At 35.9% G+C, this 144179-nt stretch overlaps 5 protein-coding genes and 3 long non-coding RNA genes across 14 annotated transcripts in view; 6 read left to right on the top strand and 2 right to left on the bottom strand.

Annotated features, from left to right (window-relative positions):
- The first annotated feature begins 50180 nt into the window (after positions 1-50180).
- Positions 50181-51923, top strand: LOC145058843 (uncharacterized). Of its 3 annotated transcripts, XR_013686540.1 has the most exons (5): positions 50183-50528; positions 50609-50681; positions 50809-50856; positions 51077-51368; positions 51764-51923. It is a non-coding gene; the product is annotated as an uncharacterized LOC145058843 (long non-coding RNA). The 3 variants fall into 3 exon arrangements; XR_013686539.1 differs by having other exon boundaries at positions 50181-50528; positions 50609-50856; positions 51740-51923; XR_013686538.1 differs by having other exon boundaries at positions 50182-50528; positions 50609-50856.
- Positions 51924-55288: 3365 nt separating this feature from the next.
- On the top strand, positions 55289-58787 carry LOC145057820 (uncharacterized). The gene is made up of 10 exons (XM_079005724.1): positions 55289-56499; positions 56586-56825; positions 56907-57024; positions 57112-57264; positions 57356-57544; positions 57624-57830; positions 57900-58099; positions 58174-58252; positions 58329-58466; positions 58552-58787. Exons 1-10 carry the CDS (start codon positions 55514-55516, stop codon positions 58675-58677), a joined length of 2436 nt encoding a protein of 811 aa, XP_078861850.1. The 5' UTR covers positions 55289-55513; the 3' UTR covers positions 58678-58787.
- On the bottom strand, positions 58702-61539 carry LOC145057821 (Saccharopine dehydrogenase). The gene is made up of 13 exons (XM_079005725.1): positions 61284-61539; positions 60809-60906; positions 60638-60720; positions 60390-60516; positions 60235-60298; positions 60042-60139; positions 59885-59969; positions 59682-59805; positions 59500-59601; positions 59305-59369; positions 59137-59218; positions 58960-59039; positions 58702-58861 (listed from the first exon to the last, which is right to left on the bottom strand). Exons 1-13 carry the CDS (start codon positions 61472-61474, stop codon positions 58804-58806), a joined length of 1257 nt encoding a protein of 418 aa, XP_078861851.1. The 5' UTR covers positions 61475-61539; the 3' UTR covers positions 58702-58803.
- Positions 61540-62330: 791 nt separating this feature from the next.
- LOC145059357 (uncharacterized) lies at positions 62331-65483 on the top strand. The gene is made up of 3 exons (XR_013686747.1): positions 62331-62611; positions 64962-65117; positions 65237-65483. It is a non-coding gene; the product is annotated as an uncharacterized LOC145059357 (long non-coding RNA).
- A 9780-nt stretch (positions 65484-75263) lies between these two features.
- LOC145060601 (uncharacterized) lies at positions 75264-79436 on the bottom strand. Its single transcript, XR_013686826.1, has 3 exons — positions 79306-79436; positions 75654-78988; positions 75264-75586 (listed from the first exon to the last, which is right to left on the bottom strand). It is a non-coding gene; the product is annotated as an uncharacterized LOC145060601 (long non-coding RNA).
- Positions 79437-84366: 4930 nt separating this feature from the next.
- Positions 84367-116239, top strand: LOC145058321 (uncharacterized). Of its 4 annotated transcripts, none has more exons than XM_079006241.1 (11): positions 84369-84667; positions 113908-113990; positions 114113-114239; positions 114363-114423; positions 114921-115018; positions 115106-115190; positions 115253-115376; positions 115487-115588; positions 115688-115720; positions 115894-115975; positions 116062-116189. In XM_079006241.1, exons 1-10 carry the CDS (start codon positions 84586-84588, stop codon positions 115936-115938), a joined length of 840 nt encoding a protein of 279 aa, XP_078862367.1. In that variant the 5' UTR covers positions 84369-84585; the 3' UTR covers positions 115939-115975; positions 116062-116189. The 4 variants fall into 4 exon arrangements, with proteins under 4 accessions (XP_078862368.1, XP_078862367.1, XP_078862366.1 ...); XM_079006239.1 differs by having other exon boundaries at positions 84377-84667; positions 115688-115752; positions 116062-116239; XM_079006242.1 differs by lacking the exon at positions 115487-115588 and having other exon boundaries at positions 84367-84667.
- Positions 116240-140357: 24118 nt separating this feature from the next.
- On the top strand, positions 140358-141001 carry LOC145059641 (uncharacterized). Its single transcript, XM_079007454.1, has 3 exons — positions 140358-140466; positions 140535-140635; positions 140717-141001. Exons 1-3 carry the CDS (start codon positions 140358-140360, stop codon positions 140999-141001), a joined length of 495 nt encoding a protein of 164 aa, XP_078863580.1.
- A 1297-nt stretch (positions 141002-142298) lies between these two features.
- LOC145058216 (ubiquitin carboxyl-terminal hydrolase 24-like) overlaps positions 142299-144179 on the top strand; it is a 2745-nt gene continuing 864 nt past the window's right edge. The window contains exons 1-5 of one of the 2 annotated variants that reach the window (XM_079006129.1): positions 142299-142377; positions 142541-142662; positions 143022-143621; positions 143698-143885; positions 143967-144179. The exon at positions 143967-144179 is cut by the window's right edge and continues 193 nt beyond it. In XM_079006129.1, coding sequence (XP_078862255.1) covers positions 142648-142662; positions 143022-143621; positions 143698-143885; positions 143967-144179 — 1016 coding nt within the window. In that variant the 5' untranslated portion in view covers positions 142299-142377; positions 142541-142647. The remainder of the gene's footprint in view (positions 142378-142540; positions 142663-143021; positions 143622-143697; positions 143886-143966) is intronic. The other variant, XM_079006130.1, reaches the window with a different exon arrangement.

The following is a 144179-nucleotide window of genomic DNA, read 5'->3' as shown; positions in this document are numbered from 1 at the left end:
GATGGCTTGATCTTTCCTTCCTTGATGGCTTGCAGGTATTCCGGGCAGCTTCTCTTCCAATGTCCTATCTTGTGGCAGTGGTGGCACTCTGCCTCCTTCGGGTTAGGGCAGGGCTTAGCAGGATCAACTTTGGTCCCACTAGAAGAGGCACCATCTCGGGCTTTAACCTTGCGATAGTTCTTAGACGAAGTCTTCCTCTTCTTTCCCTTTCCTTGACCAATAGCCAAGACAGGAGCAGCGGGTGGATTGGGAGTTGGTGCAACAGACTTGTCTTTGGAGTTGCTCTCAGCGACCCTCAAGAGACCTTGGAGTTTGCTTAGGGTGACCTCCTCTTTGTTCATGTGGTAGGTCATCCTAAATTGGTTGTACATTGGAGGCAAAGAGTGAAGCACCATGTCGATTGCCAAGTCTTCCCCAAAGTCAACATTTAACTTGCGAAGGCGGTCGACATACCTTTGCATCTTTTGCAGGTGCACGGTAAGAGATTCTCCATGACCCATCTTAGCGGAAATCATGTTAGTGAAAATCTCATAACGCTCTTATCTCGCGTTCTGGTGGTATCTCTCCAATAAGTCTTGATGCATCTCGTACGGGTACATGTCCTCGTAGGACTTTTGGAATTCGGAGTTCATGGTGGCTATCATGATGCAATGTACCTTCGTTGCATCTCGCTCATAAGTTTCAAAAGCGGTAATTTCAGCCGGAGTAGCAATTTCAGGGTTAATTTTCTTGAGCTTCTCATCGAGGACATACTCCTTATCCTCATAGCGAGCAATGGTGCGAATGTATCTTATCCATTCGCTAAAGTTCGTTCCATCGAAGGTAACCTTTTGGCAAAGGCTCATCAACATGAAAGAACTAGCAGCAGCGTTGTTGGCGTTCGACATCTACAAATAGAAAGGACAAAGATAGATTAGAATATGAATCCCTAATTATCACCCAATAAGAAAAATTAGGGCTAGGATCCAACAACAACATTTACATATTAGAAAAGGGATGCCGTAATCTAACATGCAAATAAATTGAAGGTAAGTGAATGACGATTCACTAATTCTCCACCATAAAACCTAAATATTAGTCCTAAATGTATTGAGAATTCCTAGGATCGGATGAGATTCATTGAAACTATTCAATGGCATGTTTAAATCTCGATATGCCCCTCTAGTTTGTGACTGGGATACCGAGGATCACAAAGCGGGTGTGAATTACAATGCAAATTCACATGGTGCCTTCATTGTAACGATCACCTATTCGATGTGCCGGTAAACCACACACGCTCCATCGAACTATGATAAACAATGAATCACCATTTGCCACCTTTTCTTAGAACCAATTAGTGTGCCGGTAAACCACACACGCTCCACTAACTTCTTAGCAAGGGTGCAAAGTGTGATTTCATGGGATTGCATCAATTCACTTTTCCTAAAGTAACTAAGATTGGGAAATTTTTAAAATATGTGTAGTTACTTTGTATTTCCTATTATACTTTTAATGAGAGGATGAGGTTGCCCTATCCTACCCGTTCGGCTAACGACCCTCCACCGATCAAGCAAGCGGTGGTTGTAAGTGTACACCCATTAAGCGCCATTTTATAGGCCGCAACCTTATACCCACCTTATAGATCGGCTTCGTGAATGAGGCCTACTAACGGTAAGACTAGCATTTTAGTTATACATACATATATATATATATATATATATATATATATATATATATATATATATATATATATATATATATTAATCTTGTAATATTATATTAGTATAGGGTTGTATTTTAAACCTTTTAAAATCTAGGGTTTGAAATTTAAATTGTCCAAATTAAAACTTTTAATCACAAATATAAATTTCAAAACTTGAGGACAAGTTTTAAACATTTAAAACATGGAGGATCAAATAACAAATAATTTTAATTAACAATTAATTTCCTAATTATCTATATTTGATTTATTCAAGATTTCTTTCAAGATAATTACCAAAATAATCAAAATAATTAATTAATTATCATATAAGGAAATTAAATATTTTATTAGTTGATAAATATCTTTAATTAGATCAAGATAATAGTCATATATATCAAAAAATCGGATTAGGGTTGATCTAATATGATTAAGGTAAGTTTCCATAAGATAATCATGAAGAAATCCCGAATCTGGCCATTCCTGATGCTTGGACTCGCCGAGTGCACCAAGTGACTCGCCGAGTCAGGCCAACTCGCTGAGTCCACTATGGAACTCGCCGAGTCCATGACTCAGAAACACAAAAATAGAATTTTGCAGTTTAGTTTCAGATAATTAAGCAACAATTTAATGAAAACCAAGCTAGGCTCTGATACCACTGATGGGTTTTAGCCATAAGAACTTTCCTATGTGCGCATGCAAAACCCTAATGCTTGGATCTAGGCTTTCTAATCAAACATGCTTTGAATCCAAGACTTCTAATGACTATTTAGGTGTAATAACAATATTGAAACAGATCTAGAATCATACCTTTGAATTCCTTGTTGATCTTGTTGTCTTGGAGCTTCTAGAGTCACAATTGTCACTCCTCTAATGGCTTACAAACACCAAATAGCAAGGAGGATGATTTGGGAGAGAGGAGAGGGGAGGAAATCGGCCAGGGTTTCTATACTTTAGATGAAGTTCCAATTTCCCTTTGCCATAGGGTCTATTTATACTTGTAGACTCCTTAAGGGTTACAACCTAAACCTTAATTAGATAATCTTCTCTTAAGGCTATCCAAATCCATTCCTTAGATAACTCTTGGATGATTTGAGCTATCCTTTAGCTTCTAGAATCCGTCCAATCCATATCTATATGGATTTACAGTCTAAAGTTTAACTATCAAACAATTAACAGTTTATACCCTCTTATTTAATTAATCTCTTTAAGTCACCAAATTAATTCCAATTAATTCTATGACTTATATTAATCTTATTTTTTATATTATTCTCATAATATACTAATAATATTTACTCTCTCTTAATAAATCATCCTATCAAGTTGCTATGGTGAAGGCAACCCAAAAGGACCATGCACAACCGGGTCAAATACTTGCCTAATATAGTTGCAGCCTTAGACACTATTTCAACAGGATCGAGAATTACGATCGATGAGCCTCTTCCATCAAAATGGTACGCATCCTGCCCACAAACGGCACCCATATCCAGCCCTGAAATTTCATAAGCCCCCGGCTATCGGTAACGAATTCCGATACCAGACCGAGAACTCACTCTCTCTTCTGGTTTTTTGGCCTCACGACCTCAACCTGAGCCCCACGAATATTGTCCAACACTGGAGTCATCACTGTCAATCTCAAACAAACATCTCGCATCGGGGCGCCCTCTGCCCTATGGCTCAATGCATCAGCTACAACATTAGCCTTGCCCGGGTGGTACAAGATCTCACAATCGTAATCCTTCATCACATCCAACCATCTCTTCTGGCGCATATTCAGGTTGGGTTGATCCATTAGATACTTTAGGATCTTGTGGTTCGTGTATATGGTACACCGAACCCCATACAGATAGTGACGCCAGGTCTTGAGGGCGAACACCACCGCCCCCAACTCCAAATCGTGGGTGGGATACCTCGTCTCATGAGGCTTCAGCTGCCTCGATGCATATGCTATGACATGCTCTCTCTGCATCAGCACCGCTCCCAGCCCAGATATCGACGCGTCACAATACACTACCAAATCCTCCATCTCCTCCGGGAGGGCTAACATCGGAGCTTCGCATAATGTCTGGCGAAGTGTCTCGAAGGTGGCCTGTTGCTCTGGACCCCATGAAAAAGCAACACCCTTCCGGGTAAACTTGGTGAGTGGCACGGCTATCTTGGAGAAATCCCTGATAAATCTCCGATAATAACCAGCCAACCCTAGGAAACTCCTGATCTCGGTAGGTGACCTCGGCACCTCCCAACTCATCACTGCCTCAATCTTGGCCGGATCGACCAATATCCCTTTCTGGTTCACGAGGTGCCCTAGGAACTGGACCTCTCGCAACCAAAAATCACACTTGGAGAATTTGGCATAAAGCCTCTCCAATCTCAGGACTCCGAGGATCTCCCTCAAATGCTCCTCATGCTGCTCTAGGGATCTCGAATACACCAATATGTCGTCGATGAACACGATCACCGAGCGATCTAACATCGGTCTGCACACTCTGTTCATGAGATCCATGAACACCGCCGGTGCGTTGGTGAGTCCGAAAGGCATCACCACGAACTCATAATGCCCATAACGAGTCCAGAATGTTGTCTTCTGGACGTCCTCATCTCGCACCCTCACCTGATGATACCCATACCTCAAATCGATCTTGGAGAACCAAGATGCTCCCTGCAACTAATCGAACAAATCGTTGATCCTCGGCAACGGGTAATGGTTCTTGACCGTTAGCTTGTTCAACTCCCGGTAATCAATGCACATCCGGTGTGAACCATCCTTCTTCTTGACAAAAAGGATAGGCGCCCCCCATGGCAAATTGCTCGGCCGAATAAACCTCTTCCCCAGCAGCTCCTGGAGCTGCGAGGATAACTCTTGCATCTCTGGAGGCGCAAGGCAATAAGGCGCCTTGGCGATAGGTGCTGCTCCCAGAACCAAATCGATACCGAACTCTACCTGCCTCTCCGGAGGCACACCCGACAACTCCTCTGGAAATACATCCGGAAACTCACGTACTATCGGAACCTCATCAACTGACTTCGGTCTCTCTGAATCAACCCTCGCATCCCTCACATATGAATCCCCTACAACCCTGTTGTAGACTCCGTCTCGCTCTGGCGGCCGACCAAAATGCTGCCCCAGCATGTGTACCCTCACCGTACACCGTAAGAACTCCCCCAATAGGGTCTCGTATGGTCACCAGCTATCTCTTGCAGTCGATAACCGCTCCCACTCTGCTCAACCAGTCCATGCCCACGATGACACACACATCCCCCATCGCAATAGGAACCAAATCAATTGGAAACTCGTCGCCGAAAATCTCGAGTACACATCCTCAGATTACTTCGGCAGCATACACCATCCTCTCGTCAGCTATGGAAACCCTCAGAGGTCGACTCAACGCCTCTCGACTAATACTGATGTGCTGACTAAAAGCCAAAGATACAAAAGAGCGACTCGCACCCTAGTCAAATAACACCAAGGCAGGTATATAATTCACAAGAAAAGTACCTATGCATAACATAAAATAAACACTATATCCCAACATCAAAATAAATACAAGAAAGGATACATACCAGCCACAATGTCGGGCGCAGCGCGGACCTCCTCCGCAGTCAGCTGAAAGGATCTCCCTCGTGTCTTCGGTACCTCGGCCTTCACTGACCGGCTCTCAGCAGCTCTAATAGCAGTAGGGGCAGATCCATGAGGTGCTCCCTGAGCTGTCCCTCGCAACTGCGGACACTCTGCCTTGTGGTGTCTGGTCTGGTTGCAGTGGAAACACACTGCAAACCCCTTGGTGCAATCCTTGGCCATATGCCCCTCCTTACCACATTTGTAGCAAGATCCCGCTCTGCACACCCCATGGTAGCTCTTGCCGCACTTACCACAAGTGCGACCCTTCTGACCCCCAGAGCTCGAATCAGCGGGCTTGGCCCGCTTGGCTGCCGGCTGAGACTGCGCCGGTCGCCGATCCCTCCCCTGAGACTCAGCCTCCTCCCTAGCCTGAGTCTCCAGCTCTATCTCCCTCTTTCGGGCATTTTCCTGAAGCTCAGCAAATGTCCGGTAAGTCGATTTCGCCACAAACTCCCGTATATTCCTCCTCAAAATGCTCAGATATCAGCTCATACGTGCCTGCTTGGAGGACACGTGCTCTGGGCAGAACATCGCCCGCTCATGAAACATCCTCGTAATCACTGTGACAGACTCAGTACCCTGCTTGAGGGTCAAAAACTCCTGGTCCAAACGCTCCCTCTCCACCTGGGGAATGTACTCATCTCGAAACATAGCAGTGAACCTCTCCCAAGTCACTGCAGCAAGCTAAGCAGGCGTATAATGCGCCGTCACAAACTTCCACCAGTCCTTCGCTCCCAAGCGAAGTTGGTTCAGCGCGAATCGGACTCTCAAATGCTCAGGATATGAGCAAGTAAAGAAACACCCCTCAATGTTTGAAATCCACCTCATCGTTGCAATCGGGTCCTGGGTCCCATCAAACTCCAGTGGTTTTTTGTTGCTGAACTCCCGGAACAGCAACGCATCACCACCCTACGGTCTAGTCGCAGCTACAGCTGCAGTGGCCGCAGCAACAGCAGCATCAGAAAGTGCAGCGTATCTCTCGTTAAATGTCTCTATCAAGGTGGTCTTGATAGACCTGAACATCTCTAGAATCTCAGCACGTATGGCAGCAGCCACCTCATCATGAATCATTTGGCGAAGCTCCTCGTCGCTCACACCCCCTCCACAAGTCCCTGGTCTGTAACGCGTTCCCACCATGATACCTCTCTAAAATACAACACAAAATATCAAGACTCGCTCGAGCGTGCACACAATCGATACCCCCAATCCTACTTGGTTCCTGGTACTCTAAGGATTCTTACTTGGGTTGCGCACTGGCTCGGTGCCTTCGGTAGTACGGGCCCAATACTACCGACCACACCGACTCAGCATTCATCCCAAGTCCTCCTCCCATAGTCCCACATTTCTAAGCACTCTACTCTCTTAATCATGTGCTACTCACAAGTAGATATCTCATAAACACCTCGCTGCTATCTAAACACTCTCGAACATTTCTAGCAGCAAAACCCCTAGAATAAGGCATCATATATCAGGCCACTCTAGTCCTAATAAGAATACCTAGTCTACTCTAGCATGCATATCATAATTCGTCATATAGCATAACATAACATATCTGATAGCACTTATTGAAAGGGTATTTTGGGAAATCACCGTTCGGGCGCTGGCTGGTCGTACACACGGCTCTGCTTTGTTTATCTCAAAACTCTTTTTACTCTTTTCAAAAAAAAATTACTTTATTACCAAAATTCTTCTCAAATCCTCAGTTTGAGTTCAGATACGCCCGAAGATGCATCCGAATCCCTCAAACCAAGGCTCTAATACCAACTTGTAACACCGTAAAAATTCAAACAATTTTTCGCATTTTAAAAAACCATGTATTTTCATTTACATCCACATTTTAAAATATTGTATCATCACTATCTCAATACAAAACCCTCAAGATCAAAACATATGAACTCCAGTGTGTGTGTGTGTGTCTGTGTGCGAGTCATGTCGGCGCCTTCCTGCGATCATCAATGGTACGTGAAACACCACACATAACCCTGTAAGCATAAATGCTTAGTGAGTTCCCCAAAATACCACATAAGCACATATCAGCGACTCAAGGCTGTAACTCTGTTGACCTTCTGGTCGAATATCTCTGTGGGACCCTCTTGGTCCCACAACTCTGTGGACCCACTGGTCCTAACTCTGTAAACTCTGAATCATGCATATCACATATCACAATAAATCACAACACGTAATATCATACAAATACACTGGCATATAAATCTAGAATACTCTGTCACATAACTCTGTTACTACACTAGGTAAAGTATAGTGAGAAGACTCACCTCAGATGTCTTGGTATATCTATGACTCGGTAGAAATATGATCTATCCTCCACCTAATCACACAAAGTAGATATTCTCGTAAATATAACTCTCGAGACTAGACTCGACCCTCTCTAGGTGAAAGACCATTTTACCCCTCTATCAGCTCAAAGGCCACATTGTTGACCAAACCCTAAAAGTCAACAACTCGACGAGTTCCGCCTTGAACTTCAGTCCCCTAACTCTCCCTGACTCACCGAGTTATTTCCCTAACTCGGCAAGTCTACTCACTGAGTGATTTACGGGAAACCCTCACCCTACTCGCTGAGTCTGATCTTCGGACTCGGCGAGTTCATGCCATGCACAAACTCCATAGACCTCCTGAGGTCAGATATGTTCCCTTAATCCATAGATCTGACCTTCCCAAGCATGATTATCACGTAAAGTTCAGACCTTGACACTCATATAACATCTAAATGGTCTAACTTAGTGATTTAGCCCCAAAAATGACCTCTTAAGCTCATGGCTCCCAAAATAACTCATAAAGCTCCAATGGTTAAGGTCTCTGGACCTCTTTGGGTCCAGATCCAAAGCATAGACTCAAGAAGGGACCAACTGCTCCACTTATCCATCCTCTAAAGGGGTTAGAAAACCCTAACTCTAAGAATCAACACCAAAACTGAAGAAGGTCCGAATATATACCTCAATATGAACTCTATGAACTCTGAAGTCACCAAAATCGCACCTCCTTCAGCCTCCTCTTGCCTTGGTCACCTCTTTCTTGCAAATACACCAACAAAAGATCAAGAATGGCCTCTCATTCCTCACAAACACTCTAGATCTCTTAGGGTTTCTCTCTGGGGTTTGGTAGCCGCAAATGATGGCCCTAGGGGCCTTTAAATAGGTCCCAACCCCAGGAAATTAGGGTTTCATTAAATAGCATGGACTCGCCGAGTCCACTCACGAACTCGTCCAGTCCGGCTGTGAACCCGGATACTAATCCGCGACCATACTCGGAGAGTCTAAACACCAACTCGCCGAGTCCCCTATCAATCTCCAAAAATAAAAGGAATAATTAATATACCTAGGAATCCGGGTGTTACAGACATTCAGGTCGATGAGCACCTGAACTATGTGGAGAGGCCTGTAGCTATCTTGGAAAAGAAGAAGAAGATTCTGCGGAACAAGGAAATACCTTTAGTAAAGGTGCAGTGGGAGCATCGGAGGGGATCCGAGTGGACGTGGGAGCTGGAAGCGGAAATGCGCGAGCATTACCCGACATTGTTTCCTTCAGCGGACTTCGAGGACGAAGTCTAGTTCAAGTGGGGGATAATTGTGACGCCCCGATTCTCAAGTATTTATTAAGAATTTCTGGATAAAAGCTCTACTCGACGAGTTGGTCGACCTACTCGTCGAGTAGCAGCGGGGTAAGAACGCGTGTTTAGTGACCTACTCGGCAAGTCCACTATTTGGACTCGACGAGTAGGAGCTGGCAGATGAAACCTTAAATCACGGGGTTCGCACCCCTATTTAAAGGAGCCTCAGCCTCCTTTGGGCTTCCTTATAGTCTTTGAGAGCCCTTATAAACCCTAATTCGTGTGTGTGTGCCTTGGAGTGGTTTTGAAGCTTGGAAGAGAGGATTTTGGAGGAAGGCGTTAAGAGTACAAAGGAAATTGAAGCAAGAAAGGAGGGGAAACGGGTTTTGCCTCAGCTAGCATCTTTTGAAGGTATCAAAGTGCCATTCTTACTTCCTTTTCTTTCCTCTTGTTGAGTTCTAGGGCTTTTTATGGATATTCAAGTTAGGGTGTTGAGCTATAGGCTAGATCTGAAGTTGTAACTTCAGATCTGGACCCTCCTTGGGTGCTAGAGTCATAAAGTTGTTGTATTGGTTGTAGATGAAGTCCCTCTTGGACTAGAAACTCCATTAAGAACTTAAAATAGACATTTGGAGCCTTTATAACCATGCATGTACGTGAATTTTGCAACTTTACATGGTAAGTATGCCCTAGAAGCTTGGATCTGTGATTTGGAGCCGTTGCATGGCTCAAAACAAGTCTGTATGGAGAGAGGACTGGATGGACTCGACAAGTCGCAAGGATGAATCGGCGAGTCACATGAAGATGGTCATTGAACTCGGCGAGTTGGATGAACAACTCGGCGAGTCCGATGATGATCACCATATAACTCGACGAGTTGAAGAACAACTCGGCGAGTCGGATGGTTTTTCCTTTGATTAGGCATGTGTGTGTACCCGTCGAGTTGCAAGGAGGAAAGTCGACGGGTGGCCCTTAAGGATTTATCAGGATTCGAAGGAGCTCGACGAGTCACTCCGATGACTCGGTGAGTGGAATGTGCTCCATGGACTCGGCGAGTGGTCGAGTGCACTCGGCGAGTTGAGGACTCTGACCTCGATTAGGAATTACCAAGTGATTATGGGGTGTCTCATAAGAGTAAGAACTTATGAGTATATTGTGCTATGGTTATAGGTGGTGGAGCCGGTGTCAAGTGATCCGATAGTTGGAGTTTGCATTTCTATCGACATCTGCGAGGTGAGTTATCCTCACTATATCGATAGGGTCTACGAAACCAAGGCCGACCCTTATGATTTACATCCTGGGTTAGGATGGTTGCTTTGTTATTGCCATGTTAGATTTCATCCTGGTTTAGGATGGGTGTTATGTTATTGCTTTGCTCGAATTTATCCTGTTTAGGATGGTTGTTATACTAGAGATCGGTAGTTATGGTATGCTGCATAAGATTCTGATCTATTGGATCGGAATCAGGATAGATAGTATGTTATGCTTTTATGACCCATGAGGATTGGTATGTTAGTGACCTGTTAGGTCGATACTCTAGCTATGAGTGAAACTCTATGATTGATGGTCAATTAGATAGATATGTTTGCTATGTGTACATGCCAGTATATGATAGTATGCGTACATGGTTAGTTGCTTGTTGGCTGGGTTGAACCGGTCATGCTTTGTGCTGAAAGCCAACACACCCTTTGAGCGGTCCGGGGAGACTGTAGGCCCACGTGGCGGACCAGTCATGCCGAAGGCTCTGGATAGATTCAGATAGACTATAGGCCCAGTAGGTCGGACCAGTCCGGCCGATGGCTCAGTATGTATGTTGTTTAATTGATCGTATGGCTATGGTTTCTGCCAATGTGGTATTGGTATTTTGGGGGTAGCTCACTATGCCCTCGGGCTTACAGTTTTCAGTTTATTGTTTCAGGTACTTCAGGAGAGCGAGGGAAGGCGAAGGCGTGACCGTACCGCTCCGCATGGGACACTCTGATGATAAATGAATTGGAAATGTTTTGTAAAAACAAATACTATTTGACTCTTTTGTTAGTATTAAAAGTTTAAATTTGGAGAAAATTTTATGGGTGTTACATGGAGGGATCACCGTTGAACATATGTTGGTACTTTTGCTTCATCTGGTCCTCATGTTCCCAAGTAAACTCCGGGCCTCTAGGAGATTTCCGTCGGACTTTTACTATAGGTATGCGACTTTCTTTGAGGCTTTTGATTTCTCGATCCATGATCTCCACCGGTTCCTCCACGAAGTGAAGTTTAGTGTTGACCTGGATCTCATCGAGTGGAATGACGAGGTTCTCATCAGAGAGACACTTTTTGAAATTACACACATGGAAGGTATTGTGAACTTTGCTAAGTTCTTTAGGTAATTTCAGCTTGTAAGCCACGAGAGCAACCCTTTCCAGGATTTTGAAAGGTCCAATGTAACGGGGATTTGGTTTACCTCGTTTTCCGAAACTGATGACGCCCTTCCATGGTGCAACCTTTAGCACGACACAGTCTCCTACTTTTAATTCTAATGGTTTTCATCTTATGTCAGCATAGCTTTTACGCCGACTTCGTGCGACCTTTAATCGTTCCTTTATCTAAAGGATCTTCTATGTTGTCTCACGAATGATTTCAGTTCCAGTAAATAGGGTATCTCCAACATGCTTTTTAGCAAATTGAGTATCTCTAACTTTTGCCCATCATATCAAAGAACGACAATTGCGTCTATACAAGGCCTCGAATAGAGCGGCATTTATGCTAGTGTGATAGCTATTATTATATGAAAAATCAACTAGTGGAAAATTAGTGTACTATACATTACCGAAGTCCATCACACAAGCATAGAGCATTTCGTACATAGTTTGTATTGTTCTTTCGCTCTGGCCATCCGTTTGAGGATGGTATGTTGTACTCATATCGAGCTTGGTTCTTGGGGACCTTTGTAGCGATTGCCAAAATCAGGAAGTGAGTCTGCTATATCGATCCGGGACGATAGATATTAGTACACCATGCAGTATGAATATGTCCTTGAGATACATCATAGTGAGTTCTCCATCTTGTCAGTTACTTTGATGGCTATAAATGGGCAGACTTGGTCAAATGGTCAACCACTACCCAAAGGATGTCATAATCGCTTGATGTTTTTGGCAACTTTTTTATTATTTATTCCTACTTCTATTATGGGATTGATGGTTGTTGTACTAGACCACATGGCTTCTCGTACTCTACTTTGATGTTGGATCAAGTCAAGCATTTACCGACATAGGTGGCAATCTCTTCCTTCATGTTGGGCCACCAATAAAGCTTCTTAAGGTCGAGATACATCTTATATGATATGGGATGTATTGAATATCTCAACTTATGAGCTTCGTTTAAAACTAAACTCCTAAATTCACCAAATTTTGGGGTCTAAATTTGGTTCATGAAATATCGTGTTCTGTCTCCCTTGAGGTTAAACTGTTTGTCTATACCTCGCATGTTTCTTCTATGATATTTTTGGGTTTGAGTGCTTCTAGCTGAGCATCTCAAATTTGGGTGGTGAGATTGGAGTAGATGGTTAGGGTTAGAGCTTTTACACAAAGTGGGTTCGCTCGCTCTTTCCTGCTTAAAGCGTCTGCCATGACATTTGCTTTACCAGTATGATAACAAATTTCACATTCGTAATCTTTCAGAAATTTGACCCACCTTTGTTGTCTCATGTTGAGCTTCATCTGATCAAATATGTGTTGAAGGCTTTTGTGATCGGTGAACACGACACACTTTGTTTAAGGAAAACACTACAACTCCCAACTCTAAGTCATGGGTAGTGTAGTTTTTCTCGTTTGGCTTACGGTGTCGGTACATGTATGCAATGACTTTATTCCTTTGCATCAGTACGCATCCTAACCCTCAGTGCAAGGCATCACATAATACTAAAAAGTATTATGTTCCCTCTAAAAGTGTAAAAATTGGTGCAGTGCACAAAAATTTCTTCAATTTCTGGAAGGGGGACTCTTGGTTGTCTCCCGAATCTAACTTTTTGTCTTTTTGTGATATTTCGGTGAGAGGCTTGGCTATTTTGGAGAATTTCTCGATGAATCCCCAATAATATCCCGCAAGCCCTAGGAATTGGGGTATTTCAGTTGGCTGGTTGGTGCTTTTCAATTCTTAACTGCTTCGATCATTGTGGGATCGACATGAATCCCGTTATTGTTGACCATGTAGCCGAGGAAATGTATTTCGTTAATGCAGAGCTCACGTTTAGAAAACTTTTCATAAAGTTTCTCTTTTCTTAATAGTTCCATAATTAAACACAAGTGTTGGCCATGTTCTTCCTTCGTTCGTGAATATATCAATATGTCGTCAATGAAAACGATCACAAATTTATCCAAGTAAGGTTTACACACCTGATTCATAAGGTCCATGAAAATGGTTGGTGTATTGGTCAGTCCAAATGGCATAACCAGAAATTCGTAGTGACCATACCAAGTCCTGAATGCCATATTTGGAATATCTGCTCCTTGAACTTTGAGTTGATGGTAGCTGGATATTAGATTGATTTTTGAGTTGATGATAGCCAGATCTTAGATTGATCTTCGAGTAGTAGCAGGATCCTTGCAGCTGGTCGAATATGTCATCAATCGTCAGGAGTAGATATCGGATTTTGATGGTAGGTTTATTCATATCTCGATAGTCGATGCACATCCTGAATAATCCGTCTTCTTTTTAACAAACAATATTGGAGCTCCCCATGGATAGAAGCTTATTTGGATAAAGCCTTTTCCAAGAAGTTCTTGAAGTTGACTAGAGAGTTCTTGCATTTCTGATGGAGCCAGGTGATAAGGAGATCTTGCCACTAGTGTTGCACCCGGGATTAGGTCAATTCGAAATTCAACCTGTATGACTCTAGAAATACGTCTAGGTAGTCTCACACTTGCAAAATGTATTTGATTTCCTTACTGTTACCTTGCATATCACCCATATGGGCCAAGAAAGCGAAACATCTCCTTTGCAAATACTCCATTTCCTTCATGCAAGTGATGATTCTTAAGTTCTTCCCTGGTTTATCTCCGTAAATCACAAGGGCTTCATGGTTGGGTAAAGGTAGTCATACGACTTTCTTGTAACATAGAATCTCAACTTAGTAAATTAATAACTAATCCATTTCGATGATCACATCGAAACTTCCAATCGTCATATGCATTAAGTTAACATGGAAGATGTGGTTATTTAGGGTGATAAGACAATTGGTGAATATTTCTAAGGTTCTTTCTAATTGACCATTTGCTACTTATACCGTGTAAGATTCATTAAGTTCACATGATTTACGATTTATCGTTCTTTTAAACTTATCGAAAATAAAGCTTCTATCGGCACCAGTGTCAAATAACACAGAAGCATAAATATTGTTGATAGGAAATGTACTAGTAACCATAGTTGGTTCCTAGCGATCATTTCCCACACCTATCACGAATACCCTTCCCTTAACACCCTGATTCTTTAGTCTTGGGTAATCTTTCTTGAAATGCCCTGCGTAATTGCATTTGAAGCAATTTTGACTTCCTCCTGTAGCAGGGATTGCGGTTGTGCTGTTTGGGGCCTTTTTGCAGAGCTTAGATGTATGACCCCTCAAATTGCAGATGTTGCAGATCAAGCAATTTCCAACATGGTGGAAGTTGCACTTGGTACTGTGGGGTAGAGTTCCAGAATAGGGTGTGGATGGGGTGGGTGTGTTTGTGATTGCGACATACACAGCCACAAGTTCTGGGTTAGGTTTACGGTGCTTAAAGTTCTTCTTTGACTTCCTATGGAACTTCTTTTTTATACTCCCAGCTTGGTTCTTCTCTTTTAGTGAGGTTATGGTACCCTGACGGATATACTGCTCAGTCAACCGATATGCTAGTTGTTTAGCACTATAGAACGTGGAGGGTCTGGATGCAGTAACTAGACCTTGGACTAATAAAGCTAGTCCCCAGATGTACATTTCCATCTTTTTGTCTTTCGAGGTCACCATTACCAGGCAAAGGTTTGCAAGATCATTAAATCGGAAGGTGTAGTCAGCCACCTCCAATCCTTTCATGGTGAGATTCCAAAGCTCCTGATTTAGATCCTGGACTTCCTGGCGGGGACAATACTCCTTGATCATCATCTACTTCAGAGGTTCCCATCCCATGGAATCGGCTTCATCGATTCTCATGGACTTAGAATGGTTATTCCACCAATTCAAGGCGGAATCCATCAGTATACATGTATCATATTTCACTCAGCAGTCCTCAGTGCAAGCACTTATGTGAAATAATGCCTCCATCTTTTCTATCCAGTGGATAGACCAACGACTCCTTCCGTGTCGTAGAAGGATTGAGGTTTGTAGCCCATGAAATCCTTGTATGAACAAAGCCTTGAATTGTTTTGGTTTGTGAGTTGAGTGCCGCCACCATTTCTACTGTTCCCGATATTGTCATTTCGAGCAGCCTCATATGCGAATAATGTTGTATCAATCCCTTGCGCAAGCAAGGTTTGCATTAGAGTATGATCCATTTGAAATGGTGAGTTTGAGGCATTAATAACTAGTGGGGTTTCAGTGTTTCCGACTGGAGTTGCTTTAGAATTTGGAGTTTCTCCCTATGTTTGGGTTACCATTGTTGGATTAGGTGTCTAAGTCCATAACTATAATTGGTATGTACTTGACCTGATAGTAGCATGATCCTTATGGGTTGCCTTCACCATAATAACTTGACTGGATGAATAATAAAGAAAGAGGTTAATTGTGATTTATTAATAAATTATAGGAATAATATACTAATTGAGAAATCATATTATTTAATTAGTATTGATCAAAAATTAATTTGGTGACACTACAAGAAAAAGACCCTTTTACGACGTGCAAACCACGACACTCGGTGATTTATGTTACGCAAAGGAGAGTGACATTAAAAGAGTGTCGTCTATTCAAAAAATTTAAGGATTTAGGTCACGCATTATTGCGTGCCCTTAAATAGTGTCTCATGTAAAAAAATTAAAAACACAGAGAGCACTCGTGCGTCCTCTGTGAATGTCGTTTTATATTTTTTTTAAGAAACGCGCGTCTCTAAGAGGGAAAATGAAATCCCCAAATTTTTTAAACACCCGCCTTCTTCTCCTACATTCATTTCCATATGACTCTCATATCTACCCTACATCGTCTCCACCTCTCACCCACATCCACTGCCTCACAAAATTTTCACAAGCTAACGATTCCAAAGCCTACTAGCGATTGGGGGTTATTTTCACATCTGCTCTACTTCCCATCGTCCATCTACTTCTGCCCTAGATCCGACGATTGAAGAGTACAAATATGTGTAGGGTTTTATTTTATTTTAAGCTTCCAGTTCTCCTGTTTCCGTGGTGATCAACCGGTGGTGAAACGATTCAACGCCAAAAAAAGAAGCGGCTCTCCATTCTCTTCTCGATTGAGATTTCTAAGGATTTACATCGGTATCTCAAACGACTTCAACTCTTTTCACAGATTTCTTCCCATCTGATTTTATGATTTCAGATTTCTTATTGTCGACTCATTTCCTCTCCCATCGAGTTCGAAATTTTCACTCAAGGAAGTAATGGCAGCGGAAGATGATGAAGGGCCTTCAATGGTGCTTTGTTTATTACACTATGGTAGCGGAGATGACGGTGTTGTTGATAGCCCTAAACAATAGTCATCTTAAAAGAAATTATCAAAGAGAAAGGTACGTATCAGTTCTAGAGTTCTTATATAAAATTAGGTCATCTGTACCCTTCTTATATAAAATTAATGAAATCGATTTTAAAAGCAAGCCATAATATCGATTTTGAAATCGAGCCTATTCTGGTAATATTCATGTTTGTAGAATTCGATTATTCTGGTTTTGCCCTAAGCATCGACTCGACAGAAATAGAAGAACAAATTGATTCGCTAAATTTGTTTTTCAGTTCGTATTGATCGCTAATTTTGTCCCAATCCTTCCAATTCGATGTTCCAGATCAGTTTTATATTCAAATTGGTAACTAGTATGGTAAGATTTTTCTTGATGTTGTACTTGATTGTGAGTGTATTTTTTTTTGGATAAAAGGGGAAAAGAACCCCTTGGCAAATTTTATTAAAAAAAAGGAAAAAATTACAATAAGAAGAGGGCAACCGCCCAAAAACAGCTAACTACGAGAAACAAACTAACAAAGCTAAGCTAAACAAAGAAACAAATTAAAAAAAAAAAACAACAATCTATCTAAGGGATGCCAACCTATCCACTTCCAAATCCAATTCCACTGAGCAGCATGAAACCAAACATAGCTCAAAAAGAAGAGATCAAAGAGGACAATCTCAAAAAAAATCCCATCTCAAAGAAGTATCAAAAGCTTATCTCTTTAATAACCTCTTTATCTTCCACCAAGCCAATGAAATATGAATGGCTAAAACACACAGCATATACATCTTAAAACCGATTTTTAGACCTTTAATCATAGGAGAAAGAACAAACCCCCTAAAGTACCAAACTCCAAGATTAAATATCATTAGAACCAACTTCCATTTTAGTGTCAAACACAGGGACACTACCAATAACATCCATCTGATTCACAGAATCCAAATAAGCAAGATCATCCTCATCAACACCTCCTTTTGAGAAAACAAATTTATTCTCATCTTCCAAATACTTTAAAGTTTCAAATTTATTGGTAGAAAAAAAAATTCTCAGCATCATGACCCTTCATAGAATGATTAACCAAATCAAAATTAGAAGAAATTTTAAAAGCTGCCCTAGATTTCGGAATATAGCCCTGCCTGCTACCATTAAAATTCACCCCTGCTTCTGATTTTTTAGCTTCGTGGTAGGCCGACTCATAGAATTATTCCCCACAAACCCTTTGACTTCCGAAACATCACCCCCATCCTTGTTCTTTCCCATAACCTTGTTACTTTTCCAACTTTGCCCCTGTTCAATCTTTGAATCATTAGACTTTCATTTCATTGGCTGAATATTCCCATAATACCCCTGCCCATTTTTACCTCCTGTCTTCCCACCTCTATCAAAACTAAATTCCAAATTTTCCTGATTATTCCCATTATACCCCTAATAGCGAATTCCAGCAGAAGCCCCAAAATTTCCAATTTTCGGATAATTCCCTTTTTGCCCCTGCTTGCGGTTTCTAGAAAAAACCCCTAAACCTTCATTTTTCGAGAAATTCCCTTGATGCCCCTGACTCGAAAACTGTTTTTCCCCCTATAGCTTCTTTTGAAAAAAAAATTCCATTATTTCCTTTGGTTTTCTTCACCACATCAACAAACCCATCATTTTGTTCCTTAACTTCTTTAGTGCTGGCAAGAAGCACTTGCATAAGATCCACAGTAGCTCCTTCTTTTCCTTTCTCTATTTTACTTCTCTCCTCTTCTTCTTTCATTTGTTTAGCAATTAAAATTCCACAATTTATATCCTTATGACCATAAACTTACAGTGAGAACACTTAGAAGGATTCCAAGCATATTCAATTTTACATTTAGAAATAATCCTTTCACCTGTAGTTAAATCAGAAGAATACACTTGAACTTCTTTTAACCAATCTTTAGAAGCAGACATCTCAATTAAAACCCTTATTTGATAATATCGATTGTTGAATTGGGACCTTATGGTTCTTCATTGTTGTTCTATTATCAATTGTTGATCTGTTTTCCATATGAAAACTAAATCTATTAACAATGGAGTTGTGAATCAATTTGACTATCAAAACATGATTCTTTAACATGCTTGTTAGATGTTTGTTGAAATGTTTGAATACAATTGTTCAATTTCTAATGAAAGCTTACCGTCATTCTTTCTCTTCTAATTTCTGATTTTATTTTTCTGAATAGCAGTAACATCAATCGAGATTAGTGGAAATTGGTTTTTATTTTTTATAGTTGATACTTGAGAAAACCTTATATGTTTTTTTTTATTTTGTAAAAATTAATTCCAGGTGAAAACAGAAAATGGTATGTTGTGTTAGAAAATGACAATCATACCCTTGGTCACAGTAGTCTCATATCATTATTTCCATTCTCACCTTCACTCCAATGCCCATTATTAGAAGAAATCAATGAGCTCCTTACTAGCTGCTGCTGCTGGAAGTCGGTCTGATAATGAGATGAAAGATGATTGTTGCCAACCATCCTTGAAGGATTTGCAGCATAAAGTTTCTCTTGGTCATGCCATACTCTGTTATATAGTTCATGGTTCTGCATAACATGAAAACTTTTGCTTCTAGGTCATCCAAATGTACAATGTGATTTTTCATAACATCAGGTACAAATGTAGATTTTTCATAATAGCAGTGAAAATCTTAATCAGTTGAATGTGTGTTTCATAACATCAGGTACGAATTTACAATGTGATTTTTTTATTCAATTACAGGGTAATCTTATTCCGGAAGGCCATAAAGTTCTTATCTTTTCCCAGAGTTGCATAATGCTTGATATTATTCAGGTTTGTTTCAATGCCTAACTAAATTGGCTATGTTTCTTGTTCTTTTTCTTAACCAAAGTTTATCAACTTTGTGAATATTATACTGAGTTGTTTTGATATTTATTTTTGATATTTTGTTCTTAATGTTGGTTCTAACTTCTATTTTTTTTTCTTTTTTTTTTAAACAGTTACAAGGGACCTGAATAGGGGTTTTCTGAATTTGTAGTGATGGCTGCAGACACTGAAGATTTTGAAATGATTTCCCATATTCCATTCCTTACTAAATATAAGGTATGTTTCTAATATTTTTGTTCCTTCAAAAGAAGAATTGGGGAGAGCATGTGGAGTTAAAAAACCGGTGCTTTCATGTTCGTTGACCAGCATTGAAAGAAGTCAACTAAGATCCCAAATCCAGCAACTCAAGGTTTACTTTATTATCTTCTCATAATCTTTAATCTAATTACACACTATCAGATCAATGTTTTTTCTGCAATTTCTTCTTTTACATTGTCTTCTACAAGTTATTGTTCTGCTACTGTTTAGCATGATACAACCAAGGATTGTATTATGTTGAAGATTATTCGTGTTCTTCCCCCTGCTGTTCCTAGCAGTCAAGTGAAAGCAAACTCCTCAACATGGGAGGCATCGAGTGAGACATTCAACAACATTGACCATGAAGCAATGGTTGTTGACCCTGCACTTGTATTAACCATCCAGGTTGGCAGTTGTCACTAAAACGATGATGTTTATTATTGTGGTAAAATGTTTTGGTTTAACTTTACTGAATTATTATTATTCAGGTTATGTTGACTGACTTTGGGGTAGCAAAGCAATTTGATGAAAGCACAAGTTTAATTCCATGTGTGGGACATTAGAATATATGACACCTGAAATTGTACAAGGGAGGGGCCATGATAAGGCCGCTGATTGGTGGAGTGTTGGAATTTTAATGTATGAAATGCTTTCTGGAAAGGTTGGTGTGCTGTCACCCTTAATTACTTTTAATAAATCACTATTAAATTCCCATTACTTTTAGTGTGAGGGTAATAATGTAATTTCGTTCGACATTGTATCTTTGCAGCCTTCGTTTAGAGGTGGAAACAGACAGAAGATTCAAGAGAAAATAGTGAAGGACAAGATAAAGCTTCCAAGATTCTTGTCAAGTGAAGCACATTCGCTTTTGAAAGGGGTAATGTTGTAATTTGTAATACTATTATTTGTATGACATTATATTTTATGCAATGGATTGTATTTTGTGCAATGACATTATATTTTGTGCAATGGATTGTATTTTTGTATATGATATTTTATTTATTAAGAGACATTAAATGAAAATTTAATTTGAAAATTAATAAATCTATAAATAATATTTTTTTCAAAACATATAAAATTTTGATACGCAAAAATGTGTGTCATCTTCATTTATGACATGGCCTTCCTTGACAGGGGCTTTCTTGATACGCATTGCGTGTCATTAACACGCGTGTCGTAAGGTTACGACACGCGAATGCATGTTGTCTTCCTTTATGACAGGGCCTTCCTTGATACGCATTGTGTCACAACTGTGAATTTTAAGCTATGTAATCTATACATTCAAGTTAATATGAATCAAAAACTTTAATCAAATACAAGATACAAGTACTATAAATAGTCATCAAACAATTGGAGACCCTAGAAGCTTTGATTAAGTCCATTTTGGACTAAGACTTCCTTATTGGATCCAAATGAACCAATAAGCTTCCAATTAGACTATCATGGGCTTAGGACCCTAATTGGGCTCTAATTGGACCCACATTCTTTTATCCCAATATTTTGGGCTAGGTAGAACCTAGAAGGAAATAAAACACAAGTTTGATCCATAATTTAACCTAACCTAGCTTAATAAAGCATAAAAAAAAAATCACAATTTTATTTTATAAGTCCAATAAATACCCTAAACTACCTCTAATGTTGGGCTTAGGGGCAAAAGCCCAAATTTTTCCTCTTTCCCCTTCATATTCTCGGCCCAAGGCCCAAATCCAAGGGAGGTTGACTTTGGTTGCCACCTCACTATTATCTAATGGATTTCTAGGCACATATCACATACCTCCATGCATGTATCACTTCAAGAGTCACTTCTTTTCTCTCTTCTCTTCTTGTTTGGCCGAGAGCAACACCACACACACCAAAAATATCTCAACTTTCTCTCTAGAACACACAAGAACTCTCCTTCCTCCCCTCTCCAAAAAAATCTCGAAATTTAGGGACTTTCCAAGAGGATTTTGCAAGTAAATCATCATCTAAGGTAAGATTATGCATGGATCTATGGTTTAAATTCTTTTGTTATTAAAATCCTTTCCTAATCTATACAAAAATCGTGATCTTACACCCTAGAATCATCTCAAAACTCAAGATCTTCACCAAAGGGAGCCAAGGCCAAAAACACTTCATTTTTCCTTCCATTTTCCTTGCAAAAACCGAACCAACACCCCAAGGTGAGATTCATACCCCTATTTTCTGTTTTTATGAGTTTTTGTGGGGGGGGGGGAATACAAGTGAAAGTGTAGATCTATATGTGTTTGTATGCCTTGTATGATTTCCATGCTTATATGTATGCTTATATGTGTTTTAATGTTGGATCTAGCTATTAAACCCCTCAAAACCGAGATGTAACTTATGTTTTATGATTTTAGCTTCAAATGTGTTCCTACATAATAAGTGATACAAAAAAAAATAGCTAAGTGGTTAACAACAATTTTCTTTAAGCTAAAACACACATTTTGGGCCAAAAATGTGAAAAATACAAAATTAAGGGCCCAAATTGACATTTTACAGATTCTGATGGTTGAAATGTGCCAAAACAGTTTCCATAAAACTATTTCTGGAATTCTATTCAATTAGAGGATTAAAAACATAAATTTCAAGCTTAATGGGCTAAAAATGAAAATTTCGGCCCAAGGAGGCCCATTATGCGAATTTTTCTGTTTTGAAGGGCCAAAACTGTGAAATTCTGTAAAACAGTGGACTATAAGTGTCCCAAACCCTTTTCAAAGGTTTAAAATGCTTTTTAAATTTAAAAAGGACCAAAGTTGCAAAAATTTTCCATTTTGGGCCAAAATTGTCAAAATTGCGAAAAGAAGGGCTAAAACCGAGAAAAACTGCATTTTCAGGGACCTAAACTGTTTTCTATGGAAAATATGCTGGAAAATATTAATTTCAATAATTTTTGGTGTTAAAATGTCAAGAAAAATAGTTTAAGGACCAAACCGGGAAATATTGAAATAAAAGGGTTGAAAATGTAAATTTTACAAATAATGAGGGGCTGAAAACAGAAATATTCCAAGGCTGATTCAATATGTACAACTTGATCAAATAATGACACCTCAACTATCAACGAGATACAACTCATTACAATACCAAAAGTCGTTGTTAAACGAATTGGCTCGGTCTCGAGCCAATGAAAATCTACAACTACTAACTCTTCGATACGTACAAATAACGACTGGTAATACATATACATACGAGTGTGCACAGACGTCTACGCACCATCTTCGGGCCCCAAAAGTGTAAAATCTTGTTTGTTGGGCCTAGCTAGCCCAATGACCTGATCTTAAGGCCCGAAGACATTTTTTTTTCTACGAAGTGTTGAGTTTCACCGACTTGGCACAACGTAGGGTGACTTTCAATGGCTTGTACCACTGGTCCCCAAGGGTCCATGGTATTGCTAGAAAAGTCTACACATTTTACGAGGCGGGTCGGGGACCCCTCGCACGCATATTTTCCCCAACCGGTTAATGGAGTTACCGGGGTCTTCGTGACCTCTTTCTCTTCGGATGTGGGACTACACTTAGTCCGGGCGATTGGATAACGTGATTAGTACGGACGACGCCTTCGGGTTCGTTAGTATAACTATAAACTGGGCGTTTGTGTAATGCGGGTTTGTAGTAAATAATCAATGCTCGAGAACCTTCCAACGTCGCTTGGGACCGATACTGCTATTTTCATAATGTTTTCAACGCAACTTAATGGATTCCAAAAGAGCTAGGGGAACATCGGGTTTCCCTAGGTTTTTTTTTTTATCACATACAGATTTGAAACGCATACATCTTAAAGGAACATTTTTTTTTAAGTATAGAAACAAACAAGCATACCTATGGATCTTCACAAACGTTTTCGAAAGCTTTTCTTTTCAGAAAATATCGGATTTTCTGGTGGTTTTTCAAGCAATATAAACATTCGATTTCAAACACTACTTATGAACTCACCAACATTTCATATGTTGACGTTTTTCAAAATACTTGTATTCTCAGGGAACCAGTGAATCAAGGGAAATCATACTCAGTGACGGTTGCAGTTTATTTTTGAATGAACCAAACAAAATTAATTTTTGGAAATGTAATGTCTTAAACAATGTATGACATGTAAACACTACTGGTTGTACTATGTTGATGATTGGTGACGAATGTTGTTTTGTTTCATATATATTCAATGTTATGGTATTCAATTGAGTCACGACAGCCCCCGGACGTTTCCGCCGTCTGGTTCGGGGGTGTGACACATTGCGTGTCGTAAACGCGCGTCGTAATTGCACGTCGTAAATGAGCGTCATAAATGCGCGTCGTCTCTCTTTATGACAGGGCCTTCCTTGACGCGCATTTGCGCGTCGTCTGAGCGTTTTACGACGCGCAATGAGCGTCGTAAAAGGCTGTTTTTCTAGTAGTGTGATCAAAAGAGACTGATTAAATTATGGGGACTGATATAGTAATTATAAGATAATTGTAAAGTTGGGCTTGTGGATCCCTAAGGAAGGGTGGACGTATTCTATGAGGAAGTCCACATAGATTTCGTCTATTAGGGGCTTCTGGAAGGATCCATTGGATTGCTTAAGCCCTAAGCAGAGAATCAGGGTTTTAGTCAAATACCTATTTGCTCGGCTATATAAGGAACCCCTAGGGCTCCCAAAATCGGCCACTAGCTTTCCAAGAGAATACCCTAGCCGAATTTTGAGCCTCCAACCTCTCTCATATTCTTCCAACTTGCTACTTGGTGTTTGTGATCCATTTGAGGTGCAACATTTGAAGCACTAAGCTCTTGAAGGACAAGATCTACAAATTACAAGTTAAAAGGTATTCATCTATCCTTGTTTATATTATGATTTTCGAAAATTGCATGCTAGTTAGGTTTCATGCTTTGGATAAATTGATTTGCATGTTTAACTTGAGAAAAACATAGATATGAAGCATTATGGTTGCATGTACACCATAGGAATGTTGTAGTGCTCAAACCCCATCAACTGTTGCCGCTCTTTTTCGAGTATCTAAGGGAGTTGGTGGTGAATGAACTTGTGGACCTTTTTGTGGGGCTATTATCCTAATATGTTTAGACGAACATGTTAAGGTTTTTTTGCACTATGTAGTCATAAAATAGTATATAAGATTTGTGTGTTAGTGTAATTTGATCCCGAAATCTTACGAATTTCTAAATCATAGCATGTGAGTTTTAACTGATATTTTTAACTAAGTAATGATAGTTTTTCACAAATAATATTGATAACAAGTTCCAACAGTTAACAAATATTGAAAATAGTTTCATAGATTAAAACTTGCTTGTACTCGGTTACAATGGTACCAACCGTATAAGGTTAGAAATGGAAAAGTTTTACAAAAGAATAATTGCAAATTAGGCAGTGATAAACACTGGCAAAAAGAAAGCTATTCCTCAAAAGTTCTAACCCTACTCTAGGGAACAAGCCACCCTAAATGAAATGTAACCGAAATCTTACGGATTTCTAAATCATAGCATGTGAGTTTTAACTGATATTTTTAACTGAGTAATGATAGTGTTTCACAAATAATATTGATAACAAGTTCCAACAGTTAACAAATACTGAAAATAGTTTCATAGATTAAAACTTGCTTGTATTCGGTTACAATGGTACCAACCGTATAAGGTTAGAAATGGAAAAGCTTTACAAAAGAAAATTTGAAAATTAGGCAGTGATAAACACTTGCAAAAAGAAAGCGATTCCTCAAAAGTTCTAACCCTACTCTAGGGAACAAGCCACCCTAAATGAAATGTCTATCACCCTAAACGTGAAATCAGATAGAGAATCAAATCATCGAACTACTTCCGGAGATGTCGTTTTCTTGCTCGGCAACAACTGCTTGGTGCTCAACGATCTAGGTCCGGTATGCTAGTTCTATATAATGGAAACTCATAGTGTTCTCCTCGGTATGGCTAGCACCCATGCGATGATAAAGTGTCTGGATGGCTGTAGAGTCCTCCTTCTCCTACTCCTTGAGTCTTACGACTTGATGCACTAGTGACATAGAACCTGAAACTCTAATGAGACACTCCATAGATTGGACTCTATCAGATAATTGGTCGTTGTGAGTCATAAGACGGGGGACCGGATCGTTCTCAGGATCGTCCGGAGTGGTGCTTGTGGCGGAGCTTGAGAAGACTCGGCAATCTTGAACCGTAGAGGAAGGTCAATATTTTTCTACTTGCAGAGCAAATCAGGGAGCCAAGTTGTCTCATAGGAAGAAGTCTGTTTCCCCAATCAGATAGAGGACCAGTTCATCGAACTGATCCTGGAGATGACGTTGCCCTTACTCGGCAACAACTCCTCGGTTCTCAATCGCATCTAGCCGGCTCTCAGCTGTTAGATTAGGTGTCTAAGCCCATAACTATTTTGGTATGTACTTCACCCGATTGTGAGCATGGTCCTTTTGGGTTGCCTTCACCATAGCAACTGTTAGGATGAACTAAGGAGAAAGAGGATTAATTATGATTTATTAATATATTATATGACTAATATATTAAAAGAGAAATCATATTGTTTAATTAACATTAGTCAAGAATTAATAAGAATTAATTTTGTGGCTAAAAGAGATTAATTAAATAAAGGGGATTGATTGTGTAATTATAAGATAGTTGCATAAATGGGTTAATGGACTCCATAGAAGTTGGAGTGGACGAAATCTATGGGGAAACCCATAAGAATTCGTCCAAGTCTTCTAAGGAGGGAGTCCATGGGCTGCTTAGGGCCTAAACAGTCAGATTAGGGTTTCCTGGTTGAAAACCCTAATAGCCTAACTATATAAGGAACCCCTAAGGCTCCAAAAACATGGTGAAGTAATCCCTAAGGTTTCTTGGATGTTTTTGGTGCTCCTCCTCCTTCTCCTAAGTCATCTTGTTGCTCATGGTGTTTGTAACTCCATTAGAGGTGCAACATTTGAGGCAATAGGCTTTCAAAAGTCAAGATCAAGAGGAATTGAGATTGTTATTGCTACATAACAATCAAGGTAAGATCCAAACCCTTTTATTATGATAATATCGATTAGTATATGCTAGATCTAGGGTTTATGAGCTTTGGATGATTATTGCATGTTTATTAGACAAACTAGATCCAAAACTTTAGGGTTTGCATGTACACCTTAGGACTGATGTAGTGCTCAAAACCCATCATTATCGTCCGGTACGCTAGTGCTCTATAATGAGCACTCATAGTGTTCGCCTCGGTATGTCTAGCACCCATGTGATGATAAATTGTCTGGATGGCCTCAGAGTCCTCCTTCTCTTCTTCCTTGAGTCTTACGACTCACTGCTCTATTGAAGTAGAACCTAAAGCTCTAATGATACCCTCCATAGATTCGACTCTATCAGATAGTTGGTCATCGTGATTCATAAGGCGGGGGATCAGATCGTCCTGAGTGGTGCTTGTGGTGGAGCCTGAGAATAATCGCCAATATTGAACCGTAGAGGAAGGTTAGTAATACTCTGCTTGTGGAGCAAGTCAAGGAGCTAACTTGCCTCATAGGGAAAAGTCTGTTTCCCCAACTAACCACAAGTGGGTCAAGAAACATGAGTAGAAGGGTCCAAATGGTACACGGGAGGAATGCTTATCCTTAGGGTCCTCATCAAAGAAGGACCTTTTCCATTATGGCGATAGGGTTGATAGTATGGCCTGGGTGGAGAGGATGGTTGAGTAGGAGGGGAAGGTTCCTCATCAATAAGGCCCTCCCCATCCTTTTTGGGACCGTAATCATCTATATCTTGGGTGTCCTGAAGTATGCCATCATCATCAGACTCCGAAACCTCCTCTATATCATCATCCTCCAAAGGATCCTCTTCCTCCAAGAGGTCTTCTGGGGCGACTGGGGCACCTTCAGGGAAGGATGGACCTCTGGCTAGCTGTATCGGGACCTCATGAAGCTCATTAGGGTCTGCAATATCCATCCAATTTGGATGGTCATCAGGTAAATCTGCCATCTACATAAAAGGGTTTTAAGTATCTTAGTAAGTTTTTAAATGTATAAGTGTTTTAAATTTGTGTAAGTGTTTTATGGTTGACATAAAGGTTCTAAGGTACTAGGTATCTGCAAATGAATCTTGAGAACATTCTTCAATCCCTAAAACTCTCAACCATTTTAGTCTGTCAAACTCCTTGCTCAAGGTTGGTTATGCACCGACCCGATGATAAATAACATAGAAACGCATTCCAGATTTATTTGTGGTATGGCTTATATACGGTACTAACCTTAGTTGAGGCATTTGACCTAAAGGGTTGAGTTGGTAGTTTTAGTTGAAGGGACGTTTAGAATTTTATTAAGTGTTCTCATCGCGGGTCAGAGTATATATATAACTCTTATATATTATTGTTGGTGAGGTTTATAGTATTATTAATTTTTTTTTGTACTCTAAGACTACCAAATACAGACAAGGGCCAGGCAGGAAGCATTGGAGCGCAGGATCATTTTAGCAATTAATCCATTCTGAAATCCAGCAACCCAATCGACCCTTCAAAGTAGTTACCCCATACCGTAAGTAGCCAAGAAGTAGTGTAATTAAAAATAATACTTTTATTAGGATACGAGTTATCTATAGCCAATTTAGCTCTGAGTTATAAGTGGATACGTTACTAGGCATAATGAATTGTTAGAGTTTATAAAAGCCAAGTATATCTGGTATATACGTATAATGTAAGCTACTCACTTTTAGAAAGAGGTATGTCTCAAAGTAATGTTCATAAGTACATGTATAAACTTAATGTATTTAAACATATAAATATACATGCATAGTAAAAGTTTGAATCCTTGAAATAGTACAAAGTTTTATGACTTATTTTTTATGACAAGCGTTGTCACTCAAATCATAGGGTTTTAAACTAAATGACATATGTTAATTTTATTAGTTGTTTCATTTTTAAAACAAAATAACATATGTTTATCAAATGTATGGCTAGTTTATGTAGACATAATATGTATTTGTCAAAATAACATTTAATAAACTAGTTAAGTTTTGGAAGTATTTTTCACATAAAATAAGAACATTTTATGTATGTTTTGCATCAATTGATATATATATATATATATATATATATATATATATATATATATATATATATATATATATATAAACATGTATTCTACCCCCAAAGCATATAAAACTTAAAAGAGAGACTATAACACTCACCTTAATGTGTGATTGTTGGTTTATTTCGAGATACTTGACGAGAGAAACTGCAACTTGACACTTCTAAAACGGACCACCATGACTATTGTTGTTACCTATTTAACCAAAGGGAAGGTTTCAGTTATTTTACACAAACCAAATAGGGACCATTTTGAAATATTAATCATGAGAGGGGTTGTTTTTTGGATTAAAAGAAAATTAATGTTTTGAGGTGGGACTCGTTTTGTTAGGAAAATCCATGGGAGGGTTGAAGTGTTTATTTTGATTCAAAATTTGGAGAATAGGACTAAATTTGTAATAGATTTGGGGGGGGGGGGTGGGGGTGGGGGGGGCTAAAGTATTTAAATGGAAATGAGGTTTGGGTGGAGGCTCCTACTCCTCCTGTTTACGTGATTGCATGAACAAAGCAAAAAAAAAAGATGGGTCTTCGGTTTGGGTTGTTCACAATCAAGAGAAACATGAATAACAAAAAACGGTGGTGGTGTAGGACTTACAATGGCAGCAGCAAGCAGTGGCAGGGGTGATAGCCGATCAACAGCAGTTGACGGTAGTGCGAGGTCCGACGGTGGCTGTGGGTGGCTTTGCTGCTTCTGCTGCCTCGTTTCTCTTTTTCTACCAATAATAGACGTCAAAGGTGAGGGGATGTAGTAGCAGGTCAGAGGGGTGTTTGGGAGGTGCTTGATCGATCCAAAACAGTGGGAAGCGGGTGGTGAAGTGGTGATTTTTTCTGTGGGGTTGTGGTGGTGTTCTTAAACTAAGAAAAATGAGTTGAGAGGGAGAGTGTAAGAGGTAATATTTTTGTGAATTTGTGAGGAATGAGGGAAGTTTAAGCTCCCTTTTATATCCATTCATTACCCTCACAAGTCCATGAACTCATACCCCCTTAGATACTTATATACACAAGACATGGCATGCTTGTACCTCCTTGATCAACAGTGTAACTAAGAGAGGGATGGTGGAGGAAGAGAGTCATGTTGGCAAGAGGGAAGGAAGTTTAAAAATATGATTTTTATCTTCTTGCATGCACATATGGACCCCAATGATGTCATGTTTAGCACAGAGTCCCAAAAACAACCTTAGTTTGGTGTATTGAGATCCCGACGTCGGGATCTCAATACACCAAACTAAGGTTGCTCTCGCCCGAGCACGCTTAACTGCAAAGTTCTGAAGATCTCTGAAAACGGAGGTGAAACGAAGAAGTTATGATTGTTTAAAGTTGAATGAAATTGGGTGAAAACCCACCACCATGAGGTGGAAAATCATATTGCCACGAGGTGGCAACTGGGCAGCCCAATCCTACAAAATTTTAGGGTTTTCAAGGTATTTTAAAGGCAAGGATTCATGTTTTAGGGTATTTTCTTAACCTCAATCACATCTAGCACTCCTTGGGAGAAACCCTAACCTCTATATTCAAGATTTGAACTCATCATGTCTCCTCTCTCATCTTTTGGATGCTTTTTCTTATGTTTTGATGAAACTTGAAGATCAAGAAGGTTCTTTCGAGTGCGATCATACCAACACTAATTCAACGGGTCCCATCATAACTCTGGGGTTAAGCATGCTTGAGCCAGAGTAGTACTAGGATGGGTGACCCCCTGTGAGGTTTTCGTGTCTGGAGCCCAACGTGGACAATATTATGATACGTGCCAGATGGGGGTGTTACAAATAGTATCAGAGCTGGGGTACGAGTCAATGTGTTCGACGGGGACGTCGAACTCTATAATGGGGGGGAGGGTGGAGGTGGGTTACACCTGATCCCACATCGGTTAGGAAGAAGAACTAAGCATTCCTTAAAAGGATGCATATACCTTTCCCTCACAACGTGTTTTAAAGCCATGCGGTCAGCAGATCCCATAAGAACTCTGCAGTTAAGCGTGCCCGGGCGAGAGCAATTCAGTGATGGATGACCGCCTAGGAAGTTTTCGTGCTGGGACCCCAAAGCGGACAATATTATCATATGTTCTCTATGGGGGGGTGTTACATATGGGTTCGAGGACGTGGGAGCCTACGTGGTTCAAGTGGTGGATGTTACTTGTGTGGAGACAGATGTATCGATAGGGGCGGTTCTATGGGTTAAGGCGATGGTTGAAAAGGTAGACGGGTCATTGGTTCAATTTATGGCTTATGTTTTTAGCTGCATGGTTAGGGTCCATTACAATGGAAAATTTTCTTCCGTAGTGCGATATTTGAAGTTTCTTAATGGTGGTCTCATCGAAGGAAAATCAAGCGGTCAACCAGTGGGTTTTTTGGTTTATCGGATAATGGATCGCATGGGACGTCATTATGGGTCCGGATATGGTTTTGGAGCATTATCCAAAGCACGAGTATAGAAGATTGTGCGGGTTCCGATAAGCGTGCATAAGTGGCTAAAGGTTTGGTAGAGATCAAAGTGAAGTTTGGACAACTTCAAGTTGTTTTTTTAGGTAACTCGAGAATTTTGGTTGGATAGGGTCGGTTATCCAAAGTGGTCTCGAGTTTGGTATAAAAGTTTGATTTTCAGTTTTGAATACTTAGTTTGAATGCCAAGGTGGAGATTATAGTAAAATTTGCCATTAAAACTTTGTTTAGGTTCTAATATGTCAATAAGGCTACAGTGTAAGGGCCATTAGTGTAAATAAGTTGAACGGTCCAACTTTTTTGTATATTTTAGAGTAAATTACACGAATCGTCCCTCGTGGATATGCAAAAATACATGTCCAGTCCCTATTTTCAAAAATTAACTCGGACCGTCCCTTGTCACTTTAAAACTTACACGCTTCATCCCTCGAGACATAAAAAGACAATTTTACCCTTATTTATTTCTTTTTTGATTTATTTTTTATTTACTAATAGTTTATTGATTTGTTTATTATGAAAATAATTATTTATTTCCTTTTATCAAATATATTAAATAAAGATCCTTAAACCTTAAGCATGTCGTCCTCTTCCACCATTTCTTCTTCAATCATCCCCACCTCCACCAGTATCATCGCCGGCTTCGACGACTTCAGGACATCTCCGCCTCTTCGGCCACTCCAGCGATGCTATCAAATCATTACCCACCATCCGTCTTCCATTTCCCCTTTTTCCTTTTGTCCTCATCGAACCAGGTACAAGTCCATCACGCAAGATTGGATAAGAGGGACATTGAGATCGGAGAAGCAGGTTGAATCGAACCCAAATCGTCTCTAGTGACAGTCCTCCTCTCCGATAACACAATGATGTAAACCTAAGATGATGCGACGACGGCAGCGTGCCGGTGACGATGGCGACTCACAGTTGGCGATAGTGGTTCACCGATCGAACGAAGTGCAGACTTACAACCCCCTCTTACCATCTCCATCTGTAATGAATCAGATTTGCAGGTTCAGTGAATCATGTTTGCTTTCAATTTAAGAACCCTAAATCGTTTGATTTCAATCATTCTTGTATCAAATCAGATTTTCCATCTCCTTGACTCTTACTTCCTAATTTACCCTGATTATTTTTCCTGTTTTGCAAGTGGGTTTTCTGATGGAGGATGGTGGTGGTGTTAACAGTAAATGTGACTGGTTCGATGGTGGTTTGAGTATATGTTGTTGGTTTGGTGAATGAGGTGGTGGTTTGTAGTTATGTTTAGTGAAACATGTTAACAATAACGAAGGAGTGGGTTGGGTAAAGTGAGGGGTAGCGGTGGTGCCACATTTTCCGGTGAGAAGTGGTGGTGGTGCTCTATTTTGTGGTGGTGACGTACATTACCGGTGGTGGTGGTGGTCAGTTCTTATTCCACAAAATAGAAAAATAACTAAAATAATTTTTAGTAATTAAAAATAATCAGGGAAAATAATTAAAATAATTTTAATAATTAAAAATGTTCAAAATAAATTAAAAAGAAAAGAAAAAGGGTATTATAGTCTTTTTATGTATGAAAATGGATGAAACATGCAAATTTAAACTAACGAGGGATGTACCGTGCAACTTTTAACAATACGAGGGACGATCCGAGTTAATTTTAAAAATAGAGACTAAATGTGCATTTTGGCACTTGTATGAAGGACGATTCGTGTAAAAAGTTTCATTTTGGTGTTCTTTCTTCTATGTATCTTCTTTGTAATTGTATATATTTCAAGATAAACATTATTTGGTGATTCTTTGTTCATTCTTCTTCTAATTTTCTTCTTAATTATCATTTAATGCTTCCTCAATTTGGCATGATAAGGATAATAATGAACGAGAAAGAAAAAGGATAATTTTAGAGAGTATTTTTGTCAAAAGCTTGTTGTCCTATAGTGTTCCATCCTTTTGGGTGAGATTTAATGGTTTTAAATTAGTTTCATTTGACTTGGTTAATAACCTCTTTTGATTTTAAATTAGTTTCATTTGACTTGGTTAATAACCTCTTTTGATTTTAAATTAGTTTCATTTGACTTGGATAATAACCTCTTTTGTTTTTATTACGTACATGTGCTTTTTGAAAAACCATGTTCCATTTTGTCAAGTTCTATTCCATCCACCAAACCTACCTTGATGCGTTTTTTGAAAAACCATGTTCCATTTTGTCAAGTTCTATTCCATCCACCAAACCTACCTTGATGCTATGTAACTCTTGTTCTCCGGTTTCCACTTTCAAGAAACCGTGTAGAAACTTACACCCATTTATGCATTTTAGTTGGTTGGAGCGTCTCCCCTAGCTGCGCCCCAAGGAGAAGGAACGAGAAAGACAGATGAGAGGGGATCAAGGTGTTCTTGAGAGACTATCAAAGAGGGAAGGAAAGGAGGAGAGAAACATGAGGTTAATTATTTCTGGTGGGTTGTCTTCTCCGATGAAAACCAGTACCAACAAGGCAACAATCTTAGGTAGCCATTGGAGAGATCAAGATCGAGGAATAAGGTGGGTCTAAGACCCTTCGGTATTTCCTTGCCAAAGGAGACTACGATAATGATTGTCTTTTGACGATGGAGATGAACCAATAAGTTAGTTGTGTTTTTTAAATATTGTGTTTGATAATATTCCTATTATGACATTGGATGGATTTCATATCTGTATACAGTGTGCTCGATATCTTGAGAAATATAAATGGAAGTTGTGCATGCATTCAAATAATAAATGAGTGGTGGTTATGTTCGTGGACAAAGGGTAAGTAATAATTTTTGCATATCCATCCATTTTAGATTAGATTAATTACCCTCGATTTGATTTTTAACTTATTCGTAGTTTATACTTTATAGATCAAGATTGAGGTGCCATATACGATTCTTACACAATTGAAACTCAATTTGACTGGAAAAAATTCACCTTTTTTTTTTTGCATGCAACGCTTATAGATAGTGGTATGTAGCAATTACATGAACATTCAAGATGAGGTAAATCAAGTGGTTATCCATGAACTAATTGTGCTCATCATGCCTGTAGTGAGGTCTCAACCTTCTTATCTTATCTTCTTTCATAAAAAAATCTTATTCCTTTTTTGCCCCTACCCTGGTTTCTATCTTATAAACAAAAGATCGATCTGAGCTTGGCATCTCAGTAGTGATTGCCACTATAAAAGGGAACTCATGCGAGGTTTTGTCAAAATAAGAGGCCATGAACAAGTAAGCTTATTATTTTACCTTTTCAAAAAATTATCCTGTTTGTTTTTGTTTTTGTTTTTATTTAATTTGATATGATAGATAAAGGAGTGTGTGATAAGAAGGGTAATTAAGTCATTAGCCAACTACCCTTGCTGTTCAGAAGCAGCTGCAATGGAAGCTGTGTGGGAGACGTGTTATAATGATACAAAACCGTTTGACAGAGCTCCTTGATATTGACAAATTTAAATATAATTTCTGGCCGTATTTATTAAAAGTATGAATTTTTTATGAGTTAGCCTTGTCAACGATATATGATTGTTTTTTACTTATTTGTCATTCTTCATATTTTTTTTTTCTTATCAACTTTGCCAACATTGATATATATCGTGAAATTTGTTTTTGGTCATTTAGTCTTATATTATCATTGAAAATGGGGCTATCTTTGTTTGCTGTCTTACACATGTCAAAATATTGCTGTTATGGATCATTTGTCACGTCATAAAATGATTTTATAGGTAAATGAGTCAAAATTATCAATTTTTGTGTTTGTCTAATATATACAGGTTAAATAAAAAAAATTATCACAATTTTGCAACAAACTTGCTACCAAAAGTGATTATTACAACTTAAAGTAGTAAAACTCTTTATCTTTTTATGTTTTTTTTAAAAGAAAATCTACAATAAATCATTGTAGATATGTAAGTTTTCAAGAGAAACTATTTTAACCATTCAATATTAGGATAAACTAGGGTTTGTACTCCTACAAATTGCAGCGGAGACTCCATGTTCATTTGAAAAAATAGTCCACAATGCATGAAGACCAATATGAAAAAAAATTAAAAATCATTTAAAACTTAACCTAAACTCTAAAATTAATTTTTTTTTGAGACTTAGACTCGGATCTTCGTATTAAATTCATAAAAATAGTTAAAAGTTTATGCTAATTCATTTTGATAAAGTCTTTTTTTAAGAGAAAGTCATGATTATTTAATATTTTCTCAAATTAACAAAAAATCTTTATTTTTATTTTTATAGAAATGATAGATTATCATGTAAAATCAAAATAATTGATTCAAAAAAATTAAGACTTTTTCAAAAAAAACTTCCAAAATTATAAAAATTTTCTGCATAAAATCATATAATCAAATTTATATATAAATTTAAAAGTTAAGGCAAAGCTATAAAAAAATTGAAAGACTTTATCCGGATCTGGACATGTGGGGCCAGGTAAAACCCAAATCAATGATGTTTGTTTTAACCAATGTAAAAAATCCACTTACATAAATAAAAAAGAAAGGAAAAGAATGGAACCCCAAAATTATGATCAATGAATATGAAATCACCTTACCATTAAATGGGAAGTGATATTTACATTGCCAATTTTGATTCATCCATGAATTTTAAAGAGAATAGACGAATGTGCCCTTTAGTATTATTTAAGTGTAATTATGGTAGATGTTAGTATTTAATATCATGTTTAATCCTTTTGTAACGAGTAAATAAAATAGTAAATTGGCCCACACTTTTAATCTTTGCTACTCTCCCCCCTCACAACATACCTTCTCCCTCATCTTTCATATGCCCAAGTCAAAGACCTTAAACCCACACCCAAACCCTCGCTGGAAACCGCTCCCTTTGTCGCCGCTTGCAAAATCAACAAACCGCTTTTCGAAATATGATTGGTTGGTCCATGGGGTTTAAAATGTCACAACTGAAAATTTTGAGCTATGTAATCTATACATTCAAGTTAATATGAATCAAAAACTTCAATCAAATACATCATACAAGTACCACAAGTAGTCATCAAACAATTGGAAAACCCTAGAAGTTCTTGTTAAGTCTACTTTGGACTAGAACTTCCTTATTGGATCCAAGTGGACCAATAAGCTTCCAATTGGACTCTCAAGGGCTTAGAACCCTAATTGGGCTCTAATTGGACCCACACTAAATTATTTCAACATTTTGGACCATATTGGGCCTAGAATGAAATAAATTAATGACTAGGAACCATAATTAACCTAATTTGACCCTAACTAGTCATAAAAATCACCTTTAAATTTATTTGGACCAAAAATCACTCAACTTAACCATGAAAATTGGGCTTAAGTATTTAAAGCCCAAACATTCTCTTTTTCCTCCAACATTTTCGGCCCAAAATCAAGCCCAAGAGAAAGGTTTGACTTTCACATGCCACCTCACTATTGTCCATAGGATCTCCATGCAATATATTCCCTTTTCCCATGCAAGCATCACTTCAAAATCACCTCACTTCTCTCCTCTCTCTCACTCTCGGCCACATCTCAAACACACACACACATTTCACAAATTCCCTCAAAGAACATTCAAGAAAACTCTCTCATTTCCTCCCCATAAATTCGAGATTTCAAGAAGCTTTCAAGGAGATCTTTCAAGAAAAATCACCATCTAAGGTAAGTTAATGTTTAACTTATGATCTAACTCCCTCTATTCCATTAAAAATCTCTTCTAAATTCATTCATATTTGTGATCTTGCATCCTAGAGGTCGGAATCTTCACCAAAGGGTGCTTAGGCCAAAAATCACTTCATTTTCCTTCCATTTTCTTTGCAAAACCGAGCCCCCACACCAAGGTGAGCTTCATACCCCCTATTTTCTGTTTTTATGAGTTTTGTGGGGGGGGGGGGAATACAAGTGAAAGTGTAGATCTATATGTGTTTGTATGCCTTGTATGATTTCCATGCTTATATGTATGCTTTTATGTGTTTTAATGTTGGATCTAGCCATAAAACCCATCAAAACCGAGATATATCTTGTGTTAAATGATTTTAGCTTCAAATATATTTCTAAACACAAAGTGTTTCAAGAAAAATGGCTAAGTGGTTTAGTAATAATTTTCTTTGGGTTAAAAACACAAATTTTGGGCCTAAAATGTGAAAAATACAAAAATAAGGGCCCAAATTGACATTTCACAGATTCTGATGGATGAAGTGTGCCAAAACAGTTTCCATAAAACTATTTCTGGAATTACACTTAATTAGAGGATTAAAAACATGAATTTCAAGCTTAATGGGCTAAAAATGAAAATTTCGGCCCAATGAGGCCCATTATGCGAATTTTTCTGTTTTGGATGGCCAAAACTGTAACTTTCTGTAAAACAGTGGACTATAAGTGTTCCAAATCCTTTTCAAAGGTTTAAAATGCTTTTTAAATTTAAAAAGGACCAAAGTTGCAAAAATTTTCCCATTTGGGCCAAAATTGTCAAATTTGCGAAAAGAAGGGATTAAAACCAAGAAAACTGCATTTTCAGGGTCTTAAGCTGTTTTCTATGGAAAATATGCTGGAAAATGTTTATTTCAATAATTTTTGATGTTAAAATGTCAAGAAAATTGATTTAAATACCAAACCGGAGAATATTTTAAATAAAGGGTTGAAAAGGTAAATTTTACAAACGAGGAGGGGCTGAAAACAGAAAATTTCCAAGACTAATTCTATACATGCAATATGATCAAATAATGGTACTACTACTATCAACAAAATACAATACACTACAATACCAAAAGTCGTTGTCAAACGAATTGGTTCGGTCTCGAACCAATAAAAATCCGAAACCACAAACACAACGATACTATGATACTACAATACTATGATTCATACAAATAACGATTCGGAATACATTATACATGTGCACAGACGTCTACGCACTATCTTTGGGCCCCACAAGTGTAAAATCTTGTTCGTTGAGCCTAGCTAGCCCGACGACCTGATCTTAAGGCCCAAAGACTTCATCTTACGAAGTGTTGGGTTTTACCAACCCGACACAACGTAACCGGACTTTCAATGGCTGTAGACTACTGGTCCCCAAGGGTCCTTTAGTGTCGCTAGTAAAGTCTTCCTTTTTTTGCGAGGCGGGTCTGGGACCCCTCGTACCTTTTTATCCCCAACCGGCTAATGGAGTCGTCGAGGCCTTCGTGTCCTCCTTCTCTTCGGATGTGGGACAACAGGACGGTTGGATAGCGTGACTAGTACGGACGACGCCTTCGGGATCGTTAGTATTGCTATAGACTAGTCGTTTGTGTAACGCGTGTTTGTGGCGGATAGTCATGCTCATCAATGATCCAATGTCGTCTGGAATAACAACTTCATGCGTTGCAATGGTTTCAAGTAATTTCATGGAATTCAAGGAATTAGGAAAACATCGGGTTTTCCTAGGGTTTTCAATACATACAAATTCAGAATACATACGATTTCAATAAACAATATTTTACAAGTATAGAAAACAAACAGGCATACTTATGGATCTTCACACCTTTTTGACTATACTATTTTCAGAAAATATCGGATTTTCTGGTGGTTTTCAAATGATACGAAGCATTGTTTTCAAATACAACTTATGAACTCACCAACATTTCATATGTTGACGTTTTTCAAAATACTTGTATTCTCAGGGAACCAGTGAATCAAGAGAAATCATACCCAGTGACGGTTGCAGTTTATTTTTGTATGAATTGAACAAATTAATTTTTTGGGGGAATGTAATGTTTATACAATGTATGATATGTAAACACTACTGGTTGTACTATGTTGATGAATGGTGACGAATGTTGTTATGTTTCATATATATTCAATGTTATGGTATTCAATTGAGTCACGACAGCCCCCGGACGTTTCCGCCGTCTGGTTCGGGGGTGTGACAGGTTGGTATCAGAGCTTTGTTTATAGTGAACTAGCATGTCGAGCCATACATTGATATGCAACTATAAACCAAAAAGAGGGACTAACATAACTCTGAACAAAACAAGTAAATAAAACACACTTGCTTGCATTAGGAATAAGGATCTAACACCGAATCAAACAACAATAACACTGGTATCTCGGTTAATTCGGGACTGTTCTTAGTGATACCAAGGAGTGAATGTAGCCTGATCAACTACATTCTCTCCAAGGTAAAATTAACACACGTCTTGATGAGATCGGGATAGCCAGGGAACCTAAAATTTTACCCTTTATCACCCAAAAAGAGAATGTTTACTTAGTATGTATAATAGTCATAGTACCCTAGGAATAATGTTAGCATATTCACGTACTCGCGCAGACAGCATGGCTGGCTTTCATCACCCTGGAGACCCCTACTTCCCTAATCAGGGAAACAACGGGTGGCTAGAGGAGGAGGAGGAGCCTGAGGAAGAGCCTGAAGAAGAACCTGAGGAGGACCCCGAAGAGGAATCTGACGGGGAACCGGAGGCAGGAGTCGAGGGCGAGCCTGTCGAACCCGAAGAAGACGAAGAACCTTTCAAAGAGGAGCTCGATGACAGCGAAGGGGGTGATTCGGACGCAGAGTCCGAGGTCATCGACCCCCCTTACCCGATCAGGGTGCCTGCTTATCGTGTGGGACCCACTGGACCTACCCCTCCTTGGGGCATTGATCTTTGGAGATGGAGCAAACATCAGGGACAGCGACCCCCGTTTGGCATGTCACGTGAGTTCTTTGACTTGAGGGACGGAGGACCGGCCGACCGAGCCCTACCGGTCATGGTGAGACGATTACGGGACACCGGCGACCTTGCTCAGGACACTGCTGATCAAGTACGCCAGTTGTGGACTAGGGTCGAGCGTGCGGAACAGGAGACGCGTGACGTCCTCCGAGAGTTTCACATGAGGCAGGTAAGGTGGGAATCTCGACTTCAGGACGCAGAACGCCTAGTGGCTCGTCTTCAGGGAGCATCCACATCTTCGGCACCACCTCCTGACGCAGCTCATCGCGGTTAGGGATAGACTTATCATAGTAGGTTATTAGGAACTATGCTATGTACTCCGGCTCTATGTTTAAGTGACTACACTACTCATGGAGCCGTTATGCTGTCGGATTAGTGTTACTTATGTATGCTCTTACGAGCAAATTTTCTTGTACTAAATACGGATAATATTAATAAACTTTTGTGTGTTTTGCTATAATATTCTCAGTTGTCATGTGTTGAGACGTTATGATTGTATGCTTGATGATAGTAATGTTTAGGTTCGCACCATACACCTAGCTAGTAGGATCACAACCTCACAGAAACCACGTACACTCAACATCTTTCCGTTTCATGACAGAAAGATGCCTCGCCCAGCTACTCGCGGAAATCCCGAACCAACCCCGCCCGAAGTTGACTCCACTGCTTTCCAGGCAGCCGTGTCAGCTGCAGTCATAGCAGCTATGGCACAACTTCACCGAGGGAACAACGGAGGAGGTAATGGGCAAGGATCCGGAAGTTCGAACAACGGGACGAATCAAGGACTCACTAAAACGTGCACCTACAAGGATTTTGCGAACGCTAAACCCCGAACTTTCAACGGTACCGGAGGAGTGATCGCCCTGAAGCGATGGATCGAGAAGGTAGAGTCGGTATTCGAGATATGCGAGTGCCCCGAGCAGATGAAAGTGAAGTTCGCGGCCTGCACTTTGTGGACCAAGCACTCACTTGGTGGAATGGTCATGTAGAAGCTATGACACTCCCTGTCGCCAACTCTATTCCCTGGGCAGAAATGAAAGAGATGTTGACGGCGGAGTACTGCCCCCGAGGCGAAATACAGAAGATGGAGCAGGAACTATGGAATCTCACGGTACAGAATGGGAACATCGATGCTTACATATCGAGATTCAGCGAACTATCTCTGTTGTGCCCGGGTATGATCACATCAGAGGGAAAGAAGATTGAACGATTCATCTGGGGACTGACATCCCCCATTCAAGGGAATGTGATAGCTGCGAACCCTGAAACTTTTGACAGTGCGAAGAGATTGGCAAAGAGGCTATACGATCATAACCACAAAAAGGGCGAGAAACCGGTAGAGACTGAGAAGAAGAAGGAGAGTGATGGTAAGAAAGGATGGAACAACAAGAGGAAGGGGCGTCAGGGTCCCGAGACCTCTAAAAAGCAGCAAACGGTGGCAGTTCACGCTGTCACTGCGCCGGTACCAGTCACATCACATGCTCCAGCCTCAGCTGCTTCAAATGCTTCAAGACCCTACTCCGGTACTCTTCCTAGTTGCAATAAGTGCGGCCTCCACCATCACGGCGAATGCAGGGAACTCCATTGCACCAGTTGCAACCGAAGGGGACACACTGCAAGGTTCTGCAGGACTTATCCTTCTCAGAACCAGAGTCAGGGAAACAACCAGAACAACAACAATAACCACCGCAATACCAACAACACCAATGCCGGCAGCAACAATGTAGGGCCTAGCCACACCTGTTTTGGGTATGGAAGGACGGGACATTTCCGTCGAGATTGCCCTAACAACAACAACTCAGGAAACAGAGGAGCAGGAAGAATGCTGACTATGGGTCAGAGTGATGCAGTTCAGGACCCCGCAGTTGTGACCGGTACGTTCCTCCTAAACCACACTTATGCATGCATCTTATTTGATACCGGAGCGGAGCGAAGTTTCGTAAGCGAGAAGTTTAAACATTTATTAAAACAACAACCCCAGAAGCTAAATGAAACCTATACGGTGGAAATGGCCAATGGGAAAACCGAATCCACTGGGGAAATCTACATCGGATGTACCCTAACCCTCAACCAACACGTCTTACGAATAGATCTGATGCCAGTGTCAATTAGGAGTTTCGATGTGATTATCGGCATGGATTGGTTAAGCCCCCACCATGCTGAGATTATGTGTCATGAGAAGGCCATTCGCCTTCATCTCCCGAATCACGAAACCCTAGTAATTTACGGAGACAAACCTAGCACGAATCTTCGTCTTATCTCGTGCATCAAAGCACAAAAACATCTGCGAAAGAACAACTTAGCGTTCTTGGCCCACATAGTGGACAAGGCCAAAGAAGAAATTAACATCCAAGACATTCCGGTAGCGTGTGAATTCCCGGACGTGTTTCCTGAAGATCTTCCAGGAGTACCCCCAGAGAGACAGGTGGAGTTCCGAATCGACCTCGTTCCAGGAGCAACTCCTCTCGCTAAATCACCATATCGATTGGCACCTGCTGAAATGCAGGAATTGTCCAGCCAACTCAGTGAGCTTCTGGACAAGGGATTTATCCGACCTAGCTACTCGCCATGGGGAGCTCCGGTGCTCTTTGTCAAAAAGAAGGACGGATCTTTCAGAATGTGCATCGATTACAGAGAGTTGAATAAACTCACTGTTAAAAACCGCTACCCACTCCCGCGAATCGATGATCTATTCGACCAGCTCCAAGGAGCTAGCTATTTTTCTAAAATAGATCTACGGTCTGGATACCATCAACTCAAGGTCCGAGAAGAAGATATTCCTAAAACCGCTTTCCGAACCCGCTATGGACATTATGAATTCGTCGTAATGCCCTTCGGTCTAACAAATGCACCCGCCGCATTTATGGACCTAATGAACCGAATCTGTCGACCGTTCTTGGACAACTTCGTCATTGTGTTTATCGATGACATCCTCGTCTATTCTCGAAGCAAAGAGGAGCATGGCCAACATCTCCGACAAGTCCTAGAGACGCTGCGATCGGAAAGGCTTTACGCCAAACTCTCTAAGTGTGAGTTTTGGCTACGGAGCGTGAATTTTCTCGGTCACGTAGTTAGCCAAGATGGAATTCATGTGGATCCCTCTAAGGTCAAAGCTGTGGAAGGATGGGCAACTCCGACTACGCCCACCGAAATTCGTCAGTTTTTAGGCCTAGCAGGCTACTATAGGAGATTCATCCAAAACTTCTCTAAAATCGCCAAGCCACTTACCTTGCTTACGCAAAAGAGCGTGCCATTCAAGTGGACAGACCGACAAGAGATTGCGTTTCGAGCCTTGAAGCAAGCTCTTTGTAGCGCTCCTGTACTATCTCTACCTGAAGGAACGGAAGATTTTGTAGTTTACTGTGACGCGTCAAATCAAGGCTTAGGTTGCGTTCTCATGCAACGTGGAAGAGTGATAGCATATGCGTCCCGTCAACTAAAGACGCACGAAGTAAATTACACAACCCATGACCTAGAACTGGGAGCCGTGGTCTTCGCCCTAAAAATTTGGAGGCACTACCTGTACAGTACAAAGTGCACCATCTTCACAGACCACAAGAGCCTCCAGCACATCTTGAATCAGAAGGAGCTGAACATGAGACAACGAAGATGGGTGGAGCTGTTAAACGACTACGAATGCGAGATCAAGTACCATCCAGGCAAGGCCAACGTAGTAGCCGATGCCTTAAGTCGGAAGGAGTACTCCAATCGTCGTACGAAAACGCACTCGATAACCATTCAGTCTCATTTGGCCGCTCAAATTGCATCAGTCCAGGCAGAGGCTATGAAAGCGGAAAATAGAACTAGCGAGGCATTACGCGGAATGGAGAAGAACCTGGAAGTCAAAGAGAATGGGGTATACTACTTCATGAACCGTATTTGGGTTCCAAAAATCGGAGGATTCAGGGAGATCGTTATGAAGGAAGCCCACAAGACACGATACTCCATTCATCCTGGTTCGGACAAGATGTATTTGGACATTAAGCAACACTATTGGTGGCCTAACATGAAGGCGGAAATCGCAACTTATGTTAGTAAGTGCCTTACGTGTGCCAAAGTAAAAGTGGAGTACCAGAAACCTTCCGGATTGTTACAGCAACCGGCAATCCCTGAGTGGAAATGGGAGGGGATTTCTATGGACTTCGTGACCAAGCTGCCCAAGACGTCGGACGGATTGGACACCATATGGGTAATAATCGACCGACTGACGAAATCTGCCCATTTCCTGCCAATCAAAGAGTCCTACAAGATGGAGAGGCTGACGCGTTTGTACCTACGAGAGATTGTAAGACTTCATGGAGTGCCAAAATCTATCATCTCGGATAGGGACAGTAGGTTCACGTCACGCTTTTGGCAGTCGCTCCACAAGGCCATGGGAACTCATCTTGATATGAGCACTGCGTATCACCCACAAACGGACGGTCAAAGCGAACGAACCATTCAGACGCTTGAAGACATGCTTCGTGCATGTGTGATAGACTTCGGAAAGTCTTGGGATACCCACCTACCGTTGATCGAGTTTTCATATAACAATAGTTATCATTCGAGCATTAAGGTGGCCCCTTTCGAAGCACTGTACGGGCGTAAATGTAGATCACCGTTATGTTGGGCTGAAGTAGGTGACACCCAGCTAGCAAGAACACATACGTCGGATAGGGCAATAACAGGACCGGAAATCATTCGCGAGACCACAGAAAAGATTGTCCAGATCAAAGCTCGATTACAGGCATCGCGTGACCGGCAAAAGAGCTACGCTGATAAACGGCGAAAGCCCTTAGAAATCCAGGTCGGTGATCGAGTATTGTTGAAGGTCTCACCCTGGAAAGGGGTTATACGTTTCGGAAAACGGGGAAAGCTGAACCCGCGATACATTGGACCTTTCGAAATCGTCGCCCGAATAGGTCCAGTAGCATACAGACTACAACTACCCGCGGAGTTAAACGGTGTACACCCCGTGTTTCACGTCTCTAATCTGAAAAAGTGCCTATCAGATGAAACTCTCGTCATTCCTCTTGACGAAATCGGAATCAATGAGAATCTCCTGTTCGTCGAAGAGCCAATCGAAATCATGGACAGGGAGGTGAAGCGTACTAAGCAGAGTCGCATCCCGATCGTGAAGGTACGGTGGAACGCAAAGCGTGGGCCAGAATTCACGTGGGAACGCGAAGATCAAATGAAGCAAAAGTACCCTCACCTATTCTAGCATTCTCAAATCTAGCTTTCAAACAGAATTTCGGGACGAAATTCCCTCTAACGGGGGGATGATGTCACAACTGAAAATTTTGAGCTATGTAATCTATACATTCAAGTTAATATGAATCAAAAACTTCAATCAAATACATCATACAAGTACCACAAGTAGTCATCAAACAATTGGAAAACCCTAGAAGTTCTTGTTAAGTCTACTTTGGACTAGAACTTCCTTATTGGATCCAAGTGGACCAATAAGCTTCCAATTGGACTCTCAAGGGCTTAGAACCCTAATTGGGCTCTAATTGGACCCACACTAAATTATTTCAACATTTTGGACCATATTGGGCCTAGAATGAAATAAATTAATGACTAGGAACCATAATTAACCTAATTTGACCCTAACTAGTCATAAAAATCACCTTTAAATTTATTTGGACCAAAAATCACTCAACTTAACCATGAAAATTGGGCTTAAGTATTTAAAGCCCAAACATTCTCTTTTTCCTCCAACATTTTCGGCCCAAAATCAAGCCCAAGAGAAAGGTTTGACTTTCACATGCCACCTCACTATTGTCCATAGGATCTCCATGCAAGATATTCCCTTTTCCCATGCAAGCATCACTTCAAAATCACCTCAATTCTCTCCTCTCTCTCACTCTCGGCCACATCTCAAACACACACACACACACATTTCACAAATTCCCTCAAAGAACATTCAAGAAAACTCTCTCATTTCCTCCCCATAAATTCGAGATTTCAAGAAGCTTTCAAGGAGATCTTTCAAGAAAAATCACCATCTAAGGTAAGTTAATGTTTAACTTATGATCTAACTCCCTCTATTCCATTAAAAATCTCTTCTAAATTCATTCATATTTGTGATCTTGCATCCTAGAGGTCGGAATCTTCACCAAAGGGTGCTTAGGCCAAAAATCACTTCATTTTCCTTCCATTTTCTTTGCAAAACCGAGCCCCCACACCAAGGTGAGCTTCATACCCCCTATTTTCTGTTTTTATGAGTTTTGTGGGGGGGGGGGGGGAATACAAGTGAAAGTGTAGATCTATATGTGTTTGTATGCCTTGTATGATTTCCATGCTTATATGTATGCTTTTATGTGTTTTAATGTTGGATCTAGCCATAAAACCCATCAAAACCGAGATATATCTTGTGTTAAATGATTTTAGCTTCAAATATATTTCTAAACACAAAGTGTTTCAAGAAAAATGGCTAAGTGGTTTAGTAATAATTTTCTTTGGGTTAAAAACACAAATTTTGGGCCTAAAATGTGAAAAATACAAAAATAAGGGCCCAAATTGACATTTCACAGATTCTGATGGATGAAGTGTGCCAAAACAGTTTCCATAAAACTATTTCTGGAATTACACTTAATTAGAGGATTAAAAACATGAATTTCAAGCTTAATGGGCTAAAAATGAAAATTTCGGCCCAATGAGGCCCATTATGCGAATTTTTCTGTTTTGGAGGGCCAAAACTGTAACTTTCTGTAAAACAGTGGACTATAAGTGTTCCAAATCCTTTTCAAAGGTTTAAAATGCTTTTTAAATTTAAAAAGGACCAAAGTTGCAAAAATTTTCCCATTTGGGCCAAAATTGTCAAATTTGCGAAAAGAAGGGATTAAAACCAAGAAAACTGCATTTTCAGGGTCTTAAGCTGTTTTCTATGGAAAATATGCTGGAAAATGTTTATTTCAATAATTTTTGGTGTTAAAATGTCAAGAAAATTGATTTAAATACCAAACCGGAGAATATTTTAAATAAAGGGTTGAAAAGGTAAATTTTACAAACGAGGAGGGGCTGAAAACAGAAAATTTCCAAGACTAATTCTATACATGCAATATGATCAAATAATGGTACTACTACTATCAACAAAATACAATACACTACAATACCAAAAGTCGTTGTCAAACGAATTGGTTCAGTCTCGAACCAATAAAAATCCGAAACCACAAACACAACGATACTATGATACTACAATACTATGATTCATACAAATAACGATTCGGAATACATTATACATGTGCACAGACGTCTACGCACTATCTTTGGGCCCCACAAGTGTAAAATCTTGTTCGTTGAGCCTAGCTAGCCCGACGACCTGATCTTAAGGCCCAAAGACTTCATCTTACGAAGTGTTGGGTTTTACCAACCCGACACAACGTAACCGGACTTTCAATGGCTGTAGACTACTGGTCCCCAAGGGTCCTTTAGTGTCACTAGTAAAGTCTTCCTTTTTTTGCGAGGCGGGTCTGGGACCCCTCGTACCTTTTTATCCCCAACCGGCTAATGGAGTCGTCGAGGCCTTCGTGTCCTCCTTCTCTTCGGATGTGGGACAACAGGACGGTTGGATAGCGTGACTAGTACGGACGACGCCTTCGGGATCGTTAGTATTGCTATAGACTAGTCGTTTGTGTAACGCGTGTTTGTGGCAGATAGTCATGCTCATCAATGATCCAATGTCGTCTGGAATAACAACTTCATGCGTTGCAATGGTTTCAAGTAATTTCATGGAATTCAAGGAATTAGGAAAACATCGGGTTTTCCTAGGGTTTTCAATACATACAAATTCAGAATACATACGATTTCAATAAACAATATTTTACAAGTATAGAAAACAAACAGGCATACTTATGGATCTTCACACCTTTTTGACTATACTATTTTCAGAAAATATCGGATTTTCTGGTGGTTTTCAAACGATACGAAGCATTGTTTTCAAATACAACTTATGAACTCACCAACATTTCATATGTTGACGTTTTTCAAAATACTTGTATTCTCAGGGAACCAGTGAATCAAGAGAAATCATACCCAGTGACGGTTGCAGTTTATTTTTGTATGAATTGAACAAATTAATTTTTTGGGGGAATGTAATGTTTATACAATGTATGATATGTAAACACTACTGGTTGTACTATGTTGATGAATGGTGACGAATGTTGTTATGTTTCATATATATTCAATGTTATGGTATTCAACTGAGTCACGACAGCCCCCGGACGTTTCCGCCGTCTGGTTCGGGGGTGTGACATAAAAGGTTTCAAGATTCGAGTTGCAAAAGACTTCCGATCTAGTGCTTTCTATCCGTCGAATAAGGCTTCCGATCTAGTGCTATCTGTCGGCCGGGTTAGGAGGGTTTCTTGAAGCCGACAGAGGGGCGGTGGTGGGAGGGACTTTTGGAGAGAGCTTCATCCCCATATGGAATCAACCGGAGATGAGTGTTTCTGTAGGAGTAACGATGATACTTGTACCTTTAGCTCAAGTGATTAAGTTGATAGGCAAAATAGAAGGGTGGAGGTCATGAGTTTGATCCCTCCCCCTAGCAATCTAATTTTCTTTTTCAAAGAAATTTCAAAAATGTTCATATTGTTTATCAAATGTCATGAATTCAATCTTTTATACTTGAAAAGACGAAAATACCGTTACAGATTCAGTCCCTAACGACATTTTACTAACGATGTTAGTAAAAAAAGGCCCAACTTTGCAAGTTTTGCAAACCACAAGGACCATTTGCATAAAAAAATTAGAAGATACTGACTTTGTGACTTTTGGCAAACCACAGGGCCCATTTTTGTAATTTTGTCTTTAACCAATGTAAAAAAAATCCACTTACATAAATAAAAAGGAAAGGGAAAGAATGGAACCCCAAAATTACGATCGATGAAAATGAAATCGCCTTACCATTAAATGGGAAATGATACCAAAAGGTCTTTGGCCTAGCGGTAAAGAGTGATTCTTTCAAATGAGAGGTCATAGGTTCAAGTCTCATTAGGAGACATAGGTGATGTTTAGGATTACCTTAGGAGTATAATAGTTTGTCTCTCAAAAAAATAAATAAATGGGAAGTGATATTTCCATTACCAAATTTGATTCATCCATGAATTTTAAAAAGAAGAGATGAATGTGCCCTTTATTATTATTTAAGTGTAATTATGGTAGATGTTAGTATTTAGAGAAATTAAATGTATGAGGATATTTAATTTCTCAGTATTTAATATCATGTTTAATCCTTTTGTAATGAGTAAATAAAATAGTAAATTGACCCACTCTCTTAATCTTTGCTACTCTCCCCCTCACACGATACCCTCTCCTTCATTTTTCATACGCCTAATTCAGAAACCTTAAACCCACACCCAAACCCTCGCCTGAAACCGCTCCCTTTGTCGTCGCCTGCAAAATCGACAACCGCCTTTCGAAATACGATTTGTTGGCCCATGGGGTTTAAAAGGTTTCAAGATTTGATTTGCAAAAGACTTCCGATCTAGTGCTTTCTATCGGTCGAGTAAGGCTTCTGATCTAGTGCTTTCTGTCAGCCGAGTTAGGAGGGTTTCTTGAAGCCTACGGAGGGGCGGTGGTGGGAGGGCCTTTTGGAGAGAGCTTCATCCCCGAATGGAATCAACCGGAGATGGGTGTTTCTATAGAAGTTCCAATTATACTTATATTTTTATAGGGCAAAACGGAAGGTTTTTTGAGGGCCACAAAAGACGAGGGAGGCAAGGAGTAAGAAGATGCACCAAACAAGGAGATGAGGGTTGCAGACCTCCGATATAGGTGAAGATGAAATGTGAAGGAAAGGGTACCAAATGATGTGTGTGTGTGGGAGGGGGGGGGGAGATCTGATGGGATAAAAGGGATAACTAATTGAATATTTTATTTATTACAAAAGAATTAAAATATATATATGGTTTATCAATATAAGAGGTGTTTGAGATTAGTTTTGAACATTAAAAGTCGTTTTTAATAATGACTTTTTATAAAATGATTTTTTGCAAAATAAATTATTTAAAATGTATTTGGATTAATAAAAAGTTAGCAAAATAACTTTTCATTTAGCTTTTACATGTAAAACAACAAAGCAAAAAGTCAGGTTTTTGTAACTTTTAGAAACTTTTTTTTTTAAAAAGTCATTTTCAAATAAACTTTTCTATTAATCAAACATTTTGTTTTTTTTTAAAAAATTAAAAATCAAAAATCATTTTAAAAGGAATCCTAAACACTCCAATAGACCATAATTACGCTCTTAAGTACAAAGAAAGGCCTCATTGCCAATTTGTTTCTAAAATTCGTGAATGAATAGAAAAGAATCGTCGAATTATCACCCCCATTCAAAATAGGCGAAATCCTAATTCTAATAAATAAGTAGAACTCTGCCACGTGTCCCTCTAGGACCCCAAAATCGAGTTTTCCCGCTCATTTATTCATCTATATTTACGTAAATGCCATTGAAAAGCAATCTCAAAATCAGATCCCGTGAAATGTGCAGTCAAAATTTTGAAATTCTTAATTATCTCTTAATTATCTGCTTACCAAATGTGAGATTCAATTCCCTAAATCTCGCTCTTCACATATATCTCCATCTACGGATTTTTAGTATTCAACTGTATTTTGCTGCAAATGGGTTAAATGGAAACGGACTCTGATGGTTGCCCCTCCGCTCCTTGCTGTTCGCATCAATCCAGATTCACAAAGCGAAGTCTCTCTCTCTCTCTCTCTCTCTCTCTCTCTCTCTCTCTCGTGCTAAATACAGGGGCAGATTCAAACCATTAGGGCTGCAAGAAAGAAAATTGCAATTAGGGTTCTAGCAGGTGAATTGCTCTAATCAATTCAAGCTTTCAATTTATTAATCATTAAGAATCATACGTTTTTTCTTTGTGATTTGAATTAGGTTTTATTTGATGTGCATGAACGTTGGTGATTATATAATGCGATGTTGTATCATGATAAAGATTCATTTAAAGGTTATTTTGATTCGGCTTATAGTTACTTCCAGAAAGCTTTTGATGAGGAAAGTTTCACTTCTAAAACTGATTTCACTTTATGTATGCTATTCCGTTTGGTGTTGGCACTATTGATTTCCTGTTGCAGGACCTGGGCAACGAAGTTTATCATAAATCACTTGAAGATGCTGCAGAGGTACATTTTAATTCCTATAAGCTAAATGATGAAGTACTTGATTTCAACATTTTTTTGTTCGTGTATTTAATTTTTTTAATGCCCTAAGCAGCTCAATATTTGAAAAATTATTGAGCTCACAGACAACTGATGACAGGGGTATCCTCTTTGAGGAAAGAATGTCATTTTACTTACTAATGAACATATTTGTGATGTAGTTAACTAACCAAATTGTGTGCAGTTAGTGTAAGGTTTGAAGACACGAGAGGGCAGAGCTTTGTAATATGTTATATGAGGATGTGTTGAAGTTGTAATGATGACATTTAACAACCTTACTTGTAAGCCATGTCTGATGGTTTTAAGCAAATATTTGGTACACAATTTATTTTGTTTTTGTTAGAGATTCCCAAATGGCTAGAAGGTGAATAATATGGGTCTACAAAAGACAATCTGTTTCAGTTTCGGATGTCTACATGTGCCTTCCTCAATGTTTCAGGCATTTTTCAATTGGTGGAGTAACTGAAAATGCCAAGGTTTGTATTTTCAATTTTTGCTTTTATTTTCATTTCTTGAGTGTGTATTGCGATAAATCCTAAGGAAGAAATTGGTTTAAATCTTCACATTATATTTCACATAGATATAATTCTTATCAGTACCATATGATCGATGTTTTCTTAAATGTTGGTACTCTCTCTCTCTCTCTCTCTCCCTTCTTATTCTTCTGTTATTTTTCCTATGTAATGCTGCCTTAGTTTGTCGAAAGAAAATCGAAAGAAATGATATTATGATTTAATCCATCTTTGATGCTTTAATTATCCTAATTCTTTGTTGCTACTCTCTCGCTTTCTTCTGATTTCTCATTCAAGGAGTATTAAGACCGTAAAGTATCATTTTATGTATTCAGGTTTTAATGAATCTATTATTGCAGCGACATCCATGGAATTACAATTTTAAGGGGATCTGCATCTTCGTTTTCCTTTTTATGGTATGTATTAGCCAAATTATGCGTTCGCCTCATTTTGAGGATGATTTAGCCCCTTTGTGCAGTTTGTTCATTATCTCAATATGGTTTAATCCTTTCATTCTAATTTATTTGTTGCACCAATGCACTATTAAATATAGATTGAATGTATATTGTTACGTTTTATAATAATGGAAAATTTTATGAAATAAATGACCATTTTACCTCTTTCATTTTTTCCAATATAATTTAACTGTTTTTGCTAATAACAGCAATGTACTTTCTGTTTTGCATCTGATTGGGGTAAAATGATCATTTATATAAAGCCAATGTTTTAGTGTATTAGTGGTAAAAATAGACCAAGAACCAATATAATTTTTTTTTGCTAATAACAGCAATGCACTTTTAGCTAAATATGTTTTTTTTTCTTTTTTTCTTTTTAAATTTCATGGTGTAGTTATTTGCTTCATTTTGAGAATGATTTAGTCATTGGTGCAGTTTGTTCATTATCTCAATATGGTTTAACCCTTCCATTCAAATGTATCTATGTTTTTCCTATAAAACTATCGTTTTGTATAAATTTAATATGATTGATAAAAAAAAAAGCATTCTACGATATAGAAATTTATAATAAATTAAAAGTAGGGTGCTATTAAATGAAAATTAGGTTGCTATTAGACAAAAAAAATGAAAAGTAATATGACATATATAGGAATTGTAGTATAGATAATTTAAAAAATTACATGCAATTAATTTGCAATAAAAGGATAATTATGTATTAAGTAAAATATAGCAATATTAATACAAAATATATGTAGAAATTTTAAACAATGCATTATACTATAGAAAATTAATTTATATGAAAAGTAGGGTGTTATTAAATGAAAAGTAGGTTGCTATTATACAACATAAATGGAATGATGCTATAACTTTACATTAAAAGAAAGTATGATGCTATTAAATGAAAGTAGGTTGCTATAAATGAAAATTAGGCTACCATTTATGCCTCTTAGAAAAAAAGGGTTGATTATCTTAACTTTGAAATTGAGGGGGCCATTTATGCAAACTTATATAGTATGTCATTGTGAGTTCCAAAATTAGTCAATTTATACCGACATACTTTTTATTTACAACAAATATACACATAATATGACATAAATAGGAAGTATGATGCTATTAAATGAAAAACAAATTTCAGAAACATATTCAAAATTAAATAAATACAATAATTGTGAATTCCAAAATTAGTCAAAGTTTTGGGTTATTTTTCAAAGTATAATGTCTAATAAGGAAAATTTGGAAGAATATTAAAAAATATTTTTATATGTTTAAATACAGCATCAACATAGTACTTTCTATATTTGATTTAATTTATGATACTTTTAGGTTGATTACTGATAGTTTATAATTACTTCTTTTACCATTTACTTGATTATTTGCATAGTGTGTTCAACTTATGAACTTATGTATTTGTCAAAGTAACAAGTGTCAATGTCTTAGTTTCACATTATTCTTATTTAAGCATTGTACTTTTTAAGTACAATTTCATAATTGTAGTTTCAGTTTACAAATAACAGCTTAACCTTAGAAAATACAATGTTATTTTTGGTTTGTCCGTGAAACTACAAGACTATTTTTTGTTTCGCCTATGAAAGTACAATGTTCTTTCTATTTTGTCCATGAAACTACTTTTTTTTTGTATACACATAGAAAGTAAATGAATATTTTACTCCTTTCATTTTTTTCAATAAAATTATACTTATTTTGGCTAATAACAACAATGTCATTTATATTATTGTCATTTTTTTAATTAAAACAATTTTACAACTTATAGCAATTTACTTTGAAAATACATTGATGTAATTTATAAAACTTCGCATTATTTTATGTTTTCTTACAGTTAAATTTATGATATAATTTTTTTGTTGATATTTTATTTTATTTTTGCCTATATAATGATTATAAAAATAACAACCGTGGAACCCACAGAAGTTTCCAGGAGATGAAATTGAATATTTAAGTTCAGACAGCATATGTGAATCCGAATTTCTCCATGATCAATTTGATGCAAATCTATACTCTCCTGATGTATTAAATGGTCTCAAAGTATCCGGTTTACCAAATCATAAGTTAGTTTTAAAAATTGGTGTTCCAGTAATGTTACTGAGAAATATTGATAAAAAAACGGCTTATGTAATGACACAAGACTACAGGTGTTATCATTGGGCAAACGTGTTATTGAGGCACGTATAATAACTTGAACTAATATTAGAAATCGGACTTTTATTCCAAGAATGTCTTTAACTCCATCAGAAAAAAAAGATTCCCTTCAAATTCACAAGAAGACAGCTTCCTTTGGCCGTATGTTTTGCAATGACTATTAATAAAAGTCAAGGACAATCGTTATCAAAGGTTGGTTTGTTTCTGAAAGATCCAGTTTTTTCACATGGATAATTGTATGTTGCCTTATCTAGAGTTCAGAGCAGAGAGGGATTAAAATTATTAATTTTAGATAAAGATGGCAAACTCACAAAGAAAACTTCCAATGTTGTTTATAAGGAAGTTTTTCGAAATTTGTAGCCAACTTTTTTGTAACGTCGTTTTATTCAATTTTAGCAAATCACACTTAATCCATCATATTACTGTATTTTTTTATAATTACATATTGTTGTATTTTATGTTAATTTCATTACACACATTGGTAATGCATCATCTGCATATGTCCAACAAGAATCATGCATAAAAAAAAAAGAGTTTTCAAAATCTTCATTCCGAATTAAATACTTCTCATTTACTTTGTAATTAAATACTTACAAATTAAAAAAATTTATTGAAATATTCAATATTACAATTTGTAAGTTATAAGAATATTGAAATATTATTTTATTAAATAATTAATTTTTAAATTCAATATAGAAATAGCACCTGTGGGTTCCACGGGTTTTAAGCTAGTATAAATATAAAGTAAATGAAGTTAATATAATGATAGAAACACTTGTATATTTTTTGGATTTTTTTTATTGAAAAGCCCGTAAAAATATATAAAATATAAGCGTTGTTTTGTTTTTATCCTGATATTAAATGGTTAAAATTCATTGAAGATTGTACAATGGCTCACCATCCCCATATCACACCCTTCCAAAACATAAAGGTGTATTTAACTTTTATTAGTTTTTTTTTATAAATTTATTTATAATTTCTGTTTGTAATAATTTTATGAAATATATTATTATGTATTTTTCTTTAAGTTATACAAAATTTAAAAAGTCCACCTCCGACTTTATTTTTTTTCTTTCTCTTTAAGAAATTTTAATTTTGTCTTATTGATGTTAGAAAGTCAAAGGTCAAAAGGTTAAATCCAATTTTAGATAGTCTTAAAGATATTTGTTGTGTTGAATTGAACGGAGGGTCCATTTTTGTAAACTGTTAAAATTACGGGGGCTAAAAGAGAACATTTCACCCTCGTGAACGTGAAGGCAAGCTTTTTGAAATGGGGACACCCATGAATCATTTGAACATGAAAACCAGTGAAGGATAGAATGAACCATGGCCCGATAGATTCTTTCCGATCAATCAAAGAACAAACCCCAATCAACCTACTATCGAATGAGGATTCCGTTCACTGATCAAATCCAGCTACAGAAACTCTGTTGATTGTATGTCTCAGTAGCGACCCAGTCCATCAAGCTTGATCGATTTTGTTTTCATTAGAACAACATGAACTCTTCGTCATCGAACTCAAATAATGGATTCTCGAGTTTCAACGAAGCAAATCCCATTCTGGGGTTTAGTTCGCCCCCGTTGACGGCCGCCAGGAAGCCCGGTGCTGCTACTAGTTCAGCTTCGACACGGTTTTTGAAGGTGAGAAATCAAGCATCTTCTCATAATCATAAGTCTACTAATCCTCTAGGGTTTAACCAATTTACGAGCCCATCTGAAGCGGTTTTAGGAAATTTGAGTTTCGAAAATGATCCCAAGGAGACGTTCCTATTTGGTGCAAACAATTCCAATTCCTGTTCACATTGGAATCTGGAAAGGGGAGTTTCTAGCGAGATTTCCAATGTCATTCTCGATGATATGTTGAAAATGAAGATCGATTCCGATAAAGGTTATGCAAATCCAACTCAGGACAAAGCTGATGTCGACAAATCTTCAGTCGATGAACTGCCAAACGAGGTTAGCAAGTTGAAGATACATGATTCAACAAACGAAAGCCAGTTCATCGATTTTGTTCAATCGGAAAAAATGGGCGAGTTTGCTTTTACAAGCAAATTGGATGATATAGGGGCTCCACAGGTAGAATTCAGAACACCAGACATGAGAAGTAACTTGTTTTCTGGGATGAATAGATTCGAAGCAAAGAAGGATTCTGTTAAAGACACAAGGTCAAAGAAAAAGAAAGATAAGTCAAAAAACTCCATTGTTGGTCATTCAAGGCTTCAAGAAGATTATGGGTTTACCAGAAGAAATCCATCTGAAAATCCAGATGCCTTTGAATTTGAAGCATACTTACCACTAAATATTCCTCCATATGATGAAAAACTAGCTGATTTATCTAGATTATCAGGTATAAAGGGTCAAGAAGTTGATTTGTCTAACTTCTTAAGCAAAAAAGGGGCCGACTTAAAACCAGTAAATGAACAAGCTTTTACTTCATCTTCCAGCAAAATAGCAGAGGACGCCTGTGAGAAATGGCGATTGAGGTGTGAGATTCTACACATTTTCATTTTTATTAATCAGTTAACAATGTTATGATGTTTCAAAGAACTAAGACGATGATTTGAATCAGGGGAAACCAAGCTTACAACAATGGCGAACTGGTTAAAGCAGAGGATTGTTATACACAAGGGTTAAATTCAGTATCTGAAAATGAAAAATCTAGAAGCTGTCTTAAGGCTTTGATGTTATGCTATAGCAATCGTTCAGCAACTAGGGTTTCTCTTGGAAAGATGAAAGAAGCTTTACAAGACTGTTTAATGGCTTCCACCATAGATCCTAACTTTCTCAAGGTCCAACTTCGAGCTGCACAGTAAGCCTTACTAACCTTATCTATTAATCTTATACAATTTCATTCCATAATAATATAGTAATATCTATAATCTGTATACAGTTGTTACCTTGCTATTGGAGAAACTGAAAATGCAAAACAGCAATATACAAAGTGCTTGCAACCTGGAAATGACAAGAAAGTAATAGCAGAGGCCTCTGAAGGTCTAGAAAAGGCACAGGTAATATGAAGTGTGAGTGAAATTACTAAAACACCCTTGAGCTGTGTATGTTTAAGTTTTTAACATCTTCTGTTTTTACTTAATCAGAAAGTGTCTGAATGTATTAAGCAATGTAACGATCTTTCCCAAAGACAAGATTCTCAAGACTTAGAATCTGCATTGAGAGTCATGAATGAAGCTCTACAGATAAGCACTTGTTCAGATAAATTGCTCCAGATGAAAGCAGACACCCTATTCATGGTTTGTATTAAAAATTTAAAATATTAAAATCACTAAACCTAATGGTCAATTTGGTCAAAGTTATATCAAATAGTGTTGTCTTATTTTGCAGTTGCAGAGGTATGAAGAGGTGATTCAGACGTGTGAACAGATCACTTCTGATGAAGCATCAAACTTGATTGTTAAATCATATTTCTATTTAGGAAAGCTAGATGATGCTCTAGAATTTATCAAAAAACAAGAGAATTCAAGCTGTATAATACCTTTATCTGATACAATACGTGAGCTTCTATCTTACAAGGTATGGTTTAAAAACAATAAAAAAAAAACACCGACAGTTTTTGATTTTTTTAAAGTTTTGAATCATAATTCATATGCAGAAAGCTGGAAATGAAGCGTATAAATCAGGAAAACACACAGAAGCAATCGAACATTACACTGCTGCTTTATCACACAGTGTTGAATCACGTTCATTTGCATCAGTTTGTTTTTGCAATAGATCTGCAGCATACAGAGGTTTAGGTCAAATCACTGATGCTATAGCAGATTGCAGCCTAGCTATAGCCCTTGATCCAAATTATCTCAAGGTTTGATATTTAAAAAAAAAAAAAATGTATTTGGAAAAAGACGATTATAACCCTGGTGATGTAAAACAGGCAATATCTAGACGAGCTAGCTTGCATGAGATGATTAGAGACTATGGACAGGTGGCAATAGATCTAGAAAGACTTGTGTCTCTTTTAACTACACGTGTGGATGAAAAGGGTGTTAATGAGATAAAACAAACTCGGATTTGGCTTTCTAATGTTGAAGAAGAATCTAGAAAGGGAATCCCGTTAAACATGTACCTCATATTGTAAGTTCTTCTCAATGTAAATTTTACAAAAAAATTTTGTGAAGTTATATAATTATTTTTTCAACACTTTGTAGGGGAACTGAATCAAATGCTAATGCATCGGATATTAAAAAGGCGTATAGAAAAGCTGCACTTAGACATCATCCTGATAAGGTTTGTGTGAAAAATTGAAACATTTTAGGAAAAGTATTTGAACAGGATTGTGAAATTAGGGTTTATGATCATGTAGGCTGCACAATCAGTTGTTAGAAGTGATGATGGAGATGATGGGCTATGGAAGGAGATAGCTGAAAGTGTACATAAAGATGTTGATAGGCTTTTTAAAATGATTGGTGAAGCATATGCTGTGCTTTCTAACCCTCTCAAGGTAAAATAATAATAATAATAATTCAATTTCATAGTTTTGATTTTTTTACTTAGTTTATTTATGATTACATTATTGGTTTTTGTAGAGGTCACAATATGATCAAGATGAAGAAATGAGAAATGAAGGTCGTAGCTTTAGTAGAAGCAAGTCATCAAGAATGGGTACAGATGTCCAAAATGCTGTATTTACGCGAACTGGGTCCCACCACTAATGCATATTTGTGTGTGACAGTGAGTTTTTTTTAATGTTTGAGTAATATGTATTTAATGTATCAAAAAAATATTGTACAATTATAACTCATACAAGTTTTTGGTTTGTGTAGTTTGAATTATTATTGTTACACATATATTCCAAGTCCGACTTCCTTAGGATTTGTTTCCACCATCCATGGAGCCCTGTAGACACAAACAACCAAAAAAAATTAATTTTTTTATATAAAACTGAACAAATACAAAAAAAATAAAAAAAATAAAAAAAAAAATAATAATAATACTTGTGCATAACGAAATTAATTGTTCCTTGAGAAGCACGTTGAAGCAGAAGTTCACGAGCTTCAATGGCAATTCCTTGAGGCTATTGAAAATATAGAAAAACAATAAATGCATTAAGATTTAAGGCGTTTTACTTTGATGATTTTTTTTTAATTATAAATAATCATTTAAAAAAATACCTCTTCTGGAAACCATACACCTGGTTGTGTGCTACCTTCAAGAACAGCAAGAGCAAATGCAGCTATGGAAGTTCCAACTGATCTGCATACACCATTCATTCTCAAACTAATTCATACACACACACACACACAAAAAAGATAAATAAATTTAAAGGATATAAGAATTACACAGATAATTTTTTATGACTGAAAACACCAATCGTATGCTTTCCATCAGAACACTCCAAATCAACCTGTTCATAAAGTTACAATAATTAAAATTTAGGTTACGAAAATATAAATTTAAAAAAAAAAAAAAATAAAAAAAAAATAAAAAAATAAAAAAAAAAAATAAATAAAAGATTTGAGAATAAGTTATAATACTCGTAGTGAGACACGCTCTCCAGCATATCCATCTATAACGCGAACCACTGGATCAAATAACTTAACCATTTCTTCTACTTTGCTTCTATCTCTTAAAAGTTCCTAAAAACATTACAACAAAACATATAATTCTTTTTTTTGTTTTGAATTTATTAGAAAAATAAAATAGATTGAAATCTTACAGAAGGAACAAAGCGTGTCATTGCATCCATAGCCCAATTCCAGAAAAATGGAGAAGTTCCAAATCGAGCACTCACACTTGGAATTCCTAGGGTTTCATGGGTACTTGTCACCTCTGGTAAATTCCTATAAAAAAAAATTTACAAAAATTACGTCATGCCTCCATTGATGAAGCTTGAAAGTTGAAGCATTAAATAAAACTTACAAGAGATACACGTCTTTCTTCCCAATTCCTTTTCCAAAGTCAATGCTCATCATTCCGCTATATGGTCTTAATTTGAGTTTTTCTCCTATATGATTTAATTACTAATTAGCATCATAAAAAATGTATAATATTAGAATGTTTTAACTTTTAAACAGACCTTTATTGAAGGCAATAACCTCCTCTCCAAGAAGTAAAAAACTAGTGGCTAATATTGTGGGCCCAGCTCCACCTGTTCCTGCTGTATAGTAGTAAAATCTGAAAAAAAAAAAAAAAGTTATATAATATTGGAAGTGTACAACAAAATAACTTAATTATCAATTATCAATTATCATCAATAAATAATGAAATACCTTAGGCGTTCAGGCTCACCCTTATTTTCGCTTTTTGCAACACGAACTAGCTCAGCTGCCATCACTGTCAAAATTACGAAAATACCCCTCATCACCAAATTCAAGTTTTATGAACTTCTTTAATTATTATTCAATCAAATGGTGTGTAAAATTACAATTGCTGACTCCTGGATAGATTCCACCAGTGGTTATAGCTGGAACTTTTGAAGCTATTGCTTCATTATTATAAGCTTTTGCACGTAAGGCATAATATGTATCATCACACACATCAAGATAAGCTGTCTGAAAATTAATCAAGATTATTATTAGTCAACTTTAATTAAATTCTACATACGATTAATCATATGATAGATTTCTAAAAGAAATCAAGAAATCTTGTAATTAGATTTTACCTTGATCTCACCTTGGCCCGAATTGCAGCTTCCAGGACTCTGCAATCTTCTGTCTGTTGAAATGGGCCTGCAGCATGTACCACAAGATCCACATCTACAAAGGTAGAATATGCATCAAGGATTTAGATCAAGTAGGAGAAAAAAAATGCAATTTTTCATATGTTTTTGAAGAATTAACGCACCATTTAAAGCTGATTCCAGTGATTTATCATCATTTATATCAAATTCAGCAAATTCGGCGTTCTTCCCGAGTGTTGTCACCATACTAGCACCTTTTTCCCTGTCATGAAACAAACACATGAGTATTAAGCCTATAGGGTTTGGAAGTAAAATAGGTTAAAACATCATGTGTCCTTTATGTTAATGGTACTTGAAGTTTCTGAATTACCAAGTATACAATTTGATAAATGCACCCTGGCCTAGCTATGGCTACTTTACTACTAAGCTATGATTATAAGGGGTAGATATGAAGATACAGCTAACTGATTCGATTGGATTTTTTCTTCAATCGATTCTACCACAAACAAAACGAGAAGAAATTGTGTGATTCTACTTGCAGTTGAAATTGCTATGAACGTGCTTTGTTTAGGAGAGTTAAATTGAAAAAGAAGAATTAATAAATAATTGGGGATTGTTAGTTGGAAATGGAAGCAAAACCTGTTACGACCAGCAATGGTGATGCGGAGGTCAGGGGAGAGCTTAGAGAGAGCGATGGCGGTAGAGCCACCGACTCTACCGGTTCCTCCTAGTATCAGAACCCTTGAATTGGCGGTTTCCTTTGGAGGTCCGGCGGAAGCCACCGTCGGAGTCCTGATGGCGCTCAAGTGGCGCATACAGGCACACGCCATATCTCTCCTCCTCTATGTGTCTGCGCCGAGTCCTATCCAGAGTTGGTTACAGTCTCTCTAGTTAATAATAACGGGCATGGAATTAAATAGTATAACATTATAACTATAATATTTAACTATTTATTATTGTAAATTAAATTACTTTTATTTTAATTTTATTCCTTCATTTTTTTATGCCTATCTACCTTAATAAATAAACATCTTATTGACACTCGGCAAATTCTTATGCGTTTTGACAAATGGCTTTTTATTGATTTTTTAATTATCTAACTAGTTTATAACCCGTGGAAACCACGGTTACAAAATTAATTAAACTTTCTTAATGAGAATTCAAAAATTATTAATTAATTATTATAAATAAATTATTAATTAAAAGATTTTTTTAGTTATATAAAGTTATAATCGTTAATTTAAATAAATATATGAAATATTATATCACGTACAGTTTGTATTAATTTTATTTAATTTTATTATAATGTTATTAATTTAATTCAATTAGAGTGAGAAATTTAAAATTTGAAATTTGAAATGGAGAATTAATAAATTGACAAGTGGTATGCATTAATTAGGAAGCCTAATATGGTGACACATGGCAAAAGATGAATAAAATATGTATTAATTAGGATGTCTAATAGAATGACACATGTCAAAAGGAGATTAAAACTATTCTTTTATTGGAATAAGGATATTCCACATTTAAATTTATTAGAATGCCACATGTAATGCAGACAATTCTTATGTGCATATGTAAGTTTATGTTTCCTAAATTAAGCCCATATACAGAGCAACAAATATACGTTTGCCAACTGATTAGCCTTCAATCACAGTGGATTGAAGGCTTCGATTTCAAAATAATATCGGTTCCATTTAACCAAATATTTTCTGTGTATGACTATGTACTTATATGGAATGTTAACTGGATATCTATTTAGAATCGCTCCAATCATGCGTAATCGTTCATCTTTTACTTATAGCAGGTAATAATTTCCAAAAATTTCTTTCAATTACATCTATATACATAATACAATCATGAGTCGTTTCCTTTCAATTTCGTTTATATATGCACGAGTCGTCTTCTTCACGCTAGAAATCAACTGTCTTGAAGAATCTGCATTACCATCCCAACAACTACTTAAGGTTAGTATTATGCCCATTTATATATGCACGACTCATTTCCTTTTAGTTTCAATTATCTTTTTTTTTTAACACAGTGTAACAAGGTCATTTGTATAATGTCCACCAACTGTTCGATGTAATGCCAATCTCAATTTCTTTGTTTGAAATATTCAACATATTATGCCTTCTATATGAATGTGTTGTAAACAATAAAAGTGAAACACGTATGACTTTTTTGCCCCTGCTCATAGGAAAGTGCGGTCAATAAACAACCGTATTAGACGGTTGTAGCGATCCGCATATGAAAAAAAAGCTAAATATAATCATAAAATGAAGCTGAAAGGAAACAAAGTAATATAAAGTTTGCTTAATTTCTCTGTTGGAAATATTGAACATATTATGCCTTCAATCTAAAATAAGTATATCCTACTATACATTGGTTTTACATCTGATTATCCACTAATTACTTTCAAAACACACATACAGAACGTGTCTCTTCAGGAAGCATGTCCCAGTGCTAATTTTTTTTTACCACAATTCATTACTTTTAATTTTTATCAGCTACAAATCTTTTGAACCATATGATAATTCACCTGATCTTTGAGGAAAGTAAAGGGTACCTGTCAAATTAAAGAGGCCAATACGTTGTATTTTTTAATGAATAAAAGGTAAGTCGTGCATATATGCCTTCTTTTTATTAATTTTTTTTAAAATTTTTTACCATTTAATGAGATATTGTTTCAAGATTTTCTATAATGATTGATAGACTTTCTGCTATCATTTCAGTTGTTTAAGTACTCCCACATAATCTCCATCAAAGAAAACCAGTTGAGACTTTATTTGTGGATGCAGCTATAAATTTGAACAGCGGAAATATCAAAAGGGGCATTTTGGTCCTTTTATTATGAAAGTGTTTTTGTTTTTTCTTGATTCTTATGTCTTTTCTCTTTTCTCCTCGGATTCTTACTACTTTTCCCATATTGCCCCTGCATTACCATGTTTGAGACCATGTTTCTTACCAGGATATCCACAAACATTTTATAATGAATAAAAGGTAAGTCAAACACATATACCTTCTTTATTTATTATTATTATTTTAATTTTTACCATTTAATGGGATGTTGTTTCAAGATTTTCTATAATGATTGATAGAGTTTATACAATCATTTCAGTTGTTTAAGTACTCCCACATAATCTCCATCAAAGAAAACCAATTGAGACTTTATTTGTGGATGCAACATTAATTTTGAACCGAAAAGTTTCTGTTTTTTCTTGATTCTTATGTCTTTTCTCTTTTCTACTCGGATTCTTACTACTTTTCCCATATTGCCCCCGCATTACCATGTTTGAGACCATGTTTCTTAACAGGATAGCCACAAACATTTTATAATGAATATAAGGTAAGTCAAACACATATACCTTCTTTTTTTATTATTATTATTTTAATTTTTACCATTTAATGGGAAGTTGTTTCAAGATTTTCTATAATGATTAATAGAGTTTCTACAATCATTTCAGTTGTTTAAGTACTCCCACATAATCTCCATCAAAGAAAACCAATTGAGACTTATTTGTGGATGCAACTGTAATTTTGAACAGGGGAAATATCAAAAGGGGCATTTTGGGCCTTTTATTATGAAAGTGTTTCTGTTTTTTCTGAACCGAAAAGTTTTCCTTTCTACAGATTTCATTCTGAAAAATGGTGCAAAGACATATAACATTTGAATTCAATTAACACTTCCGGTTTGCATATGAAATTGTTCTTTTAGAATATACTTATTAGTTTCAACTTGTTTATGTTATTTCTGAACATAAAATAAAAGTTTTTTTATGTAACTGTAATATTGAACAGGAAAAATATGGGAACAGGCATTTTGGTCCTAACACTAACTATAGATAATCCGCAACTTAAAAGCTTCTCGCTTTCTATTCATATTAATTGTATTCTTACACAATCAATTATCTAAACATGAAAATAAATAATAATGAGTTAATATCGGGTTACACATATTTTATGTTATCCAAGTATAATGCGCTCTTTCATTCTTGGAAGGGGCATTTTTGTCCCCACACTAAATATATTATGACATTTTCGTCCTTTTTTACTCAAACGATGTTATTTTTTTAATACCTTTTTAATTATTATTATTAATTTTAATGATATAATGTATTATATTTCTTGACATATACTCGAAAGAACATTTAAAATTCGTAAAGTTTAAACTATTAATTAACCTTTTTTCGTGTATCTAATGTGGATATAGATATGTAAAGTTCACCTTATTACTTTGCTTATTATTCTCAAATCTGATTTGCTTATCATTCTCAATTTTGTCCATTATATAATCAATGTTTTATTTTTATCTTACAGCTCATGGATCCAACAAAAATTACAATGATTAATGATCTAAGTCTCTCAAATGACAACTACACAATTAAGGTCCGAATTATCCGGCTTTAGAAACAAACAACTTGGTCGAAACCACATGAGACACGACAAATCAAAATGATTTTAATGGATGAAGAGGTATTTAAAATTAATCGCTTTAAACATATTTAATGATTTCAACTTATCATATTATTTGTTATACACTATTATGTTAATCATATAGTTGTTTATTAGTTATTTATTGAATCGTTTTTAAGGGCAATAAAATTGAATGCACTGTGGAGAAACCATATGTGATACTGGGAAAAGCACTTGAAGAATATGTTGATGTTTACATTCATAAGCCAACACTTGGTTTATATGTTGATGATGCCATGAAGTTCGTTGACATTCAAAACAAATAGTTTTTTCAATATACCACTAGAGTAAACAAGTGCATTGGTTTTAATGGGCCATTGAATTCTTTCACTTTTGCAAACTTCCAAGATCTTATCGATAAGGCGATCCCTTCAACCATTTCTTTTGGTAAAGTTCACAACGTTGATTTCACATTTTACCTCTTATAATATTTGTATATAATTTGTCCATCCTAACACTAATTATATACTAACATCTTACATAATGTATATTATAGATGTGATCAGTAATGTTTTTCAATGCTATCCACTGGAACCTGCAACCCAAAAACTTGATAAAAGGATTACATTGAAATTGGAAGATTTAGAGTATGTTTCTTTTAAAACTTGTGTATTATTAGTTTAAAAATTGTTGTTTTAATTCATATACATTTAGGGTATGAAATTCGTGATTCCATTCTGATAGAATTGGAATTCATTTACCAATAATTATATTAATTCGGGGCATTCTAACAGAATATGTTCATGATTATCATATGGACTAACTATAAAATACATATGGCTCTATCAATCATTTCTATCAATGATAACCTCCCATCTTTATCTGTATCCGCCTGCAAAAACAACAAACTCCAATTTCACATTTGCATTCTCATGACATTTATCAAACTCATGTAGTCTAGGGTGTTTATTTCAACTAACTGTAACACAAAGCTTCAAAATTATAAGTAAATTTCAAACAGGCCCTAATGACTAAATGTATATTGATTGCATCACACACACCAGGAGCATACACAGACACATAAAAGAGAAAGGAGACACCTGGTTCCTTCCTTTTCCAATCTCGATTCTTTCATCTATTTTAATTCTGTTTTTAGAAAATAATTTGATGGTGTTGTTGAACGTTTTCTTTCTCTTTATACTATATTATTGTGTTTAATATGATGGAGTAATAACTTTTCTGATTTGGTTGATTTGGGTAAGATGCTGATTCCAATGTTGTTGATTTTGTTCAAACCAAATTTCATATTCAAATGTCTTCTTATTTTCATAATATGAATTGGATAGGTAATTATTGTGTTGATTTGCTATCACTAGATCACTGATAGATGAGATTTAACATTAAATTGCTTTATTCAATTTCAAATCTAAAAAATCCCCTCACTATGCAGACAATGAAGCTGTCAATCAACATGATTATATCTACCAGATTACTACAATTTCAAGGCCAAACCTATTAAAAAAACATCAAAATTAAACATGCTTACTTACCTGTGAATTCATACCCAGATTGAGATGTAAGGGGAATATCCAAATACAAACTGATAGTAGAAAGCACTCAAGTCTATCAACCATAACTACATGCTGATTCTTCGCAAATTCCAAAAATTAAGACTCTAATTGTTCAAATGGAATGAGCATATCATTGATAAAACCCATTCCGGTTGTGATTCCATTCCCGGAGCATCATCCGCTTCAGGTTCAGTTTTTGCTTCATGATGATGGTCGCCAAAGAAGTGACTCTTCTCCCATAATTTTTCCTCTCTTTTGCGCTCAATGTCGGCTACCAAAGGGTCGAAGGAAACATGATGGTCTGTTGTGGCTGCGATGGTGGGGGTGAAATAGGAGTTGGAGCGGAGCTTTAGTCGACGGTGGCGACGATGGTTGTTATGGTGATTGGATTTATTGGGGGAATGCGATATGAGAAGGAGGAGGAGCAAAGCTACCGTGATGTAGATGATGACCGAAAGTTTACCCATCTCATGGGCGGCGGCCTTGTCGGTGCCGATGGGTGGTGTGAGAGAGATTCTCAACCAATCACGTCGGACTGGAGATCTTAATCTCTCTCACTATTTTTGGGATTTGGTAGTTGGAGACGAGGCGGACTGGCACGACGCCATGGGGAGGTGATCCGCATGTTATGATGCCATCCTTGAATCTGCCGGAGTCGATGAATATAAGAGAGGAGGGAAGAGGCGGACTAAAAATTGAGTTTTAAAACTGATATCCCTAAATTAAAGGGATATTAATTGATTTATATATTTACCATAATTAATTAAACATAAGATTACATATTTACCTTTTTGAAATGATTGGCCTATATTTACTCATACAATAACACAATAATTAGTTTAAACAAATGAACCTAGCTCTCTCTCTCTCTCTCTCTCTCTCTATATATATATATATATATATATATATATATATATATATATATATATATATAGTATGAAAAACATATTACAAGTTTTAGTAATATAAAAACACTACAACATTTAGTATAATATTGTTATAAAAAAAATTATTAAACACTTATAAGTCATACAAATAATATATATATATATATATATATATATATATATATATATATATATATATATAAATCAACATATATTTTATATATAAAAGTACTATTCTCTATAGAAAAATCTTCATTGTAATAACCATTGATGCAACAAAACTACTTTTTACAACTCTTTATATTTGAATAAAAAATATCTTTAAACACATCAAATTTTTTTTTTAAAAAAACTTACTTATATACGACTCATATAGCTAAAATATGTATAAATATAAGAAAAACAAAAAGTCATAACCAATTAATATCCACAAGTTGAAAAAAAACTCTAGAGTTATAATGATTAACTATTTTAAATTTGAAATCATCACTACACATAAATTATAAAACTCTTAAGTAGTAGATGTAATTCCAAGAAAATAAGTTTAAAGTATTTTGACATGATAATAGATATATAGAATCTCAAAGAACCGTCCTCTCTCTCTCTCTCTCTCTCTCTCTATATATATATATATATATATATATATATATATATATATATATATATATATATATATATATATATATATATATAATTTAGATTCACAAGTACAAACACATACAAACATGTGTATTATATATATATATATATATATATATATATATATATATATATATATATATATATACACACACACACACACATTAAATGTGTCCCCACGCAAAACATCGACGTTAAATAGTTTTTTTAGCGAATAGTTTCTTACGAGGAAATAATTATTATATTTTATTATTAATTATTATGTAATAAAAAATTATCACCTTTAAATGAAATATTTTAACGAATAGATTCTTACGAGGAAATAATTATTATATTTTATTATTAATTATTATGTAATAAAAAATTATCACTTTTAAATGAAATATTTTTGTTTATACACTATATTTATTTTGTCTGTTTATACTATTGATTTAATTAATTAATATTTGTGTCTATTTAAAGAAATATAAATTAATTTAAATACATGAATTTAATATTTTAAAATTTTCATTTTACTCCAAATTGAATTTCTTAATTATTTTCTTTAATTTAAGTTTTCAAACTTTTGACTAATATTAACGAATTTCATTCATGCTGGAATGAAATATGAATATTTTCTCATTAATTTATTCATTGGATTTTTTTCCACAGCAGCTGATGCTTGAAGAACGGACCACGAAATTTGAACGACACCTCTTAGCAACACCATTCTTTTAGAATAAATTAGTGTATTTGTTAGATTTTGATTTTTTTTTTCCCGATTTGACAGTTTTTTAGTGTTATTTTTAACAACAAATGTAATTTTTAGCAATTGTTACATGTATTCTATAAGAATTAATATAATTTTTGTTTTAATTCTTCAATTGATGATTCGAGAATTTGTTATTCTACAAGAAATATGTTCAAGGATATTTTTATTATTTTATGGTTCTAGAATATTTTTTTAACATACTCAAACATATTCTGTCAGAATGTCCGAATTAAAAACCTTATAATTCGTAAAATCGGATTTTTAAAATTAATAGAATCTATGATCCCTTAAAATATGCAAATTTCCTTTATTAAATCTATATTAATTAAGTAAAATACCCTTCTAGTTAAATTAGATGGTATTTTTCGATTATTTTTAATTCAATAATATATATTAATCACTTTCTTAAAATAAGTAAAATGATTGGCTCATATTTATGCATACAATAACACAATAACTACTTTGAATAGAATAACCTAGGCCTATATATATATATATATATATATATATATATATATATATATATATATATATATATATACACACACACACATACACTAGCAGTTGGCCCACGTAATGCGGCGGCAAAAGATTAGTTTGTTATTAGAGAACATATTCCAAAAACAAGTTACCACATTGGTTAATCGAATATGAAATTTTTTGAACTGTCGCGTTTTATTGGACATGCGTTCTAAGTCTATTGATTGTCTTTGTGTTTGTTCGATATGTATTTTCTTACATTGGATTCGTTATACCAAAAACAGATAATATACAATTAAATTTTCATCTGGTATGATACCAGGAAAAGTGTCATCGGTGAATAGTTTTTTTTCGGAGACATTTCACATTGCAAAAAACATGTGGTGAATATTTTTAATAAAATATGTTGAATATTAATTGGGTAGGTTGGTTTTAACATGTTATTCTATCTCTTTGTTGATTTTGTAGCTTTTGAGTAGATTCTTTCTACAATTGTTCTAACAATAATCTCTTTTGTCCTTCTAGAAAAAAACATGTGGCGAACAAAAAAAAAATTAGTGGTCAATTTGCTTTTCGATTAATATATTTATCGATTTTGCATTTGTTGTATGTGTGTTTTTATATATTAATCGGTTTTGCATTTGTTGTATGTGTTTGGTTTGCTTTTGGATTGATTTAGAAATTATCAAAGATCACCTATAGTCGTTTACCCGCGCAAAGCAATGGTGACAAATAGTTTTCTATCAATGATTAATTCATTTCGTTGAATAGTTTCATAGTAGCTATAAGATCAAACCATTACGTGCTAACCAAATTATAACATATTGATAATTATTTAGTTCTTACAATCTTCAAACAGTGATAAATCCATTTATATGTTACTTCCTTGCAAATTTCAATTAATCACTCATAAGACAAACTCCAAATAACTATAACATCTTAAGTTGTTCCGAAACTTTGTCCGGTTTGGTAGGTGGTGCGCTGGTGGTGACCATTGTCGAAGGTGTGCGCTGGTGGTGGTGACCTTCGATGGTGGTGAGAAGTCACCACCATTGATCATGGAGCAAAGAAGAATTGTTAATATTGTACATGGAACAAAGATGATGGTGGGTCAAGGGTTAATTTGAGAATGGTGGCTGAGAGGAAGAGTAGTGGCAGTTTGGCATGGTGGCGTTAATGAGTAAAGGGTGTAAGTCGTCTTCATTTTTCTTGTAGAGAAAGAAAATTGTTAGTTCGAGGCTTTTGGTTTCTGAAGGAGTCTCCCACTTCAAATGAACTGGGAATTGCTCACGTTAACTAAAAAAGGATTTGCCAAGATACGTAGAGAATTAATAAGTCAGGTCAATAGGATAATAATGTGAGATGAGTTGCGTCAAAGGTGGATAAGATGGGTGTTGTTAAACACACCCGATTTTAAAGATAGAAATCACTTTAAAAAATCAATACCATCTTTACATGGGTTAAATAACCCTAATTGATATGACTTAGAGGTAATAATTACATATTAACATAAATTGTTACATTTTTATTTTTATTTACCGATGGAAACAATATTTTATCAAAATATTAAATAACTTTTACATCTTTACCCATTTCAATTAAAACATATTTTCAATTTATATCATTTTCTATTTTGAAAAATTACTTTCAACCCTTCTATATATATATATATATATATATATATATATATATATATATATATATATATATATATATATATATATATATATATATATATATATATATATATATAATACTTCTTTGTCGTGCCGGTATTCAGAGGGTTTTGCGGAAAATAATTTACAAGTCGGTCACTATACCAAATAAGAAACTAAATAAAAATAATTTTTATACAAGTCGGTGAGTGTACCAAATAATAAAAATAATTGTTATTATCACTTATATTATTTTTTGGTTAATATAATTTTTATACAAGACGCTTTTAAATAAGAAACTAAGTAAAAATAAAGTATAAAACAACCAATATATTCTTGCTTTTAATCTTAAACAATAATATATTTATACATTTAACCTTAAATAACAATGTATTTTTATTTGTCACCCAAAATAACGTTTTTTTTTTATCTTGAATAAGCTTACGGAATGAAAAACTAATTGCCGTTGGAAATTAATCACCGGAAAATTTATATATATAATTAATTTAAAAAAAATAAATATAATTTTATAAGAAATCTATACAATCTCTATTAAAATAAAGAACAAATAAAATTGTTATATAATAATAATAATAATAATAATAATAATAATAATAATAATAAATTGTTAAAAGAAAATGAAAAAAAGCAAGATTAAGTTAGTATTTTTATCCCAAAGGACCAAAACTGTTATATATATATATATATATATATATATATATATATATATATATATATATATATATATATATATATATATATATATATATATATATATATATATATATAAACAAGGATACAACCTATTAATTTTTTAACTTAGGGACCAAAACTTATTAACTTTTTAAGTTAGGGACCAAAACTTCAATCAGACCAAAGCTCAAGAGTCATTTCTATAACTACTCTAAAATAAAAATGAAAATAGTTTTGAAAAGTGGACATAATATTTCGATTTACGGTCATTACATTTTTAATATGTTTTTAATTGAGTTTTTCAACAATGATTTTGAATTGGTGGTTTTGACTTTTTATTGGGTGCCTTTAAAATCACTCTGGATAAGATTTCAAAATATAGTTAGTTTAATTTTTAATTATTATTTTAATAAGAGATAATTGTAATTTAAGCTTATATATTTGTACAACTTAAAAATATTATTATTTTATTAATGGTTACTTGTACTATTAGCTTAATGAGTTGAACGTCTTAAAAAAATATTATTATTATATTGAATCTATTTTTAGAAATACTAAGATTTACTTTATAATGTAGTATATATATATATATATATATATATATATATATATATATATATATATATATATATATATATATATATATATATATATATATAAAATGTTTATAAGATGAATCATATCAACAAGTTGAAAGAGCCCATTAACATAAATGATGACGATGGGTCTGTTTGGCACGGAGTTTTTAAAAGTGTTTAGGAGCTTCTAGCTTTTAGATTTTGATAAAACGCTATACTTTAAACAAAATGTTTCGTTTGACAGTACGAGCGTTTAACTTTTAGTTTTAACAAAACGCTCTGATTCTATTAGCTACTTCATGTAGCGTTTAACAAAACGCTCCTAAGCTTTTGAAATCAATTTCCATAATTACCCTTAAAAATATATTTATATATTTATTTATTTTTAATCAATTGTCTTTTTATGTAATTTTGTATATTTCAAAAGCTTCCAGCTACTTTTACCAAACATCCATATAACAAATAAAAGTTACAGCTTCCCGCTACCCGCTACACGCTATATGCTACCCACTACCCGCTAACAGCTACTTTTGCCAAACACGCCCGATGTCTTTGTGAATCCCCTTAGTAAGTTGAATATTTGATTATGTTATTTATGTTATATGTTTTGAAAAGTTGTATGATTAATGAATATGTTTAATATTCATTTTCAGATGAGTGTGTGTGTTTTATAAAGAAATCACCATATGAATAAACTCAAAGTGTTTGTGCCATATTGGAGAACGTGATTCTAGAAATTTTCTTGATAAGAGTACAAACAATCAAACATGTAGAGTTTAACAGCGGTTTATGCCTATTCAACTATGAATAAAATCATATCTTGCAATTGTTGTTTTTCTTATATAAAATTATTTTAAATAACATATTCTTTCACACAAAAGTAATATATGTTGAATGCGTTCAACATCGAAATGACAAAAGGAAAAGGTATTGTCGCTCTCAAACTTTGAAAACATCCACAAATAGCTATGCATTTGTTCGCTAAAATATAGATCTTTCTTTTCATGTCAATTTCTTACTCACAATTTTATAGGCCAAACTTTTACATAAAATAATCAAGATAAAATAATAAAATAAGCAATTTTTTAAAAAATTATTCAAAAGATAAAGATTTCCTATCAATAATTAGTCGTGTTGATGACATGACACTATAAAAATACTTTATATGAAATGAAAAGCTGATATGATTGCCTAGTTTGACACCCCGAATAATAACCATGCATAAAATAGACATTTTCTTTGTGTAACCACCCGATTTTTCTACACATACATCTAAAGAATTATATGAGTTTTTTTTTTTTACAAATGAGAAGTTTTATTCTTACAAAAACAGTTTACATTTCAAGGATAAAATCGTGTTTACAATAAAATCTAACCATAAAAATAAACAACGAAGAAAATAGAAGGAAGTAAAATCTATTCTTCGATTCTATGTTCTCGTGCTCCTATCTCCTCACGTACATCGGCTGCTACCTAAACCTGCAAAACATGAAAATATCTACATCTAACCATAGGTATGGTGAGTTATATTGTATCTATTTTCATGTTATCATAATCTTTTATATTTTTCTTTCTTTCATTACTTCTTTACATAATCTAGCTCTATTCTCATTCTTTCTCATTTCATCTATCTCTCCTACTCTCTTCTCATGCATTCTTATTTCACCTATTTTATCTCATGCATTCTCATGCTCATCCCATACTCTATCTTTGCATCTTCTCAGACTCATCTCTCTTTTTATCTTTACCTTTTCTTAGACTTATCTCACTTCATCTATTCACTTGTCCCAAACTCTTGCCTATACACATGAAGAATCACAATGGTGCCATATTTACAAATGAAAAAGATAGACGAATTCATGTAATATTCATTTTAGTGCAATTACACTTTTATATTGTAGCTAGTCATTAATGTCATTCATAATTTTGATATCTCTTAATTTAAATTATTATTATTTTGTAGGCGGCCTATATAAAAAAACAGGAAGAGTTGGAAGCCGAAGGTGCTGAATTTGAGGATGAAAAAATATTTTATGATGTTGTTGATGGTCATGACAAAAAAAGACTTTATGAATTAGGATCTTTTGCAAAATCGGTTTCCAAGATTAATGGTAAAACAGATGAATCTTACATTTCGTAAAAATGATGAAATGGAAGAATTGAGGACCTTGTTGCTAAACAAAAAGAACAAAACGAAGAGCTTAAAGAAATAATGAAGGCCCAAGAAGACCAATACAACACAAGAGTCGAGCAACTTGATAAACAACTTAAATCAGCAATGGATATTAATAATGTTATGAGAGAATAACAAAACTAGTAGGTCATAAAATATTGATATGTTTATTGAAAAGTATTTATTTTAGAGTAGTCACTTTCCATTTTTCATGTAATAAATAATTATTGTATTATTTTATGATATAATGTAATTTGATTTATTTGTTATTTTTGTTTTTCATATATTACTACAAAATAATTTAGATTTAATTTATAAATCAGTTATCCATCTGTGCCTAAGGAATGTTTGCTATTGAATTTGATATATAATATACACCACATAAATTGTTAGGGATTTATCACCATGTAATTTGCTAGGGATTCATCACCAAGGAATTTGCTAGGGATCCACAACCACAAAATTTGTTAGGGATTTGTTACCACGGAATTTGGACAAAACTGCAAAATTGGTCCTTGTGGTTTGCAAAAAACTTTGGATGGGGTCCAAAAAGTTTTTGACTCGCATAGAAGGTCCAAAATCAAGGTTTTTCTAGATTTTTGGTCCCTGGTTCACTTAAAAAGACAATTTTACCCTTTTTATTTCTTTTTTCTATTTTTCTTTATTTATTTTGGTATTTAAATAATTAAAAATAAAAAATAAAAACTAAAATCTCACCCAACCCCCTTCTCTTTCTCTCTCTCTCTCTCCCCCCCACCGTCTTCCCCACCCTTGTTCCTTTGTCATCTAACGGGAAAACCTTTCAACCCTTCTCTCTTTCTTTTCTCCATTACATACTACCCTAAATTAGTCATCGAAGGTTTATTTCCGGTGATAATCTCCAATATCAAAATCCTCAAACTGTAAACATTCTTTCCGACCACAAACGTTTCAAAGCTGGAGAGACGAGTTGAGAAGTCGCTTTGTATCAGAAAGTTAGATGATTTTATCACCCCGCTGAGAAGACCTCGAATGTGAATCTATGCTACTGCTTTCGTTGCTCCGAGCGTTATTTCCTATCTGATTTCTGAATTTAACGGCATAAATTGAACGCCTTCGCTTCCTGCGAAATCGAAATCGGTTAAAGGTAAAAATTAGAAACCCTAGTTTTCGATTATGGGATTGCTTACCATGTTGGAGCTCCTCCAAGCTGCCTAAACATAAGTATTCATGAATAACAAAATCTTCGCCGTCGTACCAAAAACCGAATCGGAGCGGCAACAACCACCGGTTGCCATGAAGGCTGTGACATCCCCCAAAATCACGGCCAGAAAAGACCGATTTTGTTTATGCTTTATAAAAATCAGAGTACTTCATTTTATAAAAATGTTGCGGAATTTGTTCCCAGAAAAACATGGTAAATACGTTATTAAAACCTTTTCGAAGAAACGTATTTATTTCATTTTAAAACGTTTGGGATGTCATCGTTAATACAGAAACATAAGCATAAACAAAACTTACAATTATTTACACTAGTGATCTACATCTCTTTAAAACTCTCAATGTAATGTCACTTCATATCCACACATGTGATATAAATAAACTGAGTGGGTCAGGTTGGGAAACCTGGTGAGCACATAGGGTTTTCAACCCACAATAATATAATTATTATTTTTAAACATCAAACAATTAACCCAATTACCCATTCCCGTTATCCTCACATTACGTCCCTAAAACAACTAACACAAGGGACCTAGTCAAAGGACTATCATTGGGATGGAGTATACCTAGTGAGCACACAGTTCACACAGTTCGAATAAACACCTACAGGTTGCGAGCCTGCTAGTGTTCCACTGGACTGTCTAGAATAGTCCATGGTCGTCATCTATACTCCGCTAGATGACTAGATCATCAAGAACAGCTATAACGAGGCCTCTCATTATTTTATTTTGTCACATAGCAACTATTACATCTACCCATGTTTTACCCAACACATTTTGTAGATATAAAATACATATACAGTTTAAATCATTGAAAACATGTATAAAACGTTCATTCAGCATAGATAGCAAGTATACAGATAATATACACACACAACACGTAATTTATATAAAATACTTCATATCTATGTGTAAGTTGAAAGTAACTATGCACTCACCTGAAAGGTGGTGACTCAGCACTCGGACAGCGCTTCGATACTCTCAAAATGATTTTCCTTCGATAAAACCTAGTACCAATACCACTAAGGTTTAGTCTAACGATGTTAGATAACCGCGACAAATTAATTAGTCTGACTATTATTAAGCGTTAATAACACTCAATAATAGCCCAAATAATTATTTTAAGGACCTAATAACATTCTTATAATTATTTGAAAGCTATATAAAAAATTGCGTAAGCGTAGCACACTTACAACGAATTTTATCGAAAATCGGAACTTAATTGGAGCAGCGTTTCGAAACCGAAAAACTCCTTTTTCTCGGGACTCCGGGAGCCCCGGGGCTTCCCTAGGGTGCTAGGGGTTTTATCTAGGGCTTAGGGGTGGTTTGGGGTTGTAGAGAGAGAAAGTAGTGAGAGAAAGAAGTGAAAAAGGTGTGAAAATGAGGGCTGCCTTCGCTGCCTTTTATAGCCTGTGAGGCCTCGGTACGCTGGGCGTACCTCGGACCTACGCGGGGCGTAAGGGATCGGATAAGGTTGCCAGATCGACTCCAGCTGTCTCGCATTCGGAAGGGATAAGACCGAGGTTACGCGGGGCGTAGGGCGAGGCTTCGTGGCATGATCCGAAGCGAGATCTGAGATCATCATCGGACGGCCCACAACGTGCCACGTCATCAGTCTCGCACCAAGTTTCGCATTTTCATACTTCAACTTTAAAAATTCGTAAATTTCGCATACGAGCTCCATTTTCGACGTTCTTTATATCCACGCGATGACGGGAACGTACTCTACAACTTTCGTTTAGACTCCGTCGGCTAATTTTGGCTCAATTTTAAATTTTATATTATTAACGGGCCGAGACAGGATTGGTCCGTTAAATCCTCATAACTTATTCATCCGACATCCGTTTTCGCTCATCTTTTTCTCGTTGCGTTACTTTTAACGAGATCTTCGATTCTCGTTTAGGTCGTGTCGGCCAAAACCGCTCGATCTAATATTCGAATTTCGGGTTGTACACTGCTATTCTGAAACTTCGAAAAATCATAACTTCTTCATACGAAGTCAGATTTGGGCGTTCTTTTTATCGATGTTCTACGAATTTCGTTTAGATCGCTAAGGCTAAATCTCGCTCTATTGTAAATTCACTATTTACGCTTTCCGGTATCGTGCCAGTTCTGTCGCGAAACTTCGACGGGTCATAACTTCTTCGTTATAACTCGGATTTCGGTGTTCTTTATATGTATGAAAACCTTGTGACATATTCTACAACTTGTTTAAGATTATTTATTTTAAATAATCTTTTGTCGAAAAGTCGTTTCGACCCCTATTGCCTCTAAATTGACTAGCCCGGATTTACGGACGTTACAAAGGCCGCCGAAAAAATTAACCCAGTGGTCGAATTTGCTGCCATGGGTGATGTTTTTACAAATCTTTCTGATTGTGATAATGGAGCCAGAGTAGGACGATAACTTTGTAAAGTGTGCCTAAGAAGCCATCGCCAAGTCTATTCTTGGGGAGTTGAATGAGATCGCAGGGGTTGAATGTTGTGCTGGTTTCATGGTCTCCGAAGATGATTCTGGTGGGAAGCTTGATTTTGACTTGTAAGGAGATTGGGGTTTGGTTTGTGAGTTTGGTTGAGATGATCCTGTCTGGAAGAAGATGGAGAGAGAGAGAGAGAGAGAGAGAGAGAGAGACCCATCCTATTATTTTTTTTTTTTTTTTTTTTTAATTATAAAACAATTAAAAAAATAAAGAAAATGTAAAAAATAAATAATGAGTGTAAAATTGTCTTTTCAAATTTTCAAGGACCAAAACCAAAGAAAATTCTTGATTTTGGACCTTCCATGCAAGTCAAAAACTTTTTGGACCCCATCTAAAGTTTTTTACAAACCACGATGACCAATTTTACAGTTTTGTCTGGAATTTGCTAGGGATTCAACAACACAAAATTTGATAGGGATTCATCACCACCGAATTTGCCAGGGATTCACCAGCACAACATTTTTTAGGGATTCATCATCACGGATTTTGCTAGGAATTAACTACAACGGAGTTTGTGACGGAAGAATTACCACGAAATTTGTGATGGAATCCTATAACGGAATACACGACAGAATACCATCGACAACGGATTTCATTCTGTTGTCATATTTGCAAAGGATTGATTGTTTGTCTAGAAAACCCTTGCTACAAGGTTATTTTGGGACGAAAATCGGTCGTCGCAAATTCCATCGCTATTCGTCTGTTGCAACGGAATTTCAACTTTTCACAACGGATTCATTCCCTAGAAAAATCGTGTTTTTCTTGTAGTGTATGTCGATGCGTGTTTACAGTCATGCCTTAGTCTTGCCTTTATCTGAAGAAGTACCTGAAAAAAAAAAATTATATTCCACTGGGTAAGAATAAAGTTTAGTGAGTTCCCCAATATATTATATATCACAATACATATACATGCATACAAACAAATGGATCCCGTACATTTATTATTCCGCCATTAATAAGTGTATTTAATATTAAGGCCTACTTGTCATTTCGTCGTTAACACTCGGGTCTATAGGCTCCCAAACCTATTGTCGTTCCATTAGCAACCCCTACACTAATATGAATATAACAACACATATAACATAGATACACATAACATACATGAGCACATATTGGAATACATAATATAGTGAGACAACTCACCTGTTTTGTAGAATAGTAACATGAACTATTGAAAATAACTTCTCGGGTAAAATCATCTACTGGCTTCTCGGGAATTAGCTTCCAGCTAATTATGACTAAAACATGACTTAAACTAATAGAATATTGAGAGATTATTGAGAGGATTGATGTAGGAAATGAGTAACTTAAGCATTGTATTTATACTAGTAAGAATTACTATTTAGATATAATTTTTTAATAATAAATGTTAAATGTTGATATTCTCCATATAACTAGTTAGGTATATGACATATTCATGATGTAATCATGACAAATGTTTCTAGAAGATGGTTAATAGTAATTGGGTAATAATAGTAATTGGTAAAAAGTAAATATAAAAATCATAATTTATTCATACGAGCTCCGTTTTCGACATTTTTAATTTATATCCACGCGTAGGTATTAACAGGTACTATAACTTTCATTTAGAATACTTTTGTTAAAAACTGTTATATTTTTTATTCCATTTTTATAAATAAATTAATAAATATAAAATCATTATTTTTATAAAATCGTTTGCTATCGAAATAAATTGAGGATTTCATCGTTACCTTCGATTATATTTTCAAATAATATAATATTTAACAAATGTTACAAATATTCATTAAATTCTCTCAAACTAGGGCTTTGATACCAATTTGTAATGCCCCTATTTTACAACCTAATTTTTTCATTTTTATATATTAAAGTATATCAGAGTGTAATTGCATTATACGGAAACATGTTGCGAATGCGCGTGTGTACAGTCGAACATTTCCCTTCACATGAGTCAATGAAGTACCTGAAAAACATTTATATAATCAACATGGTAAGCGCTAGGCTTAGTGAGTTCCTCAAAATACCATATGTCACAATACATATACATGCATACAAAAAATAGCTCACGATATGTCAACAAAATGTGTATCTTAGATTAAGCGGGCTTATAGGCTCCCAACCTCTTTAACCGTTCCGCCATCATCTCCTAACTAAATCTACACGGGCCTATAGGCTCCCGGCCTTTGTAACCGTGCCACAATCACCCCTATCTAAGTCTAATATCACAACAATTACGCACATAGGGATTGCACTTTAGATTCTATGTGCACGGTTATAGTTTCCACTCTACCAGTTTACACTTAAGCTTATAAAGACTATTCTATCAACTATACTTTACTAGTTCTCTATCCTAACATACATGGACATGTATAGTAATACATAGTATAATGAGATAACGCACCTGAACAGTTACTCAGATGATTCACAGCTATATGGGTGATCCTACTAGCGGTAATGCGCCTGACAAAAATTAACCTATAATAGTACAATTTATTAATCCCTATGACAATATGATGATGAAAGCTTAATCTTTCACTAATCCCAATGTCAGAGTTTTCCCAGAAATCATAATGCCATAAAAATTGGATGTTGTGTACGGTCACGCCTTCGCCTTCCCGTGATCATCTGAAGTACCTAAAATAGTAAACTAAAATCGTAAGTCAAAGCTTAGCGAGTTCCCCTAAAGTACCACCACATAAACATAACCAACAACAACATGCACTTCGTCTCGGGCCCACAGCTCATATATGGCTTGCTCCCAGGCCCACAGTATGAGTCCGACATGCCTATCGGCCCACAACTCATATTTGGCTTGCTCCGGAGCCCACAACATAAGTATGGCATGTCTATCGGCTCACAACTTATATCTGGCTTGCTCTAGGTTTTGTTGGCTACCGCACAAAGTAGGATCGCCTCAACCCAACCAACCATTACATGTCGACATATACATAACAGATAAACAAATATGCAATCCACAGACAACAACAAATACACATGATCATGCATATCTACTACTCATCCAAATACCCATATGTCACTATCCTATATATCCAGGATATATAAACTGGTGGGTCGACATTGGTGCCTTTAACCCATGGTATAGTGAGGAAAACTCACCTCAGAAACTAAACACTAGCTGATGAGGTCCTGACTCCGAATCTCAGCTCAAACTGACAACTAATCATCAAAATGACCAATCTCCTAGACATAAACCAAAATACCCAAAATACCCTTAATTCAAACTTCGCCAAAGTCAATAAAACAACTGAATCAACCCAGCCAAGTCAACGCAATCGAGTCGACACAGTGCACATAAGCGGGGCGTACTCTAGATGTATGTGGAGCGTACTCATTCGTTGACCGGAACGGGGTAGCTGACCGAGTACATTGGGCGTACATATAGGTACACACGACGTACTCTCAGGGTTTTCTCTTTTCCCGTTAAGTGCTTAATACTCCGACTTAATGCGTCCAATTGAAGATCCATGGCCAAAATATCACTAAGTGTTGTAAAGTTTCCAACTTTATGACCTTACATGCTAAATAAGTGCTTAAAACATCAAAAATCCACATCTTAATGGGTTAAGGCCTTTAATAACATGCATGGGACAAAACTAACCAATAAGACTCCATTGTTATAGCTTAAGACCACTCCTAAGGTCTGAAAGGACGACTTAATGGGTCAAGAACATGACATGCTCAAGGTTCACCATTTTGGGACAAAAAGTGTCTTAAAAGAACAAAATGTAGATCTACATGATGAAGTGGTAAAGTTGCAAGCTTTATACCTTCAAGAGGTTGCAAAAAAGGTAGAAATTCCAGATCCAAAGTACCTCACTCCTCCAACATGGTCTCTACTTGCTTTCTTCTTCTTCAAAGCATAAAACACACACACTCAAGCTTAGAAATGCATCACAAGATGGATTAGGGTTGCAAAAATGTTTTAAGATGATGGAGGCCGATGAAGTAGAGGAGAATGGGGCTATAATTGGGTTTAAATATGAGCCAAACCCTAAAAATTAGGGTTTGCTTAATCCTTACGTACGCCATGAGTACGAGGTGTACGCCCAGCGTACTAAGGCATGCCCTAGTATGCTCAGCGTACATATGTACGCACCGCGTACTCCTCAAAGTCCCAATTTACTAAAATGCCACTAAGGGTTCTTTTGCACTCATTTTCTCACTTAGGGACCAAACTACAATATAATTAAATTATAGGGTAAAAAATTAGAAGTACCTCATCATTGGGATGTTACATTATTTATTAATAACAACAACTATGAATCAATGCTGTAAAAATCGCTCGACGGCCGACTGGGGTCAAGCGTTTAATCTATTTGGCGTAGATTAATCGGGGACCATAAATTACTAATAAAATATTTTAAAACTTAATATATCCTAAGAAAACATAGTATTTGAGAATTTAAAATTTTTAAATTTTTAAATTTTTAAATATTTGGTATAATATTTGAAAATTTGAATATTTAAAATTTTAAAATTTTGAAGTTTTGTAAATCTTAGTGTAATATTTGAAAATTTAAAAATTTTCAAATCTTCCCGCCAAGGACTGCCGATGACCGCCAAGGACTGCCGATGACCGCCTAGCCTGAGTTTGACCGATATTAACCAATTTCCGCCAAGCACCCCTAATCGTATCAGTTGCAGACCGCCTAGCGCCTAGGCTGCCGCCTAGGCCGATATTTACAACACTGCTATGAATATAAATATAAGTTACACTCGAAACGTAGCTTAACTTATAGAGAGTTCCTGGTGATCACCCGAAAATTCGCGGGCAGGACTTCGATACCGAATACTTCTATTTGCTCATCTCACTTTCTCGGAGCTTTACTAAAGTACTCCAAAATCCCAGAAAGATCGAACTCGAGGCGGAGATGAGAGAGTTTGGAGTGAGGGTGGTGTGGGAAATGAAAGAGACCGAAGGCTTCTATTTATAGTTGGAGTGTTCGTCGCGCACCATAGATGCGCGCCTTGCATCTTGTTGGGGTTGATAACGTGGCTTCAGTCAAAAGGTGACACATGGCAAAAACATGGTGGGCCGCGTTGGGCGGTCTTTGCGCGCCACATAACGCATGCGTACTCGTGCGATTTTCTGATTTTTGTAAATTCCGTAACTTCTTCATGCGGGCTTCATTTTCGGCGTACTTTATATCTATGTGTGGCTATTGACGAGATCGACAACTTTCATTTAGACTCAATCGACTAATTTTCACTTTATTTTTAAAGTTTTTCTTTAACAGGCTTAGACTCTTAAAACCGGTATAAGAATCATAACTCATATGAATTCTGTTCTCGACTGTCTTTATAACGACATAATTATATGGACAAAATCTTCAACTCTTGTTTAGATTGTTTTTCCCAACAATCGACCAATCTCCATTTCGGTTTCTGTGTCTTACAATGATATGCTGAAACTTCTAAAAATCATAATTTCCTTATAAGAAATCAGATTTGAACGTTCTCTACATGCACACTTTCGGTTTTGTGATTACAACGACTTTCATCAAGACTCTTTATCATAAATAGTCTTCTACAAGAGGAAAAATTTTGACTTTCAAAATGCAAATAGGTTAGTTTGACAACCATTTATGTTTTTTATAATCTATTTATATTTACCACCACTATACACTAAATTTTGATATTTTTTGTAGTTTAAGCAAATTTGTTTACGTATACGTTAGGGATTTGATTCCGACAAGAACATGTTCAAGTGATAAACAAAAAAATTAATCTTGCTATATATAGTGCTATTGTTAGAAAGTGATTATTGTACTATCTAATTACATGCCCGTTAAATAGAGATAATGCAACGAACTCTAGGATTTCTTCTCGTCTGGTTTGTGGTAGAATCTATTGAAGAAAGATATCCAATCGAATCAGTTAGCTGTACTGTGTATCTTCATATCTACCCCTTATAATTATAGCTTTGTAGAAAAAGTAGCCATAGCTGGGCCAGGGTGCATGTATCAAATGCTATCCTTGGTAATACAGAACCATTACTTTCATTTACTTCAAGTACCATAAACATAAAGGACACATGATGCTTTATCATCTGGAAAATGGACGAAATAGTAAATTGAGATCCAGATAAAGTATGATCATGGTCTGTGTGTGTGTATCAGAGAGAAATTAGTCCTCCAATTACTCTATATTTAGCGCTACTACTTTATCAACTAATCACTTTAACAAAAAAAAAGTTCCTTGTTTCTGGTTGTGTTAGAATTAGTTGTAGTGGTGATTGGTCATATTGGTGAACTTATGAAATACTAGACTTGGTGATTTAAAAGCATTGCTTTCATTTACTTCAAGTAACATGGAAGGACTTTCTCTATTCGAAGTAGCCTTAAACGTGTGTTTAACCTTCATTACTTCTATAACCCATCTGCTGAATACTCATTTGTTCCATATAGGGAAAAAGGTGCTAGTATGGTGGCGACACTTGGGAAGAATGCTAAATTTTCTCAATTCGATATAAATGATGATAAATCCCTGGAATCTGCTTTGACTGGTGCGTTATTTCTTCAAAAATTAATGAAAACTTGCATTGTTTCTACGACTTGATAGTTGATATTCATCATGGATCAAGTTATGTGTTTCTTTTCTTGTGGACTCTTTATATATATATATATATATATATATATATATATATATATATATATATATATATATATATATATATATATATATATAGGAATGAGTTCTATGGAAAACAAATAATTAGGGCAACATCTACCGGAACCAATAATCAAATGACACGTATCCATTTCTTTCTTCACAAGTAATGTATTGTGGAAGTTATTGTAGAAGTGATGTGTTGTCATGTATTCATTTGTTCAAATATTGTTGCCCTAATCATTCATTTTCCATATAACTCTTCCCTATATATATATATATATATATATATATATATATATATATATATATATATATATATATATATATATATATATATATATATATATATATATATATATATATATATATATATATATATATAATGTGGATGACATTTATTGTATGAACAAGATAATTCTAGACCAATCATTTTGAGGGTAATATAGAATTTTTTGAAATTTTTATAGAATATATAAAACAATTATGGATTCAACTTTAAAATCGTTTTATGTGTAATATATACTTTTCTATATCCTAATTTTAGGGGAGTAATTATTCAAATCCATAAATTTAAGAAATTTATCCAAGATCAAAATAATTATATTAATTATTTTCTGTAATACTTAAAAGAATATTTTTATATATTCGATGAAATAACAATAGAATAATAAATAATTACAACAATAACAGAGAAATATTGAAAAATCAAACAATTCTTATTAGAAAATTACATCGAAAAAACTAGTATTCATAAAGAATGTGCAATATTCTTACAAAATGTGATGCATTTTTTAAAAGAATGTGAGGTCTTCTTAAAAAAATATATAACATATTCTTGATGTATGCCTCTAGAAAATGTAAAATACGTAACAAAATAAATTTAGTCTTCAGAATAAATTTGATCTTCTTCGATGGTCTATAGAATCAATTGAATCTTCTTCTCTTTGAAATAAAAGGATGGTTGTTACAATAATTCTTTTATGCAGTTAATCCACCTTCTTCTCACGCACTAAAAACAACCATAAAATCTGAACAATAACATGATTTATCGTGTAAATTGAATGGAAAGAGCCAAAATCCCTAACCCATTTAACAAAACTAGATACAAATATCAAAAAACTAATTCAAGTGCATACAATCAACTTGTTTCTTTCTCTCACTTATACAGAGAAACTAAGAAACAAAGAGAAACTAACAAAACTAGATACAAATATCAAAAAACTAATTCAAGTGCATACAATCAACTTGTTTCTTTCCATTTTGACCAGTAAGGCCACATCAGAGATCAGTGCCCCCTTCTTGTGTTCGGTGAAGTGCAAAATCCTACACCTTTAGCATGGCAGATTCCAGATGGACACTAGGGGAGGGTTGAAGTGCCTAGGGCTGAAGAAATAGCCTAACGATTTGTTGTAGAGGATCCATGTGTGACAACCATGTTGACTGCAAGTATGTTTTCCAGTTTAAATGAATACCTCTCAGTGTAGCTTGTAGTTATTGGCCTTTAAAAGCTTTAGCACCTCAAATGTGATGCCTATAATGTGTCACAAACACCAAATGCAATAGGAGGCTTATGAGAGAGAGGTTAGAAAGTACCAAATCGGTTATGGTTCACCTTTAGAATGCACTAGCCAATTTTGGGGGTTAAGGGGTGGGAGACAGGTTTAAGTGAGGTAAACAGGAGGAGGCTGTTTTTTATCGGGTTGTCTTGAAACTCAAGGAAGAAGGGTGGTATGGGTTCTATTCCTTCCGGAAGGGTGTCAACATAGTATGCAATCGATGCCTTTCTATCTATTTGAATCACACACATAAAAAAAGACGTATATGGAGTAGGTTAGGGTTAATCAGTTAGTCAAAGAGATTTGGTCAAAAAGAATTTAGGTAACATCCAAGATTTAAGGGATTTTGGATATATATGATGCTTAGCTTTTGGTTTCTAAAAATGATTATATATAAAGTTCCAATAATATCCTTATATGAATTATTAATTATTTATGTTTTTTCTAAAATCTCATTGGTCCCTACGTCCACACAGTAAATATTCATCCACATATGAACCTACCTCTTTCTCTTTCTCTCTCTTTTTAGAAACCAAAAGCTAATCATCATATATATCAACTTGTTTCTTTCTCTCACTCATACAGAGAAACTAAGAAACAAAGAGATAAAAGAGACTAGAAACTTTGGGAATACTCTGAATAAATAATTGTAAATGATATTGTCTCAAAATCAAAGGCAAAAGAAATCGATTAAATACAAAATCGGGCGTCAGTTGTAGCCTCTATCTTGTGGAGTGTCAATGAATCAATGTATGTTCTTATGAAAAATAACAAGAGAACAAAATTAAGTAAGAGAAGGCGAGATGAGATGAGGTGAAGTATAAAGATATAAATATAAACTCAAAAAATGAAATTCTTACTAGATGATGTGGTTTCAAGAGGATCTTCTACCCACTCCCACTTATCGATATCTCTCTTAAATTTATCAGCCTTATGTGATTTTCGATCTCCACCTGTAGCTATATCTCTTTCTTTGTGTCTTTCGCTTTTGATTAGGCGCCTGCAATGGTGGTGGTCGACTATATTGTTGGTAGTCATCAGGAAGGCGATGGAGGTGTGGGAGACAGGTTTAAGTGAGGTAAACAGGAGGAGGCTGTTTTTTATCGGGTTGTCTTGAAACTCAAGGAAGAAGGGTGGTATGGGTTCTATTCCTTCCGGAAGGGTGTCAACATAGTATGCAATCGATGCCTTTCTATCTATTTGAATCACACACATAAAAAAAGACGTATATGGAGTAGGTTAGGGTTAATCAGTTAGTCAAAGAGATTTGGTTAAAAAGAATTTAGGTAACATCCAAGATTTAAGGGATTTTGGATATATATGATGATTAGCTTTTGGTTTCTAAAAATGATTATATATAAAGTTCCAATAATATCCTTATATGAATTATTAATTATTTATGTTTTTTCTAAAATCTCATTGGTCCCTACGTCCACACAGTAAATATTCATCCACATATGAACCTACCTCTTTCTCTTTCTCTCTCTTTTTTCTCTCTTTGTATGTCTCTCTCCCTCTCTCTCTCTCTTTATATATATATATATATATATATATATATATATATATATATATATGACAGTTCACTTGAGATTCTAAAAAATAGAGATCTTGAGATTCAACCTCAGCTACATATTTCTCATTTGTGATTCTAACGCTCTAGCGTACTGTTAGCAAAGGAGTATGCCTAATCATAAATGATTATATACCAGAGATGTATAATCATATATGATTATACATATTTATACATATATGTCTAGTCATAAATGATTATACATATATGTTTGTTCACAAATTGAGAAATCATAAATGATTATGGTTGTTGGTGGAAGAGGATGTGGTAGTGGCAGAGGCGGCGGCGGTATAGGTAATGGAGGTGGCAGTGGTGAGGTCGGTTGGTGGTAGATGTGGTTGTAATGGTGGTGGGGAGGAAAAGGAATGAGCAACGTTGAATATTCGTTTAAGATTATAAATCACTCGCCGCGCCAATACGCCAGAGCTAGAGCGGCAAATGAGAAATATGTGACTGAGATTGAACCTCAAGATCTATATTTTTTTTGGAATCTCAATGGAACCTACTTCTATCTCTCTCTCTCTCTCTCTCTCTATATATATATATATATATATATATATATATATATATATATATATATATAAGAGTTCAATTAATAAAAAAAAATTGAGTACAAAGGAATAAATCTCAACTACATATTTATTTTGTTGGGCAAAAGACTTGGTTGTACCAACTAAATTGGGCAAGTGTATACATGTGTATTTTCAAACAAAATATGTTTCCTTAAACTATGTTAATAATTAGTTTAATATATACAAAATTTATTTTTTTGTTTTTATTTAATTTTTAAGAAGCTACTTTTTTTTCGAAAAACAATTTAAATATATCAAAATTCATATTTTTTTATTCTTTGTTAATAGACATCCATATTGATGTAGTTTTAAGATAAAATAAAAATGTTAATTTTTTTATAGTTTCAGCATCTTTATCCAACTGGAGCCTTCCCACTACCAGAAGCACAACCCAAAACATTTAATCCAAAACTGAAAGCAAAAAGCTTAGTGGATTCCCAGAATACCGTTATCAACAACATATAAACAATGCATATAAATAATGGCTTACAACCCCTTGTCATTTCACTAATAACATGGCTTATGGCCTCTCGCCATTCCACTGATAACATATGTATCTGGACTCATGACCTGTCATCATTTCTTTGTCAACACGAGTCCAAAGGCTCATGACCTCCCACTGTTGTCATCAACTCCTCGATATACATATAAATGAAACATATAAGTAGGTAATGAATCATACATTAGACTTTGCTGAACTACTCATATCATTCTACTCTAAAAATCCTCATATCCTATCATACAAGGATATACATTGTATCACATAATATAGTGAGAAAACTCACCTTAATTTGAAAAGATGATTGTAAACACTTGCGGATGCTCGGAAGTCAGCTAAACAAACCACCTAAAGGGTCAAACCTCAATCTACAACTAAGAACCTCCAATTTAACCAAAAGTCAAACTGGTCAAAAATTTAACGGTCAAAGTCAACGTCCCTTACGTCGCTACCAGGTCCTGGGTCGCGCTATAGTGACTAAACGCCAAAATAGTCATGATTGGCCTTTTCAACCCTCGTCACAATACTCAAAGAACCGTGTTGCGATTCACGTCCAACCAATTTAACCCTCTTAAATCTTTATTCTAGAGCTCTAAAGCTCATATCTAAATCGGCTAATGTCTAGCATGGATAAAGTTTCCAACTTTATTCATTTCTTAGGCTCAAACTTGCTAGATCTAAAACCCTAATGCTCAAAATACCACTCACACACATGACACTCTCTCACAATGGTTAAGGTTTATGTTTCCAAGAGAATGATGCTACAAAGACACGAACCCTGGAATTGTTAAGATCATTATATAGGGCCCAAGCCCTGGGATCTAGAGTTTTGAGCCCAACTGTCATCGTGTTGTGGTCCACACCAGATTACGTCGCTACTTAAATGACATGGTCGTGCCACAACCTTTTATAGATCACGTCAGTCTTCCGAAAACATTAACACCTTAAACTTATTTTAAAGTTAACACAAGAGCATTACAAACCTGGACAAGTTGTTACAATTCTCCCCCACTTTGACTAGATTTCGTCCTCAAAATCGGCCTCAACAAAATAATCAGTATAATAATGGTGCATCTCCTCCTCATGCTCCGACGTACATTCCATATCCTTTCAGTATTTCCATTGCATCTTCACCAACCCAATAACCTTATTACACAAGGTCTTCGTCTTTCTCTCTAGAACAACAACTAGTCTCTCCACGTAGTTCAGACGCTCATCAATCTAAATGTCCCCCGAAGGTACTACTGTCATCACATTCGTAACACACTTCCTCAACTAGGGAACATGGAATGTTTTATGGATCTGACTAAGCTCCCCAGGTAGATCCAAACGATAGGAAACCTTGAGTATAGGAGCAAGAATCCTGAATGTTCCAATAAACGTAGGGCCCAGTATGCGCTTCTTCTGAAACCAGATGACGCCCTTCTAAGCCAACACCTTTAAAAAGACAATATCTCCCACTTAAAGCTCTAACTTGAAGTGAAGCCTATTTGCGTAGCTCTTCTGGCAGCTCTGCGTTGTCCGCAGTCTCTCTTGAACTCGCAAAATAAGCTCAATAGTCCTAAGCACAACATCGGTGCTCTCTATAACTCTCTTACTAAACTCTCTACAAGAAATTAGGGTCTGACACTTTCTCACATAGAGCAACTCCAAGGGAGGCATGTCGATACTCAAATGAAAAATGTTGTTCTAGGAAAATTCTACCAACAAAAGATAATAATCTCATCTCCCACCAAAATCGATTATAAAAACTCTCAAAAAATCCTCTAGGATCTTAATCGTCCTTTCACTCTTATTGTCTGTTTGTGGATGGTACGTTGTACTAAAGTGAATTTATGTGCCCAAATCCTCACTACTTCTAGAACTTGTAAGTAAAACTCATATCCATATAGGAAATCATAGAGACTGGCACACCATGGCATGTAACTACCTCCCAGACGTAAATATCAACCAATTTTTCAGCTGAAAAACTCTCTTAAATGGCAATAAAATGAGCACTCTTGGTCAATCGGTCCATATGACATCCCCATTTTCACGGCTAGAAAAGACCGATTTGTTTATGCTTTATTTAAAAATGAGCACTCTTAGTCAATCGGTCCAATAAAATGAGCACTCTTGGTCAAACTTTCTCTTTTTTCCAACTTCAACCTAGTTGGTGGCTCTATTCTTGATCATTTCTTCAACAGACTTAACAGCCCAAGTAGCCGCCTCGAGGGTAGGTGTCTGGCGTACTGGCGCAACATATTCACATGGTAGTCCCTTTGTATACTTATCGACTTTCGTTAGTTCGTCAGGGACAATGCGTAAAGCAAATTCCATCTTGTCGGTGAAGGCATTGGTGTATTCGTCAATAGACATATTGCCCTTATTCAACGTTAGGAATTGATTCTCTAGCTCTAGCAGATTTTGGGCCGAGCAGAACTTTCTTTTGAAATGCACCAGGAACTCTGCCTAAGTCAGCTGCAGTGGCTCATTGGGACTCATGATCTTTCCCAAAGTGTTCCACCAGCAAACAACGCCACCCCTAAATTGATGCACTGCATATGTGATTTGTAGCTTGCCTTTGCATCCACATGTAATGAAAGCCAACTCCATCTCCGAGATCCAGTCCATAACTCCGATTGGATCCTATTTTCTAGTGAAATTCAATGGTTTGCAAGTTGTGAAATCCTTATACTTGCATCTGTTTCTCTCGATCCCTTCCTCTTAGTTATTCCTCCTAACCACTGGCTGTTCAGCTTGACCAACGGTTCTACTGTAATTTCTTCTTCTGACTGTCCATCATTTAGTATTGGTTGTTCAACGGGCATGGTAGGTTCATCCCGATTAAGCAACCTTTGCCTCATCTCCTCCCTTTGTTCAGCCATCATAGCCCGAATAATTGCTTGGACTCCTGCCATTGTGATTGGCTCGGGTGTAGCTGCTACCTCTGGTGCACGTTCAATCATAGGTTACTGATCAACATTTCCATTAGCCTTTCCTAATCTGCTTCAAGTTCTCACCATGTTGATCTATACAAGCAAATATGAACAAATTTAACCAAAAACAAAAGTAAAATACAAAATGTAAATTTTTTTTTGATTTCTCCCCCTTAAATTGAGCATGGGGAAGAAATAAAATAAATGCACAAAAATTAAAATAAATTTGTCTTTGAAATTAATCATTTTAAGAAAAGCTCAAGAGTATCGAAAGAATTCAAACCGAAAGTCAGCAATTGAAGACGCAAGCAACAACGAATTCAGCCTTAGCTGAGTTTCCATCTAGGAACAGATCCAAAAATTCTTCACATCATTAAGCACAAACCCCATTTGTGATCCTTTCCTTTCTTCCCTTTCCCGCAAAGGACACATACTCTCACTTGAAGTTTTGAGTGTTGTACAGTTGAGAGATGTCCCCTACCATGTGCTTGGAACAACCACTATCAACAAACCGAAGTTTGATGATATTCCTCCATAGCCGCTCCAGCACAGTGTGGGATTAGTTGGTCTTTGGAACCCAGTCCATTTTGAAACTAGGTTGACCTTTGTCATCAACGCACGGTACTCTCTCCCATGACATATCCTGTTTATCACAAACAGAAGATGAAGAAATATTAGAGTCATTAGGTGATTTGGGAGAGTGAACCTTTGGAACCCATCTATAGTCGGGTTTAACCCATTTCTTGTTTGAGCGGATGGGTGTCTCAACACTTGATTTTGAACTTGAATCCGATCGTTGAGATGACTTTGACCTAACCGGTATTGGTTTCACTGGAGCATCTCTTGGACTAGACTTCTTGTCCATCATTCCTTTCTTGACTTTGGGATTTTGATTCTTCTCCTTTTGCGCGTTCCAATCACCATTGTTTGAACGTGGCCTCAAATGGTTTCTTTTGAAGTATCTCCCTCTTGGCGCGTTCTACCAGCCTTGTGCGTAGTAGGGAACGTATGCACGATTTGGAAAATTTTGACCATTGTGTCCAGGTGTTCCACAGTGAAAACATGTCTTTTTCTTCACGTGGGAATTGTTTTTTCCTGCCCCTGGTGGCGTGCCCTTGTCTTGTCTCTTATTGTTCTCACAAGCACAGTTGCAACAGACACTCTGATTTGTTTGTTTTGTTGGCCTGTATTTACCAACAACAGGTTGATTACAAGCAACAGATTTAGAGTTCAAGGAGTCGTTTGTTTGTTCGGTAGTGTTCTCCTTGTTCTCATCCTCTACTACTTTACCTGCACATGAAGTAGAAGCATCGGAAACATTCACCTTAATAACCTCAGTAGGCCCAGATGGTTCAGTCTTAACTGAAGCTGGTTCAGGGAGTGGGCCAAACTGATTAGGTGTCTCTACCTCATTAGTCTCAAGGGGTGGGTTATAGTTGTCATTAAAGGGAGGTGGAACACTATTATACCCTAGACCTTAGTTTTATTATCTTTAAATTTTAGTTATTTTTCGATCATAGATGCAACTACCTCGCTTGACACATTGAATTTTTTAAAGTTAAAATCAACATTTTCAAAACGTATCTTCAATGTGTTAAGTTCCTCAGGACAACAACAAGTTCTTTCTGAAGATATGTATAAATGACACACTTGTTGTTGTAGTCCTCCCGTAGTTTCCTGAAGTCCTTAGTCTTGGCCTCTAGTTGTTCATTCAATGGTTTCTGGCATTTCCTAAGTTGGTACTTCTCCCATTTAAGTTCCTCATTCTCCCTCTTTATCAATTTAATTTATTCACGAAGAAATTTAATTATAGCTTCACAAGATTTAGTACATCAAACTTCATTGACCGGAATGTTTGAGGAACTCATTGTTTTTTTCTTAAATTGCCCTTTGACTTAAAAACTCAAAAGTCAACCTTAAAATTCAAATTTAAAAATTCGAACTTAAAAATCAAACTCAAAAAGTAAAACCGAAAAGCTAAATTTGAAAATATTAAAGTTAAACGAGAAAGTCAAAGTTTAAAGTCAAATGTCAAACTTAAAAGTCAAAGTCAAAATTTTAAGTCAAAAGTCAATTTAGAAAGTTAAAAATTAAAACCCAAAATTTTTGGTTGTAAATGAAATTTTAAAATAAAATAAATAAATAAATAAATAAATAAATAAAATTGAAGTTTGGGTTGAAAGTGTTAAAAATGCGAAATTTGGTCGAAACAGAGAAGCGTTAAGATTTAAAAAGGGAAGATGTTAAACGTGTGGTTTGTTTGCTCAAGTGGTAAGGGCTTTGGATGGTTACACAAAGGCCTTGGTTCGAAACCCGGCAACCCCCAAAAGTTTTTTGAATATTTCTGTGGAAGGCAGCGAACCCTCGTATGAATGCTTGGATCAAACATGCTATTGGGCCGCAAACGAGGCTGCTGAGCCGAGAACCCTTCTCGGTCGTATACGAACCGCAGACCGTGAACGAGACTGCATACCGTAAACCCTTGCAAACCACCGAGGATCAGCCGTGAACCCTTCTTCGTATCACGAAAAAACAACGTTTTTTCACCCTTTTTGCTCAAAAACTCGATCAAAAACGCGTTTTTATGAAAAACACAAAGAACAGACCCCTACTATTTTGCCAAGATCTATCCAAAAAACAAAAAATCCTTCAAGAAAAAGTGCAAAAACGCTCCAAATCTGGCTAAAATGATTGATACACTCCAAGCTCTGATACCAACTATAAGTCCCAAAGTTGCTTGATGTATCAATCAGATCCAATTGATTGTGCGGAATCACAATCAATTGGATGATGCAATATCAAAATAGAGAATAAGGAGAAGAAGAATTTGATGAATCTCTATGTATTGATATGATTAGAATGATGTTCCTTACACAATATTCACACGCACTTGCACCTTCTCTCAACTTTCTCTCTCTAGAACACCTTAGAGTACAGACACTTAAGCTCTTTTCTAGCCTCGTCCGTCCAGACTCTCATTACCATCTAACATCTATTTATATGGAACATGGTCCGTGAACAGGTTCACGGCCGTGAACCAGGTCACGGCCGTAAACACCCACCTTGGTCGTGAACAATTTTCGGTCCTAGACGGAAAATTACAATTGCCTAGAAAAGCAAAGTATAAACCATAATTTTTGACCCAATAGAGTACATCATGATCAAAACATCTACAGGTTGTGACATAGCTGTCAATGCTCATCTATATGGTACTAAGTCCATTGCCGCCAATGTTCACCTATAGGGCACTATGTCCATCACTGCCAATGTTCCTCTATAGATATAAAATACATATACAGTTTAAATCATTTAAAACATGCATAAGATCGTTCATCTAGCATATATATATCAAGTAAACAGATAATATGCACACATAGCACATAATTTATATAAAATACTTCATATATATGTGTAATATGAAAGTAACCATCCACTCACTTGTCAAAATGATGATTCCAAACTCGGGCAACGCTTCATTTCTAACGATTCTATTTTCCTTCGACGAAACCTAGCGTTATTGCTAAGTTTTAGTCTAATCTTTATTGTGACTAATTATTAGTCTAGATTTATCATTAACTCAAAGTCTACTTTCACGGTCTATTAATTAAGCAACAACCAGGTAGGATCATATCGAAGGTAGGGTCCGTTTGGTATACGAAGTATACTATTTGGAAATCCCAATTTAAACACCTCATTAAATCACAGCCTAGACATCATCCCCGTAAGTAGATAAATCAGTATAATGACTTGGAATCACTGATAAATCTTGTTTATAAGTTCATAATAATGATAATGAACTTAAACATAAGTTATATTTAAAGTAGGGTAATCATAACTCACTTACCAAGGGGTTTGGCTAGGAACCGGGCTCTGCGGGGGCAGAACTTCTGATGTGAAAGCTCTTCTTCTCGGAGCCTTCTGGCGCTCCGGGACTCGCCGCTAGCACTTTGAAGTTTCTAGGGATTGGGAGGGAGAGATTGGGATTGTTGAGAGAGAAAGAAGGGTTGTGGTGTGAAGAAATGGGGTGATATATGCCTCTATTTATAGGCTGCCAGTGCTGAGTACGCTGAGCGTACTCAAGAATTACACTGAGCGTAATGAGTTTTTAAGTGTTACGCTAAGCATGCTCAAAATTACGTTGGCATAATTAGGGGTGGAAAATCGTACTATCGTTTTGTGTTTTTGTCTGACACGACACGGCACGACAAAGTTTTATATAACACGAACACGACACGACACGATGTCGTGTTTTTTTTAAGTAACACTAAAACGAACGAATTAAAAAACGCTAAACACGACACGACACGAAAAATATATCATATACTAAAAACTAGTTTATTTAATGAATACTTTATCAAATATAACACGAAAATCACGACAAATACGACAAACATGAAAAACACGATAAAGAACTGCTAAATCGTGTCGAATTTTGAACACGAACACGACACGACACGACATCGTGTTTTTTTATAGTTAACACGAACACGAATTCAAATTTCAGTTTCGTCCCAATTTCGTTTCGTGTCGTGTATTTTTGTTGTGTCGTGTCATAAATTGCAACCCCTAGGCGTAATGTGCCACGTGTCGCGATCTCATGAAAAGTCGTGGGGAAGAAGGTGCGGCTCAAATTGTGTCACGTGTCACTCGCTGGTTACTCTAAAAACTAACTATCTACTAAAATCTGTAACTTTTGCATACGAGCTCCGTTTTTGACACTCTTTATATCGTGTAGTCGGGACTGTACCCTACAACTTTCGTTTAGACTCCGTCGTCTAATTTTGAATTTATTTTTAAAATTATATTTTTAACAGGCCCTGGACAGGTAAAGTCTGTTAAAAATTCATAAATTTGTTGTCCAACTTCCATTTTCGTCTGTATTTTTATTGTTGAGCTCCTTTTAACGAGATCTTTGATTCTCGTTTAGGTTGTGTCGGCTAAAAATTGGTCGATCTAAAATTCGAATTCCGGGTTGTGCACTACTATGCTAAATCTTAGAAAAATCATAACTTCCTCATACGAAGTCAGATTTTGACGTTCTTTTTATGTACCTTCTCGGTTTAACATATACTACGTCTTTTGTTTAGATTCCTAAGGCTAAAAAGTAATTTATCAAAAATTTATGTTTTACGTTACGCGGTGCTGTGCCGGTTTAGTCGTAAAACTTTGACGGGTCATAACTTCTTCGTTATAACTCAAATTTCGGCGTTCTTTATATGTACGAAACCCTTGTGACATATACTATGACTTGGTTAAGATTATTCATTCTAAATAATCTTCCATAAAAAAGTCATTTTGACGCTTATTGTCTCTATATTGACTAGCCCGAATCTACAGGCATTACAGTCCACAATGACCCAAATAGCATTCAAACCCAGATCCATCTTGGGTAACTTGGTAATGAAATCCATGGTGATTTTTTGCCACTTCCATAACGGGATATCCAAGGTCTGTAACTTGTCATGAGGCTTCTAGTGCTCAACTTTGACCTTCCTGAAGGTTAAACATCTATCGGCATACCAAGCCATGTCTTGCTTCATGTAGCACCACTAATAATCATGCCTCAAATCCATGTATATCTTTGTCTCCTCAGGTGAATTAAAAATTTGGAATTATGGGCCTCCTCCATTAAGGTTTGTCGGGCCCCACATGTAGAAGAAACCCAAACTCTACCATGTATAGTTAATAAACCCCAACAATCGATATCAAATGTTGAAACATGACCAACTGCCCTCTCACTTTTCCGGTTCTCTTCCTTGATTGCCTCAGCGTATAATCGCATAATCATTTCTAACAATGGAGTAACAATGGCCATCCTTAAACATAGATCTAGAACGAGTGTGTTGGTCGCCTTCCATCTCAAAGAATCAGCCACCATGTTGGCATTACCCGAATGATACAAGATCTCACAATCACAATCCTTCACCATATCGAGCCATCTACGTTGTCTCATATTCAGATTTGGCGGGTCCATAAAATATCTCAAACTCTTATGTTCCATGTAGATAGTACACCTAACCCCACACAAATAATGATCCTAAATCTTGAGGGAAAAAACCACTACCCCCAACTCTAATTAACGAGTCGAATGACTAGCCTCATGAGGCTTTAATTGTGTCACACCCCAAAATCGAATACGGCGGAATACGTTCTGGGGTGGAGGATGTCATGTACAGTATCATAAGAATTGCATAATAGTAAAAACAAGCGACAACAACCATTGCATATATATAGTAAATTTAATTACAAACGTGTTCTGTAAAGTTTCATAGACACCAAAAGTATAACAAAATAAAAGATGGGTCTTGTATGTGCTCCATATTCTCCAAAAGTTGCACCTGTACTTGTCTATCTTTGACTTGAGGATACAAGTTATTTTGAAAACGAGTATCAGCATAAAGTTGGTGAGTTCATAAGAATTTAGTGTCTTTGTTGTATAAAAGTGTTTTCGAACTTATAGAATAAATTCTGAAATTTGTGTTTATAAGTAGTAGAAATCCCTAGAAAGTCCTATATTTTCCAGAAAAGTACTTTGTAAGTTAAATCCTTTGAGTTGTGTGTAAGCATTATCATTGAAAACCTTCAGTTGTAAAAGTACAGTAATAAATCTCATGTGAGTAACATAGGTGAAGAAAAGTTATGCCTGTTAACAGTAGTAGTGGTGCAAACTTCCATTAGTAATAGATATTTACTTACTTCGGGATGTTAGCTTAGACTTAGGTCTTAGTGTATTATGTTAGATAAAGGTGTAACCCCTCAGGTGACCAGACTAAAGTGATAATAGAGAACCCGATGACGTTCCCGGTCATGCGTAGTGTAGTGATGTAGTGCCACCCTTGAGCCTAGTCGGCTCGGACTGTAGCTAGCAGTCGGGATGTAATAGTGTCTGCCCCATATAGATCTATACGTGTAGTGTTGCCTTCCAACCGGAAAGCCCTGGTCACATGTTGTAAGCGCAGTAGAGTGTCTTATAGAGGGATAATGTGTTATATTCTGGATTCGTGTATTCTTCGGTATTATAGTACAATAGTCTTTTGTATAGTTCTTAGAGTGTTCTCTTATACGTGTATTAACTTGTAGTAATAGCCATTATAGTGAATATAGCAGTAGTAGAAATAACGAGTAGTAGTCTTAGCTATACTTATTATAGCTAACTAGAGTGTATGATATCCTGCCTTTGAATAACAAAGGTATTGAGTGAGATGAAGACTTTCATATCTAACACAAATATATATGATATATAACTAAGAAATCAACGACAGTCGGACGGATAACCGATACCCTAAGACCACATCAAACAAGAACAGGAAATAAGGCGAGTTATCGGTCGTAAGTCCTTCAAGCCTTACTTATATAAATATATTAGTGTAGATATATTTTAAAAAGAAAAGTAATTTAAACACAGTTTTAAAAGCAGTTTAATAACAATTTAATCTTAAAAATGCATTTGATAATCAACTAAAACAGTTTTATTGGTAAACAGCTAGAAGTGTAGGAAAATCCCTATTAATGATAATTTGTGAATCACATATGATTTAATAATAAAAACTTGTAGAATTTATACTTGTATCCCCCCCCCCTAAAACATGTAAAAAACATTTAAAAAGGTTTATTAAAGGGTATGAACTCACCTGAAATGAGTAGATCGGGTGGAAGTGTCGGATGCGCGTTTGGTGTCAAGTAGAGACTTGTACACCCTTTATGACCCTAGCAACATATGAAGACATATGTTTACAAGTAATTAGTGATTTAGACTCTAATTATACACATATAGTCATCCTGATGTGATTAAAGGTCTTATGGCTGAGTGCTAGAAGGCTAAAGAGTTGCAAGGAAAGAGTATAAGACCTCACCATGGAGTTTACTCTCCTAAAACTCACCTTAAGTGAGTTTACGGTTGGGAGACCACATCCCCCATGAGTTTACGGCCGTAAACTCATGGGAGGAGTGTTTTTGAGTGTTTTCAAGCCTTATCTGGTTCTAGAAGTGGTTCTAAGGTAATATACAAGACTATATGGGTGTTTAAGGTTCCAAAAGTGTACTCCCTTGGAGTTTACGGTCCAAGGACCACTCATAGGGAGTTTATGGCCATAAACCCCATGGTTTATGGTAGTAAACTCTTGGACACCTCCAATCTTTGATTACAAGGCTCTTGGCTCAATCCTAACATGTTCTAGTGAGGGTATAAGGCTCTTTAGGGGACTTAAACTCTTATTTGGCATGTTTTAGGGGAGTTTACGGTCTAAGCATATGCTTGGGCCGTAAACTCTAGTTTGCCCCTCAAATGTTGATGTTTAGGTGTTCCAAGTCCGAAATAGCAAGTCCCTAAGCCATATCTTAAGCCTAAATGTGGTTTGGAAGTGTTTTGGGCTTGATTTGCAAGCTTAGAGGGTGTTTACGGTCTAAGCATGTGCTTGGACCGTAAAACCACTTTTAAGCCCTAAAAATGGATGATTCAAGGTCCAAACACTTCTAGGTTAAGTCCAAAGCTAGTTTCTAGGCTTAAGGTGAAGAAATTTGGCACTTTTGACAACATTTTAGGTGTTTACGGCCTAAGGAGGTTCTTAGGCCGTAAACTCCTCCTTTTCAGCCTTCTAACATGATTTTTAAGCTAAAACACGAATCAAAGGTGCCTAGAACAAGTTAGGGTAAGAGAACTTACGTTTTGGAGGCGGAAACTTGCGGTTTTGAGGCGAAATCGAACTTGAGGAGAGTGAGTAGAGAGAGAAAGTGGGTCTAGAGTGGTAAAAGGTTCCTATGGAGTTCCCACCCTCCTTTATATAAGGCTTGGGTGTTGTATCCGGTATTCGACTACCCGATACTTATGTTTAACGAGGTTTAAACTGTTTACCCGGTTAAATGGTCGTAATAAAAATAAACTTTTTCCAACTAAAGGGAAATGAAATTTACGAGTTTTATTTATTTTGTTACGACAATATTAACATAAAATACAAATAAATAAAACATTTATTTATTTGTCGACCCCAATTTAACGGAACTTTTATAAAATAGAATATTCTATTTAACGGAAACGGGTTATAATGACGGAAATAATTTTGGGTTGTCACAAATTGTCTCAAAGCATACGCAATCACCTTGCCTCATTGCATGAGTATGACCCCCAAATAGGTGATTGATGCATCACAATAAACCACAAAATCATCAACGCCCTTGGGAAGGGTCAAAGTTGGTGCTTCATATAAATTTTGGTTCAGAGTCTCAAAAGCGACATGTTGTTCCTCACTACATCTAAAAACAACATTCTTCTCCGTTAAGCGAGTCAAGGGCACTATTTTCTTGGAAAAATCTTGAATAAACCACCTATAATACCCAACCAATCCCAGAAAATTCCTAATCTCGAAAGGAGTCTTAGGGACCCCCAACTGCATCACTGCCTCGATCTTGGTCTGATCGACCAAGATGCCACTCTTATTGACAAGATGCCCAAAGAATTGAACCTCGCTCAACTAAAACTCGCATTTGGAGAATTTGGCATACAAAATATCCCTCTTTAAAACCCCAATAACCTCCCACATGTACTTAACATGCTCATCCTTGGTCTTAGAGTAGACCAAGATATAATCAATGAATACAATCACGGATCAGTTAAGAATCGGTCTACACCCTCGGTTCATTAGATCCATGAATGTTGGCAGTGTATTGGTGAGTCTAAACGGAATCGCCATGAACTCGTAATGACCATAATGAGTTCGAAAAGCCATTTTTAGCACATCCTAATTCTTGACCATCGTCTGATGGTAACATGATCTTAAATCAATCTTGGAAAACCAAGATACACCTTGATGCTGGTTAAAAAACCATCAATCCTTGGTAGTGGGTAATACTAATAATTCTTCACCATGAGCTTCTTAAGCTCCCTCTAATCAATTCACATCCTATGCAACTCATATTTCTTCTTTACAAACAAGATCGATGCTCGCCATGGTGAACTGCTCGGTCAGATAAACTCCTTTTCCAAAATCTCCTGAAACCGAGTGAACAACTCATACCTAAAGTGGTGCAAGAGGATACGATGCATTAGCAATCAGGGAAACACCAAGAATTAGATTGATCCTAAACTCAACCAGGCTATCGGGAGGCACATTTGGAAAATAATCAGGGAAAACATATGGAAACTCACAAACTACTGGAACACTGAAAACTAACTTATTTTTCTCTTCTCAAACAATGACAACATAAGCAAGATATTTCGAATAACCATGATGTAAATACATATTGACCCTAGAAATAGAGCAGAAAGTCAATCTAACTTTGGAACTCTCACCATACATAGTCAACTCTCCCTTACTTGGCGTATAAATTACCACTGTCTGCCAATCGCAACCGATCAAAGCCCTAAATCGACTCAACCAATTAAAGCCCATAATCACACAAACATCACCCATCAGATTGGGAATAAGATTAATCGGGAACCTTGCACTGAAAATCTCCAACACAGTTACAATAAACCCTCGAATCCATAAAAGTACGATCATCGACTATAGCGACCTCTAACGAACGATAAATTGCTCCTAGTAGAACATAGAAGCTCCTACTAAATGAGAGTGATACAAAAGGTCAACTTGCCCCAAAGTTAAATTGCACTAAGGCGGGCAAAAAATTAACTAGGAATATACATAGTCACAAACATAAACATAAGCATATAATAAGGTGTCAGTGGAATGATAAATAGATACATATAAGTAACAATCCTCCATCGTAATATGATAGGCCCGTCCCCTGGCCTTCAGAACTTCATTCTTCACCTAACGGCCATTTGTGATCCTCAACATCGTAGGTGTTGGGGCCTAGGCTACTTTTGATGATGTAAGAAGGGGGCATTAGCCTTGATATGGACCACTTGGTAGTAGTGGAAGCAAACATGCATTCCCTACCTATAATCATGATTGTAATGCCCATGCTTGATATATTTGTGGCACCCGGTACTCAAAGAACAACAAATTCCTTTTATGATTTCCCACACATGTTGCACCTAGGGCTTATCTGCCCTCCAGAACATGAATTGGCAGCCTTAAACCTCTTGGTTGTAGTAGTTGGGGTATGAACATGGGGTTGCTTCCTATTTTTTTTAAGCTCCAACTCAATCTCCCATTTTTGGGCCATATAAACCATCTACTCAAGAGACTGGAATCTAGTAATATTATCAAACTCGTGGATGTCAATCCTCAACATATCTGAATACCTCGTCATCTTTATCTCCTAATCTACTGCATACTAGGGGGAAAACAATGCCCCATCCTTAAACTTGGTGGTGATCTTCGTCACCATCTTAGTGGTCTGCTTGAGAGTTATGAACTTTTGAGCCAATTGTTGCATCTCAATCACAGGTAAGTACTCTACCTTAAACCTGGTGATGAAATCCTACCTAGTCATAGTCTCGATAGCCATATGTCCAAGTGTCCGAACAATATCGCCCCACCAATCTTTGGCTACCTCATATAAAATACATGCTGTGAAAAATGGCCTTTACTTCAGCTAAGTAAAATCTTTTCAGAAAAGGGCTCTCAACATCAACGATCCATCACATGTTGATGATGAGGTCCTTCTTCCCCATAAATAAAGGACCCCCAAAAGCATAGAACTTATGGAACATGACCTCGTGAGTATTGGGTTAACAGACCTCCAAGTCATTTTGAATAGTCCTAAAATGCTCATTCATCATCACAATCAACTCATCCTTGATCATGTTGAACATACCAGATAGATCCTCCAAAATGACCCCTCGAAACCTTTTACAACGATCATGTTGCAAAACTTAGTATCACCTGATCCAGAATCAAATCCTGAACTAGAACTAGAACCTCCTGCCTAACTAGTCATTACCATTTTGAAAATATAATAGAAAGGTTAAAATAGGCTCATAGTGTTATTCATTACATTATAACTACTCAAAGGTTTCCTAAAAGCCTTACGACTTTTCCTAATCCCCATTTGGATCATATGCTTTCGATAGTACGAACCAATACTACCTTCCACATATATCCATACTCGTCTTAAGAATTGTCCCAAAGTTTTAAGCCACACCCCCCCCCCCAAAGACAAACACTAAGGGCCATACTCACATATGCACCCTACTAATATTCCTATATCCTATATCTAGTATCTCCCTCACCTTCACTCTAATACTACTAGAAGCCTCTGGTAGTTTCGATAATCACCTCGTGAATGCAAGTCATGTGTGATCAAGATCAGATAGAAGGTCTAATAGATCCTAACTAAGCCCACAACCTGATAAGGAATATGAAATAAGGCTATGCCAAGCATTATAAGGCTACACAATCCTAATTAAGTACAACTTTAAAGCATTCACTTAGTAACTACCAACATAACATGAACTCCAGATAGAACATAATAATCAATTCCTAAAGCTAAAAGGCATCTCAGATATCAGGCAATTCTACCATGTAGTTTCTAAAAAGATCCTAACTCACATATTAGCATGCAACTCTAATAGTTCACATATGAACATAGACACATATATCAAGTACAAATATTTTGAGAATCACTTTCTTTCTGGCTCCGGCTGACTGCACACTTCATATATTTTCTCCTGTTTATTTAAAAAAATTTCTTTCTCAAAAGGTTTGTAAAAACTCCTCTGATCCTAGTTTGATTTTGGAGTCACACGAGTGTTCCTCCAAATCCCTAAAATTAGGGCTTTGATACTAACTTGAAACATCACAACTCCCACCTAAACTTTTCATTTTTTAAGATATAACAAATTTTCATAAATCCCAAGTACCAAAATTTTTGAAACACCAATATAATCTAAAAAATGTATCAGAAAATGTTGAAATTAAATATCATAGAAAACCGGATATGAACACGATGTGGAAAATGTATCACAATGTCTCGCCATGTCACCACGTCGTGGCATGCATATGACCACGATGTGGCAAATACTTTTTGCTCGAATTTCTTCTTCGATGATTCTTTTAGTCCTTAGCTTCCTTCCTTGCAGTTGGCTTCTTTTTCTGCGGGAATGTATTAGCCGCTACAAAAATGAAATATGGACATATTACGTATCTTTTATAGATAATAATCACTAAATGTAGTTAAAAACACAATTATAGCGCATAAAATATATGACTAAATATGACAATATCAAAATACCCCATACTTGTCTTTTGATTATCCCCAAGCAAAACAATTTTTTTTGTTTTATTTAATATTATACATCAACAATTTTCCTACCAATATCACATAGAATAACTCAACTTAAATTCACTAGTTACGTTCCACCTCAATACATATATTTGTGTTTAAAATCCTAAATACTTCCCAAGCTCTAAATACTCACAATCTTCATAAACTTTTAATACTTATTTTGAAATACATTCATTTTAGCATCTTTCCGAATACATCCTCATAATATTTTCTTAACCTTAAGGTATTTTTGTTAAATTCTCAAATATACATATGATAAAAATAATTTAGAAAGAAAAATTACAAGTTGACTACTAAGCCCTTGGCTTTTGGCAATTTTGTCTCATTTCTTCACTTTCTCATAATCTTCATATCCTTATTGACTCAACAAATTTTGATTTTTTTTATTTTCTGTTTTTTTCTCTTATTATTTTAATTTTTAATACTTACTTTTTTCACTTTTTTTTTCTGTTTTCACAACACATTTTTTTCAACAAAAAACATAAAATGAACCATATGTTTAAGCTTGGAAACTTAACTTCAACCTTTATTGAATAAATGTATTAGTCTAATGTGTAATGACTACATAAATTTTCTTAGATATATTTCAGTACACGATGCAAAACATAACATATTATGTCTTTCAAACTACATAAGTTCGTGTTTTTGTCTCATAATTTCACTAGTACAGGGAAACTACAAATATATTATAACATATTAGATCAAGTAAATCTTAGAATTCTTATCAAATTATCCCACATACCACTTGCAGACTTAGCTCTCATGCAACAATATCAAAACAAAATTAAAATTTAAATAGATTTTTCTAATTTATACCATTTTTCAAGTCTCTATTTTTTTTCAATTTTTTAAAATCCCACATGCTTGTTTTCTTTTTTCAATCCCTACCTGACATTTAGTTCATACAATGCCCTCATTGTATGCATAAAACAAATAAATCACATAAAAGCAAAAAGGGAGAAAATTGAACATACTCCCTGAGGTAGTAGTGAAGAGATCGAATCGATTGTTGTGGCTTAGCGTTGACATCTCTAAATATAGACGTAGAACTAGACCGAACTGCTATGGATGGTGCCGGAAAAATGTATAAAAAATGTGGACATTAGTGTGCCTCGTATAAAAAGCGAAAAATAATAATGAACTTCCACCACGTTGTGGCAATATGTTAACCATAACATGGCGACGAGAAATGCATTTTGGGTCCTCCCAATAAGAAGTAACTCTACGGCGTGGCAAATGTAAGACCACATCGTGGTATTGTGAATTCTCAGAACTGAAGTGTATAAAGATATGGTTCGTGTTAGTGTAAGACTCCCCATTCATAAACATCATAACACTCTTATTAGACTCTATATCCATATGACGACAAAATCTCTCTCGTTATTGACACATACCCCACCCTTGTTAATTGCCATGCCTCTTGAATATAATTGTCAAACTCTCTTGGCATATTCTCTAAAATTAAATTTATTTCCAGATTCCCTTCTTATAGATTTGGGAGATCAAAATCAAAACAAGAACTAGTAATAAAAAGGAAAACCATTCAAGTCACAAACTTGTTAACTGCCATGCCTCTTGAATATTGGTATTGTAAGAGAAATAAGCTATGCTTTCCACATTTCACTAAAATGTCCAAAAATGATGTAAAGTTCTAAGGCCAGTCATGGAAAATTTCCATATGAGGGTGTCAATGATAGTCTTCAAGGATGTCGAATCAAAGGTTCTAAGGAGGATATTTGTGACGTAAAAAAGAAGGTAAGAAATTGTCACAAGTGTTATTAATAAACTCGTTCATCGTGATAGATTGTAGCGAACAATTGATACCATGCCCATGCAGCTTGTTTTAGCTCATATAATGATTTTCACAGTCAATAAACATGATATGGTTTTTTATATTAATCCACAAAACTTGTGGATTAGTACATGTATACTATCTCATGTATAGATGAGCTTTTTAACTAAAAAACCAAATCGAAACCGGTTGGAACCAAAAAGTGGTATTTAGTTTGATTTTTGGTTCTTAGTTCACGTCTTATTCGCTTTTTGATTTTTCTAGTCCAGTTTGGTTTGGTTTTGTGACAACCCCAAATCTAATTCCGTTACAAACCTATTTTCACTAACGGAACGTGTCACTATACGTTAATTTATGAAATATTTGGAATTGTCAATATCCGAATATCTAAATTCATGCATGACTTAATATTATCATAAGAAATATAACTCGTATGTGTTAACCCCGTTTAACCTAATAAGAGTTGTATTTCCTTTTCAACCACTTCACCCGGGTAAAAAGTTTTAACCCAGGTAACTTTAAACATCGGGTAGCTGTGTATCGGGTGCGATTCCCGAGACATAAGCAATGAGTGTGCACAACATTTGAACACTCATTTACTACACACCCACTCTCTCTCTCTCTACTTTCTCTCTCTAGACTCGGAAACGACCCCGATTCCGCTAATTTCCGGCTTCCAAACGTAAGTACTCATCCTCTATCTTATTCTAGGCATGCTTCATTGAATTTGAGGGCCAAAAATCATAGGAATCAAGGTCCAAAGAGGAGTTTACGGCCTAAGAAGCTCCTTAGGCCGTAAACCCCCAAAACCAAGCCAAAGACCAAGTTTTTCCTTCTTGTATGTTAGTATACTAATTAAGGCTTATAACTAGAAGGGTATGGACATTAAAACACAAGAAAATGATGCTTAAAAAGGAGTTTACGGCCCAAGCATGTGCTTAGGCCGTAAACACCTCCAACACCCCAAAAATCTATGTTTTAAGCCCTAAAAACACTCCTAGGATGTTTGGTAAATTAGACTTGACTCCAAGGAACACTTAAATGCATCAAACAACTCCATTTGAGGCCAAAAAGAAGAGTTTATGGCCTAGCTTAAGCTTGGGCCGTAAACACCCAAGAAATTGTGTCAAACAAGTCCTTAAACTACCCTAATGCATGAAAGGAATTTATCTAAGGCCTTTGGAAGTGTGTTGTACCATTAAACACCTCATTTTGATACCACATGAAGAGTTTACGGCCAAGGATGTTCTTGGGCCGTAAACTCCCCAAAAATGTATGCCAAATTGTTCCAAACTCACTATAGGGCCTTCTAGGATTTTTCTAAGCCATTTGGGACCATGTTGTACAAGTAAAACCTACATCTTGAAGGGTCTATAAGAGTTTACGGCCCAAGAACAAGTCTTGGCCGTAAACTCCCTAAAAATGGCACAAATTATGATGTTTAATCCTTCCCTCTTGGTCCAAAACACACACCACTAAATCAAGGAAGTGAGATAAGGCCCTAAACACACATTTTGGAGTGTCACAAGAGTTTACGGCCAAGCCTGGGGGGCTTACGGCCGTAAACTCCCAAAGAATGGCTTTTAGGCCATAAACTCTAAGAGAGTGAACTCATGGACCCTCCCATAAATCATCCATGGCCTTGTACCACTCCCGGGAACCCTTTCTAGGCCTTAAAACCCCGAAAACGACACTAGAATGTCCAAATACTATAATGAAGAGTACAAGATGATTAACTTCTTGTAAAATACATATTTCATATGACATTAGGGTCCTAAAAGGTGCTCAAGTGGTTATTTGGTACCAAACGCTCAATCGGCACTATTACCCGATTTACCCGATTCACCCGATTTCCGCGATTTCAGGTGAGTTCATACCCCTTTTAATGAACCTTTCAAGTGTTTTACATGTTTTAGGGGGGAGATACAAGTTGCTTATAAATGTTTATGTAAAGTTTTACAGAACGATTTCTGAGTTACGAGGATTAATCACATGTGATTCACTACCCTTAGTTCAAATCACATGTGATTTGTCCCTATGCCTTATAAACGGGTTTCACCCTTTTCAAACTATTTTAATCAGTGAGTCAGATAATAAATGTTCTTTTGGAAAAATATTGTTATTAAATCAATTTACTTATAAAATGTAACCACTCTGATATATTTATATAAATAAGACTTGGAGGACTTAGGACCGATATCTCGCCTTATTTCCTGTTCTTGTTTGATTGTGGGCTTAGGGTAGTAGTTATCCGTCCGACTGTCGTTGATTTCTTACTTATATAATCTGCATATCAGTATGGGATACGTATATTACTGCTTTCACTTAATGCTAAAGTCACTAAGGTGCTAAGAAACATCCCCACTAAGATAACCATAATAGGTATGGTTAGGGTCGCTACCGCTACCATTCGCTAAAGTCATTACTATCTATACTATAATACTCACTATTACTAGACGATACACTAGTAAGAGAATACACTATGATCAATACTAAAAGATTACTACACTATAACAACAGAGAAAACACTAAACAAACAATAATACACTAACCCACTACGAGATACTCTATTCGCTATCCACTACGCCCGGAGTTTTCCAGCAGGGAGACGACTCTACATGTATAGATCTATACGGGGCAGACGCTATTACATCCCGACTGTTAATCTCAGTCCGCGCCGTGCAGGCCCAGGGATGCCACTACTCACTATACTGTGCATGACCGGGGAGGTCATGGGATCCTCTATTATCTTCACTATTAGTAATATACAAGGAATACACTACAACTACTCTAAAATACCACACTAAATGCTAAACTGCATCCCGAAGTAAGTAAGTATCTATCACTAAAGGAAGCTTGCACCTCTATCACTGATTACAGGCTCAACCTATTCCATCACACTTGTTATTTGGAGATTCGCCAATATGTTGTTACAATAATCTGTTTCAAAGAAATGAAGAATGTATATTTTTCACCGATTGTCACTTACAATGTATTTCTGGAAAATATGGGATTTTCTAAAGTTTCTACTACTTATGAACATAAATGATACATTTTTAGCACTAATGCTTTGTACACAAAACTCACACTAAACTCTTATGAACTCACCAGCTTTATGCTGATAATTGTTTTCAAAATAACTTGTATCTTCAAGTCAAAGATAGACAGGTACATACGCGGCATTTTTGGAGTAGGTGGAGCACACAAGACCCATCTCTTATTTTTGAATTGCTTTTGGGTGATTGTTAAACATTACAAAACACGCATGTAATTAAATTCACTGTGTAATACTATGGTTGTATGTTTCTTGTTTCTACTATTATGCAATTGTGATGATACTGTTCACTACGTCATCCACCCCGAAACGTATTCCGCCGTTATCGGTTTTGGGGTGTGACAGGTTTCGATTCAGAACATCCTCTTTGGTTTTGTTTCGATTCAGAACACCCTCTTAGATAGCATATTTCTTAGTAAAACCGAACCAGAACCGGAACGGGTTGGAACCGAGTAGTGGTATTTTGTCTGGTTTTTGGTTCTTAGTTTACGACTTATTTAGTTATCAGTTTCTTCAATTCCGGACCGATTTACATGCCTAATCTAATATGTTACAATGTAAAAATACGTTCATGACATCGAGTTGGTGGATCAAGTAAGACCATGAAATTATAATGCTTAGTATAATCTATATAGTCGTGGGTTTCACAACCAGACTAAATGTGTATTCATAATCGATTCCAAGCATTTGAGACTTCCCATGAACAACTAAGCATACTTTTTATCTTTGTATTTCACATGGTAAGTCTTGGGATAAGGGAAACGTTCCCATATATCGTTCTCCTTTAATGCATTAAATTCATGTTGCATAGCTAATAACCAATTGGGATCTGATAGGGACTGGTGTCATTTTCAAGGGCATGCATATTATGTTGGTGGAAGCATTATGGAGTTTTAATAGTGATCATGGTCTAAAAATGTTATGTTTGAATCTTATGGCCAAGGGATGATGATGCATGGTTTGGGTGGGTATAAAATTAAGTGTAAGTTGTGATAGAGGGTTTTTGGGTGGCAAGGTAGGAGGAGTAGGATGTTCGGGATGGCAAGTTGGGTTTATGGTGGTGGGGACTAAATAGAGAATAGGGGTGGTGGGTGGTGGTTTGTATAGGGTTGTGATGGGAGGTTTGTGGATCATTATAAAAAAACATGGTGTGGCAGGCTAACCTTGCAGATTGGTAGCTTAGGAATATGCTCAAGGTGGAGTGAGGGTGAAGGCCCTCAACCCAGAAGGTGGATGAGAGATGAGCATGAGCTAGTAAGGCACAAATGAGTTTGTTGAGGTATCGAATCATGTATTTTGCTTTTCCATTTTTGTGAGGATGTTTGACGACATACAAAGTGAAATGTGAGCCCATGGGATAATGATAGTTTTGAAGTTATGGTTGCCAAATTCATATCCTAGTCATTTTGTAATGTTTTAACTTTTCGATTAAATTGAGTGTAAATGAGGTTACATAATTTAGTAAAGTTGATGAAGGTTTCTGGTTTGAATTTGATAGGGTAGATCCAACATGCATGTTCTGTGTAACTAGGGATGGCAAAAAAGTCCGAACCCGACGGGGAAACCCAAAACCTGATCATTTTGGATCGGGTAACGGGTCGTTATCGGGTTTGGGGCAGGGAATGGGTTATCTTCGCCCCGCTCCGCCCCAATTATATATATATATATATATATATATATATATATATATATATATATATATACATTTTGATGTTAATTGCACGCGTTCAAAGATAAAATACTTATTGTGAAAAATCTTTTTAGTTATTAACGATCTGGTGTAAATGATCATTTTTCTATGTTTTGACGTATTACATTAAACTTAAATCAAATAATTTTTAATATAACGTTCAGTTTATTTTATTAAAGTGATGTATCATATTTTTAATGTAAAACAGATGTTAGAACATGTATTTTTTATAAGATATTTGGGTACCCTAAAACGGAATAAAGATTTCATTATGAATTGTTGTAAACCCGATAAAATACCCGAAACCCGACGGGAAAACCCGAAACCCAATGGAGCCCCCCGATAAGATACCCGAAAGATATCGAGTCGGGTTTGGGAAACCATACCCCGCACCGAACCCGCCTCGTTGTCATTCCTATGTGTAACTATCAATAAGGACCGTGTATTTGTAGATCACAATAAACGATATCAAATGATGAAAACGTAGTAGAAGATGAATCAATGAAAGGTAAACGTTTATAATTCAATATTATACATGAATGAAAAACTGAAGAGTCATGTTTATTAAATGAAATGAAAGAACGAATAACAAAAAAATAAAAAAATGGTTGTCCCTGGGTGGCCGAAGTGATTGTGCCATAAATTAAAAGTCGAACTAGTGAGAAAAATGGATGGGGTGGTGTGTGTCGTGAATAAGTAAATGTCACTCAAGTTGTTGTGGTGTGAAAGAATCCTCCCAGTCTTTAAGTTCCGTAACAAAAAAAGCCACTAAAGTGTCAAATTTGTGAGAAAAATTATTGCGAATGAATTTACGTACATATAAAAGGTTCTTAAGTATATGTTGAAATTAAAGGATATTTCGTAGGTGATAAGTTTTATTAGGTATTGGTGTGTCGGGCATATCAGATCCCTTGATTGGTATATTGTGTCCACTACCCACAAAATAGATTGTATAGAAGAAACAAATAAAGCAGATGTAATTTTACTCAAGTCAGCGGTTATATGAGACGATGCTCTGGAATCCACATGTACCATGAAGGAGTCGGCTGATTTAGATGCATGACTTCAAACTCAACCATAATAATCTTCAGATTAAGAGAATCATAAGACATGTTTTGAGTCAGTTTTGTTGGCTATGTCGTGGGGCCTACTGGATATGGTTCCGTTAAGTATGTGAAATGGGCCATGGGTAATGGGTTGTTAAGCTTGAGTGACAGTAGGTTGTCGTTGATTAATGGGCCATGGGATCAATCAGAAAAGAGGTTGGGCCAGATAGGGAGACAACTGAGGAGCCCACCAAGCCCATGATCGGTATGTGGTTTCAGATTTCCATAGACATATCATCCATAGCCGAGATTAGTTGCTTGTCTCCCATGATGATAGCGTCTTGGATAAGCATGGTGGGGATTGTATGGTTTTGGGATGTTGTTTTTCAGTGTTGCTCTAATTGGAGCATTTTGAAAGTTGTGTCCCACATAAGGAGACTTTTTGTTGAAAATGAAGCCACCATATTGTATTTAGTATGGAGACCAAAAACGACGTGGTGGATAATTTTTAACTCATTGACCAGGTTGTTGACATTTATTATTTAATTTGCTAAATCATTCAAATGTTGGCAATAATTGTCCGTAGACGAGCATAAGGCTATGCTCAGAATTGTGGTTTCATTTTCTAAGCTAGGTTGTTACATGGGAGCCTTTGTTGTTCAATAATATTTTCTTGATTTGTTGTCAGGTTTCATAGGTGGTGGATTCAGTGTCAATAACGTATATTCGTAGTTCATCATTCTCCTGTAGATCCATTATAGAACTATTGCATCAATATTGTGCTAGGATTCATATGGGTCATCGATTTTGGAAAGTACATGGGTACCACCAATATGATGAAAAACCTTATAACCATGCTCATAGATCTTGAACAGTTTTACCCAAGATGATTAGGTCACCTTTGAGCCATCGAGAGTTAGCACCTTGTTCTACATGTTTGTTACTACATTAACTTGCTGAAAAGATGATGGTTTTGGCATTGATATTTAAATCATGTAGTCATTATCGTAATACCTCTTTTTGTGGATGAGATGTGGATTTTAGGGTTTGAAAGGAGGAAACTTTGATACCATAAAGGAGTATATTAAACCATCATTTCCATTGACAACTGGTATGACATATACAGGGAGAGAGTACGAACAAGAATCCATATAAACATGGAAAACAATCATATATAATATCTAATATCTAATATACAAGATAAAGATACAATAAATACAATATCTCTAATAGTTCTACCTTTTTAGGTGTGGATCTTGTGGTACATGCTGCAGGGCCATTCCAACAAACACAAAATTGCAAAGTCCTAGAATCTGCCATCCAAGCCAAGGTAAGAACACAAGATTTCTTGATTTTTTTAGAAATCTATGATTTTCAAATATGCTTGTAGTGTAGACTATTATACCATTTCACATAATATAATTTATGTTAATAATTTTCTTCCATTTTTAGACAACATATATTGATGTGTGCGATGATACAAATTATGCCTTGCGTGCAAAAGCATATAAGAATGAAGCATTAGCTGCTAAAGTTTCAGCGATAACTACTTGTGGAATGTATCCAGGAGTGAGCAATGGTACAGATCAAACTTCAAGACATTTACATGTTCTTAATGAAGCATCTTGTGTCATTCACTATTCTCTTTTCCTTTCCATATTAGATATTAACATTATGTATTATGTATTATACATCATTACAGTGCTGGCAGCAGAGCTAGTACGTATTGCAAAATGCAAAAATAATGAGCCTGAACAGTTGAGGTGCTATTCACATTCTTTTTACATTAATTCATGTATTTTTCTCCTTGATTTTGTTTATTTACCCAGTCATTGTTTCCTATACATCGTACTATTTCTTTCCATAATATGGAAAAATACAAAATGTTAATGAGCAAATACTAGTATACACTTAATCTTATTTAAACAATGTGATTTAGATCACTTATACTCTTTGTTTTTATAGGAATTAGAAGTTGTATTCCATTACGAAGGGGAATTTTTCATAGTATACAACATAGGAATATATAAGGAAAGACGATATAATTATGCTTAGCTCACATGCCAAAATCATGGATGTGTCTTCTAGCCATCCTCCAATTGGACCATAGATGTATATGATGTTGCAATTACCTTTGGTCCAAATGTCACTTGCCAACTAATTAAGTTATTATGGTAATGGTAATTAAGTTATTTTTTTGTAAAATGATAATATATAGGACCTTAAGTAAATATTATATGATAACATGTTTTTGTCTCAGATTTTACTACTACACAGCAGGAACAGGTGGTGTTGGCCCATCCGTATTAGCCTCAAGTATACTAGTTCTTGGAGAGGAGGCTATTACATATAGTAAAGGTGATTCAAAGGGAAAATATACCATTATGTGTTATTGTATATGAGTCCCATTTTATATAATCCAATTTTAATCAACTATTGTCATAGGAAACAAAATCAAATACAGGTCGTATAGTGGAATGGTTAACATTGACTTCGGAAAAGGAATTGGGAAGAAAGATGTGTATCTCTTGTAAGTTTTAGGTGTTACCCTTTGAAGGACTAGCTTACTTATGTAACATTGTTTGTTATCAGGAATTTGCCGGAGGTGACAAGTACCCATGAGTCCCTAGGAGTTCCAAGTGTTAGTGCTCGATTTGGAACTGAGCCATTTTTATGGAACTGGGCACTTGATGTAATCGCATGTTTCATTCCATCTGTAAGATGAACATTCATAGATTGAAATTTATATTCCTACATTGATATCATATTTGACAATAAATTAAAAAAAAGTACATGCATTTTACATGTTTCCATATAATGTTTAAGGAACTCCTAAGAAACCGAAACAAAGTACAAGAGATTGTTTGGTTACTTGATCCAATAGTTCGCTCCTTAGATGGAATTGTTGGGGAACGTGTCGCACTGAGAGTAATCTATTATGAAATATTATTTTTTAAATCATCTTCATTCTTCACTAATATAAACCTCATGTCTTTAATTTATTTATTATAACTTGATTCTGAGCAGGTTGATTTGGAGTGTGTTGGTGGAGAACATATGGTTAGTGTTTTCAGCCATAAAAATTACTCCATGTGAGTCCTGTTTTCCCGAGACCTCATGTGGAAAAACATAAATGATGGTCTATTACAACCATGGATGAGAAGTTTGTTTTATGTGTGCTAAAATTATCAACATTTTTAAAAATGACGTATACATATAAATGGTGTCTTTAGATCAATTGGGACTTCAATAGCTGCATTTGCTCTTGCTGTTCTTGAGGGTAGCACACAACATGGTGTATGGTTTCCAGAAGAGGTATAGATTCTTTACATAACCAAATTAATTGATTTTATAGAAGTAGAATGCCTAAATGCCTTTACTATTTTATGTATTTTTAATAGCCTGAAGGGATCGCCATTGAAGCACGAAAACTTTTGCTTGAACGTGCTGCACAAGGAACAATTAATTTTACAATTAACAAGTAATATTATTCAATTCATTTTTCTTTTACAAACTTGTCTTCCCATATATAATTAAATACTTGATATATACATCTACCATGAATATCTAATAAATGTAACACCCATCTTTTATATACTTGTAATAGTGTTCTTTTATCAAAATCTTATGTTGTTAAACCATATCATTGTAAATAAATTTATGGCATGAAGTTATATCTTGTAAAATTGACAAAACATTTCTCTTTTAAAGTTATAATGAAACTTAGGGGTTAGAACTTACATCATACACAACTATAGAGAAGAAAGTATAACTACAAACCATGTCCAAAAGAAATTAATGGGACTAATATTCATGACTTCCTCTAAATATACAAAACTTCATCTTCTTCTTTATCTTACAAAATGTCCTCTTCTAAGGACTAGCCTCTTTTATTTCCTTAATTATAAACCTAGAATACATGGCAATTAAAAAAATGTATGTAAGTCAATAATATCTCATGGTCTGCATGTGTTTTAGACACATTAGTTATCAAATAACAAATCAAACATATACTCTAAACATGCTTAATGTTAGATATACAATATCCTATGAATGGGCACATTAAAATGGAAACGCTATCGAGCCCTCCCGATTTTTAGGTTCATATGTGCTATGAGATTTCGGTTATTCATCGAATCATAATACCATTTCTTTAAGTTATGTAGTGAATCATATTACCATTGCTTTCGGCTATGTACTGAATCTTTATCTTAAGGTTAGGCCGTAGATTGAAATCGCCCTACCATTACTTACCAAGAAGAATAATCAGTATATTAAGGTATCATCATTTATAGAAATCTACTTTGTGACGGGAGGTACCATCCCAATGGAGCCTTCCAGCTTAGCCCAATCTTGGAATATCTTTATAGTTTAGACCTTTTTACTTTACTAAGTAATTACATTCCATGTATATATGATCACCACTTTTCTTTTATGTAATGCTATTATACACAATATGCTTTGATATGCACATGCTTGCGTACTAACTATGTCTAATGAAACGACATTCTTTAACTATGATAAAATCATGGGAAAGCAATTTGGATTCATAAACATTAAATAAAGTAACATACTATCTTTAAATTCATTTTATAAACAAATCAATTATATTGTAAGATTTCACATTTAAAAGACATAGAATTGCTTGGTAATCAATAATAATTTATTTCACGACTTTATAACACCAAACATTTCATCATGTCATGTACCATAATATGGGATAAATCCTTATTTTACTCCCCTCATGACACTATATAACATCTAGTCTCTAATATGTTTCTCATTTCGATGTAAATCTTGATTCGTACTTGTCAATTGTCAATATTGGCATTTTCCATCATTAAAGGGCTCTACAAGCATTACATATTATGTTTTAGGATTTCATTACCTAAAGTATTCATTTCATAACCCTTTATTTATCAACATAATATAAAGTTTCTATATTTAGGCGAACTACTTTCAAATATGGAATTAAATTATAGCTATATTCAACTCATATAGTTTAGTATCAATTTATAGCTAGATTATTACATCATGAGGGTTTGCAAGTTCTTTCTTATTGGGGTCTTTAGGTTACAAAAACAATGTAAATGCGGAATTTTACATAAACACATATGGGTACTTGCAAGCTAAAAATATTCTATTTTTTTCACTATTATAGTAACGTACTTTATGAAACAAAACTAAACCTATTGTAATAAAAAATTACAAGTTCGAAAAGATACATTTTCTTAAATCGAATTAAGCTAAACAAGTATTCTTGAAATCTCCGTGAAAATCTCTAATAGTGTGGTAGCCTCTAATGTGTCACACCGAAGCCCTAGAAAAACCCTAGGATCGAAATTAGGAGAGTAGAGAGAGAAGAACATCAAATTCTCTAGGTATACATGTGTATGTCAATTTTGGCTAGGGTACACCCCTATATATACCTGCCAGATAACCTAGAAACCTTGAATTTGAGTAATAAAATAATAATATTTTATTCTTATTCAAATTTGGTTTCCTTATCTGATTAGGAGTCTTCCAAAAACCCTAATTTAACTATTAAACAAGTGTATCCTAACACTCACACCTATAAATAATTCCAATTAATCCGAAATCAATAATTAATTTAATTCTAATTAATTCTTAATTAATTATTACTACTTCTAATTAATATATTAATCATATAATATATTAAGAAATCATATAATTCTTTTCTAATATCAATCCTATTTATTTTCCGAGGGGCGTCTAAAAATGACTTTATTATTATTCACAAGGAATATACCAAACTACTTAAGACCTTTGACACTTAATCCAACACTTTTACCATTTGACATTACATTTTCGGTAAATATTTTTTTTTTGAACGGTAGAAAAATTTTCAGTAAATATTAATTTACTTTACTTTAGTAAATTGCTTTAAATCTCTGATTATTTAATTAATATTTCAATCTAATCATTCTATTAATATTCTTTACTTATTCTGATAGCCAAACATCTCTAATAAGACTTTACGCCTATTTTTGCTATTTTTCTTATATTTACCATTTAATTCAATTTCTTTATTTTCACATTCTATTCTTAATTTTTATAATGATACTATGATTATTATATTTTACTCATGACAATAACATTTCAAATTCGTATAGGCAGCTACATGTGCCTTGTTATAGCAAAGTATTCATTTTGGACATTTTTATCCATTTGTCCTAATTTACCAACTACACATTTTCTTTCATAAATATTCTTAATTCCTTTTTATAAAGTCCAAAACATGTACCAACAATGTCTTAAACGTGTATAAAGGTTCATATGACCTAAATCAATTTTTATTTCTACACTTTTGACATTTTCCTCATTTAAGCATGCTACTTTGGCTAAATGTGATTTTCTTAAGGTTTATGGTGTCAATTCAACAGATGTCATATTATAACATGTCTATTTGCTCATACTAATAGTTAGATTATCTTTCATTTTACCAATTTATTTCATTTTTGGCAAATTGGTTCGTTACAGTTTTCAAAAATGAAAACGATTACAAAACTTATAAGTTTTTGTAAAATTTAGTAATAATATGCTTCCAACATCATATTGGACACATTTACATTTTAAAATGTTTACTTGTATAATAAAGATAAAATATCTCAATTTTAATTGGTCAAATTCAAGCTTCTAATTGATCTTGTGCAACTCCAAGTTTCAAAGTAGGTTCTTAGCCTTTAAAAGTCGATAAAAGCTCTAGCAAAAAGTGAGTTTTTGGAGGAATTTGCCACACACACACACACACACACACACACACATATATATATATATATATATATATATATATATATCAAAAACCACAACATCAAAAGCCATATGGAGACTTGGAACCTCTACCAGCACCCATGGGAAAGTGGGATGACATTTCCATGGGTTTCATAACCAAGTTTCCAATGAAAAATAAGGGTCATTACATGATTTAGATTATAGCAGATAGATTGACAAAGAGTACGCATTTTGTAGCCTAACGAGAAAACTGGTCTATGGAGAAGTTGGCAGAAACCTACGTGAAGTAGATTGTCAAAATTCATGGAGTACCCTTATCGATCGTGTCTAATAGGGACACTTGATTTAACTCTAGGTTCTAGAAGATTATGCAAAAAGAAATTGGTAAGAAGTTATGTTTGTGTACCTATCATCCACAAATGGATGGAGAGAGAGAGAGAGAGAGAGAGAGAGAGAGAACTATCCAAACATTGGAGGATATGTTACAGGCATATGCTTTAGATTTCACTGGTAGTTAGGATGATCACCTACCATTAGCCGAATTTTATTACAACAATAGTTATCACTCAATCATCAAGATGCCTCCTTACGAAGCATTGTACCGAAGGAAGTGTCGTATACCATTTTGTTGGTTAGAAGCAGGAGAGAAATACTTTGTGTGTCCTGAGATGGTTCAACAGACCGCTGATAAAGTGAAAATCATCCAAGAGATAATGCTAGCTACTCAAAGTCATCAGAAGAGCTATGCAAAAATGAAGCGACGACCAATAACATTTGAGGTCGGTGACCAAGTGCTACTTAAAGTCTCTCCATGGAAGGGACTTATCAGATTCAAAAAAACAAGGGAAGTTAAGTCCTCATTTTATTGGTCTATTCAAAGTATTTCAGGAGATTGGGAAACATGATTACAAGCTTGAATTACCACCTGAACTGGAAGGTATCCACAACACCTTTCATGTTTATTATTTAAGGAAGTGCTTAGGAAAAGAACCCGATATGATCCCATTTTATGAATTAAGAATTGATGAGGATAATAGGCTACTATAAGGGCATGAAGCAATTGTTAACCGTAAGAGGAATAAATTACGACATAAGATGAATGAGTTAGTGTTGGTGCGATGGAAACATTCAGCAGGGCCAAACCTCACCTGGGAGATAAAAACAGACATGAAGAGTCGCTATCCACATCTGTTTGTTGATGCATGATTCTGGGACAGAATCATCCTAAGGGGAGATAATTTTAACGCCCATGTTTTTCGCTACGAATAGTTATGGATTTGTATGTATGTCTTTCGACGATTGAAATCTTCCATGAATAAATAAAAGTAAAATTTTCAAATATATATATATATATATATATATATATATATATATATATATGTGTGTGTGTGTGTGTGTTTATGTGAATTATATATATATATATATATATATATATATATATATATATGTGTGTGTGTGTGTGTGTAAAAACTTACGTCGAAACGTAAGAAATAGGACTAAAATAGATATTAACAATAAGAGATTATTTAGGATAAATAATCTAAACGAAATTCATAGTAATTGAAAAGCGAACTTGTACATATAAAGAACACCCAAATCTGACTTCATTAGAGGAAGTCGTGATTTTTCGAAGTTTCATCATAGCATTGAATGACACAGAAACCAAAATTGAAATTGGTCAATTGTTAGGAAAAACAATCTAAACGAGAATTGAAAATCTCATCGATAGGATTATATTGATAAAAAGACAGTCGAGAAAGGATATTGTATGAGAAAGTTATAAGTTTTATATGGAACTTAACAGTCTAAGTCTGTTAAAATTATAACTTAAAAAATAAATCGAGAATTAGTCGATGGTGTCAAAACAAAAGTTGCAGATCTCGTCGATAGCTACGTGTGGATATAATGAACATAAAAACAGAGCTTGTATGAAGAAGTTATGAATTTTCGAAAAACTGATAAAATTGCACGCGTCTAGGCACGCAAAACAAGACGAGTGACGCGCTTCTAACATTCCCCCATATTTCGCCACGGTCACCTTCTGGCTGGAGCCACGCTAACGCCCCCGAAATATGCATGGTACGCCCTTCCAATTGCTAGCTATACATAAGAAGTCATTTGCAGCCACTCTTCTCACCTATTTCCAATCCCTCCGGAACTCTCTCGTACCCTTAGCCCCTTTACTTTCTAGTTACCAATTACTTTAGTGAGGCACTGCAGAATCAAAGAGCCAGAGAAGTACAAGTTCCCGGATCAGAGAGTTGCCCTCATAATTACCAGTTCTCGCTACACTTATTTTAATTCAAGTGTAACTTATGTTATAATCATAATCGTCATTATTAACCTATAAATAATATTTATCGATGATTCCAAGTCAAATATCGACTGATCTACTTACGAGAGTGATATCTAGGTTGAATTTAGTGAGGTGTTTAAAGTGGGATTTCCAAACAGTATACTTTGTATACCAAACGGACCCTACCTTTAATATGATCTTACCTAGTTATTCCTTATTTGATAAGTATTGATGTAGATATTTGGATTATTGATGAATCTAGACTATCATTTATATATTTACAAGGAATATGAAAAATAGACTAAGGCTTAGTGTTATATATATCTAGGTCTTTTGAAAAGATAAAGTGTTAAGACGAAACGTTGCCCTAACCTCAAATCACTTAGTTTTGTGAAGTGAGTATGTAGTTATTTTCAAGAGCATAATTCAATAAAAGTAATTATTAAATGCAAATTGTATTGATTATACTCTATGATATTTGTATACTATAATAGTACTGCTTATTAGGAACTATGTTGGAATCATTTTGTCTTTAGTAATAGTCTAGGTTAGTATAGACTCATAAAAGGTGTTTAGTTCTAAATAATTTGGATATCATATAGGTCTCATTCTGGGGTAGAGTGTAAGATGATAGTTTCGTTTTTATTACTTCTTTTCATAGTTTATTTTTAGTTAAAACCATCTCATTTTAGTTAATCTTCATGCATATTTTCTCTTTTTGTTATTTTTATCCTTTACCGGGTGCTTTCCAGTCTTTTAAGCTTATTTGTAGGATTTATTGAAGACTATTTGTTATTGGAGGTGTAGAAGGAGTGCGGGACTGCTGGAGGCTTGCGATTTTTTTCATGAACTTGAAGTGGTGCAATTGGGCTTGGTGTCAATATAAGCAAGAAGCACTTCAGACTTAAATTTCGGGTGGGACGATGAGAATTCGAGCTATAGAAGATTAAAGGAGCATTGGAGCATCTTGGAAGAGTTTGAAATGCATAATTGGGCTATAAATAACTTGAACAAATGGGTTGGACAATGGATACGAAGAGTAATCTAGAAGGCCAATCAAATGGGCCAAAAAGCCCATTCAGCAGAATCCACGCGGTCCGCGTGGATTTACAAATGGTCCGCGTGGATCGCACTGTGAAGAACCCGAATTTTAGCCTTTTGCCTCTATATGGGGAAAGTTGGTGGAATACTTTTGGGCAACTTTTGGATCCGATTTTTGACCACTTTTACTGAAGTTTTGAGAGGATTTTTCATTATGAAGACTTAAAGAAACAAACACTTTTTCTCTCTAGAAGATTGGAAGATTTAGAAGCTTGGAGCAATTTTTCTTTCAACTTGCATCTTGAACAATGTTTGGTATCACTAATCTACTTTGCATTTCTTTCATTTTGTCCATGTTTGGCTAGACTCATATTTGGTTGACTTGGATGTAATTGCTTGAATGTTTTGGTTATTTTGAAGAACTCCATGAACTTATGTTGAATATCTATGACTATATTTTCTATAAAAACTTCCTTCATGTTTATATATCTCTAGTCATGAATACTGATATGTGAATGTTATTTTTGTTGGTTAAATTCTTGATTAAGTAATGGGTCTTCAATTTAACAAGAAACAATTAGTTTAAATGTTTGTTTTCATTTCATTTAGACTAAGAAAATATTTTCTCCATAGTGGTAATGAAAGCAATAGATTACTCTTTGGATTTGGTGACTCTTAAAGCCTAATGCTAATTGATTTTCACAAAAGTACACGCTTCATTAGTTTTGTGACTTTGATTTAGGAAATGTTCTATGAGCTTCTCTAGTCATTTTGATACAAAAGAAGAGTTGAGGCAAGTTATGCTTATAAATTGCTATAGCCAAGTTAGATTATAAACATTAGTATTGCACCTTGGTATTCTCATGATTATTTAACCAAATGTTCAAGTAATGAAAGTACAAATTCAACCATCTTTCTCTTATTGATTTCACATCAAACTTTTCTTTTGTTGAATTGTGTTTTTAAATGTTAGTGTAATTCTAGTTTTATTTTAAACATCTCAAAATATCAAAATCCCCCAATTTTATTTTATTTTAGTTTTACAAGTGTTTGTACAACAAGATTATCATAGAGTTATAAAATTGAACCAATCTCCGTGGATACGATCCCTTTACCACTATACACTATTTTAGTGATTTAGGGTTATTTATTTTGTTGGCCTCGACAACCACCATAAGATCAGAGCGGAGTGTAGTAGTCCTCATCTTTTAGGATGACTAGAAATGGTAGGTCCAAATCAAACAGTTGACAAGTATGTATGGGTTATCGACCAGAGTAGATGACAACACTTGACTATTTTAGGCGATTTAGTGAATTACATTGCTATTGTGGACTTATAACCTATATGGATAGATAAAATGGGATACCATATTATGACATCCCCCATTTTTCATAACCAATTAAAACACTTTCTTTACGCCTTATAAAATTGAGATGCAGAAAATTCCCAGTTAAACAAAACATTTTTGAGATATCCAAAAGTTATTTCATTTACTTAAAACTTTGAGATGCATGCCATCGTACATAACAAAACATACACCATATCGTAAATATTAAAAGGTCCTGAAACTACTTGTTACAGGCACATCTCTTTATTCCACTCAACATCCTAACTAGACCTCGACAGCCTTACATCCGCTACATGTGCATAAAATAAGTGGGTTAGGTTTGGGAAAACCTGGTGAGATGCATAGGTTTTTCAAGCCCATAATTGATTAATGATAATAAATAATATCATTCCTGAAAACAATGATGTCAAATCATATATATATATATATATATATATATATATATATATATATATAATTTGACATAAGACCAACTACCCAACCCAACCGATCCTCACAGATCCTAAAGCAACGATTATCTGGAGAAATCACCCAACCTGATGAATTGTTTGAGCAACTCATGAATACATCACAAGGGGAGTCTGTGGCCAGTGTAAGTCATATAAAGGCAACCAATGTTCATAGATTTGATAAATATGGTATCCCAATTTATCTATGTCCATGGGTTATAAGTCCATGCTAGCAACATAATTCACTAGACCACCTAGGATAGTCAAGTGTTGTCATCTACTATAGTTGATGACCTAGACATACTTGTCAGTTGTCTGATCTGGACCCACCATTTCTGGTCATCTACTATAGAGGAGGAATATGACACTCCGCTATCTCATCTCACACTCTACCGCAGAATGAGACCTATCTAATGTCCTACTTATCGGGAACTACATACCTTTTACAAGTCCTATTTTAACTAATCCAGACTAATGCAAAAATCCAATAAGTGTCCAATACAATTCCTAATCCAATAGTACTATCATATTTATACAAGTAATACATAACACAGATAATACAGGTAAACATTTAATGTCGCTTATAAATAATACTTTTAATTTAATATTATGTTCTTCATAGTAACTACGCGCCCATTTGACAAAGTGGTTGGTGATTGGTGAATCGGGTAGAGCTTCACCTTACACCTTTTCCAAAATACCAAGATGTACATAGTACCAAGTCTTAGCCTAGTTTCATGATTATTATCCTACAGGTTTAGATTCCTCAATAATCTAAATGAATATCGAAATTTCTATCATTAAAGATTAGTCATGAAAGAAAGTTGGGAGGCATGACCATTTCGGCATATAGCCTTTCTGAAATCCAACAACCAAGTCAACGTGACCCTTCTAGACATTTCTCATGTAAGTAGATCAACTAATGTAATGACATGGAATTACTGATATATCTTATTTATAGATTCAAAACAACGACTATGACTATAAATATAAATTATACTAAAAGTCTGGAAATTATACTGTTAGGGCTTCTACTGGATAACTACTAAGCATTGGGCACTCAGGGGTTGTAGGAGGGAGAATCGAGAGAGAATTGGTTGTAGGTGCATGGAAATAAAAGCTTATACAAATGAGACTATTTATAGCTGAAAAAAGCCAATGTGCATTGTGCACTAAGCTTGCACACCTCTCACAAGCATGAAGTTGGTCCACTTGTCCGCTGACATGTGTCCTCGTCGGCTGGAGCAACGTGGCTGACTTTGGGCGCAATCTGTGCGCGTCGCGTTGCGCGTGCCTATTTTCCAATTTACTAAACTGCATAACTTCTTTATATATATATATATATATATATATATATATATATATATATATGAGCTCCATATATATATATATATATATATATATATATATATATATATATATATATATATATATATATATATATATATATATATATATATATATATATATATGAGCTCCGTTTCTAATGTTCTTTATATCCACAAAAATTTCTTAACGAGATCTACAACTTTCATTTAGACTCCGTTGGCAAATTTTGACTTCATTATTTACACAGGCTTAGTATATTAAACACGTATAAAATGCATATCTCTATCATCCGGTGTCCGTTTTTGATAGACTTTATATTGTTGGACTCCTATTAAAGATCTTCAATTCTCATTTAGATTGTTTTGGCTAAAAATTGACCGATCTAAAATTCAATTTTTGAGTTGTATACTGTCACGTTGAATCTTAGAAAAATCATAACTTCCCCTAATGAAGTCAGATTTAGACGTTCTCTATATACACGTTTTTGGTTTAATGACTACTATGACTTTCGTTTAGATCGTAAAGGCTAAAAAACAATTTATCAAAAATTACTTTTTACGATACATAGAGTTGTGACAGTTTAATCACGAAACTTTGAAGAAGCATAACTTCTTCATACGAAGTCGAATTTGAACGCATCTTATATCTTTGGAATCCTTGTTATGTGTATTACAACTAGGTTAAGATTATTTGTCCTAAATAATCTTTTATTTACGACACATATTTTAATCCTATTTATTTTATTATTAAATACTAATATATTTTACACATAATATCATATAAAACACATAAACATATATGAATAATCCTTTATTATTCATTCATATAAAGTAGGTGTAAGGCTCATGTATTACATGAGTTTATTTAAAAAGACTATATATAAAATTATAAACCTGTGAGAAGTTGAATTTATAAGAAAAATAAAAAATATTGAATTATTAAAATTAAAGTGTTTTTTATCTTTTAAATTTAAACAAATAATTTAGATAAATAAACAAAGAAAACTAATGGGCTTTAATTTATAAAATTTGAAAATAAAAGGAAAGTCACTTAATGAAATTGAAATGCTTTTATTATTATATTTATTGCAGTTAATATATTTAATAAAAATAAAACAACCACAAAATGTCATGTGGAAAAATTTTAATTGAAAATAACCACAAAATGACATGTGGCCAAATTAATGAGGGTGTGAAAAGTGACAAAAAATTTTTTTTTTTATTATTATGGAGGATATTATAACAGTTGACCAAAGTGATTACATACTATGAATAATCTAGCAGGAAACGCAAACGTTACAGTTATCTCCCCCTTAGGATTATTCTGTCCCCATAATCATGCAACAACAAATAAATGAGGATAACGACTTTTCATTTCGATTTTTGTTTCCCGGGTGAGGTTCAACCATGTCGTGTGTTTCCATCGCACTAGCACCAAGTCAATCATCTGATGTCGTAATTTCTTCCTCTTACGGTTAATGATTTCTTCAGGCTCTTCAACCAACCTCCTTTCTTCATCAATCCTTAACTCTGAAAGTGGGAGCATATCAACTTCTTCTAGCTTCCGAGTACTTCCTTAAATAACAAACGTGAAAGGTATTATGGGTACCTTGAAGTTCTTCGAACAATTCAAGTTTGTATGCTTGATTCCCTATCCTTTGAAGTACCTTGAATAGTTTTTATAACGAGGACTCAAATTTCCACGGTTTTTTAATATAATAAGTCCCTTCCATGGTGAGACTTTAAGTAACACTTCATCACCCACATCAAATGTGATCAGTCGTCGCTTCTTGTCTGCGTAGCTATTCTTATGACTTTGAGCAGCTAACATCCTTTCTCTGATGAATTTTAGCTTCTCAGTGGTCTAATGTACTAATTCAAGAACTGCAAAGTGTTTCTATCTCGCTTCTAACCAACATGATGGCGTACGACACTTCCTTTCGTACAATGCTTCGTAAGGAGGCATCTTAATGCTTAAGTGATAATTATTGTTGTAGGCAAATTTGGCCAGTGATAGGTGGTCATCCCAGCTACCAAGAAAATTTAAGGCACATGCCTGCAACATATCTTCCAAGGTTTGGATAGTTTTGTCACTCTGTCTGTCCGTTTGTGGATGATACGTAGTACTTAAGCACAACTTCGTGCCCATTGCTCTCTGCAGACTCCTCCAGAATCTGGAAGTGAATCGACTGTCCCTATCTGACATGATAGATAAGGGTACTCCATGTATCCTGACAATTTCCTCTACATATGTCTCATCCAACTTATCTATAGACCAATTATCTCGTGCGAATATGAAATGAGCACTCTTCATAAGTCGGTCTACTACAACTCATATCATGTTGTGACCTCTCTTTGTCTTTGGCAACTATGTTATAAAGTCCATGGTAACATCATCCACTTCCCTACGGGTCCCGATAAGGGTTCTAAATCCCTGTATGGATTCTGATGTTGTGCCTTTACTCTAGCACATGTTACGCACTCTGCTATGTAAGTTGCCACATCGACCTTCATTGTTGGCCACCAGTAATAGGGATTTAAGTCCAAGTACATTTTGGTGCCGCCTTGGTGTATAGAATACACGGTCTTATGAGATTCCTCCATAAGAAAATCTCGTATACCACCCAACTTTGTCACACAAATATGATTCTTAAACATCTTCAACCCTTGCTTATCTTCTTCAAATACAAACGTCTCGCCTAGACGTTCTTCCTTCTTATCACCTTCTGCCAGAGCCCTTGTCTAGGCTTTCTTGATCTTTTCCACAATTTTTTAGATCATTTCAATCTTCAACGATCTAGCTCTTTTCCCTTCTGGAATCACCTTTCTATTTAAGGCATCAGCTACGATATTTGCTTTACCAAGGTGGTAATGTATCTCACAATCGTAGTTTTAAGTAGCTTAATCCATCACCTTTGTCTCATGTTCAATTCTTTATGAGAAAAGAGATATTGAAGGCTTTTATAATCCGTATAAAGTTTGCATTTGGTTCCATAAAGATAGTGTCTCCAAATCTTTAGCGTAAAAACCACTGTCGTAAGATCTAGATCATGAGTTGGATAATTCTGCTCGTGGGGATTCAATTGTCTCGAGGCGTAAGCAACTACTTTATCTCTTTGGATAAGGACACATCCCAATCCAATCTTAGAAGCATCACTAAAAACCGTAAAGTCATCGGTTCCTTCTAGTAGGACGAGGATTGGTGCTTCACACAACCTCTTTTTTAATTCACCAAAAGTCTTTTCTTGCTTCTCGCTCCAAGTATAGGCAACTCCCTTTTTGGTCAAGGTTGTCAATGGAGCCACGATAGAAGAGAAATTTTAGATGAATCTTTGATAGTAACCCACCAATCCTAAAAAACTACGAATTTCAGTGGGACTCTTTGGTGCCTCCTATTTCATTATATCTTCTATCTTTGTTGGGTCAACCATAATGCCTTCCTGGTTAACTATATAACCCAAGAATTGTATCTCCCGTATCCAAAAGTCACACATGGAAAACTTTGCATAAAGCTTTTCCCTCTTTCGGACTTCTAGTTGTAGCACCTGGTTCCTGGTACATAAAATTTTCCTTAGTGTTTTTCATTTTTAGCCTTGGACTCGGCGAGTTGTAGGACCAACTCGCCAAGTAGAATTGGGACCCGGAACACGTTTAAGTTGGCGACTCGGCGAGTCCATATTCTGGACTCGGTGAGTCTCCGCTGTCTGATGAAACCCTAAATTTCAAGGGTTTGCACCCTATTTAAACCCTCTTATCCGCCCCCAAGCTCGCCCCCTTCACCCTCAGAGCTCTATACTTCGTTCAAGCCTTGTTCATTGTGAGTTTGAAGCATTTTAGTGTGTTTTCTTGAAGATTTGGAGAGGGAAGGAGAGTAGATCAAGAAGAAGAGGAGGAGACCAGGCATCTTTGAGCTATCTCAGTGTTTTCCTTGAGGTATAACTCGTTTTCCCTCTGTTTTTATGCTTATAGCCCCTTATTAGCTCCATGGAAGTCCTTCTTGAGTTTTTCCCCCAAGCTTGTTTGTGCCTTATGGTTTGTAATAAGTTGTTAGCCTCTAGATCTAGGTGGGATCGAGCTCCAGGAGCTTACATCTACTGCCTTTATGGAGCCATATTGCATGAAAGCCCTAGATCTACTCTTTTGGTGCATTTTGAGCCCTAAAACCTTCATTAGTGAATATTTACACGTAAAGTTGGAAACTTTACGTGTTATTCATGATGGGTTTTAGGCATAAGAACAGTCCTATGTGCTCATACAAACCCTAATGCTTGGATCTAGGTTTCTCTATTGTACATGCTTTGAATCCAAGACTAATAAACTTAGATCTAACATATTATAAACTGAATTAGGGTTTAGAGAATTACCTTTGATTGTTAGCAATAACAATCAATTCGTTGCTTGGATTGGCCTTAGAAAGCTTAGTGCCTCAAGTGCTGCACCTCTAATGGAGTCACAAACACCATATACAACTTAGATGAAGAGGAGAAGAAGAGAGGCTGCCCAAAAACGGCTGGAAACCCTAGAGAATCATTTTTTCACGTTTTTGGGGCCTAAGGGGTCCTTTATATACTTGTATGGGCTGCTAGGGTTTCAGTCAAAACCCTAATGGACAGCTTAAACTCTAAGCAGCCCATGGAACTTTCTGGATAAGGCCATGGACGAAAATATGATGGGCTTCCATCATAATTTCATTCACCCCTTATTCCTTTAGCATTCCTTAGCCCAATAACTCAATTATCCAATAATTGTAGTCTAGTCCCCTAAGTTTAATTAATCTCTTTTAGCCACAAAATTAATTCATAATTAATTATTGACTAATGTTAATTAAACAATATGATTTCTCCTTTAATATATTATTCTCATAATATATTAATAAATCATATTTAAACCTCTCTCTCCTTAATTCATCCTACATATTGCTATGGTGAAGGCAACCCAAAAGGACCATGCTCATAATCGGGTCAAGTACATACCAAAATAGTTATGGACTTAGACACTAATCCAACGGTCTCCCACTTGGATAAGTCTAATAACTATTTTCCGTATGACTTCAGAACCTGATCAGCAATCGTAGCTTTCACAAGCCGCTATCAACTCTGATCTTATCAGATAGTGTGTCCTCTAGATAAAGGATTATATATTCCTCCATTCTCAGGATATCGTATAGACAAAAGACATGAATTTCAATCATTCTCTCTATACTGTTTCCCGACTTCCGATTTATGATGACTGAGAACAGACTACAATTGAACACATCAACTTAATCCCGGCTTGGCCAAGCGCTTAGGTGTCATCACTAAATCATCGAGAGGCCCACAGATATCGCTTTTATCCCACTTTGGGTAAAAGGAATGGATAAACTTCGACTCAAATGCTCGCTTGCATTTACTGATCGAATCACACACAACAATAAGTTTTATAACACCAAGTTACTGATGCGTTTACTTATTATCAATGTGCAACCGACTAACAAATAACAACTCACACGTCTCGGTTTCAAGAATATACAATATTATCGTCTCACTAATCACTCGTGATAAAACCATGAAGTGATCCAAGTGAGCGTGGGTTTAATCCAATACTCTAATCTTATCAAAGCACTCATGAACTCTGCAGCAAACTTGTGCTATGTTTAAACACTTTAGACAATCTACAGACAGATTCATGACAGGCATTATTCATACCTACTCCCAACGTATGACCGACTGTGGATGTTTGAATAACCTAGTTATTCTGGAAGTCAAAACATGCAAACCGAAACATAACAATAATACTTAATCCTATATGGCCCCAAACTTGTGAGAGTAAATAAACACTTCTATTTATCCACCATATTGATTACTCATTATTATCATTTAATGTTTCGGATAATCAACTCATTACTTGAATTACAACAACAATTGTCCCATGCTCTAAGCATGCACACTTTGTTTCCTATGGTCCATGCTTTGTGAAATGGATCAATTGAAAAACCCTTTTCAATGATGCTCATTTCACAATTCCTTAATCCCCATTGTTAGTGTAAGAACACAAGGTTCTTGCCACTACTAGAATATGCTAGATTCTAACATTTTACGCAACGATCCTTTCACAAAGTCATAGCACAAAAGTCACCAAGACTTGGCTAATGAAATTATGAAGTACTCTATCGGACATTGTTACAAGACAATTCCATAGACGTGAAGTCTCACATTCAAATTACATTCATTTGAACATCCTTCCTGCATAAAAATTTCTAATAGAATCTTAATATCCAACTCCCAATATGGAAACATTTCCACATTTGCCATATGACAACTCATTCTTAACAGAATCTTATCTATTCATAATAATGTCGATATGGTCCATCCAATACCATACTTCCAACTACTCACAAGCGACCAATCCTCAGCGAACTTTGGATTATCCTTTGATAGTTGTTTAATTATTTTAGTCAAAACCAATTCTAGTCCTTTTCCCTCTTAATGCGCTAGACATTTAGAAAATTTTAGAATGGTAAAATATTATAGCATTTGCAATCGATCCTATACCTGAAGCGTATGGGACACGATGCATAATGTCTTACATAAAGATATGATACTTTACCAATCTTTTGCCATAATATTTTATGTATGTTCTCACAATTCGAACTATGAAGAGGGATGCCGTAATCATAATCGAATTTTAAGAACACACAATGTATCCTTTGACTGAAAATATTAAAATTTCTCAATCTAAGCTTTAGATTTTGAAACGAAGTATAATATTCTCTCCCTTAATTATATTAAAACAACTTTTCAACCCATGCAACTTTGCAAATTGAATCTTTGTTTTTCTATAATTAATATTGCTAACTTGCAATACTCGCCATAATAATCATACAAGCATAACACTTATGCTCCCACTATCATGATGATTATTATCATATAAGCATAACACTTCTGCTCCCACTAGCTTTGACATGTATTCAGAAAACAAATGAACTTTCAGAAAACAATGTCTATTGAATTTCTGAAATTCATATTTCTAATACCAGATGCTTCGATAAGCCTTTATCTAAGCTTCTTAAACTTATACACCTTTGCCTTAGATAGCTCATATGTGTGTTTAACCAATTTAGAACTTATGTTACTAAGTTCCAAATGTTCAAACTAATTGCCAAATCTCACAATTCGAACTATGGAAGGGGATGTCGTAACCATAATCGAATTTTGAGAATACAATTTTCACAATCGCTATCTTCTTAAAATCTCTTTTAGTGAAAGCATTTCCTCACAGTCATTTTCATGAAGGAGGGAATCTTATGACACTTAGATTTTATGGTGTATGATTTCCTATCCATGTGAATTTGCCAAAACCAAGGTTTGCGACAAATCCAAACTCATATGGACTGAACTTTCTTAATCTTGATTTTTTGCCTTATGGTAGCACGAGTGCCCACCATGTCTTCCAAGTAGTTTAGTAACTTGTCCTACATATCAATGTACTTTCCATCGACTAAGGCTCTAGTATGCATTCAAATGAGAACTCATAGAACTCACATACTCAATTAACTCAATTGGAATGGTACAAAAACAAAATAATGTCAGCACGATAGGTTGCAAACCTCAAGTCGTGTGCTAGTGATGATCGATAATGTATATTCTTGATTTGTTCTTGAAACCTTTCAAGACCATTAAGACTCCAACTGACTCCTTGACATATAAGATTCTCTTGTCAAGAAACATTTCTTGACAAAGCAAATATTCAAGAGTTAGTGTAGTTCTTATCAAGACAAAACACTTCACAAATTGGTCCTAGTTGGTCTCTGTCTTATCCAAGACATCACAACTTACCAATTTCTAATGTGCAAGAATAAGAAAACTTTTCCAAATTCCACATTTGATGAGTGTTATAAACCTACTTAAGACTTGTCACTCAATGTCACAATCTTGGAGTATGACTCTAAGACTTGATATTGGAACGAAGTATGATTGACTCTTTGATTTAACCATTTCTACAATTCTCGATTCCTCTTCTTAGACATGCAAATGTACTAAGACTCACTTAGAGGATCAATTGAGATATGGTTCTTAATCATTAAGACTTCATCATAAAACACAATAAGAGGTACTCTCCCTTCTTCTTAGAATGGAGAAACTTTTATCTTTCTGCCTTCTTGATTCTTCTTATTCGTTCTGCTATTGATTGAAACTATTTCAGTCAACTCAGAGTTATACTCAATCTTATAAGTATAACCATATTTACTAAACTTTAGTAAATCATGACGAATATCTTTGTCACTCTTGTGGTAGACTTGATCAACGCACAACCTAGTGTACTTGATCTTCCTAGTCCTTCAATTTGACACTTTGTCAAAGAATTAGTCTAAGTTTCCCAAATGTGAAAGTTTTTCATTCATCATACAATACACATTGCATGATTCCAAGTTTCTGTCCAAATGAAACTTGGGCGATGAGAAACTCTCCCTATTTGGTAAACTTTTGATATTTCCACAAATAATACAATTAAGAATCAAATCCATTATTGCTAATAATAGAAACCTTCAAACATCAATTTTTCATACATGCCATTGCAAGGATAAATAAGATAAAATCAAAAATCATTTTATTGCGGAAAAATTTGTCCTTACAATGCAACTCAATTGAAAAACTATGTTATTACATATTTCTTAACAATCTATTCTAACTCCAAGTAGTAGCTCAAGAATCCAATCTTCAAGTAATGCGATCGAAATCCATTTCTTCACGATCAGATTCAGCTCACTTCTTCCCTTAAGCTTCCTCTTTTTTCTTCGATCCTACAAAACATCAAAATGCAATCTTATCACATCATGTATTAAGAATCTAGAATAGGAACTTAAAAGAGTTAGATAATGGATTTTACCTGAGGTAGAGCCAAACGTCTTGACTCTCCCATCTCTTAGATCTCTCAGGTAGTTAGGGCAGCTTCGTCTCCAATGCCCCTTCTCTTGGCAATAAAAGCAAATGGACTCCTTTGGCACAGCACATCGGACAATCACAGACTTAGTTCTTTCTGGACTTCCAATGTTGCCAGTGTCCATTGAAGTTTGGGAGTTTGATTCACCAGACAAATTTGCTTGACTAGCACGCCAATCATTGCTGATTCAGCAGCTATAAGCAAATAGGTGAGATCAATTAGGGTCACGTCGTGGTCCATCATATAGTACTCTCTAACGAACTCACTATATGATTCAGGAAGTGACTGAAGAACCCAGTCAACAGCCAACTCGCTTGAAATCTCGACACCCAACATGTTTAACCTATCAATGTGTGACTTCATCTCTAAGACGTGCGCACACACAGGTTTCCCATCTTCGTGTTTACTTGCCAAAAGGGCTTGAGTGAGCTTGAACTTTTCAAGCCTTTGAACTTGTGGGTCAGGGAGAACAATTGGAGGAGGTGGAGGAAGTGAAGCATGACTCTCATTTCCTTGATCGTATCTCGGAACGTCATCTTCATTTGGAAAGCTTGTTCCAAAGGATTTGGGAAGACCATTGTAAGATTCAGACATCTACAAAACGGGAGAAAATTCAAGTTATGTTGATTAGAATTCTTGATGTAACACCCAAATGAAACATCAAGCTAGGATCCAACACAATATTCTACAACCTAGAAAAGGGATGCCGTAATCTAGTTGCAAAATATTTGAAGGTAGGTAAATGACGATTTACCAATTTCCACCATGAAAAACGAAAAGGAAGTTTAAGTTTTAAATGAATTGAAACTCCTAGTTCTTTTGAGATTCATTGAAATTTTCAATGGCATGTTTAATCTCGATTATGCCCTACTATTTGTGACTGGGATGTCGAGGATCACAAACAAGGTGTGAATAACCATACGAATCACGTGGTGCACCCAATGCTACTATCACCTAATCAATGTGCCGGTTAGCCACACACGCTCCATTGATCTATGACAAACATCGAGTCACCCTTTGCTACCAATGTCATCCCCAAATTAGTGTGCCGGTTAACCACACACGCTCCACTAACGTTTGACAGGGGTACGAAGTGTAATTCCATGGATTAGCATACAATTTCACATTTTTCCTAAAGTAACTATGATTTGGGAATTTGAAAAAGCATTTAGTTACTTTGTACTTCATTATACTTATAATGGAAGGTTTCTGTCCTATCCTACCCGTTCGGCTAACGACCCTCCACTAGTCAAGAGTGCGGTGGGTAATAGTGGATACCCATTCAATCGCCATTTTATAGGCAATTTCCTTAAACACCCCTTATAGACCAGCTTCGTGAATGAGGCCTACTAACGGTAAGACTGACTGATTACTCATACATATATAATATAAGACTTTTAATGTTATATATAGTATATGATGTATTTTACACTTTTAAAATACTAGGTGGTTTAACTTAGTAAATTATACTTTTAATTTAATTAAATGTAAACCAAAAACTTTATGGGTTTATTAAATCACTTTTAATTATACACTTTAATTAATTAATAAAACCATAAGGGTGTGATTCGAACTTTTCAAATTACTAGGGTTTTAGAATTTAACATTTCAAAATTAAACTTTTAATCAACTTTTAAATCCCAAAACTTTAGGGCAAATTTTGAGACATTTCAAAACATTAGGGATCAAATAACAAATAATTCAAATTAAACAATTAATTTCACAATTATCTATATTTGACCTAATCTTATTTTAGACACTAGATAATTACAAAATAATTTGAAATAATCCATATTTATCATATAAACAACTAATATTTAAAAGATTTGAAATTATCTATTGTTTTGGCATGGATAAACACTTAATTAAGATAAAAAAAAAATCGGATTTTAACTTCAAAAAATGAATTAGGCATTAAATCCAAGCCAAACCAGCAGCAAAAACCCGAAATTCCCTCTGTCTGACCCCTGGACTCGCCGAGTCAGACAGACTCGCCGAGTTCATCCACTGACTCGCCGAGTCAGGTCGGGCAGAGGACAAAAAATCGATTTTCAGCAAATAAAGTAGTTAAGCATCACATACAACTGAAACCAATCAAGGCTCTGATACCACTGATGGGTTTTAGGCATAAGAACAGTCCTATGTGCTCATACAAACCCTAATGCTTGGATCTAGGTTTCTCTATTGTACATGCTTTGAATCCAAGACTAATAAACTTAGATCTAACATATTATAAACTGAATTAGGGTTTAGAGAATTACCTTTGATTGTTAACAATAACAATCAATTCGTTGCTTGGATTGGCCTTAGAAAGCTTAGTGCCTCAAGTGCTGCACCTCTAATGGAGTCACAAACACCATATACAACTTGGATGAAGAGGAGAAGAAGAGAGGCTGCCCAAAAACGGCTGGAAACCCTAGAGAATCATTTTTTCACGTTTTTGGGGCCTAAGGGGTCCTTTATATACTTGTATGGGCTGCTAGGGTTTCAGTCAAAACCCTAATGGACAGCTTAAACTCTAAGCAGCCCATGGAACTTTCTGGATAAGGCCATGGACGAAAAAATGATGGGCTTCCATCATAATTTCGTTCACCCCTTATTCCTTTAGCATTCCTTAGCCCAATAACTCAATTATCCAATAATTGCAGTCCAGTCCCCTAAGTTTAATTAATCTCTTTTAGCCATAAAATTAATTCATAATTAATTATTGACTAATATTAATTAAACAATATGATTTCTCCTTTAATATATTATTCTCATAATATATTAATAAATCATATTTAAACCTCTCTCTCCTTAATTCATCCTACATATTGCTATGGTGAAGGCAACCCAAAAGGACCATGCTCATAATCGGGTCAAGTACATACCAAAATAGTTATGGACTTAGACACTAATCCAACAATTCATGCCCTAGGAACCCAGATCTATGAATAGCATGAGTTGGATTCAAGCAAAATCGCGTGTATAGTATTTGCATGTGGCCGGCTCGGCGAGTCGTTCATCTGACTCGGCGAGTCGAGTCGCGAGTCCCCAAGTTTCCCCCTTTTCGTGACTGCGGGGTGGAGTGGTGAGTTGTGGGATAGGACTCAGCGAGTCGGAAGCTAGACTCACTCGTGAAGTAACTCGGCGAGTCAGTGCCATGACTCGGCGAGTTCAAGGCAATCTTCTTGTCTCAAGAATAACTCGGCGAGTTGTTCATACAACTTGGCGGGTCACAGCTTAGAGTATTCTTCGAATGAAGACGAACTCGGTGAGTTGTTCATACAACTCGGCGAGTAGGATGAAGGACTATTGGCCTTTAATTAGAAGGAGAACTCGTCGAGTCAGTGCTTAACTCGACGAGTAGAGACGAGTTTAGGGTCGGACAAAGGGATAAGGACTCGGCGAGTTGACAAGTCAACTCAGCGAGTCGGGCCAACTCACAGTTGACTTTGACTTGACTCTTGATTTGTAAAGGGTAAATGGTCATTTTACCCTGAATTCGGTTAGCAGTATTTGACTAGGGTTTTGTGGGAATTATAGCCGGAGGATTTCCAGAGCGGCAGCAGCAGCAGACAGTCAGTTCCCACACAGATTAGCAGTTACTTTGAGGTGAGTTTCCTTCCAGTAGTGACAGGTCTAAGGCACCAAGGCCGGCCCGTATAGACGAGATGTTAGAATGTGGGCCGAGCCCGTATCTCTTGGTTGAGTTGATTTTGATACATGCCAGTATGATAGAGTTGTCTATACTCGTTGTCTGTGTGATACTTGTATATTATGGGATAGCAGCTGAGTGTAGGTGAGGCCCGTATCTCTCTGAGAGTGGAGTGTGGGCGAGGCCCGTACCTCCCAGATAGTGGAGTGTGGGTGAGGCCCGTATCTCCTAGCTAGCGGAGTGTGGGCGAGGCCTTTATCTTCATGAGTGTGGGCGAGGCCCGTATCTCCTAGCTGTTCATTGTATGTTCGTATGGTATGAGGTATTATGGGGGAACTCACTAAGCTTCGTGCTTACAGTTTTCAGTTTTGGTTTCAGGTACCTCTTCTTCGAAAGGGAAGGAGCTGGCGCGGTAGCGGTATATCACACACATGCTTTATATTCCGCATTATGATATCACCTGGGGATTTGTACTCTGACACTCTTATGTTTTTATAAAAATGTTTTCCAGACATGCAATATCTTTTATGAAATGATATGATCGTTGAATGTTTTAGTCCTAATGTTTTGCTAAGTACATGTTTTAAAAATGAAATTTTTGGCTCGTATTTTTGGGATGTTACACTAGTACTTCTCAAAGATTTTTACCATGATCTTGATTCTTTTTAGAGTAAATCAAGATATCATCAATGAACACTATTATTGATTTATCAAGAAAAGGTTTACAAGGAATTCATAGCGCCCATATCTTGTTCTAATGGCTATCTTCTCAATATCTTGCTCTCTATGATTCAACTGGTGATATCTTGACCTGAGATCAATCTTGGAGAAGAGGGTTGCTCCCTGAAATTGATTAAACAAGTCATCTATCCTAGGTAATAATACCTATTTTTTTTATCATAGCTTTGTTGAGCTCTCTATAATCAATGCACATTCTCATTGTACCGTCCTTCTTCTTTAAGAATAATACTGGTGCTCCCTAGGGTGATGAACTAGGTCTTATAAAACCTTTTTCCAACAACTCTTGGATTTGTGTCATTAACTCTTTCATCTCTGTAGACGTTAAATGATATGGCGCTTCCACAATCAGCGTCGTGTCGGGCAATAAGTCGATTATGAATTCAAACTGCCTCTTTGGTGGTAATCTTGGTAATTCATGTGGAAATACCTCAGGAAAATCTCACACTATAGGTATACCAGTCATTGATTTCTTCTCTTTTTCGTGTTTATCACATAAGCTAAGAATGTCGTACAACCCTTGACTACTCATTTTCTGGCTTTCATCATTGTGATGATTCCAGACTTCACTATACTCTCATCTCCGTACACTACAAATAAATCTCTCCTAGGGGGAATAATACGCACCATCTTTCTTCCACATTGGATGTCTGCAAGGTTTTCTCCAAATCAGTCCATTCCAAGAATTAGGTCGAACTCACTTAACTTGAAATGTAAAATCTCTCGACGAAATTCATTCCCATCCAAGTTAATGGTTACGACATCTAACCTATTGATAACAGATACATTTCTACCATGTTATAGGACATAATGAACGTTTTCGAGCTTCACCACTCCATACAAACGTAGTAGGACAATAAGCGTTGAAGAGAAAATGGCTATATTTTTACATGTTATAGGACATAATGAACGTTTTCGAGCTTCACCACTCCATACAAACGATTCATCAATGTTTTCATGAAGTGTTAAAAGCAATGATGTGTTTTGCAAGAGAAATTATTATACCAACATCTTCTAATACAACAAGAAATACCTCGGAATGACATAGACGTCTAAAAAACATATTTCCTAAAGCAATAGGTGCACTAGATGGAACACTAGTTCTGCCCGTTGATGAACAAACTCACTATAGAGGAAGAGGAAAAGGTGAATGTTATCAAAATTTAATAGGAATTTGTGATTTTGATATGATATTCACCTTTGTATGGGCTGGATGGGAGGGCATAGCACACGATTCTAAAGTTTTGAAAGAAATTGCATTTAATCAGACTTCTGGATTTCCATTCCCTCCACCAGGTTTGTCATTTTTCTATAAGTTTTATTATCTATATTATTTATATGATTAATTTGTCACCTATCTGCAGATAAATATTACCTTTGTGATGCCGCATACACCAACATCCGTGGATTAATGGCTCCTTACCGCAATACTAGGTATTGGTTAGCCGATTTTCGAAGAAACAAGGCTTTAACTAAGGAAGAAAGGTTCAATCATGCTCATGCATAACTTAGAAATATCATTGAACGTGCTTATGGTGTATTGAAGGTGAGATTTCCAATTTTAAAACGTATGACTCCTTATCATTTTCCAGTGCAAAGAGAGATAGTCATTGTCTGTGTCGCGGTCCATAATTTTATAAAGAAATACGATATTCAAGATGACCTATTTACGAGCTTTGAACAAAACAATATGGTTACTCCTAATGTGGGAGGTGGAGAAAGTGAGGGCCAAAACATACAAGGCATAGAATGGGGTTCAGAAGCCGTTGAGTATATGACTACTTTGCGTGACCAGATTGCTACTCAGTTACTTTCAAATGGTTCACGTTAAATGATATAGCTTTTTATAATTATTTTATTTAGCAAAAAAGGACAACGTAAGGATAATATGGTCATTTTTATCATTCAGCAAAATCAGTCAAATAAATAATCAAACAACATAAATTCAGACAAACGTGGACTCAATCAGCATTTCTAACTCAGTCAGCTTCTAACTCAGTCAGCTCTAACCCAATCAGCAACTATCACTTAGACCACTCCAACCTTACCACTAAAAATTACATTATTTTGTGTAAAACTAACACCAAATTTCATTTTAACTCCAACCACACACTAAAACATATTTTAATATTATAGAATATAAAACAATAATTATAAAAACTAAAAAACAATTAAAATAACCATTTTAAAGGAAAAAGTGATTTGATGTTATGAATAAGACATTTATATATAAAGGTCATATTTTCTTTCCATAAAAATAAAGACCACTTTTTGTTGATTGAAACATTTCGACCTCTATAACACAAAAATAGAGAGGTTCATTGGAGATGCTCTTAGATGAATAAAAACATGCTTAAAAGCCTATGTTATTGACTTTGGTGGTATAATAGGAACACTTTGACTCATAGGAAATGATCCACAGGGGTGGTCCACGGTGATACCGACAACCCCTAACTTTTCCGGCCGCAGTAGAAAATTTTTCAAAAATTTTTGAAAATTTTATTTTTTCTACTACCGTGCAACCCCAACTCTCTCGTGCAACCCTTACTGTAAAATCCTACGTCCACCCCTAACTCTTGTTGTCTTCTTTTCGTATGTTAGTCATGTCGTCCTCTTATTTCATATGATGCCGCTGTTTTATCATTAGTAAAGCTTGTGACTGTAATCTCCTATGCATAGTTTTGATTCTTTCACTTACAAAAGTTGTCACATAGACTAGTTGTGTTATCTTTAGTCTTTTATATGTTGATGCTTCTTCTTCTTGAAGAACATGGCTCGTATAACTATGCCCGTTTTGACTTATGAATCATAGGTTCTATGACTTCTATCCACAAACTATGTCATCTTAAAAATACTTGGAAAAATTATAAGTTAAGTGACTCAAAATTTTTACAAGGCTTAAATTTGGAATATATTATTATTATTATTATTACTTTTCTAATATATGTATAAATATCAATGTAGATAGATCTGAAAATATAATATATCTATATAGATATAGATATAGATATCGATATTTTATTTAAATAAAATTGACTAAAGTATTTATTTATATTTAAATAAAAGAAAAAAAAAAAAAAAAAAAAAACAAATAATAGTCTCCGGTCTCCACGATTTAACCCTTAAAACACCAATATCCCCTTCGCCCACCCAAAGCAAAGTTTGCCCCCCTTTTCACTTTCCAATCGTTGAACGCCAAAATTTCAGGTAGAGACAAAAACCCTAATTCTCCATCATCGTCATCTTCATCTCGCATATACATACACACATATAATTACAATAATCCCATTGCGCAGAAATTTATTTATATTTGCCCTTACATTCATATGTCTTCCATTGCTGTTCTGCTCCATCATCTTCGTGCTCGTAGTGCCAGTAGTTCCTCCCAAAAACGGCAGTCTTCTGTTTCACTTTCACATCATGGTCACCACTTCTCCAGCTTCTCATTGAGCTTTCGTCCCTTCTTATCTCCTCGAGATGACTGACCACAACGTAAATTCCTTCTCTTCTTTCTCTATCTATACTATATGTATTTTCGATTTTGTATGCGATGAGCTGTATTTTATGTAGTATCACTGTTAGTTACTGCTTCTGTTGATGATGTAACTGTTAGGGCTTTTATTTTAGGTTTAGTTTGTACGATTGTAGTGTCACCCCATATAGCCCATACACATAAAAGATAGTGTATTAGTCTATATATCTCTAGATTCTTAGGTTTGGAAAAGTTAAAAAGGTTACACTTTAATGATTGTAGAACCTAGTAAGTTTCATATACTTTTGAGAATCCATATCAATTGTGTTGTTTGCCTTTATTATCAATAAAACATATATATCTTGTTACAAACTTTCAGGTGTTCGTGTTTGGATCATTTACAGAGGATGAGATCAAATCCCTGCAAAGTACCTCAAAACAGAATGATGTAGAATTTATGTTTGGTTCTTTGGACTCTGCAACTCTAAGATCTGTGGGCATCTTCAACAACAAACCAAATGTTACAGAAATTCCCAAAAACCACCAACCATCAAATCCAGTAAAGAAAAGTAAAAATGATGAAATTGTTCATGCATCATCATCATCATCATCATCATCACGAACCCCTGTTGCAGTTGTAAATAAAAATGGAAACATCCATGATTCAAGCTCTCTTTCCTATAGCAATGGTGTGCAAGAACAGGAACCAAAAAATGCACAACTCCTTGTATCATTTGTACCTGAAAGCATTGGAAGTGAAGCTTATGTCGAATCCTTTGAAGCTCTGAACTTGATAAATCCCAAAAATAACCTTATCACTGCATCAAATGGTCTCCATAAAGCTGCAACAGAGTTACTCCCTCGAGGCTTAGTCAACTCTGGAAATTTGTGCTTTCTAAATGCAACTCTTCAAGCTCTTCTTGCTTGTTCTCCCTTTGTACATCTCTTACAAGAGCTAAGAACACGCAATATACCCGAGGTAAATAAACTTCAATTGTCTTTGTTTTTGCTATTGTGAATTGTGATACATTATTATATTTTTACCTTTATTACAGATTGGTTACCCAACTTTACATGCATTTGTTGAGTTTATTTCTGGATTTGACATGCCTTCTGACATTCACTCAAAGAAGAAAGACAATATTCTTCTAGAAACTGGGAAACCTTTTCGACCTGTTATGTTTGAATCTGTTTTAAACAATTTCTCTCCAGATATGCCAAATAGCTTCTCTGGAAGACCAAGGTTTGTGTTAATGTTATAAAATTTATATATACATTGTGTTTGGAATTTCGGATGCTGAGTTGAAGTTTGTTTTTTAAAAAGGCAAGAAGATGCTCAGGAGTTTTTAAGTTTTGTAATGCACCAAATGCATGATGAACTGCTTAAACTTGAAGGAGAGGGTTGTAATTTCAATGGTGGAAAAGTTTCATTGGTTTCATCTGTAAGTGATGAAGATGATGATGAGAGTTGGGAAACAGTTGGACCAAAGAACAAAACTGCAATCACAAGAACACAAAGTTTTATCCCTTCAAAATT

Source organism: Lactuca serriola, chromosome 6 (assembly GCF_051521515.1).
Source record: "Lactuca serriola cultivar US96UC23 chromosome 6, Lser_US96UC23_V15, whole genome shotgun sequence".
NCBI lineage: Eukaryota > Viridiplantae > Streptophyta > Magnoliopsida > Asterales > Asteraceae > Lactuca > Lactuca serriola.
Note: the sequence above shows the minus strand (reverse complement) of the source record. Positions and strands in the feature narration are given on the sequence as shown.

Excerpts from the sequence above, each read along its gene's own strand:
- LOC145057820 (XM_079005724.1), top strand. The coding sequence starts at position 55,514 with ATGAACTCTTCGTCATCGAACTCAAATAATGGATTCTCGAGTTTCAAC. Across the intron at positions 57,265-57,355 it reads AAGCAGACACCCTATTCATG|TTGCAGAGGTATGAAGAGGT; the intron begins GTTTGTATTAAA and ends CTTATTTTGCAG. Across the intron at positions 57,831-57,899 it reads TTGATCCAAATTATCTCAAG|GCAATATCTAGACGAGCTAG; the intron begins GTTTGATATTTA and ends GATGTAAAACAG.
- LOC145058321 (XM_079006239.1), top strand. The coding sequence starts at position 84,586 with ATGGTGGCGACACTTGGGAAGAATGCTAAATTTTCTCAATTCGATATA. Across the intron at positions 84,668-113,907 it reads CCTGGAATCTGCTTTGACTG|GTGTGGATCTTGTGGTACAT; the intron begins GTGCGTTATTTC and ends CTACCTTTTTAG. Across the intron at positions 115,377-115,486 it reads TCGCATGTTTCATTCCATCT|GAACTCCTAAGAAACCGAAA; the intron begins GTAAGATGAACA and ends ATAATGTTTAAG.
- LOC145059641 (XM_079007454.1), top strand. The coding sequence starts at position 140,358 with ATGATATTCACCTTTGTATGGGCTGGATGGGAGGGCATAGCACACGAT. Across the intron at positions 140,467-140,534 it reads ATTTCCATTCCCTCCACCAG|ATAAATATTACCTTTGTGAT; the intron begins GTTTGTCATTTT and ends ACCTATCTGCAG. Across the intron at positions 140,636-140,716 it reads CCGATTTTCGAAGAAACAAG|GTGAGATTTCCAATTTTAAA; the intron begins GCTTTAACTAAG and ends GGTGTATTGAAG.
- LOC145057821 (XM_079005725.1), bottom strand. The coding sequence starts at position 61,474 with ATGGCGTGTGCCTGTATGCGCCACTTGAGCGCCATCAGGACTCCGACG. Across the intron at positions 59,970-60,041 it reads GGTTATTGCCTTCAATAAAG|GAGAAAAACTCAAATTAAGA; the intron begins GTCTGTTTAAAA and ends TAAATCATATAG. Across the intron at positions 59,602-59,681 it reads TGACACGCTTTGTTCCTTCT|GAACTTTTAAGAGATAGAAG; the intron begins GTAAGATTTCAA and ends TAATGTTTTTAG.